The 122871-nt window shown below is 41.1% G+C and overlaps 5 protein-coding genes, 1 long non-coding RNA gene, 3 other non-coding genes and 1 pseudogene across 10 annotated transcripts; 4 read left to right on the forward strand and 6 right to left on the reverse strand.

The window, feature by feature from the left end:
• The first annotated feature begins 24256 nt into the window (after nt 1-24256).
• bsx (brain-specific homeobox) lies at nt 24257-25677 on the forward strand. Its single transcript, XM_060909635.1, has 3 exons — nt 24257-24509; nt 24979-25169; nt 25435-25677. Exons 1-3 carry the CDS (start codon nt 24257-24259, stop codon nt 25675-25677), a joined length of 687 nt encoding a protein of 228 aa, XP_060765618.1.
• Nucleotides 25678-28731: 3054 nt separating this feature from the next.
• Nucleotides 28732-72127, reverse strand: jhy (junctional cadherin complex regulator; the record flags this gene model as incomplete). Its single annotated transcript, XM_060908581.1, is given in 9 exon segments — nt 28732-28971; nt 29334-29468; nt 29972-30058; nt 43395-43677; nt 43832-44241; nt 45118-45222; nt 52249-52906; nt 71381-71683; nt 72036-72127. Coding segments are annotated over 9 exon segments (2313 nt in total), but the record flags the coding sequence as incomplete, so codon positions are not given.
• Nucleotides 72128-75187: 3060 nt separating this feature from the next.
• Nucleotides 75188-81108, reverse strand: hspa8 (heat shock protein 8). The gene is made up of 9 exons (XM_060908562.1): nt 80999-81108; nt 78471-78680; nt 77871-78076; nt 77639-77791; nt 76821-77376; nt 76425-76627; nt 75981-76179; nt 75664-75896; nt 75188-75515 (listed from the first exon to the last, which is right to left on the reverse strand). The coding sequence occupies exons 2-9, from the start codon at nt 78673-78675 to the stop codon at nt 75321-75323; spliced, it is 1950 nt and encodes a 649-aa protein (XP_060764545.1). The 5' UTR covers nt 78676-78680; nt 80999-81108; the 3' UTR covers nt 75188-75320.
• Nucleotides 76294-76388, reverse strand: LOC132873898 (small nucleolar RNA SNORD14). The gene has a single exon (XR_009651611.1). It is a non-coding gene; the product is annotated as a small nucleolar RNA SNORD14 (small nucleolar RNA).
• LOC132873895 (small nucleolar RNA SNORD14) lies at nt 76689-76783 on the reverse strand. Its single transcript, XR_009651609.1, has one exon. It is a non-coding gene; the product is annotated as a small nucleolar RNA SNORD14 (small nucleolar RNA).
• On the reverse strand, nt 77463-77557 carry LOC132873897 (small nucleolar RNA SNORD14). The gene has a single exon (XR_009651610.1). It is a non-coding gene; the product is annotated as a small nucleolar RNA SNORD14 (small nucleolar RNA).
• Nucleotides 81109-84749: 3641 nt separating the features above from the next.
• On the reverse strand, nt 84750-90484 carry LOC132873214 (cytotoxic and regulatory T-cell molecule). Of its 2 annotated transcripts, none has more exons than XM_060908564.1 (12): nt 90405-90484; nt 88856-89008; nt 88508-88660; nt 88223-88342; nt 87693-87854; nt 87230-87319; nt 86925-86978; nt 86705-86770; nt 85758-85835; nt 85408-85560; nt 85216-85296; nt 84750-85118 (listed from the first exon to the last, which is right to left on the reverse strand). In XM_060908564.1, the coding sequence occupies exons 1-12, from the start codon at nt 90454-90456 to the stop codon at nt 84970-84972; spliced, it is 1311 nt and encodes a 436-aa protein (XP_060764547.1). In that variant the 5' UTR covers nt 90457-90484; the 3' UTR covers nt 84750-84969. The 2 variants fall into 2 exon arrangements, 1 of the variants encoding a protein (XP_060764547.1); XR_009651544.1 differs by having other exon boundaries at nt 85100-85118; nt 85216-85315.
• A 3225-nt stretch (nt 90485-93709) lies between these two features.
• LOC132873745 (uncharacterized) lies at nt 93710-95959 on the forward strand. Its single transcript, XR_009651599.1, has 3 exons — nt 93710-93879; nt 93966-94046; nt 95619-95959. It is a non-coding gene; the product is annotated as an uncharacterized LOC132873745 (long non-coding RNA).
• Nucleotides 95960-107760: 11801 nt separating this feature from the next.
• LOC132873348 (heat shock cognate 71 kDa protein-like) lies at nt 107761-112102 on the forward strand (annotated as a pseudogene).
• Nucleotides 112103-118144: 6042 nt separating this feature from the next.
• On the forward strand, nt 118145-120185 carry pwp1 (PWP1 homolog, endonuclein). Its single transcript, XM_060908582.1, has 2 exons — nt 118145-118223; nt 118412-120185. The coding sequence occupies exons 1-2, from the start codon at nt 118145-118147 to the stop codon at nt 120031-120033; spliced, it is 1701 nt and encodes a 566-aa protein (XP_060764565.1). The 3' UTR covers nt 120034-120185.
• Nucleotides 120186-122871: the final 2686 nt, after the last annotated feature.

The following is a 122871-nucleotide window of genomic DNA, read 5'->3' on the forward strand; positions in this document are numbered from 1 at the left end:
GCGTAGAAACATATCTGTGAAGATACTTAGTCGTCCAGGTACATAGTAATCTGTGGTTGGTAGAAGAGAGCAACTGGACTTGCTTGAAAAGTCTTGAAGACGTTTCACCTCTCGTCCAAAAGGCATCCTCAGTTCTGTCTGTCTCTGTTCAGTGATGGTCGTTCCAGGTTGACAAAAAAGAACGACCATCACTGAACAGAGACAGACAGAACTGAGGATGCCTTTCGGACGAGAGGCGAAACGTCTTCAAGACTTTTCAAGCAAGTCCAGTTGCTCTCTTCTACCAACCACAGATTACTATGTACCTGGACGACTGAGTATCTTCACAGATATGTTTCTACGCACTTTGGGATGAGTTCCCTTCGACTAGTGTGGGAGTATGAGAGGACTTCCAGAAAACTGGCAGACATCTTAGCCAGAGAGGATCGTTCTTTTTTGTCAACCTGGAACGACCATCACTGAACAGAGACAGACAGAACTGAGGATGCCTTTCGGACGAGAGGTGAAACGTCTTCAAGACTTTTCAATCAAGTCCAGTTGCTCTCTTCTACCAACCACAGATTAATCGGGGTTGTACATTTCTGCATAAATATGACCTAAAACATCATCAGATTTTCACAAAAGTCCTAAAAGTATATAAAGAAAACCCAGTTAAATAAATGAGACAAAAATATTATACTTGGTCATTTATTTATTGAGGAGAATGATCCAATATTACATATCTGTGAGTGGCAAAAGTATGTGAACCTCTTGGATTAGCAGTTAATTTGAAGGTGAAATTAAAGTGAGGTGTTTGCAAACAATGGGATAACAATCAGGTGTGAGTGGGCACCCTGTTTTATTTAAAGAACAAGGATCTATCAAAGTCTGAGCTTCACAACACATGTTTATGGAAGTGTATCATGGCACGAACAAAGGATATTTCTGATGACCTCAGAAAAAGCGTTGTTGATGCTCATCAGGCTGGAAAAGGTTACAAAACCATGTCTAAAGATTTTGGACTCCACCAATCCATAGGCAGACAGACTGTGTACAAATGGAGGAAATTCAAGACCATTGTTACCCTCCCCAGAAGTGGTCGACTAACAAAGATCACTCCAAGAGCAAGGCGTGTAATAGTTGGCGAGGTCACAAAGGACCCCAGGGTAACTTCTAAGCAACTGAAGGCCTCTCTCACATTGGCTAATGTTAATGTTCATGAGCCCACCATCAGGAGAACACTGAACAACAATGGTGTGCATGGCAGGGTTGCAAGGAGAAAGCTACTGCTCTCCAAAAAGAACATTGCTGCTCGTCTGCAGTTTGCTAAAGATCACATGGCAAGCCAGAAGGCTATTGGAAAAATGTTTTGTGGATGGATGAAACCAAAATGGAACTTTTTTGTTTAAATGAGAAGCGTTATATTTGGAGAAAGGAAAACACTGCATTTCAGCATAAGAACCTTATCCCATCTGTGAAACATGGTGGTGGTAGTGTCATGGTTTGGGCCTGTTTTGCTGCATCTGGGCCAGGACGGCTTGCCATCATTGATGGAACAATGAATTCTGAATTATACCAGTGAATTTTAAAGGAAAATTTCAGACATCTGTCCATGAACTGAATCTCAAGAGAAGGTGGGTCTTGCAGTAAGACAATGACCCTAAGCACACAAGTCATTCTACCAAAGAATGATTAAAGAAGAATAAAGTTAATGTTTTGGAATGGCCAAGTCAAAGTCCTGACATTAATCCAATTGAAATGTTGTGGAAGGACCTGAAGCAAGCAGTTCATGTGAGGAAACCCACCAACATCCCAGAGTTGAAGCTGTTCTGTATGGAGGAATGGGCTAAAATTCCTCCAAGCTGGTGTGCAGGACTGATCAACAGTTACTGGAAATGTTTAGTTGCAGTTATTGCTGCACAAGGGGGTCACACCAGATACTGAAAGCAAAGGTTCACATACTTTTGCCACTCACAGATATGTAATATTAGATCATTTTCCTCAATAAATAAATGACTAAGTATAATATTTTTGTCTAATATGTTTAACTGGGTTCTCTTTTTCTACTTTTAGGACTTGTATGAAAATCTGATGATGTTTTAGGTCATATTTATGCAGAAATATAGAAAATTCTAAAGGGTTCACAAACTTTCAAGCACCACTGTATATAAAATGTAGACAACCCCAAATCAGAAAAAGTTGGGACAGTATGTTGAAATTGAAATTAACACTGAAAACAATGATTTGTAAATAATCTTTGACCTTGCACTCAAACCAACAATACAGCAGCACATTATTTGATATTTTACCTCATGAATTAATGCATTAATGCTGCCATCACAATAGTGTAAGTTACCTTTGTCAAGGGCACTGACACAACCACATCCCATGACAGACCCTGGCTTTCATTAATGACCTACTGTTCGCATCTGATCAGGGCTGTGTCTCCCTGCTTGTTTTCCTTAACCTTAGTGTAGCCTTTGATACCATTGATCATTCCATTCTCCTGGATAGACTAGAAAATGTTGTGGGAGTTAAGGGAACGACCCTCTACTGGCTCAGCTCTTATTTAACTGATCAATATCAGTTTGTTGATGTAAATGGTGATTTTTCTAGACATACTGAGGTAAAGTTTGGTGTTCCACAAGGTTCTGTCTTGGGTCCACTGCTTTTTTCTTTATATATATTACTTCTGGGTGATATTGTTCATAAGCACGATATTAGTTTCCACTGTTATGCTGATGACGCACAGTTGTAAGTTACTGCAAAACCAGATGAGAGACACCAGCTTAATAGAACTGAGGAATGTGTAAAGGACATTAGACACTGGATGCTTATTAACTTCCTTCTGCTTAACTCTGACAAGACAGATGTACTTGTACTAAGACCACATGCAGCTAGAAGTAGGTTTTCTGATTACACAGTAACTCTGGATGGCCTTTCTGTTTCTTCTCATGCAGTAGTAAAAGACCTCAGGGTGATCATTGACTTCAGTCTTTCATTTGAAACTCATATTGATAACATTACCCGGATAGCTTTCTTTCATCTCAGAAATATTGCTAAGATAAGAAATATAATGTCACTACATGATGCCAAAAAACTAGTTCATGCTTTTGTTACCTTTATGTTGGATTATTGTAATGCCTTACTGTCTGGATGTTCCAATAAGTGCATAAACAAGCTCCAGTTAGTTCAAAATGCAGCAGCAAGAGCAGGGGCATAGCTGGGGGGGGGGGGAGTCCTGGGGTGCCCATGACCCCCCACTTTGTCGGACCATACAGTTTTTCAATAGCCGCATAAGAATATTAGAAAAGCGCCCACTGTAATTTTTCTAACATTTTTTTAAACTAGATTGTCACCTCAGCCTCATTAGGGTTTCTATAACCTTGTATGGACTTCCTGTGGTTTGGCCGCGAAAACCCAGTTTGTCAGAGTGTGTGCAGGAGAGGCAGATGTAAGTGCAGATATGTTAAATAATACACAGTGCAATATGAGCATAAAGTGCGTGAAACACACACAACAGGCAAACAGTCCAAAACAGCAGGCAAAGTCATAATCGAGGAAACAGGCAGGAGGTCAATCAAGGCATGGACAGAATATCAGAGGCAAAACTATACAAGATCACGGGACGAGAAACAGGAGTCAAAAAAACAGGAGGTCAACAAGGACAGGGAACAAGGCTCAGTAAGACACACTAGACGTGGCATAATACTTCGCATCATCTTTGCATGGGCGCAGTCCTTAAATAGCCTAAACATAGTTCATTAATCAAAGACAAGTGTTTTTGTTAATGGAGCACATGCTGGAGCTCATTAGGCACGCACGCAGGAGGTGTGCCTTCAGGTGCACGAGTCAAGGCACGCAGGACTGACACAGTTCTGCGCAAGCGCAACTGCCAGTCAGTGCGTTTACATGCACATAGAGAACATCGAATTTCTGCCGTTGCTCGACTGAAATCGAAGTTCTAAATGCCATGGAAACACCTTAGCTAGGCTGAAATCGAACCGAACTTGATTTCTCGTAATCGAGCTACACGACCTAGATTATGCGATTGTAGCAGAGCTACTTAGTGCATGTATACCCTATCGAGCTACGTAGTCGAGCTACTTATTTCAGCACTGCCCCTTCCGGAAGTGACGAGTGATGAGACCACAAGCGGGAAACACAACAGCCTCGGTCGGCATGACGCAACGAATCATGACAACGGCATGAATCTTTTCTTTTTGTGGCATTGTTTGCACTGTTAAAACTTAGCTCACTTACTGTATCACCAAATACATCTGTACAGCTGTTGCATAGCTGTGAATTGTGTACATAAACAAGTCATTGTATTTGTGTGTGTGTGTGTGTATATATATATATATATATATATATATATATATATATATATATATATATATATATATATATGTCCAACATCTGAAGAATGTCAATAAAAACAAAACAATTGAACTTTTTGTGTGTTTATTAAGACATAAGTTAAATTGTAGGCAAAAAAAAATATTTTTTGTAAGCAAAAAATGGACTTTAGAAAAATATACAATTGTGCAAAATAAGTTGTCTTACAAAACAGTGGTCTGCACAGGACAGTTTGTAGCCATACAGTCTGAAGACATGACGACAACCGGAAGTGTACCAACACGATGGGGCGTGTAGCGCCACCTGTGGCTCGGGTGCACAATGTACCTCACACAATAGCTCGATTTCCTTGTGTGCATGTAGGATTGGATTTCTCTGGCACCCCTGCTGGGACCCTTAGCTCGATTACCGACAGTAGCTCGATTTGGATGTGCATGTAAACGCACTGAGTGTAGCTGCAGTCTTTTTAGTTGTAAATTACGAGTATTTCCTCTTGTGTTAATAATTCGCCATGTCAAAACAAGCGAAACTTTCCTCCTTCTTTTGATGTGAAGAGAGGTAAGCAATTTATTATATATTTTTTTCCATCAAAGTTGCATTTTGTGGCTTCGAAGCTAAGTTTTAGTGTGCCATTTCTATGACACAACATCAAGAAAACGTGGAAGAAACAGCAATAATGGAAGAGCCTGTTTCTAAGCTACCTAAAACTCATCTCATCTCATTATCTCTAGCCACTTTATCCTTCTACAGGGTTGCAGGCAAGCTGGAGCCTATCCCAGCTGACTACGGGCGAAAGGCGGGGTACACCCTGGACAAGTCACCAGGTCATCACAGGGCTGACACATATGGCCCTTTTCCACTACCCTTTTTCAGCTCACTTCAGCTCGCTTCAGCTCACTTCAGCCCGACACGGCTCGCGTTTCGACTACCAAAAACCAGCACGACTCAGCTCGTTTCAGCCCTGCTTAGCCCCTAAAACTCGCACCGTTTTGGAGTGGGGCTGAAGCGAGCCAAGCCGTGCCGAGTGAGGTTGGGGGCGTGAGCAGACACTCCCCTGTGCACTGATTGGTGAGGAGGAGTGTCCTCACATGCCCACACACGCCCCGCGAGCGCGCTGGGATCTGTAAACACCGCAAACCCGGAAGAATAATAATTACGAATTACGAGAATTTCTGAAGCCTTATGCGCCTCGCCTCATCTATACGCTCTTGCCAGTATCTGTTGCCGTTGTCGGTGACAACAAGCCACAGCACCAAGACCAGCAACACTAACGACTTCATGTCCTCCATGTTTATTGTTTACTATCCGGGTCGTGAGACTACCGCTTAAAAGATCACTGAATCAGTGACATACAGAGCATCGTGGACGAGTTCGCAGAGCGCAAGGCTCGTCGTATGCCCTTCAAATAATGCGCGCAGTAGGCTATTGATGTTTTATTATGAGCCATGTACAGTATGTCACCTAATGTTTTTTTGTTTCTGAGTTACATGTTCGTTTGAAGGACTTAATGTACAAAATAACATAGTTGCACCCCGTAGTGTTGAAATTGGTAAACACAGTGCATTCAGTGAGGTTTGCACCGCCCTTCTTTTATTTCTGACTCTTCCTGTCACCGTTGCAACCTCTGAGCGCTCATTCGTATGCCCTTCAAATAATGTGCGCAGTATAGGCTATTGATGTTTTATTATGAGCCATGTACAGTATCCTAATGTTTTTTGTTTCTGAGTTACATGTTCGTTTGAAGGACTTGATGTACTAAATAACATAGTTGCACCCGGTAGTGTTGAAATTGGTAAACACCGCAGTTGCGGACATTTTGTAGCCTAAAATGATGTTATGATAAACTTTAATAAAGGGCCCGGTCATTTGCACCGCCCCCGGCCCGGCTCTGACTTGTTCCGCCACTGTCACTGATGTCACTGTTTGCGCTGCTTAACGACATCACGTGACGTCCACCCACTTTCGCTAACTCCACCCAATGTGTCCACCCACTTCCAGCCAGCACGGTTCAGCGCGGTTGTAGTCGAAATGCAACTCCAACAGCCCCGCTCAGCTCGACTCAGCTCGACTCAGCCGCGTTTGTAGTGGAAAAGCGGCATTAGACACAGACAACCATTCACACTCACATTCACACCTACAGTCAATTTAGAGTCACCAGTTAACCTAACTGCATGTTTTTGGACTGTGGGGGAAACTGGAGCACCCGGAGGAAACCCACGCGGACACGGGGAGAACATGCAAACTCCACACAGAAAGGCCCTCGCCGGCCCCGGGGCTCGAACCCAGGACCTTCTTGCTGTGAGGCGACAGCGCTAACCACTACACCACCATGCCGCCCCTACCTAAAACTAGCAATGGTGATTATTTTTTTGTTACATAATGTACTCAGGCTGCCAGTCAGTGTGTGACCCCCCCCTTTGAAAAATCCTAGCTACTCCCCTGAAGAGTCCTTACTAGAACTAGAAGATATGACCACATCACCCCTGTCTTATCCACACTGCATTGGCTCCCAATCAAATTTTGTATTAATTACAAAATACTCCCACTGACCTTTAAAGCACGGAATGGTCTTGCACCACAGTACCTTAGTGAGTTTCTGTTCCTTTATGATCCACCACACCTACTTAGATCAAAAGGTGCAGGCTATCTGCTGGTACCTCATATAGTGAAGGCTGCATTAGGGGGCAGAGCCTTTTTTTTTTTACAAAACTCCACAGTTATGGAACAGCCTTCCAAGTAGTGTTCGGGACTCAGACACAGTCTCAGTGTTGAAATCTAGGCTGAAAACATATCTGTTTCGTCAAGCCTTTTGTTAGTATTTATTGGGTAAAGGTGTAGATCTGGAGGGTCCTCAGACATAGAGTGTTTTGGTAAACTGGGATGTATGGATGCAGTCAGCACACACACACACACACACACACACACACACACACACACACACACTCTTGTGACACTTACAGTAATATGCTTATGTCTGAGGACTACAGCTGACTTGCTAACTTTAGAACTGCAGTTGTCATGAACAATTTTGCACTCAACTTTCCATCAATGAACAGTTTATAACTTCAACAAAAGAGACTTCATGTTAAAACAATAATTATTTTCCTGTTTTCACAATTATAGTTTGTGACTCTATAGGACACAGTTATAGAAGCGAGTTATTTATGATCACACTATCTGTTATCACCCAAATGAGGATGGGTTCCCTTTTGAGTCTGGTTCCTCTTGAGGTTTCTTCCTCATGTCGCCTGAGGGAGATTTTCCTTGCCACTGTCACCACAGGCTTGTTCATTGGGGACAGATTAGGGATAAAATTAGCTAATGTTTAAAGCCTTTAATTTTCTACAAAGCTGCTTTGCAACAATGTCTATTATTAAAAGCGCTATACAAATAAACTTGACTTGACTTGAGTTTTGGATTTGTTGCTGGTAACAGTCTGGATGGTCCTTTTCATCTTTAGTCCAGAGCACATAGTGTCCATTTCTTTGAAAAAAAAAAAAAGATCTGGAATATTGATTCATCTGACCACAATACACGTCAACACTGTGTGATGGTCCGTCCAAGATGCTTCCGAGCCCAAAGAACTCACTAGCACTTCTGGACACAGTTAACATAAGGCTTCCTTCCTCCAGAGTAAAGTTTTAACTGGCTTTTGTGGATGTAACTCTGCATTGTTATGCTTGACAAAGGTCTACCAAAATAAACCTAAGCACATGTGGTTATATCAGCTATCGATGAATAATGGTTCTTGATGTAGTGCCATCTGAGGGTTCAGAGATCACAGGTTCTTAGCTTAGGCTTGCACCATATGTACTGAAATTCCTCCAGACTCTGAATTGTTGAATGCTATTTGGCACCTTAGAGGGTGAAATATCCAAATCCTTTCCTTTCTTTCTTTGAGGAACATTGGTTTTAAACATTTCAATAATTTTCTCACACATTTGTTGACAAACTGGAGATCCTCGGCCCATCTTTGCTCCTCAAAGACTAGGCCTTTCCTGGATACTGATTTTGTAACAAATCATGACTGCAATCACCTGTTGACATCATCTGTTTCAAATGACATCTTTATTTAATTGTTTTACCTCATTACTAGCCCTAAACTACTCCAAACCAAATTGTTTTAGAGTGTGTTGCAGGCCTGAAACACAGGAATGGATGTATATTAAAATTAAAAAATAAAATAAAGTTGACCAGAAAAAACATGAAATATCTTGGGTTCATACTGTCTGTAATGAAGTACAAGTCAAAGTAATTTTATATATATATATATATATATATATATATATATATATATATATATATATATATATATATATATATATAATTAATGGGTCTGTCTCAGAAACTGGGTACTGTGGGGGTACCCCACTAAATATACTCACAGTCAATAAACTATATGGTTTTGAATGGTAATGTTGGTTTTAATTTGAAATAAAATGATGAAAGAAGTAATACAGATAAAACTAAATCTTTGATGTGAATACCCTATTCAGAATTTGGCAAAAATTCTGCAAATTTGTGGAAAAATGGCAGCTTGGTCTGGGACATGATAAATGGTTGACTACATCACATTCCCTTAAAAAGGTTGTAGTCCACTGAAAAGTCTACAGTTATCACTAATTGCATTTTAAGTTGTAACTTTATACACCTAAGGATTGGTGCGCTCACAGATATATATATATATATATATATATATATATATATATATATGCTGGCTAAAACAGAAAAGCAGAAAGGCGTCAAATGATATATATATATATACACACACATCTATTATCCATAACCGCTTATCCTGTGTAGGGTCGTAGGCAAGCTGGAGCCTATCCCAGCTAACTATGGGCAAGAGGCGGGGTACACCCTGGACAAGTCGCCAGATCACCGCAGGGCTGACACGTAGAGACAAACAACCATTCACACCTACAGTCAATTTAGAGCCACCAATTAGCCTAACCTGCATGTCTTTGGACTGTGGGGGAAACTGGAGCACCCAGAGGAAAACCATGCAGACACAGGGAGAACATGCAAACTCTACACAGAAAGGCCCCCATCAGCCACTGGGCTCAAACCCAGAACCTTCTTCCTGTGAGGCAACAGTGCTAACCACTACACCACCGTGCCTCCCGCTAGAGAGAGAGAGAGAGAGAGTAAAACTCAATAAATGCAACAGCAAAAGCAGAACATGGTGAGCAATTGAGACACTGCATTAAAACACTGGTAGGAAAAAGCAAGAGCAACACAGTGACTAGACTGTTCCACTGTTGCAACAATGGTCTGAGTGTAATTCTCCGTGATGCTGTTGAGGTTGCACCAGAGTTCAGTGTTCAAGGATAAGGTGCAGTGTGTCTGGCTGTGAGAACATGCTGCACAGCAAGACAGCGAGTGCTCAATGGACTGCAGTGGGCTCTCAGAAAACCCCAGTCTGTTGGGTGGATACAGCCAGTGACCTGTGAAAACCTTTCTTTTTTTTGACAAAGATAAATGTGGGAGCAGAGGATAACTCTGAATAAGCCAAGTGAGTGCTCACTTTGGTGTTCTACCATACTGATATCCCCAAATATATGAATTTGAAATCACTAGAATTAGGATTTTAAATTGGAGATGGAGAAATGTTTTGTAATTAAAACCATATCTTGGGTTAAATAATCTCTGATTTTTTTTTTAATTGTAGTTCAATTTAAGGCTGAGTGTGAGTTTCATAACATGGTTTGTTTTTTAGCTCACAAAGTATGGAATATGTTACAGAACCATGAAGGTGAGTGTTTCTCATCAAGCACCAATTCATTTGGACAAAATAAAAAATCAATGCACTGAATGAAAATATTGACATCTGCTGCGCTGTAATTCTCCCCATAAATGTTTGAATGTTTTATGAGGCAAGTGCCTGCATGAGAACCTGCGCCATGCGTTTCTCCTCTGCTTGGTGACAGAGTGCTTTTAGAGCAATAACTCAACGTGGCATGGGGAGTTAGCTGAAAGAAAGGTCATGCAGCTTTGCATGGGGCCTGCTGAAAGGCCCACCGGTGCGATTATAAGCCTTGTTTCCCCTCCGCTTCCTGCTGGATTACCTGCTCCTTTGGGCTAGGCTGAGAAAGTCCTTTCTCAAACGCCACATCAATAGATGCAGCCCCTTTTTTTATCTTGCTCACTTAGGGGGTTAAAATTGACCAGTGAGAATTAACATGTCTTCCCCTGCTAGGAGTCCATGTTGAGGTATTAGTTCGCCTTCAAGCATGACCTAGAGCTGCACAGAGCCCCAATTTACTTAAGTGTGTATGACATTGACTATTAAAGGCAGATGCAACCAGGGCATTGTTTTGCTGATCTACTGGCTGTACTCCAACTCTGACTGCTGCTGGTGAATGGTGATGGCTGCTTAAGCAGTGCTTATTGAGTCTCTCGTCGGACCCCATGAGTCCCCAGGATCAACAATGGCAGCATTAATGGGTAAAGCGCAATGAGAATGTCACCATGGCAGGGGGCAAATGCTGAACAGAGGGCTGTTTCTGAGGTGGTGTGTGTTTCTCTGCACTTGAACAAGGTCTTGTCTGTTTATATGCACTTTCAAGTGAGTTGTTTTATTTTTCTGATTGCAGGTTGCCTTTTTTATTCAATGTCCGTCATTTCAATGTAGTCTTTGAGTATAAAAACTGTCATTAAAAACTAATTTCACCAAAAATAATATCAGTATCAAAATAACTGTGTTTTGCCTTTAAATTAGGGCCGTAACACAATGCCATTACCTGTATATAGACCCTGATACTATGCCCACTATGGAAATTCTCGCTCTGGCAGTTCCTCAACCTCAGCTATGTCACTCGAATGTATAATTCATAATTGGTCCCAACATGAGATGTGCTCACACAGTAATTATTTTTGTTTATACTTGCCTGCTATATTTTCTAACACAAATATTTTCCAACTAAGTGGCCTAATGTAACCCAGCACAACTCTGACCAGGCACAAGATTGAAGCTATGCTCTAAATGTACTGTATGTTAATGAAAGTGGTCATAATATTTCCACATCTGATTATGGAATAATTATAATAATCTTCGTATCTGATTACTAGCAGTTTGAAGAGTTGAAATTAAAGTCACCCCAGTTTTTTCTAAAACAACAGGATGTCATCAATTGACGCACATTTTCAGACTGCCTCCCTTTCCAGACAGCTCTCAGACTGCAGCAGAAAAGTTGTCTAACTCCTAAGCATCTGTCCATCAGACCTAGTTATCTCCTAATGATGTGTCCATTTTGACACTTCAGAATCAGTCACAGAAAATAGCTAGCACGAGAGGGAACACATAGAGAGAGATAGCTTCCCTCGATATAATTTGTTGCTGCAAATTACAAAACAGAGGAGGGAATAATGTGCAAAGTCAAGTTTAGTGAGAGAGAAAATGGAAAAATTTAGGGCTGTGAGCCACCTTAATGGATATCCTTGCAGCTACTGGAGAATGGGCTTCAGTAATGCGCCCTTAATGCGCCACAGCCGTATTTCTCGGAGTGTATCAGGAGAAATGTGCCCTGTCATTTCAGCTAGCAATCACTTAATGGGCCTGCTAAATCTCAACAAAATGGACAGGCACTGTACTATTTCTGGCTTTGGGAGATGGAATAAAGCTTTGGCAACTGTAAGAGTGAAGGGGAAAAAATAAAAAACAAACAAGAAGTAAAAGCAAATTTTAAAAAGTAGAAAGTATAGAGAGTAAAAGGCAATCCCTTCCATCTCTGGTGTGGCTAATGTTTGTGTTTTCCTAAAGTGTAGAGACAGTGACAGGAATTTCAATTATCTAATTACGGTGAAATGAAAAGACTTAAGTGTTGTGATTTCTGCAGTCTTTCATAGATCAATCTAATGTGCGCTCACATTGGAAATGAACCAAAATGGAAGAGGCAAAGGAAGGCAGCACCTCCTCAAATCATGCAATTAAAATGACAAATGAGTTTCTTGATATATTCATCTAAGTGGTTAAGTGGAAGGGTTTTATTCCACATCCACAGCGCTGTCTGGCAGCGACGAGAGGGGGAATCGGCTGCATGCTCTTTTGATTAAGGCCACTGCTTAAATGCTGGGAAAATGCTGAAAGCACTTGCTGTACAAATTAGCCAACCGATGGATGCGAAATGAAATTCTAAAGAGTTGATTTAGGCATTTAGGAGGGATGCGGCTGGCAACTTAAAGGCCTCAAATACATTTTTGAGGCTGCATGCATTATGTTTAAGAGGTCAGGGCCTGGAAACAGGTTTTTATTGTGTGCTCTAATGAGAGTGGTACTGAAAGGGGCACACAAAATAAAACACAACAATCAGTCTGATATCCATTCTGACCTTTTGGGAAACTTGTGTACATGTTAGCTAAGGATAGTAAGGCAATCTGAAAAGGGGGAGTAGGCTAGATGTCAGTAAATGATAATTATTTCCATCTTAAAAAAATAATTTACAATTAAATGATTAATTATATATGGTAAATAATTTTGGAAAGGTTGTCTTATTTTGATGTTGGCAGCTAACAATAAAAACTGTTTTCCCCAGTGTAGAGCAGTGAAGCTACATAGAGGGCATCGGGGGCCAATACTACATTGTGTTACATTTTTACATTTAATTGTTTTATTTTAATTATTAGTCATTTCAAATTATTGATCCTACTCTCAGCAAATCCCAATGTTTATATCCAGAAAGTCTCCCACAATACAGTACAAGTTAACAGAAGACTAGTTTTCATGTCACTTCATCGACTCCCAGTTTGTTTTAGGGTTTCATTTAGTGTATTTTTGTTTTGTTTTTAAATGTCCTTGCCTTCTTCCTCATAAAACCTGTTTGCTTTACATCTTACATACAGTTTATGCTGTAACCTTTGCCTACTGTTTTGGGTGTGATTTAGAAGAAGAAGAAGCCTTTATTTATCACATGCACACTTCAAGCACCGTGAGATTCATCCTCTGCATTTAACCCGTCTGAAGCAGTGAACACACACGCACACACACCCAGAGCAGTGGGCAGCCATACTACAGCACCCGGGGAGCAGTCAGGGGTTAGGTACCTTGCTCAAGGGCACTTCAGCCCAAGGCCACCCCACATTAACCTAACTGCATGTCTTTGAACTGTGGGGGAAACCAGGGCACCCAGAGGAAACCAATGGAGACATGGGGAGAACATGCAAACTCCACACAGAAAGGCCCCCATCGGCCACTGGGCTCGAACCCAGAACCTTCTTGCTGTGAGGCAACAGTGCTAACCACTACACCACCGTGCCATTTCTCTAATTTAATTTTTCTGTTTTATTCTACACAAAATCAAAGCCAGGAAAAAAAACCCAAAACCTGATTGACCAAGTAAGGTTTCACTTACAAGGAATTGGATTTGGCAATTGTCCGTTAACACAGACTAAACTGAAAGCTGTGAATTGGACAGCTAAAGGGAAAAGTGAAAATGGATTTTAAAAAATCCATTGGCTTTAAAAGAATATAAGATGTGAATATATACAGTGGGATCCAAAGGTCTGAGACCACACTGAAAATCCAGGACTTTTCTTCATTAAAAATGAAAACGAACAGAATGTTTAGAATTTTGAAATAAAAATAAATAAATAAAACTTAGAAAGTTAAATGTTCAATATCTTCTGCACTGTTTCTTAAAGTTACTATTTAAATTTAACCTAATGTGTGATATTGACCATGTTAACTCCTTCCACTGATGCACATGTTCAGATGGCATGGGATTGATCTAATATGGATCATCAGGTTTTACACAAACATGTGGAGTGTGTGTGTGTGTGTGTGTGTGTGTGTGTGTGTGTGTGTGTGTGTGTGTGTGTGTGTCAACTCAAGTGCTCACTGTCATTAAAACACAAAGAAGATGTACCAACTAGTAAAAAATTCTGGCAAGTAAATATTTCCTAGGTTCTAGTTTTCACTCAAATTATTGCTGATAATCTATTTTGTAATGAAAAAATCAAATTATAAAAGAATGCAAAATAGAAACATATTTAGTAATGATCTTGGAATTTGGACCCTATGGTCTATCTAAAGATAGATATGAGATGACAATTCTACAGTGTGTACTATCTACAAATTACAGATGAGTAGTACTGTATATACAGAGTAAACTCTGAACAGGTCAGTATGTATGTAAGTAATTTTAAGTGTGCTCGATAAATACATTTTACTGAAAAATTAAGAATTTACAAATTAATCCAATATTGTAGGAGATAATTCAGCACAGTTGGAATGAATTCAGCACTTCAGGTGTTTTATGGGGATTTTGCGATGTAAAATAAATATTATTCATGTATAAACTGCAGGTTTTATTGCTCTTGAGGACTTTTCAGGGAATAGTCTTAACTGTGGGAATTAGAATGAAAAAATACAGACCTGACTATGCAATTATATTGTAATGGCTAACAATAATGAAGAAAGTAAAAATATATCCCTAAACCTCTCTGGACGTGATCTTTCAGCACGTGTATGCAGTTCTATTTTTTTTCCATTAACATACTTTAATACACATGTGCCATAACAAATTCTTCTTTGAAAAGCCAGCTGTATCAGAGGAAGAATTGCTCTTCTCTCTAGTCGAGACATATTGGCCACTTTGATAGTTCGGGGATGATATCAAATGCCCCTCTGCCAGCTCAGTTGAAATGGAACAAAATAGGCGGTGGTCTATAAAAATGAAGTTAGACGCAAGTACGCCACTCACGTCCCTGGAAGGGAAAAAAGAGCCTTTCCTGTTGCATTTTGTAGTCGTCAATTGGTCTGAGAAACTTGCTCTAATGCAGGTAATGGAGCCACTGAGGTGCTTTCATCTTCAGACCCTGTGAGCAGAAGAGAGGACAGACTCCCCCAGCCCACCCCACGAACACACAGTCTGTAACACATAAGAGCTAAACCAAGCATAGCTCAACTCCCTTGAAGAGGCCAGTTTTCATGGAAGCTGATTTACTATCCAGTGTATAATAAATGAGAGACATTTTACTCTATTCTGCATTATCTACTACAATGCAGTGGTTGTGCACTGGTTTATTGTAGGCCGGATATAGTGTGCTCACGGTTGACAATATTGACAATATTGCTTTCAAACAAAAGGAGACAGACAGCACTACGTGTCTACCTAATACTTCTATTTTCTTTAATCATAATTCTCCATCTTTGTCATTTTTTCCTTCTTTCTTCTTTAATTTACCACATTTACTGTATACAACTAATTATTTATTTATTGTAAAGCATTTTTTCACATTTGTATATAAATAGAAGTCTCATCAATACACTCATCACAGAATTTTTATTTTAAAATCTTGTGTTTTTTTAATCATTTTTGCACTACTTTTATTGTAAACAATTTTAGACTGATCAATTATTGTAATATTTATTTTCTCAATCCAACATGTGTATTTGTATTCAGCATTTACAGAATATGATGCATGAACCATGCAGAACTAGAAATAACATCAACCATACCTTTGAGTGGTAACATCTTACGACAATCAGAACACTATCAAACTGAATTTCACTATATGTAACTAATACAGGGATGGCACAGTGGTGTAGTGGTTAGCACTGTTGCCTCATAGCAAGAAGGTTCTGGGTTCGAGACCAGCGGCCGACGGGGGTCTTTCTGTGTGGGGTTTGCATGTTCTGCTTGGGTGTGCTCTGGTTTCCCCCCACAGTCTAAAGACATAACTGGTGGCTCTAAATTGAGTGTGAATGGTTGTTTTTCTCGATGTGTCAGCCCTGCGATGATCTGATGACTTGTCCAGGGTATACCCTGCCTCTCACCCATAGTCAGCTGGGATAGGCTCCAGCTTGCCTGTGACCCTGAACAGGATAAGTGGGTACAAATAATGGATGGATGGATAACTAATGCAACTGCAAGTCATTAACACCCAGGTTTGTTTTTCAGCTATAGATAGTTGAGCTGTGGCCACTGGATGGAAGGCATGCATTCATCAGAATCAGTGCAGGCTGCACACTGCTCTTGTTTTTTCAGCAAGAATCCAAAATCATAAAATTAACCCAAGCTGATTGGCTGTGTGTCTCACTCTGGCTTTGTCTCTTCACTAGTTTAGTTCATGTTACTGCTCTTCATATTGAGCAACTAATCACTTGTGGTTAAAAGATGCTGGCTCACTGCTGGCACTGCCATTACTAATCTTTAATGGTGTTCCACAAATGAACCACACATTCTCTTTTAGCATGGAGTTGGAAAGTGTCATGAATAAAGGTAGCTCTGATCATTTCTACAATATTGTGTATTGTTAATAATTTGTAGTTACTACATGTCATGGGGAAAACTGAACTTGTGAACTTGCTGAGTTGGTTTAATTATGCACTGTATATACAGTACTGTGCAAAAGTCTTGTGCACCCTATCTTTTTCATACAAACTTTGTTATAGATTTTTATTTTATGACGTCTACATTATCAAGTCAGTACAAAATCATTTTAGAGTTCCAAACGTTCATTTTCCAGCACAAAATTAAATCTTACAAAAAAAAAAGTTTTGTATCTGAGCAGCATATTCCAAAAGAGACCACTTTTCTAATGAAAAAAGAAAACATAATGAAGGCTACTGGGTTTTGCTGCAAAATTAAAAAGCGAGTGTGACAAAGTGTCCAGAAGAACTGTAGCTGGTTCTGTAAGATGCTCAGTAAAACCTACAACTCATTTCCTTATAAAACTGCACTCGTTGAACCTGAGACTACGTTTTTTTTAACGCAAAGGGTCGTCTCACACCAAATATTGACTTTGTTTCATTTATTATGGCAGACTTCAACGTTCAGACGTTCAGTATTTTTTTATGTTGAAACATTTCATTTTATTATTTTTAAGCCATTTTTGGTTTACAGCATTTCTTTACATATGCCTAAGACTTTTGCACAGTACTGTATATAAAGCTCTTTTGGATCAATTTGCATTTAAGTAACAACATAGATCAGGAGTGAAACTGATGCGAAATATATTGACTACATATTAGAGTTGTCATAAAGGACAAAAAGCAGTGCAATTCAAATCTCATCTCATTATCTCTAGCTGCTTTATCCTGTTCTACAGGGTCGCAGGCAAGCTGGAGCCTATCCCAGCTGACTACAGGCGAAAGGCGGGGTACACCCTGGACAAGTCGCCAGGTCATCACAGGGCAACACATAGACACAGACAACCATTCACACTCACATTCACACCTACAGTCAATTTAGAGCCACCAGTTAACCTAACCTGCATGTCTTTGGACTGTGGGGGAAACCAGAGCACCCGGAGGAAACCCATGTGGACATGGGGAGAACATACAAACTCCGCACAGAAAGGCCCTCACCGGCCATGGGGCTCGAACCTGGACCTTCTTGCTGTGAGGCGACAGCGCTAACCACTACACCACCGTGCCGCCCGCAATTCAAATCTCATCTCATCTCATTATCTCTAGCCGCTTTATCCTGTTCTACAGGGTCGCAGGCAAGCTGGAGCCTATCCCAGCTGACTACGGGCGAAAGGCGGGGTACACCCTGGACAAGTCACCAGGTCATCACAGGGCTGACACATAGACACAGACAACCATTCACACTCACATTCACACCTACGGTCAATTTAGAGTCACCAGTTAACCTAACCTGCATGTCTTTGGACTGTGGAAACCGGAGCACCCAGAGGAAACCCACGCGGACACGGGGAGAACATGCAAACTCCACACAGAAAGGCCCTCGCCGGCCCCGGGGCTCGAACCTGAACCTTCTTGCTGTGAGGCGACAGCGCTAACCACTACACCACCGTGCCGCCCTGCAATTCAAATCATAATTAAAAATATACAGAATTGTTATGCAAATCTGTGATACCTAGCTTAACACCTTCAGACATAATGTGTACAATTTTACATGAAATTCCATAGCATTTTTCCTTGTGTTCGAAGGGGTTATTATAAATGCTGTAATTAGTTATGAAATCATGGATTAGTGCTGAGCAAGTGCTCTTTTAGATTTTTCTTCACAAATTCAATTAATGACTGAGCAACTATAGTTTACACTCTTGTCTGATCAAATGTACTAGATGAGAGAGGATCTGGTTTTTTTTGTGGAAATTTTGCATCTGGCCATGGGTGGATTCTGAGAAGTCTGAACAGAGCAACAGGGCTGTTTGAGTGTGTAAAAAATCTGCAAAATTGCAAACAAGTGCCATATTAATAACATGCATATTAGCAGCACAGACTTCAATGTTCAGACTTTCTTCTGCCTTATGTTTGAACAATGTGGCCATGGGTGGATTCTGAGAAGTCTGAACAGAGCAACAGGGCTGTTTGAGTGTAACAGTGTAAAAATTCTAGATTTGAAAATAGTAACACATCATAATTTGGAAGTGAAAATGAGTCTGCTTCATACTGTGTAAAATTGGTTTTGGGTGTATATGTAAAATATTAAAATTGATGCCATTTCCCTTTTTTTTCATAAATCTGATGGCTGCTAATGGGTAATAGAATAGGCTATATGTGCTCTATGTTTATCCATCCTGTGCAGACTAATTTTATAAGAGAGGCAGAAATATGGACACAGACACAGAAAGAGGTGGTGTGATGAGATGAGATTTCATGATTGCGACCTCTCAGTTCACTCTGTGGAAATAATGTGTTCATTACAATGCAATTACAGACACTTAGGCCCCTCAGAGTGAAGAGCTGAGCTGCTGAGAGAGAGGCCAACACTGGCTCTTGATGCTAACATAACTCGTGTGTGTGTGTGTGTGTGTGTGTGTGTGTGTGTGTGTGTGTGTGTGTGTGTGTGTGTGTGTGTGTGTGTAGAGTTGGTCTGCAGTCACAGGGTGTGTGGTCTCAGGGTGTGCAGTTTTGTGGGAGGACTGTTCTGTGCCAGAGTGATGAACATACTCCTGATCGTTTCCACAGCAACAGATTATTGGATGCAGCAGTCAAGCAACTATATGCACCAGGGGCTGTGGAGATATTACACACCTGGGAAATCTCTCTCTCTCTCTCTCTCTCTCTCTCTCTCTCTCTCTCTCTCTCTCTCTCACACACACACACACACACACACACACACACACACACACACACACACACACAAGGACAGCACTAATGAGCTTAACACTCCTTTTGCTCAACAGAGGTACAATTTAGAAAAATATATCAAAGAAAATACTCTAGAACATAACTGACACTAAATAATTTGTTAACCTTTTTTTGTAGTTAATGTATTGTTCTTTTAGTATTCTCAGAAAATACTAAAGCTGAAGTAATTGTAGTTGCATGTTTCTGAATGATAGCTGGCTTTCTGTTTCACATCACTTGTTAGACTGATAGTCTCACGTATACTTGCAGTAGCTTTACACACTTTTTCTCCATTAACAAATTGTGTTCTACACCTAGTGGTTTAGGAGAATCCCTGTGGGAAGAACATTCATTTGAGACCAATATTCACTTGTTAATTGACTCATTAAAGAGATAAAAATTGTGTAATTTGTAGCTGAATGACACAAATGAATTCATAATCTTTCTCTTAATATTTTTACACATTCCCACACAGAAAAACTTAATGATTGTGGTCACAGTACTTAGAATGTATTCAGTGGACAGCCTAGGGATTAAATACAATATGTGACACAACATGCTGGAAAGCCTGGTCTAAAAGTTTAGACTGGCCTGCCGTGAGTGATTTGCACTGACCTTTACTGACCTCTGTGTGTTTTCAGTGTACTGCAAGGCATCACACAGCTTTATGCTCCCTATTAGCATGCTGTTTTGTGGCATTATCCTGTGTATCATAGTTCATTAATCCTCCTTCAATTAGAATCAGAATCGAGTTTATTGCCACGTATGTTCTCACATACAAGGAATTTGCTTTGGTGGTTGGTGCTTGAACAGGTAAGATAAAATAATTTAAAAATAGACAAAAGTCGTTATATAAATAGAATAAAAAATAGATGGGTTTAATTAAACCTTTGCTGCAGTTATGAATCTCATTTCTCTGTTAACGAATTTTAAAAACAATTTTATTGCATCTGCACACATGATGTTCTTACTTGTCTAAATTTAGTGTGGTCTTTACAACAACAACAATGTTGTTGTTATTATTATTATTATTATTATTATTATTATTATTATTATTAATACAAGCACTCATGTTGCTGTGCCTTTGGAAAATTTTCCCCAGGCTTCTTTGCATTTCTGGCTGTGGCCAAGTATATGGGTGTGTACATAAAAAATTATGCCAGATGCTATGTTCCCCAGTGGTTCTCTTTGTCCTGTAAGTGGGTGGCATTCCATCTCACCTTCTTTTCAGGCATCTAACACAATCCATGCACAACTCACACACAATTATTTATTTATAGTCTTCTTGGGTACTTAAAAATACTGTATATTTAAAAACCCCATAACAATAATCATTATTAATTCAATATGTACAGTATTTTTTAAAAGTCCAGGTTGAAACGAAGACTATTAGTGATTTTTCAACACTGCAGGTGTTCACTGATTCCTGTTGGTGTTTATTCAAGACTTTTGTTATACAAGTGTGCAGTCTATATAAAACTATGATATAGCATCTGTAAGGTTGACGCTTTTTTCACTGACTCTATCAAATGTTGTCATATTATTTTCCCCATTTAAGGCCTCCATTATAAGCTACTGTATGTGTGCATAGAAAATACAGTAATCCCCCAAAACCCAGTCTCCCAGCAAAGTATAAAATAATAAAACAATAACTGACATTACCAGAACTGTAATGCTAATCAACAACTCCAAGTCAAGCCATATCTATATTATATTCAAGCAAAAAGGCTGGAAATCTAACTACATTTATGAAACAAAAGACATTATTTTATTTGCTAATCCAAATGATGTGTCAGCATATGTTTGTTTAATGTGATGTAATTAAAAAAAAAACAGTGTATAAGCTAACTGTATCCAGTCCTTCATGAAATGTTGGTTCTGCTCCTATATAAAAGGTGACTGTGTTCATTTCAGGATGTTATATTTAATTTAATATAAGTCTAAGAAACTGGATAATTCCAAATCTTTGCATCATCATAAGATTAAATGGCCATGGTTATTAATCTCTATGTGACTTTAACTGAATAAATAATGAATAAATTGTGAGATCAGGCAATCTATCAGGCACAAACAAAGACTCCCCCCAAAAACCTGCTAAGTCCAGACTTGTTTTGTTTTGTTTTGTTTTGTTTTGTTTTAAATACACTAAAGCATTAAGTAAACCAAAGAGCTTTCTGTCCATCATAACAAATAAGTTTTATGATCAAAACCACTTCAGTCCAACATTAGAAGCCGATGTCAAATTTATTTTGTTTCCAAAATCTACTAGTCCCAGCAGGTTCAAAACTCATTAAATCCTTCAACCGGAAGATTCTCAGTCATATACTGTACATCTTCACTGATTCTTTTTGAGAATGGAGATTCAAACTCTGAATCAAGTGTGTCATTATTGTGTCTTACAAAAGTTTTTGCAGCTTTACTACTTGAAGTGAATGTTATCATAAATGTTAATGAAGCACCGACTGACATCCCACATGCCATCTAGGACCTGTGACCTCTTCAGTCATATCGACTGTTGCTCATTCTCATTATTGTGGGAAATTTCAAAGAGATTGTGTATGGGCTTTATTCTGAGTAAACACATTTGAACACTATGTAACATTTTCTCACTCATCATTTTGTAAATATTTCTGAAATATCTTGTTTTAGTTATTTAGTTATATGAATGTCAATTCGGTCCACCTTAGGACAAATATTGAAACTGTAAATGAAATTTTGATTTTTCTCTGATCGTACTAAAATGGATTTAGCAGGTTTTGGAAAGAAGCTCTTCAACTGTTGTTAATACAAAGAGCTTTTTTTTTTGGGGGGGGGGGGGGGGGGGATCCTTGATGGGTCCTTAATCAATTTGCTGGATGCCACAATGAACTGACTAATCATCTCCCCTGACATAATGTTAACACACAATGGGATAATGCACTTCTGTAATTCTAAGAGTCAGTTCTTAAAGAACAATTTATCTTCTAATAACATCACCCTGCTTTTACAGTGAATTTCAAGGTCATTGTTTATTAAATATTTATTATGCAAAATGTCAGTGTCCTCAAAACAGCACCAATGATAAGGTGTGTGTGTGTGAGTGTGTGTTTTCTTGTCCTCCCAGGACTTACAGGTAACCGCATGGTGTGAGTGTAGTGTTGTTCTCAGCAGATGACTCCATGTCGGTAATACTGCAATCCTCTTAGAGCAGCGCGCGCTCAGGTGGGACGCTACAGTGCGCGCGCTGCTCCCAATTTCACTTGATTAAATGTGTGTTTAAAAGCCGCTTAACTGCAGCGACTCCATCGACCCGCCAAGTAAAGGCGATTTCATCACCATTAATTCATTTACTTTCTCAGATTGCCTTAAAAAGCAACCAGTTACCACCTATTGTCAAATAACCAGCTGCAATAAAGGTATCAGTTATAGGAGGACTGGCGCTCGTGAGAAATCCCATTATATACAAAAATCACACGTCAGTTGAATTTATTTAAATGTGATTTGTTGATTTATCATTTACCAGATTCATGCACATTTTCTGCTTTTATTCATCCAGCAGTTGCGTCTTTGGATCCTTTTCTTTCCCTCTGTTTTAAGGGCGAAAAAGAGAAACAGCAGTGCTCAATCAGTGCAACACAGTTTCACTATGATCAGTGGCACGTTTTGTTTCTCAAATGCAGCCAAACAAAAACTACAGACTGTAATGCCTAATTGAACAAAGTAATCTTTTTTTTAAAGATGAAAATCCTTTAGCCCGCGCCTGAGGATTACAACTTCCGCTGTAACATCCTCCCTAATTATCTAATAGCATTGCTGCAAGACTCCTGCCACTAATGCAACACTTCTGAGCCTTAACCACAGTGATTGGAGATGTGATGACAAGACGATAGCAGCAAATTACGCCCCCTCAGCTGAGACGCAGCTCAAACACACTCGTGGTTTCAGTATGTGCAATTAAACACAAGCTCGGTCACAAACCACGAATTAGACCAGATCTCAACCGTGCACTTAAAGAAAGAGGAACATTTTGGCAAAGCAAGTTTTTTTCCCATCAAAGGCGGATAAGGAGCCCGAAAAGTTTATTTATTTTAACTTGTGTGCACAAGTTATCTTGTGCACGCGAGATATTTCGGGACTTTAGAGGCTCTTTAGTATAAAGTCTGCAATTGAGAAGAGTTATTGCATGAAAGCAACAGGCTGTATGGTGTTGCATTTCTTCTTCGTGTAATTGGTAGCTAATATTGTTGCGAATCGACATACATATAACATATTTGGGCCTAGTACAATAAGTAATATAATAATAATAATAATAATAATAATAATAATAATAATAATAATAATAAGTAGGCTATAATAATAATAATAATAATAATAATAATAATAATAATAATAATAGAACATTTGCAGAATAAAAATAGTTATCCCTTACATTATGTTCTACCAGTCATTCTGAAAACCGTGGTGGAAAATAATCGGCTAGATCCTCTCTATATAGAGTCCACAAAAATACAGTGGGTTTAAATAAGCACGGCCTGGCTAAAGCGCAGAAAAAAGCTGCAGGAGTCGAGCAGGCGCGCAGGAGCTGTTTGCGGCCTCCGTCCGCACCGCCGCCCCTTTAATTAATCCATAGAGGACTAATTCAATTCTCCGCCCCGCAGGCGCCTGATTGGCCGAGCGCACGATCTACACCGCAATTTGCCGCCTGTCACTCACCTCCCAATAAATAGTAATGTACCTGGCGGTGGGTAGACGGAGAGATTTACGTTTCTGCGAGAATTTCTTAAGGTTTGCAGACGAAGGTAAGCAGCCTGGAGTTTTTTATTTTATTATTATTATTATTTTATTTTGCGCAAACAAGCAGCTAGAACTGCGTCCAGGCCGAGCCTCTGTATCAAGATGAACCTGAACTACACGTCTCCGGGCGCACAGATGCCCAGTCAGAGGTCAACGTCCTTCTTCATTGAAGACATTTTGCTCCACAAGCCGAAGCCTTTGCGGGATGTGTTTCCGTCGCCTTTCTCCAACTCGCTCGCGTCTCGGATGCCTCTGCTTGAATACGGATACCCCCTCATGCCCACTCCGATCCTCGCCTCCCATCCACACCATCCGCTGCACAAACCAGAACATCACCCCTACTTCTTCACCTCCGGTAAGAACGCTCTTCTTTCTGCACAAACTCACTATACAGCTCATGCAATAAGCATCACGGTGTTATATTTATGCTAAGGAGCTGTTCTTATTTATTATTATTATTATTATTATTTAAAAAAGCACTTTTGTTCTTCCTGTAACTAGTCATTTTAATTGTTTGCTGTTGTGCTCGAATTAAAACCCGTGTATATGGCACAAAGTCGATGCAATTTCTAAATTAAGTGAGGAAATGTTTCTCTCTCTCTCTCTCTCTCTCTCTCTCTCTCTCTCTCTCTCTCTCTCTCTCTTAATTCTGGGAAATATTATGCGCTGGAATACAAGGCCATGCACAAAGAGCAGAAACTTTCCTTATAATAAGCTATTAACATGTTGAAATATTTATATATTTGCAAATGTTATTTAAATTCAAATAGATTACTTATACGAATAAATGAGAATTAAAAAAAAATGAATTCTCCATGGTGAAGGAGTGCAGATGCCATCGTTGTTCCAGCATCACCCGGAGCTGCCCGGGAAACACTGCAGGCGCCGGAAAGCGCGCACCGTTTTCTCGGACTCGCAGCTGTCCGGCCTGGAAAAGCGCTTTGAAATGCAGCGGTATCTCTCAACCCCGGAGCGTGTGGAGCTGGCCACAGCACTCAGCCTCTCAGAAACACAGGTGAGCCACGACAACCAACCTCAAATCGCCTCCACATTACACGCACTGCAGACTAACAATACCGACGGAGCAATAAAATAAAGTCCTGAAAGGTTTTTTTTAAATAAATTTTGTGCGCACAAAATAATGATATTGATCATAAGTAGTTTTCACAAGATAATTTGTGCGCACAAAATTAAAAATAAAAGCACCTTTCGGGGCTTTAAGGACTTTTATTAAACACGGTTTTCTTGCTTTTTTGCTTTTTTTAAATCCCATTGCACAGGTGAAAACTTGGTTTCAGAACCGAAGGATGAAGCATAAAAAGCAATTAAGGAAAACGCAGGAGGAGCAGAAGACACCCGGGGACTCGGACAGATCTGTGGAGAACTCGAGTGCCGGCGAGCTGCACGACAAAAGCGCAGGAGACGCAAAAGACGCAATGAGTCCGGACAGATACACGGTGGATGAAAACGAAGACGAGGTCGATATTGAGGACGACATCTGCTCCCCTGAACATTTACTATAGACCGAAGAACATGAACTAAACCACCCATGTATAGATCGATTACTGAATTTTAGATAGGAAATTCTATTTAGATTTTTTTTCTTTTTATATTATAAATTAATAACCATCTAAAACTATATTATTCAAGCGCTTATGACATGATTTATCAGCAGAATGACTCATCACTCCAGGTAGCTCCGTACAGAAGGAATTTCGATTCTAAAATTATTATTATTATTATTATTATTATTATTATTATTATTATTATTATTATTATTATTATTATTACCAACAGTTTCACCCATACTGAGGATTATAATGAAACGATCGGGTTTGAAATAGTCTGTCACAAGTCCACAGTGACTTTTTTTGTGAATATGGGAGGGGTAATAAATATTGTATTTGACAATCTGTAAATATAATCATGGTATATAATAGCACTTGTTTATAGCTACTGGATAACTTGAGCACGAACGCGGCAGTGATTTCGGATGTTGTTGACGCATCATGTTCATCAGCTCTAAAACTGTGATGTGTCTTTTATTAATGCAAAACATGTTAAAATAATGTACAGTGAATTAATTATCAAAGAAATTATGACTTGTTCAAAGCAAACTATGATCAATTTCACATTTGGCTTCCTTTTTGTTATTTAACGGTAACTGATGGAACATTAACGGGTTTGGTGATATATAAAACCACAAGAGGGAACAATCACAATAGGCTGATATTATTATTATTATTATTATTATTATTATTAAGATTTTTTTTGGGTTGAAAAAATTTCACACATTTCAAAAACCTGACCCATTTGTTCACTACGTTATTACAAAGCATTTATAAAGACCCTGAATTATTTCACGAATTCCAAAAATAATTTAAAAAAGAAATCATGTTTTAAAAGATAAAGCAGGTTAACCGAAACGCTTTTGTTTTTTGTTTGTTTATTTACATTAATGAACAGAGACAACAATATAAAGAGAATCTGAAGAGTCACTTTCTTCTCTCATAAGTTTTTAAAAACTCATTTTGCTATCGGATTATTTTTTATACACACTTTTTGTGTCCCCTGCACATGCCACTAGTGTATCCTATAAATGCGTACTTGCTGTTAAAAAAAATGCCTTGTGGTTGTTGTTTCACCCCCCCACCACCACCACCACCACCAATCCGGGACAGGTATCAGACACAGGAATTTTATAGAAGGCCAATAATCTCATTAGTCATTGTGTATAATCCTTGTAAAGAAGTGTACACTACACACAGCATCTAACACATAGGCCTATATCTAATTTATTAATTATAAAAATGTGACTATGAACAGAGAGCTATACATAACACAAGTCTTCAATAAAATACCTTTAATCATATGCAAATCTTAATAAAAAAAAACTCCTGTTTTTTCCCCATCAGTATCAGCTATTCAGTTAAGAAAGTGTGCAACATGCAAGACGAAAGCTTGCGCTCATCTCAAGGCTTTAATGAGGATGTTGGGTTTCTTCTTCGGGATATGTGCACTCTTTCTTCATCTCATCTCATCTCATCATCTCTAGCCGCTTTATCCTGTTCTACAGGGTCGCAGGCAAGCTGGAGCCTATCCCAGCTGACTACGGGTGAAAGGCGGGGTACACCCTGGACAAGTCGCCAGGTCATCACAGGGCCGACACATAGACACAGACGACCATTCACACCTACGGTCAATTTAGAGTCACCAGTTAACCTAACCTGCATGTCTTTGGGGGAAACCGGAGCACCCGGAGGACACCCACGCGGACAACATGCAAACTCCACACTGAAAGGCCCTCGCCGGCCGGCCACGGGGCTCGAACCCGGACCTTCTTGCTGTGAGGCGACAGTGCTAACCACTACACCACCGTGCCGCCCTGCACTCTTTCTTGTTTTCGAAAAACAATTCGAAATGCTGTTTTAGATAGATAGATGGATGGACAGATGGATGGATGGATGTGTAATAGCTGGAGAAGCGAGCAGGCCGTGCGGAAGGTGATCAATTAAAAGATTAAGCGTTCGATTAGAGCGCCGCTCTCTTTAATGGCGGCCTCATCAGCTCATTTGCAAAGGCTGCGGCGCCTCGTGCACATCAAAGCCTGGGACCAAAAAAAGCGGGAGGATGCTAATGCAACCTCCTTCATGAGAGACAGAGAGAGAGAGAGAGAGAGAGAGAGAGAGCGCAACGTAGAGAGTCGGTCCGGAAAGTCTCATTAATTCAAAAGGTTGTGCGTTTATGAAGCTCGCGCGCGGAGGCTTGACGCCGAAAACAACGGAGCATCAAAGCGGACATGATGGGTTAAATAGAGGCTATAATCTAATTAAAATATTACATGCGAGCAAATAGCTCTTTGATAACGATCTAAGGCTTCCATTAAAGGGGTAGGTGCTCGAGATTGTTTTAAGGGGAAGGGAATTATCACTTTAAAAATAGAGAAAACAAGTTTACAGGCTCTAATCAGACGAGGCTTCAAAGTGCCATCTTTGTTTGACCCTCTTTTTTCTCAGTTCGAGAAAAGGGAATGGGTAAAGTGGGAATAATCAGAGTAATGGGCAGGAAGTGGCTGAAAAATCAGCTCAATGGTGTGATCAGTGCAGCCAGGTGTGTCCATAAAATAAAAAGGAAGTAAAATGCATGATGCTATAATCAGGTAGCTTATGTCCTGTTACAATTTTTTATTCTTAAAAAATGTGTATTATATATATTTTTCCTAAGTAACTAGTCCTATGAACTGTGGCAGATGTTTTACACCACGCAAATGCCTATTGAGTCTGTTTGAGCCACACAGACTCAATAGATTTCTCTCGTTATTATTACCAATCCACACTTCTGCTGATAAAACACAAGATAAAAATCCAAGGATATTCAAAAAATAAAATAAAATCACACAAATGTACATAATATATTTTGTGACATTAAAATGAGTTAAAATACTGCAATACATTAACAATATATTGATATGATAAAGAGACATAACAGACAACATGCATTTCATTTCAAACACTGTACTTTTATTTGAACAAGCCTCGAAATGCTTCAGAGTTCTCTATTTCATTGCAATGGACTAACTAGCTGTTGACAGAGGGTGCAGATGACTTGCCGTGGATTTCTGTAAAGTGTTCCACAATCTGTTTCTCCTGCTCATGTCGTTTCTTCAACATCTCTAAAGTAGATTGCTCAGTGAGATCCACTCCTAACTGGAAACAGGCAGAGCGCTCAAACAGTCTTTCACTCTCAGTCTTGTCTTTGGGTCTCTCCTTTAGCGGAGGTGCTTTCGGTTTTGCAATGGTTTTGGCATACTCCAGGGCCTGGTAAGGGACAAAGATTCAACAGTGAGAATTGAACGCATTGTTATAGGTAGGAATTTCAATGAAAGGGCCAGTACATATTGTGTGAATTAAACACCTATAGATAATGCTTGTTGAATTAACTCTTAAAGTGTGGGCTAAATGGAGACCTGTAGCAATTCTTACAGTTTTTTTGTGTTCAGATTTGAGAAATACTGTAGGTGTTCATTCAGCACATGTACCTGTGTTAAAATTTAAAATAGTTTGATTTTATTCAGTAAGAAGTGTAAGTTCATTATTTTCCAATAACAGCACACACAGAAGTGTTTTATTCTAATGGGCTACATGATAAATCCAGTGTTGTGTTTTCAGGCCTCCTTCACCTTGTTCCTGGGAATGCTGTTCTTGTTGCCACTGCCCACTGAGTTCCTGGTCGGCACAGAGGGAATCCTACTTATCTTCTTGTTCTGCTCACGGATCATATTTGAATACAGCTTCTGTTGTCTAATTTTCTCAGCCTGACAGCGAAGAGAGAGACAGCAGCAGATTACAAAAGGGAGGTTTAATTACCTAAGCCGTTTTCTCCCTTAAGGCCCCTCTACCCCATTGTGTGTCTCTCTCGGTGGCCACTTCACAGTAGCAAACAAAACTAAATAAATCTCATCATCTCCCTGGAACCTGTATCAAACACAAATCAGTGTCTGCCTTGCCGAAAACCCATCTGAAAATCAAATTCATTGAAGGTTTTACTATTGCTGACAAAAGAAAAGCAGGAAAATGCCCCACTCCAAGGCTTACACACATTAAATTTGTAAATTCCTTTCTGTTCATTTGCAGTGGCGAAAGTCTCTCACATTCATGAGGATAGAGACCTCAATACCATTTCATAGTTGGAAATAGCTGTTCAGGATTCATTAAACCAACAAGAAGAAATAGTGAATGCATGGTTCAGTTTGACCCAAGTAATTGCAGATCTTCCTGCTGGGGTGTTTCCCAAGCATTATGTTATTACGGTTCTTACCACATCCTCAGCAACACTGTTGGATGGTCCGAGACCTCCCAGCTTCACATTCCAATTCAAGCTCTTGTAGTCCTTCAACGTGTATGTCTGAATGGAGAGAACCAATCATATGTGTCAGTAAACAGAAGAAAGTATTGTAAGAAGTCAGAAACACCTAAAAGTTAACAGCTTTGAACAATATGCTGCATTAATACAATGATGACCATTATAGTGATATCCTCATTAATCAGCCCTCAGAAAAAAATTGTGTAACCATTCTCAGAAGAATAGAAGAAGAAGCTGAAGCTAAGACTTATTGAAAGAGTAAGCAGTTAATCCGTTATGGATGTCTAAGGTGCACTCGAGTAGCAATCCACAAGCTCTTGCAAAGAAAAAGGGGCTAATCAGGCCAGATCAAGATGGCTCCTTCAGGCTCTAGGGTCTGTATCGGATCAGCCATTGGTCATGGACACTGCAGGATGCTTACTTTCTCCACTGATCTGTTCCCCCTGTTTTACAAATTTATCCCATAATCCCATGAGACATGATGGCAGCCATGGTGCTGTGAAGAGAAGAGGCAATCTGTTTTATGGCGTAAAGACGACTTAATCCTGAGACCGCATCAAGTGGATGTGTTGCGTGACATCATGACCTCTCGCTGGTCCTGTGTGTGTCTACTACTGAGCTGTTTTTGTTTGGATGCTGTTACAATATTTACTTTGTTATTATAGCAGCACTGGGTGAAAACAGCTACTCCGGATATCTCGTTTTATTCTATCCACATTCACTGGATATGAGCAATCACGTGTTCTGATTGGCTGCTCTACTACTAGGCTATCAGCTTATATACAATGAGTAGAGAAAAACAAAATGGTGGAGTGTGTTGCTGAACCAACCGAGGATGAAATAAAAACTTGACTTGAAAACAAAACCCCAAAAATGATCAAGTATTTAAAATAAACAGAAATAACTCAAAGAATATAGCGCCCCCCCCCCCCCCAAAAAAAAAAATCTCCTGTTCCACAATCCAGCCCAGACAGTGGCAGTAATGCACCTTTAATTTGGTTTGCCAACCGCCAAAAAACTCTAAAGAACAAGAAGAAGAAAGCCTCAAAAAATACAAAAAAGCAAGAAAATATGGAATAAAAGTATTTGATGGTCAGGACATGTCTTTTTTATTTTTCAACAATTATTATTTATAGCATTTTTCACAAATTGCTACTGTCTTTATCAGTAAACCCGCTGAAACTGTCTAAACTATAAACATGGACACCATGGACTACACTCCCCAAAACTCACAGCACCCTCTGTCTCCAGACTACTGAACTCAGCTGTCACTCATCATCCTAATTAGTCCCCCTGCCTATATAAACCTCTCTCTCACACTGCTCCAATGTGAAGTATCGTTCTGCTCTCATCAGTTCATACCAAGTCTTGTTGTTTCTGACTGACTCTCGTTATTCTGACTTTTGCTTCTCTCTTTCCCATTTACGCTCTTTGTCTTTCCCCCTTAACGTTGTTTGCCAATCGCCCAACCCTCGCTTGTTCTACGACTCTGATTCTCGTCGCGTGTTTTGGCTCTGTCACTGTTTGCTCCTCATTACTCTTCTGTGCATACATCCGTAAGTGCCTGTACCGTGACAGGATACTTCGCTGCCATGAATGTAGCGGAAGAGGCAAAGAAAATTGCTCTCAACACCCAAGGACGCCTATTAGGACAGCATCAGCAGATGCTAGCCAATCTCAACACAAGAATGGCCCAACTAGCAACTGTGATGTCACAGGCCCTCCTAACACGTTCTGAGTCATCTCCAACTCCAGCGCTACAACTTCTGGCTCCGGAGAAATTCGCCAGAGACCCTCTTGCCTGTAAAGGCTTCCTTCTCCAATGCTCCATGTACTTCGCTGCTATGCCTAGCATGTCTGACGAGCACAAGATTGCTAAATTTCTTTCCTCTCTCACAGGCAAAGCACTCCGATGGGCCAGTGCAGTTTGGAGTAAGGGCAGCGAGCCGTCTAAGTCTTATGAGCAATTTCTCACTCTGTTTAAAAGGGTTTTTGACCATGAACCCAAAGGGATTGAAGTAGGTGAAAGTTTACTCACCATATTACATCTCCAGAAGCGTGGCCAAATATGCCCTGGAATTCAGAACGCTAGCGGCCGCTAGTGGATGGACTGATCCCGCTCTGAAAGCTGTATTTTGCCAAGGTTTGTGCCCAGAGATTCTGAGTGAACTCGCCTGCCGAGATTAACAACTAATGCTGGATTCTCTCATTGACCTCGCAATTTGTCTTGGTAATCTCTTGGGTCATCGACCTTCCCTACAGGAGAGTGGAAAGCTGGATCCAGCCTCAGAGGACAGTTCTGCCATGGACATCTCACGCATCTGGTTAACTCGCTCCGAACGTGCTAGGAGAAAGGAGGGGCTTTAATAGTGTGCATGCGCCAGCTCGCATGCAGCCTGCAATGAATGCTCCTGATCCTTTTTCTCTATTTTCTACTTTTCCTACTTGTCTTATCTTCATTTTTTTTGCTATTTTTTTTCCGTTACCATAACACTGTAATCAAGACACTATGAGGGTTGCAAGAGTTTTGGTGTTTTTGCTCACAGTCGCAAAACTTTTTTTCAGCGCAGCCACACAACAACTCCATGCCGCCCACATTGTTTACACCAGGGATCAGCTGATCGAACTGAAGCCGGCTGCTCTAGCGACAAGACCGGAAGAGATCCCTGCGGTAATTTGGTGGAAAACACATAGAGGATGCAGAGGAAATAAAAAGCTACAGAGGAAGAGGGTGGCTTTGAGACAATGGAAGCTTATTGAAAAATCTTATATGCCGTGTCTCCCCTCTATCATCATGGGGAACGTAAGGTCCCTTGGGAATAAAGGGGACGAGCTGACGGCACTGGCCCAGAGTCAGACGGAGTATCGGGAGTGCAGTTTAATGTGCTTCGTGGAGACATGGCTGCATCAGGATGTTCCCGACGACAATACTACAATCAAGGGCTTCCACACGGTGCATGCGGACAGAGACTGTGCCAGGAGCAGTAAGCGCAAAGGGAGAGGGCTTGCTGTTCTTGTGAACAACCGGTGGTGTAACCCAGCTCACATCACCTTGAAGGAGCGCATCTGCAGCCCGGATGTTGAACTGTGTGCTGTCGGACTTTGTCCATATTATCTGCCCAGGGAGTTATCATGGTGGCTGTTTATGTTCCCCCCTCTGCAAACCCGAACACTGCTTGTGACACTATTCACTCTGCAATAGCCTGGCTACAGACTCAACACCCGAGTGCATTCACTGCTATCTCACGTGACTTTAATCATGTTAATTTGGACAAAACACTTTCCACTTTCACCCAATTTGTGAACTGTCCTACCAGAGCGAGGAGTACAGCGTGAACTGAGAGCAACGATCAGGGAGGCCAAGGAAAAGTACAGCAGGAAGTTGGAGTGGAAACTCCAACAGAACAACATGAGAGAGGTGTGGAGTGAAATGAAGACCATCACTGGTTACAAGCCAACCAACAGTGAAGGAGTGGATGGCAATGTGGAAAGGGCGAATGACCTGAATCTCTACTTCAACAGATTCAATGGCATGACCCCAACCCACCACCACCACTCTTCTGCGGGATGGCTACAACCACACACTTCACATTCTCTCCCCTCCCCCACCTCTTCTTGCCCAACCTCATCCCCATTTCAAGACCTCACTCGCACCTCCTCAACAGACCCCCTGGCTGAGCACCCCCCCCAAGAAACACCTTCATCCCTCCCCCACCTGTCACCTCCACACCGATCATCAGCGAGGAGCAAGTGAGAAGACAGCTGAAGAGACTCCATGCAGGAAAATCAGCAGGCCCGGATGGTGTTAGCCCCAGGGCCCTGAAGACCTGTGCCCTCCAGCTAAGTGGAGTACTTCAGCATGTCTTTAACATGAGCCTGGGTCTTCAGAGGGTCCCCGTGCTGTGGAAGACGTCATGCCTCGTCCCTGTACTGAAGAAGCCGTGTCCCAGTGACCTCAAAGACTACAGGCCCGTGGCATTGACGTCACACATCATAAAAACCCTTGAGAGACTCATCCTGGAGCAGATCCGGCCTATGGTCCAACCACTTCTTGACCCCCTTCAGTTCACCTACCAGCCCCGTCTTGGAGAAGAGGACGCAATCATCTACCTGCTCAACAAAGTCTACGGCCACCTGGACAAGCCAGCCAGCACTGTGAGGATCATGTTTTTTGATTTCTCCAGTGCTTTTGACACCATCCGGCCGGCTCTGCTGGGTGAGAAGTTGACAGCGATACAGGTGGATGCCCCACTGGTGTCCTGGATTGTGGATTATTTGACTGGCAGACCACAGTACGTGTGCTTGCAGTGCTGTGTGTCGGACAGAGTGATCAGCAACACCGGGGCTCCACAAGGGACTGTCCTTTCTCCTTTCCTTTTCACTCTCTACACCACTGATTTCAACTACTGCATGAAGACCTGCCACCTCCAGAAATTTTCTGACGACTCTGCAGTGGTTGGACGTATTACCGGTGGTGATGAGAGAGAGTACAGGACGGTGCTGGACAACTTTGTCACGTGGAGCAGGAAGAACCACCTACAGCTCAACGTGACGAAGACGAAAGAACTGGTGGTCGAGCTGAAGAGAATCAGGGCTCCGGTGAACCCTGTTAACATCCAAGGGGTCAGTGTGGACGTAGTAGAGGAATATAAGTACCTGGGGGTGTACTTGGATAATAAACTGGACTGGTCCAAAAACGTGGACACTGTATGCAAAAAGGGCCAGAGCCGTCTCTATTTTCTGAGACGGCTGAGGTCCTTCAACATCTGCCAAATGATGCTGCGGATGTTCTATGAGTCTGTGGTGGCCAGTGCCATCCTGTACGCTGTCATCTGCTGGGGCAGCGGCTTGAAGGTGAAGGACATGAACAGACTCAATAAGATCATCAGGAAGGCCGGCCATGTTGTAGGCGTGGAACTGGACTCTCTGACAGTGGTGTTGGAGAAGAGGACACTGTCCAAAATAAAAACAAATCTTAGACTGTCCTTCCCACGCTCTACATGAGGAGCTGATCAGCAACAGGAGCACATTCAGTAAACGGCCAATTCTTCCACGCTGCACAACTGAGAGACACAGGAAATCATTCCTACCTGTTGCAGTCAAGCTGTACAATGCCACTGTATAACTATGGTACACTGTCTTACCATGTATACTGTATCCTTAACTTAGGTGCAATATATGTATATAGGAGTCATTGTATGCAAAATCACTTCATTTGGCTTTTACTTAAGTTATTGAACTTATTTAAATTTATTTTATTTTTATTTATTCTTTTTTCAGACGATTTTATCTTCTATTTTTAGACATGTTTACTACTTCTTTGATTCAGGAGCTTGGTAGCAAATTTGAATTTCCCTCCAGGGATTGATAAAGTAATTCTGATTCTGATTTGCTTCTACTGTGGGAGCCCTGAACATCAGTTGAATCACTGTCCCATTCGTCCTTCCCGTTCATCTCCTACAGACGATCCTCCACGCAACGTAAGTCCAATAAGATGGTTCAATTCCAAATTGTTCAAGGTTCCAGTATTGTTAAAGTTGGCTTCTTCTACCCACATCCTCTCTGCTTTCAATGACTCAGGGGCAGAGGGGAACTTTATCAGCAACTCAGTCGTTCAGAAGTTCAACTTGCCAATAACCCCTCTTCAAAGTGCACTCAGCATTTGGACCATCGATGGGGGACCAATAGGAGATGGTTTTGTCACCTTATGCACAGCTCCTCTATGCATCCAAGTGGGTGCCATCCACTCTGAGCTCATCTCACTCTATGTCACCACCACTGTAAGTCACGATCTCATCCTTGGCTACCCTTGGCTCCAGCTTCACGACCCCTTGATCTCGTGGCAAAACAAAGACATTCTACAGTGGTCACCCACATGCTTTCAAGGCTGCATTTCTTGTCCTCAAATAACTCTCGCCTCCACCTCTGTGGAGAGCCCTCAACCTGACACTCTGGACAACATTCCTAAATGTTATCTGGACCTCAAGGAGGTTTTCAGCAAGGGAAAAGCCTGTGGGCTGCCACCTCAAAGATCCTATGACTGCGCCATTGACCTCCTGCCAGGCATGTCACCTCCTCATGGGCATATCTATCCTCTTTCTCAGAAAGAACAAACAGCTATGAAGGAGTACATTCAAGAGGCCCTCAAGCAGGGCTACAATCCATCCTTCTAAGTCTCCAGCTTTGGCTGGCTTCTTCTTTGTGGAGAAACAAGGTGGGGGTCTATGCCCACGCAATGATTACAGGGGATTGAACCAGGTATCAGTGAAATACCCTTATCCACTTCCTCTTGTTTCCATAGCCCTGGAACAACTCAGATCAGCAAAGATCTTCTCGAAACTCAATTTACGTAGTGCATACAACCTCATCAGAATCAAAAGGGGTGATGAGTTGAAAATCCCATTCAGCACTACCGCCAGCCATTCTGAATACCGGGTAATGCCGTATGGCCTTTCTTTGGTGCCTAGAGTGTTCCAGTGTCTTATCAACGATGTGCTACAGGACATGCTAGGCAGATATGCTATTGCATATATCGATGACATCCTGATATACTCTCCAGATGAGGAAAGTCACCAAGAGCATGTAAGAACAGTTCTCCAACACCTGCTTCAGAACCATCTCTATGTCAAAGCAGAAATGCGAGTTCCATCAGAAGCATATCTCCTTCCTAGGATATATCATCAGTGCCGAGGGAGTGAGTATGGACTCATCGAAGGTCTCTGCAGTTACATCTTACCCATGTCCATTAAGGACCTTCAACGTTTTCTGGGTTTTGCAAACTTCTATCGCCGGTTTATTAGAGGGTTCAGCTCAATTGCCGCTCTCTTGACAGCACTACTCAAGAAGGGACCGAAACACCTTCAGTGGAACCCCTCGGCAGAAGAAGTATTTTGTTGTCTCAAACAAACCTTTACCTCTGCTCCCATCTTACAGCATCCTGATCCTTCCAAGCCCTTCGCCCTGGAGGTAGATGTTTCTGACACGGGAGTAGGGGCAATCTTATCCCAACGTTTTGGGGAGAAACAGAAACTTCATCCAGTAGACTTCTTTTCTAAGAAACTCCCATCAGCAGAAAGGAATTATGATGTGGGGAATTGGGAGTTACTTGCGATAAAACTGGCCCTTGAAGAATGGTGACATTGGCTAGAAGTTGCCAATCACCTGTTTGTAATCTTAACAGACCACAAGAACCTAGAATATATCAGGAAAGCCAAGCAGTTAAACCCTCGCCAGGCCAGATGTGCTCTTTTCTTCACAAGTTTTAATTTCACCATTTCTTTCCACCCAGGCTCCAAGAATACTAAGGCTGATGCCCTCTTGAGAATCTTTGCTCCCACTCACCAGGACTCTGCAGCCCATCCCATCCTCCCATCTCAGTGCTTTCTACAGTCCATCACTTGGGACCTAGACAGAGAAATCAGGAACTCTCAACCTCAACAACTTCTTGACAGTCTTCTACCTGGTCTACTATATGTGCCCAAACCTCTCAGAAGTAGACTCATCACATGGGCTCATACATCACCCGCCATGGGACACCCGGGCAGCCAACGCACCCATCAGATGCTTAGGAACAAATATTGGTGGGAGAACATGCTCACAGAGATCAACCAGTTCATCGCCTCATGCTCATGTGCACAAGCCAAAGTACCCATAACTCCACCTGCTGGTAAACTCTGCCCTCTCCCTGTTCCTCAGAGACCCTGGTCCCACATAGCCATAGATTTCATCACTGACCTCCCTCCCTCACAAGGTAACCCCACCATTATGGTAACCATCGACTGCTTCTCCAAAGCTCTCAAACTCATTCCCTTACCTGGCATCCCCACTGCAGCCCAAACGGCAGAACTATTATTCCAGCAGGTTTTTCATTACTATGGTCTCCCTGAAGATATTGTAAGCGATCGGGGCTCTCAGTTCATTTCTCGTTTCTGGAGGGGCTTCATGGAAAGACTAGGGGCTTCAGTAAGCCTTACATCTGGATACCACCCTCAGTCTAACGGGCAAGTCAAGAGAGCCAACCAAGAAATCGGCTGTTTCTTGAGGATCTTCTGCATGCGCAACCGGGGGACTGGGCACGCTTCTTTCCATGGGCTGAGAATGCACAAAATTCCTTCAAGCACTCTGCAAACCAACTAACACTGTTCCAGTGCATACTCAACTACCACCCACCCCTGTTCCCCTGGAATGACACTCCCAGCCAAGTTCAAGCCATCGAAGAGTGGTTCTCGTGCAGCCAGGCAGTATGGGAGGAGGTTCACTAATGGATTGAAACGATCAATGCCAAATACAAGGAATATGGAGATAAACACAGAGCAGACACCCCAGCATACAACCCAGGTGACAGAGTTTGGATAGCCACAAGAAACCTCAGGGAACCCAACTCCTGCAAGAAACTCTAGCCACGATATATTGGGCCTTTTAAAGTGCTGGACCGCAACAACGAAGTTTCATCCAGGCTAGAACTCCCTCCTCACAGAAGGCTGTCACCATCATTCTACGTATCCTATCTCAAAACCTGCTATTCCGGGCCCCCTCGCCGAGAACGCACCCAGCCAGGAGCACCCAGCTTCTTGACATTGAGGGTGAACCCATCTACTAGGTAAACAAGATCCTCAACTCTATACGTAGAAAAGAACAGATTGAATACCTGGTAGATTGGGAGGGTTACGGACTCAAAGAACAGAGCCGGGTTCCAGCTAAAGACATCCTAGATCCACTCCTCAAGCAAGAATTCCATGCTCTGCATCCAGCCAAACCTGCACCCAGAGGTAGGGGGTGCCCTAGAAAGAATATAGCTCCCAGTGGGAGCTCCTCGGGGGGCTCTGTCAATAAACCTGATGAAACTGCCCAAACTACAAATGTGGACACCATGAACTACACTCCCCAAAACTCAGAATGCCCTCTGTCTCCAGACTATTGAACTCAGCTATCACTCATCATCCTAATTAGTCCCCCTGCCTATATAAACCTCTCTCTCCTACTACTCCAATGCGAAGTATCGTTCTGCTCTCATCAGTTCATACCAAACCTTGTTTCTGACTCTCGTTATTCTGACTCTTGCTTCTCTCTTTCCCGTTTACGCTCTTTGTCTTTCCCCCTTAACATTGTTTGCCGATCGCCCGACCCTCGCTTGTTCTACGACTCTGATTCTTGTTTCACGTTTTGGCTCCGTCACTGTTTGCTCCTCATTACTCTTCTGTGCATACATCTGTAAGTGCCTGCACTGTGACATATTTCGCCGGTTTGTTTACATTCTAAACGGAAATGTTTTTGTCTAACGTTTTATATGAAGTTTTTATTTATTGAATTTGCAAAAAATTAAAATAAAAAATGCTCTGTTTTTCAAAATCCAGAGTGGAATAACTTTTTTATTCTATCCACAATCTCGTCGTACATGGCTTATAGCCGACTTGGCGCTACGTGCCTCATCAGCTATCAACTCATGTATGACTCGATTTCATGGAATAAATTTTAATTGTCCTGATATAAATATCCTCATGCCGATTCCTCCAGGTATACAAAAATGAAAGCTCATCATTAGTTATGTTTGAGTGTGTAACCTGCCTATAGATAACGTAGTCATCTTGGTGTTTCCTTTCTAGGTGTAAAATGTTACTCTACTTGAGGTTGTCCTTGGAAATGGAAACCTGTATATATCCAATGTTTTTCTTAGAAGTTTAAAAAAAAGGCAGTTCTAGATCCTTCATGCTTTCTATGCTTATGAATGGCTGCTCTGGCTACCCGTGCTTGTTTTTGGAGGGCAGCTCTGATCTTTAGTGGGCCACACCTGCAGACTTCACACTGACACAGGACAAAGAGACTGTGGTAAAATGCAAATGAGCATCTCAGCAACCCAGCCTGACACATGGGACTTAATCACCTCATCCTTGAATTTAGTTTAGCATCATTACTGTTACCGTGCCTCATATCATCATGTCAAAGCAATTAACAGCATCTTCAATTACTTGTACAATTAACCTACAGATCTACAAACAGCCAGAATAATCATTATATCCAGGGGGAGGAGGGTTTTAAAACATTCTAGGTCTGCTATGCCAATTTTCACACCATTTCCAATTTACTGTATTAAGCAATTAGGACGACAATCTGATTCTTCAACTTAAAGGGCACTTGGTAGAGTGCATACCTCCACCAAGCCACATTTTCAGATTTGCATCAGAATCTAATCTATTGTTACTTGGCCCACCTTTCTTCAAAATTTCATCAAAATCCATTCACTACTTTTTGAGTTACATTGGGGACAGACAAACAAACAAACAAATGGAGGGGAAAACATAACCTCCTCCAACAAAGTAGGCAGAGATAATTAAAAGGTAATAACCTGTTTGTAGAACAGACTTGAAAGACCATAAAACAATATATATGAATCTCTGTAAAAGACTCCATTAGACACTCTCACAAATACATTTGCAGTTACACACATTTACACAGTTTGACTGCAAACGAACCAAAATGCTTGCATCTCAGAATAGTCATGCACGGTATTATTTTCCTTTTTTAGCACATTTCCCAATTTAATCTGTTTCTCCACATCACACAACAACTAGCAACCATTATTAGTGAAGGCTAACATGCACCTCTGTTGAAACAACTGTATCATTTTCAAACGTCTGTTCATTCTGTGTCACGTGGCGTCTGAACAATAACTGCCCTTTTCCACCCATCATTGACTACCATCATAGTGATTGACAGGGGAGAGAGAGCAATGCCATCCTTCTCACCCAGTGAGCACGGCCAATTTGGAGAGTCCACGCTGCAGAACCAAAAGTCCAGGTGGTGGAACTAGACCTGATACAACTCCTCTTCTAAATTTAACCATAACCTCTAACCCTTAACTCTAACAATAATCCACAAAACGGTCTACAACACAGAACAACAAACACACTTATCCAGCCTGAAGCTACCAGAGTTGCCACCACCCCCTGGACTTTTGGTTTGACTCCACCCAAGTAGGATGGGCTGGATCTGGTCTGACTCCACCCCCTGGACTTCCAGTCCTGTAGCAAGGCATGTTTACTCAATTTTGCTCTACTGGTCTCAAAGTTAGGGATATATCGGTGATCTCCTGAATGTTTTTATGAAATTATTGGGACAGTCTTCATAAATGGCTAAAACAAATACACTTATACTTACATCAACATATTTTTGGGTAGATTTGTGTATTAACATAGTTTAAATTGAAAACAATAACCTAATTGTTTTTTTAATTAAATGCTTCATTTGTTTTTAACCAGACAAACACCCTTACACTGTCAGAAATAAGGGTACAGTACGAGTCCATTTCTGTCCCCCAAGGTACAATCTACACTAATGTACTCCCTAGAGCCAGGGCCCATTATTGGACCTCAGAGTCACTATCAGAGGTGGGTAGTAACGCGCTACATTTACTCCGTTACATTTACTTGAGTAACGTTTTGGATGAATTGTACTTGTAAGAGTAGTTTTAATGCAGCATACTTTTTACTTTTACTTGAGTATATTTGTGAAGAAGAAGCAGTACTTTTACTCCGTTACATTGGGCTATATTCTGCTCATTACTCGCTACTTTATTTTTATTGATCCGTGCGATGCGTGGTCTGTTTGTTTATGTTTTGTCGAGACTTCCAGCAGAGGCTCTGTCACATGACAGCATCTCACCGATCAAATGTAGCAGCCAGAGCCATAGTGGGAGGAGCTATGGTTTAACTCCGTTTCGCCAATCAAACAGAGCCAAGCCGCCGCGCGCGCCCGCACACACAATTCCCGCGGCAAGACCAGTCCAGGTGGAAAAGAGCACGGAAGCAGAAGAAAAATGGCAGAGACAACGGCCAGCGTTTCTCATCAAGCTGAAGAGGCACACCCCTGGCCACACATACAAACCATGTTCACTCTCCAAACAACAAAAAATAATAGTTATGTTATGCGGTGTCACATGTGTCTCCCCAAACCAGTGGACATTTCAGCTTATAAAAACTCAACGCCGAATTTGAGGAAACACATTGCGGTAAGCTATGTGCTTTTGGCTGTCTTCGTAGGCAGACATTAGCCCTGTTGTAACATCATAAATAACTGTAAAATACATTGTTTTGTGGAAATGTATTGACGCACTGCGGCCTCAGACGGCAAGATAACACACACACACACACACACACACACACCAGAGAACCAAGAAATAAAACTACAAAAAATCTTCCTAACAATCACTTTTTATTGATATGAAACCAAAAAACGCTCATGAAAATAAGGTTGCTCGCCTAATGTCAGCTCCTCAATAGCGTTACAGTTGTACACGGCTCTGGTCAAAAACTGGGAATGGAAGACTGGTGAAAACTTACTAAATAACAAAACGCGTAACATATCGTTTGTGAACTCTCCATTTTTCAAGCTACTGTGTTTGTTGTGGATTAGAGGGATTTGTGAAGACTTTAGGTGTTTTTTTCTGTGAGATTTGTTTTATTATTTGTCTACAAGTGCTTGTTCACAAAAGGAAGGGCATTAGCTTGTTAGCTTGACTGCTTGCTAGCAATCCCCACCACCACCCAGCCAAGCTGGGCACTGGCAGCTAGTTAGCAACCTTTTTGCTTGTTACTTCCACTTGCTAACTCCTCTGCGAGATGGATCCAGTAAACAACTTTTTGGGAGATGAAAGGATTAACATCGTTGATCGCATCTTACAGGATTATTTCCAGTCTTTTTCGTATGAGGAGATATTACGTGTGATGTTCAGCTGCTGTTAAAGCTGAACAGTCACTTCATGGAGTGAGCATGCACGCACGCACACACACACACACACACACACACACACACACACACACACACACACACACACACACAGTGTTATGGTTTATGTGCAGACTGCCTTGAGCTTCTTGTTATTGTTAATACACAGAACTACACACACACAGTTTATGTGTGAAATATATATGCAATCTCTGCCTCTTATGACATCCTGATCAATAAACAAAAGTTACTCAGCAGTTACTCAGTACTTGAGTAGTTTTTTCAATTAGTACTTTTTACTCTTACTCAAGTAATTAATTGGACGACTACTTTTTTACTTTTACTTGAGTAATATTATTCTAAAGTAACAATACTCTTACTTGAGTACAATTTTTGGCTACTCTACCCACCTCTGGTAACTATGTGTACCTTTTTAGGGCGAAAATGTTCCCGTGTGTTCCGTATGTTACAGTATGTTCCCAAGCAGTATATAAAGGGTACAAATAAGTACCTTAGAGGGTACTGTCCCAGTGATAAGCTGTTGTACCCCTAAAGGTACAATAATGTACTTTATTTTTTGAGAGTGTACAATGGTGAAATTCTCATGCATTCCTTTCAAGAGCTAAATCAATGCCCTGTCTCATTTTCCCCCACACACCTTATAAGCTGTTTTGGCCTGCATTTGTTTTTGTTTCTCTCGCTGTGACAGGTATCCCACTGAGCTGCACCTTTGTATAGTATACGTAGCTTCCTCTGGTCTGCCACTGCATAGCTCAGGGTCACTGTTGTTAGACCCGCCGATTGGAGGAAGCACTGGATAGGCTCCACTGTAAGTCTGGAGTGCATATGCAGGATCCTTACTTTCCTCCTCATAATACCCCACTAGCTGAGGACCATTCAAGGTAGAACTTTCTTGAAATGGCGGTCGTGTTGGAGAAATCCTAAAAAAAAAAAAAGAGACAAATATTGTTGCACCAATACTGAAGTAATGTAGTATAAACTGGCTTGCTATAAATAAGGTGGCTAAAAGAAATTGGCTTTCATTTTAACGCTATACAACTTTATGGGAATTAAGAAGTAGGGCTGAAAACTGACCTGATGCTGTTCTTGTTAGTTACTCCTTTGCTCTCATGGTCCACAGTACCAGCAGGAGGGAGAGGAAGACCTAAAGTATAACTAGGCCCTTTGAAGCGTGAGTTATACTCATCATGTCTGATCCTCCACTGTGGTGAAGGAGGAAGTGCAAGTGTGTAGAGCTGGTTTTGTAGTTCAGGACTGATAAAAGGTTCAGCTGAGGTGTTGAGGTTGACGTTAAGGTTAATTGTTGGAGACGATGAGAAGGAACAATGTGAGCCACTGCCAGAGTCAGGTGAGCTGAAAGTCTGCTTCTCAGAGGGAATTTGTGAGTGCTGTTGCTCCACTGGCTGATTCAGGTGACCTTTGGGTTTGGTGCTCTTGTAGTGGTGAGGCCTGGCTCTGCCCAAGTGCTTACTCTGGTTGTGGGTCTAATTGGGGACAGATTAAGAAAATGCAATTTTACATTCAAACTCAAACTGAAGCACACACAGGTAATTAGTTTGCTTGTGTTATGATACACTAGGCTTGAGATGGTGCACTTGAAGGGATTATTAACTTGCTTTCCCTAAAGGACTCAATGTTAACATGAATAAAATCATTACAACAAATATGATCAGGATGCTGAGCATATTTATTTCAAACAGAAGATAAAGAATAAGAGTCCACATGACATGAAGGCTAATTAAAATGTTTCAAGGACAGGAGCTGAAACATTCCAACCTATTGTATGAAAACATATATTTATAAAACAGCAGCTCTGTGGCTATTGTAATATCCTGAGGAGGAGCAGGGCATACAAATGATGTTTTTTTTTTTTTTGCTATAGGCCTGGCAATGCACAACGCTGTGCCACACATTATTCGGTGAGGTCTGGGGTTGTGTCGCAGCATGTAATGCCTCTGATTTAGCCAACACCAGCTTTCACCATTCTAATGGGAAAATATTTACTCTCCTCTGCCTGCCAGCATTAGGGGAACCGTTCAAGTGCTCAAAATAATGATGCTTCTCCATTCCCCCTCTCTCTGCAGCACAGGCTCCTTTTCAAGACGTTTCAGAGGCTCCATTGTGCCTGAACAACTCTATCAGAAATTGCGTCCATCACAGGGAAAATGAAATCCCGGGTGACAGTGCGCCCACTGTGCAGACATTTTCATCTTGAGAGGAAGCCCTTGCTGACAGTTATGCATTAGGGCAATGGATTGTGCCAAGCAGCCCTACCTACATCCACAGAGGGAGACAGAGGGAATGAGAGAGAAAGAGAGACGAATGAAATCAATAAAGTGAACAGGAGTGAAGGGTCCTACCTTCAGTTTTTGAGTTTTTTGTATCCACATCAGCTCCAGGTTGAGGGCATTGTCTGGGCATCCTGGGCTGTCAGTGCTCACACTGTCCTCAGCTGACTGTAGGGGCTAGAAAGAAGAAAGAGAGAGAGAGCATAAGAAAGCGAGAGAAGGGAAAGTTCTATGCAGAAAATCTATGCAGAATGATGTATACTGGAGATGCCCAGGATACAAGTTACAAATTGTGAAGGCTATTAGATTTTTTTTCAATTAATATTAATTCTAAACAAAATACACTTACCCATAAAAAACAAAGTCCTCTAGAAAGTCTCTTTACGTGTAAACTACATTGTATTCATCATTCATTATATTTTACTCTAAACTATCTAAGCTATTAAACCGTTTGAACTACTTAAAGCAGATACACAGAACCATGGCCTCACTTTCGTTTATAAATGCCTTGAGACCTCAAGAATGGCACAGGAATGGTTTTAAGAATTAACAATAAATATAATATAGTCATTTTTATGATTAAAGTGATTCAAATAGGGAGCGGTCTGAGTGAATGACCTTGACGTCCGCAGCGTCACAGCAGGAAGTCTATCAGTCTCATCACCATTTCCGCTATACTACAGTGGTGCTTGAAAGTTTGTGAACCCTTTAGAATGTTCTATATTTCTGCATAAATATGACCTAAAACATCATCAGATTTTCACACAAGTCCTAAACGTAGATAAAGAGAACCCAGTTAAACAAATGAGACAAAAATATTATACTTGGTCATTTATTTATTGAGGAAAATGATCCAATATTACATGTCTGTGAGTGACAAAAGTATGTGAACCTTTGCTTTCAGTATCTGGTGTGACCCCCTTGTGCAGCAATAACTGCAACTAAACGTTTCCGGTAACTGTTGATCAGTCCTGCACACCGGCTTGGAGGAATTTTAGCCCATTCCTCTGTACAGAACAGCTTCAACTCTGGGATGTTGGTGGGTTTCCTCACATGAACTGCTTGTTTCAGGTCCTTCCACAACATTTCGTTTAGATTAAGGTCAGGACTTTGACTTGGCCATTACAAAACATTAACTTTATTCTTCTTTAACCATTCTTTGGTAGAACGACTTGTGTGCTTAGGGTCGTTGTCTTGCTGCATGACCCACCTTCTCTTGAGATTCAGTTCATGGACAGATGTCCTGACATTTTCCTTTAGAATTCGCTGGTATAATTCAGAATTCATTGTTCCATCAATGATGGCAAGCCATCCTGGCCCAGATGCAGAAAAACAGGCCCAAACCATGATACTACCACCACCATGTTTCACAGATGGGATAAGGTTCTTATACTGGAATGCAGTGTTTTCCTTTCTCCAAACATAACGCTTCGCTTTAAACCAAAAATTTCTATTTTGGTCTCATCCATCCACAAAACATTTTTACAATAGCCTTCCGGCTTGTCCACGTGATCTTCAGCAAACTGCAGACAAGCAGAAATGTTCTTTTTGGAGAGCAGTGGCTTTCTCCTTGCAACCCTGCCATGCACACCATTGTTGTTCAGTGTTCTCCTGATGGTGGACTCATGAACATTAACATTAGCCAATGTGAGAGAGGCCTTCAGTTGCTTAGGATTTACCCTGGGGTCTTTTGTGACCTCGCCGACTATTACATGCTTTGCTCTTGGAGTGATCTTTATTGGTCGACCACTCCTGGGGAGGGTAACAATGGTCTTGAATTTCCTCCATTTGTACACAATCTGTCTGACTGTGGATTGGTGGAGTCCAAACTCTTTAGAGATGGTTTTGTAACCTTTTCCAGCCTGATGAGCATCAACAACGCTTTTTCTGAGGTCCTCAGAAATCTCCTTTGTTCATGCCATGATACACTTCCCCAAACATGTGTTGTGAAGATCAAACTTTGATAGATCCCTGTTCTTTCAATAAAACAGGGTGCCCACTCACACCTGATTGTCATCCCATTGATTGAAAACACCTGACTCTAATTTCACCTTCAAATTAACTGCTAATCCTAGAGGTTCACATCCTTTTGCCACTCACAGATATGTAATATTGGATCATTTTCCTCAATAAATAAATGAGCAAGTATAATATTTTTGTCTCATTTGTTTAACTGGGTTCTCTTTATCTACTTTTAGGACTTGTGTGAAAGTCTGATGATGTTTTAGGTCATATTTATGCAGAAATATAGACAATTCTAAAGGGTTCACAAACTTTCAAGCACCACTGTAAAACACAGCGCTAACTACAACTCCGATCCTCCATTTTGAGCTAATTTATCACCATGCCACATAGAGGTGTTGCTGGCTGGTGCAGCAACATGACAAAAGGTGGATTTACGTTGCATTCATGGCCCAAGAATGTTCAAACTGCAAAGATATGGACGCATTTTGTGAGAAGTTTACGCGCACATTGGGTGCCTACGAAGTGGTCTCTCCTCTGCTCTGCACATTTTACTGAGGACTCGCATGAGACCTCTGATCTGTTGAGGAGCATTGGCTATAAGCCCGTATTGAAAGAGGGTGCAGTACCAACAATTAAATAAAACTACAAGAAAACAAAAGTATTTATTTTATGTATTTTTTTAAAAAAAAGGAAAGTAAGTTCAGTTGCACCAGTTCTCCCAGAGTGTGAGCCGAGGGTTGTTGCTAAAACCAGGGAAGGAACGGGACGTGACATATCGCTCAGGCAGTGACCTCCCCATGGTTGTTGCTAAAACCGGTGACGTCCCGTCCCGGGTTTTAGTAATTGCCTGAGCCGAGCAGTAATGGTGGAGTACTCAGTATGGAGAATAAGTGGAGCAGCCATCTGATTTCTGTGCTGGATATTGCTGCCATCTTTCCCTTACGTGGAAGAAGTGAATGAACAGAAAACTGAACGAACAACTGAAAGTCAGATTGTTTCAAAACAATCGGCCACAAGATCGGCCTTCAAGAAGCAAGAACATAAATGGGTAAGCTGCGACTCTCATTTGGATACAACACAACAAAAACAACACGCTGTTTACCTGCATTTAGATTAATACATGCAACTTGTGTGTTTAAGTTACCAGTATAAGATTATTTAATTTGCTTCAGAATGTGATTGTCTCAGTTCATCTGATTATTTAATTAGCCTTTTACGTTTTATCAGTGAAAATGCATGCATATACATGTATGTTGCATAAGTTATAACACCTATCCTGTTTTAATGAGAGTCAACCCACAATCAGTCAAGTCAAATCAGTCTTAGTTGAGCAAGTCAGTAATGGTATTTCTTACTTTCACCATAAATTTTTATTTATATGACTTTGGTCTATAGCTGTCAAAGGCCTCGGCCTTAAAACCGGTTACCGCTGTGACATCACACACTCAGGGCTGGCTGGCTCAGTGGGGCAGCTTGAATGCTAACTTTGCGTTTGATTTTAACTCTCAAAAATATATTTTTTTAAATTCCCATTTATGCAGCATACAAGAGTCAAGGATGGAGATACTATCCACTCAGAAATTTATTTAAAAATAAAGGCTCTGTGTATCTCCTTCAAGCACAGTTCTGTCATATGTGTCTCGGGCACATTTTGGAAGCCTATTGAGCCCCTTTACCACAGTCCTTTCAGAGCAGTTTGAGGATAATTACATCAATTCACTTTCTTCATTTTTATAACGCACCCATTCAATGAAAGCATATTTGCTGCTAATACTGTAATGAAAATCATTTAGTAAACTTGGAGTCACTTTGGCTTCTGAGGACAATCCGGCCTGATCGATGCTATTGACGGCTTGAAGAGTCCCCGAATGAATGTGACTAATTCTGAAAGCGCAAATAGAGGAAGGTCGAAAAGAAGCATGCTGCAGTGAGTGGATTGAGTTGTAACATATCCATCAATAAACAGGCAGCCATGCTGGCTTATCTGTTCACTGAAAGGCCAGGAATGCAAAGAGTTGAATCTCAACACTGCTCACAAGAGCCACCATTTACAAGAGCAGCGTTTGAGCAGACAATTCACAAGCTATTTCAAAATGGCTACTAATGGCTCTGAAATGTCTGAAAATACAAAGATGCAAATCTTTAAATACCAATCAGTTTCTTTTAATATGATGATCATTAAAATAAAGGAGTGATCTAAAACAGAAGGCGTTTATCATAACTTTACATCAGTCACAGAGCCAGCAAGGTTTTCTGTTTGACTCTTTGTATAGTGTATATACTATATATTGTGCACTATTGCCATTGTGCAGTAACGGGTGCGTACGTGTGTGTGTGTCAGACATCACAGACCTGCACTTCATGGCCTTTCCAAGGCAGCAGGCCACAGCCTCTGCCCAAGCTACTGCCACTACCTTTTGTCCACCATTTTAATAATCTCAATCAAATTGAGAAAATGATCAAACAAAATTGCATTTTGAGCTTCATAAGCTGTGTAATATCTACTCTGTTAAATTGGGGGTCCATAATTGCCTCTTGGCGAGAGATGAGGCAACAACAAAGTCAGGCGATCTGAGCTTGCCATTTTCCTCAAGACTGAGAAACACAGCTTTTGCAATGAGGACTTCAAAGGCTTGCAGTTCTTGAATTGCATTTGGTTGCTATTGTGGCCGCCCAGGCAATCTTGATTAGGTGTTTACACTGAGGCAGGGTGTACAGTGGTAGAGAGCCACGGAGCCACAGTCTAGAGCTATTAAGAGATTGTACATTATGTTCCTGGCTTTGAAGTGAGGGTCTGGGAGATGACGAGGGACTCTGGCTGAGTGCAATGGCAGAAGATTGCTCTGCTACTTCTGTCTTTATCAAAGGAGCCTCTGCGCGGCCTCAGGCTTTGCTCTGCCACTCGCCAACACAAAGTTGGCACATTAGGAGATTGTGTACATTTAATAACATGGCTAATTGTCAGCAGTAAGGAGCCCATTAAAAAGAAAATTGTGGCTTTTAAAAACGAACCAACAATATATGCAGCTGAGGCCAGATAATGAAGCGGAAACTGATGTGATTTAATAGGAGCCTTTAACTTCCTTTGAAGAGAAAAATAAATAAATAAAAAGCACAGTCAAGGGCAAATATCAGAATATAAGATCGGATAGGTGGGTGCATGATAAATCTGTAGGATAGGGTCTTGTGATCTTTCTTTTACATCATAAAAAGCAAATAAAAATAAACAAACAAAATCCAGGCCTTGCTTTTGGAAAGAAAAGGAAAATCTAGAGTAATTTTTATATCATGTAGGTCAATCTTTTGTTATAGGTTTAGATGATAAGATAAATAAACTCATTTTAGATCATCATAACCTCTTTCCACGGAACAGATCTTACCTGAAAGATTTGGGACTGTGGAAGTATAATCAGTGGAACATTTAGGGAGGAAAACCTTCGTTCTGTTTACCATGTCACAATGCTAACAGCTCTTCACTATGCTAATGCAGCTGAAATGAGAGATTAAGGTGGGTATGGGCTCAGATGGGCCAGGAAAGGCCTGAAATGTTGTAAATCCTCATGTAGTGCAGCCCACAGACAAGCCGAGGCTGCCAATTACACGGCAGGGCCAGGTGCACTGATAACTAAGAGCCTATTGGTAACCATGCCTCTCTGATGTTCTTAATAGCTACTGTTGTGCAGATCAACTCATAATAGGCACTACATAGCCAGACATGCTTCCTATTCCCTTTTCTGCTCCTAGTGTCTGCCAAATTAATTTCTGAGCTACAGCTAGATTAGGCTGCTTATTCCTTTTCATAGAGGGACCACGACAATAGCGAGGTCACTTGTACATTCAGATTAAAAAAAAAAATTATATATATATATATATATATATATATATATATATATACACACACACACATACACACACTCAGGTCATATCAAATATGGCACACTTGTAGAGCAGAAACAATGTAGACATCTGCTTACAGTGTTTTTTAAAAAAGGGTTTTTGAGAATCAAAATAAAAACACTCACAAATCTATTAATGATTAAACATTAATATAACTGAAATATAGACTCAACTGCCATGAGCATAATAAATTATTTTAGTGAATATACTACATGTACACCACATGCACTCACATGAGTTCTTTCGCAAATGTGTGACCTTTCTGTAGTCGCACAGAATGGGTTTCTCCTAGTGCAGGCTCTAAACAACCTATTATTCATTCATCTTCAGTAACTCTTTATCCCAGTTCGGGTCACAGTGAACTTGAAGCATTTTCATGAAACACTGGCTGCAAGGTGGAAGAATTCACCCCAGATGGGACAGCAGTCCACATCGCAGGGCACCAAGTGCACAGTGACATTTGCACAGTCATTCACACGTAAGGACAATTTAAAGTCACCAGTACACTTACTGCCATGCTTTTGGACAGTGGGAGGAAACTCAACCCATGACAACCCTGTTAACATGCATAGCCATATCATTTTTAAAAAAAAAGCAATAAAATGGGATTTAAGTAATCCCATTTGTGTTATTTCAGGCCTGAATGAAGACATGAAGAAAGAAAAGAGAAAGAGAACCCAGAGATTGGAGGTTGGCTGAGGAAAATGAGCATTGCTGTGTTATTGCAGCCCCTAGTGGTTCACTGAGAGACTACATAAAAACACTGGACATTCTGATGTGGTCAGGCATGGATTTGTTTTATCAGCCATTCCAGTTTCATTACAAACATATTAAACCAAGTAGAGTACTGTCCACACGAAGTCTGTTTACTCTTAAACACAACCAACACTGACCAGAAATAGGTCTATATGTCAGAGCTTCTCAAACGTTTTGAAATCAGGGACCCCTGTAACTGTAAAATAAATTTCACAGACCCCCTCAGCGCAAATTAATTTTATGGACATAATCTATCTCTGTAAATAACAGGGACATTATTCAAAAGTGTACAATAATTGTAATATATTATTGTACCCCTAGAGTTTGGGTTTTATTTATTTTTTTTTTGTTTGTTTGTTTGTTTGTTTCCAATTCTTGAACTTTCCAACCACAGAACACATTAGATTCATTATTCATAGGCTCATGGAGGCTTGGATTAAACCCATTCAATTCAAGTGATCAGAGCCAAAAAGTCTGATAACTATAACTCAGTAATAAATATGATAATGGTGAATTATGATTTCCTGTAACATTTTTAAGTCACTGATCTTAATGCTTTACAAACAAGCACCAATAAACACTTACCTGATTTGCATCATCTGGTTTTCCTCCTCTTTGCTCATATGCCTTCAAATATGACCCTTGTTTATGATTGTTCATACCCAGAGTGATTTTATTACGCTCTACTATGTCCTCTGTCGGCCTGGTTGGTCTGACTTTTTGGGAGCGTCTCTTCTGCATGGCTACTAGGTTAAGCTTGCCTATATTTTGTTCCTGACCAATGCTTCGATTCTCTCCATCAGGCTGCCTCTGACTTTGTGCCTGCTCCATCTGTTGAGGAGAAGAAAAGGGCAGGATTCCAGCGGGACTTTGCTGGTGGTTAGGTCTGTGCTTGACCTCTTTGGGTTGATGTAAATTTGAATGTGGAGTGCTCTGTAAGGACACAGATGAGCTTTGGGGCACTGACATCACTGTATCTTGGTCTTCTGGTGGGTGTAGATGAAAGGAGGACAGCAGTGGTTTTGGGTGAACACTGTCCATTTCCAATGAAACAGGACTAGGGACTACTAGAAATTCATGTCTTCCCCTTGGAGACATATGTCCTGTATGTCTCAGAGTGTCTCCAAGATCCTCGTTGGAGTCAAGAGAGAAATTCGTCTGGAGAAACTCAGACCTTGCCAGCTTCTTTTTCCAGTCTGGATCATAGCGCAAGTCAGCATATTCATCCAAAGGAGGCATCTGTCTGAAATTTTGGAGAAGGAATGTTTATAATCATTAAAGAGACATTATGTATAACTTATCATTTATAAATCCAGGTGAGAAATGATTCGTCCAATAACCATTAAAGAAGGCTGAAATAAATAAATAAATAAATAAATAAATAAAATATGCAAATATGAGTGTAAAGGTCAGGCACATCCTAAAAGATATGCTTCCTAGTTCTTTTGCTTCATCCTTCTGTTTCCCCCAGCTTAGCCCTTAATCACTAAGGGTCTAGAGCCTACAATTGTGCCATAGTTTTGGAAATGGCAGATTCAAGGGTATAAAATAGGTTGAAATTGCTACCTAATGTGCTCCTTGCATCACTGGATGAAAAGATCTCATTAAAATAATTAGAAGAGTGCCTCTTTGTTGCACAGTTCTGAATGCTACAAGATGCTCTTCACGTCTCATGATGCCAAATACAGCGCTGGCGAGGCGTACGGCTCTTCAGCCAATGAGGGCAAGGGGGCAGCGAATGACTCAGTAATGACTCAATGAAATGAGCTTGAGAATGCAGTGTGGGCTCACAGCTGTGGAGGCTCCTTAACATACGAAAACCCACTCAAAGCTTTTTGAGTTACAAAAAAAAAAATCTAGTCGTAGTTGAAACACTGCTCTTTGCTTCTTTCAAACGATACAGGTTCCTACTTCCCAGACACAGGAATCTCCCATCTCAGCAAATACAGTGTAATACACTGACAGTGTTAGCATTTATTTGAATAAGGATGTGGCTACAAAGCAAAGTTAAAAATATAAGGCCACTACCAAGAACTTATATTCAATTAGTTGCAAATGGAAAAAAGTGCAAATTTGTAAAACCTCACAAAAGACTGGCATACTGTGTTAGGGTAAAACATAAAACAATCCATCCAGGGTGTATTTCCACTTGTGCCCAGTGTTACTGAAGATGAATGAATTAAAAAAAATCATCTCATTCTTTTTAAACTGAAGGTGGAGGAGTTGAGACAGATGCTGCGATGAACACTTCAGATTCCAGCATCTATGCTTCTGTTGCACACAAAGGCCTCCTATTTAAGGCAGAACAAAGCATCTGATTTTTTTTAAATGGACTTCAGAATAAGGCCTTATTGTGATAACCTTCTGCAGAATAAAAATCTAATTTCCTTTAAATGAGGGTAGTTATATGGAAAGTGCCAAAATTAGAGGTCTTTCAAATGAATTACAATGCATGTACTCTAACATCATTTTCAAAGACTGCCATTACCTATTAGACAAGTGAATACAAGCTGTTAATCATTTCCATTATGTTTCCCCGGCCACTCTTCAATAAAAAGGTCTCATCATTTTGGGAATGATCTAGGCTGTGTCAGGTTTCGCCATTGTTTACTCAGTTTGTTTCAGAGAGCCTAATTACTCACATCCATTAATGATGGTACAATAAAGTGCATTATACTCAACAGGGCATTCATGCTGATGTAGAGTATCATATAATGACAAGAATATTTAGGATTTAGGATATAGGCTGTTGTCATTAACCCTTTCACATCTTCACAGAATGTAAAACAAAAGGAGTGTTAATAAGAATGAAAAACAGAGGCAAACAAAGTCCATCCAGGGCTATTGGAGTTATCTAAGGCAGGGTAGGTAATTTATTTTAGAAACATGTTTGTTATATTTCTTTAAATTCTCTTTACATCCTGACAGCAATGAATAAATCAAATGCTGACAATAAAAAGAAAAACATCAATTATCTGTAGCAGTTGCAGGGCTGTAAAAAGTCTGTCCAATCATTTCATTCAGACCAATGGCCTACCCATATATCTACCTGTGCACACTCTGTCTGTGTACTCATTGTTCATGACCAGTCTTCCATAAGGCTAGATAGATACACGGAGTGCAGAATTATTAGGCAAGTTGTATTTTTGAAGATTAGTTTTATTATTGAACAACAACTATGTTCTCAATCAAACAAAAAGACTCATAAATATCAAAGCTGAATATGTATGGAAGTTAGAGTGGGGTGTTTTTAGTTTTGGCCATTTTAGGAGAATATGTATGTGTTCAGGTAACTTTCACTGTGCAGAATTATTAGGCAACTTAATAAAAACCAAATGTGTAGCCATTTCACTTATTTATTTTCACCAGGTACACTGATATCCCCTCCTTGAACTGCCACCTTATTGTGGTGGAGGGGTTTGTGTGCTTGAATGATCCTAGGAGCTATGTTGTCGGGGGCATTATGCCCCTGTCAGGGTTTCCCAAGGCAGACAGGTCCTAGGTGACAGGCCAGACTAAGAGCAGTTCACCAAAACCCCTATGGAGAAAAATCCGAGGACCGTGACGTCGCCCGGGATGACGCAGCCGGGGCCCCACCCTGGAGCCAGGCCCGGGGTTGGGGCTCGTATGCGAGCGCTTGGTGGCCGGGCCTTTGCCCATGGGGCCCGGCCGGGCTCAGCCCGAAGAGCTGACGTGGGCCCGACCTCCTGTGGGTTCACCACCCACAGAGGTAGCAGTAGGGGACTGGTGCAATGTGGATTGGGTGGCAGTCGAAGGCAGGGGCCTCGACGACCTGATCCCCGGACACAGCGGCTGGCTGTTGGGACATGGAATGTCACTTCGCTGGGGGGGAAAGAGCCTGAGCTTGTGCGGGAGGTTGAGAGGTACCGGCTAGAGATAGTCGGGCTCACCTCCACGCACAGCTTGGGCTCTGGAACCCAGCTCCTCGAGAGGGGCTGGACTCTCCACTTCTCTGGAGTCGCCCGTGGTGAGCGGCGGCGGGCTGGTGTGGGCTTGCTTATAGCTCCCCAGCTCAGCCGCCATGTGTTGGAGTTTACCCCAGTGAACGAGAGGGTCGCCTCGCTGCGCCTTCGGATTGGGGAGAGGGCTCTTGCTGTTGTTTGTGCCTATGGCCCAAATAGCAGTATAGAGTATCCGGCCTTCTTGGAGTCCCTGGGAGAGGTACTGAGGAGTGCTCAGACTGGGGACTCCATTGTGTTACTGGGGGACTTCAATGCTCACGTGGGAGATGACAGTGACACCTGGAGGGGCGTGGTTGGGAGGAACGGCCTCCCCGATCTGAACCCGAGTGGTGTTTTGTTATTGGACTTCTGTGCTAGTCATGGTTTGTCCATAACGAACACCATGTTCGAGCATAGGGGTGTCCATAAGTGCACGTGGCACCAGGACACCTTAGGTCGGAGGTCAATGATAGACCTTGTAGTCGTTTCATCTGATCTCCGGCCCTATGTCTTGGACACTCGGGTGAAGAGAGGGGCTGAGCTGTCAACTGATCACCACCTGGTGGTGAGTTGGATCCGCTGGCGGAGGAGGAAGCTGGACAGACCTGGCAGGCCCAAACGTATGGTGAGGGTCTGCTGGGAACGTCTGGCCGAGCACTCTGTCGGGGAGGTCTTTAACTCCCACCTCCGGGAGAGCTTTTCCCAGCTTCCGAGGGAGGCGGGGGACATTGAGTCTGAGTGGACCATGTTCTCTACCTCCATTGTGGACGCAGCTGTTCAGAGCTGTGGCCGCAAGGTCTCCGGTGCCTGTCGTGGCGGCAATCCCCGAACCCGGTGGTGGACACCAGAAGTAAGGGATGCCGTCAAGCTGAAGAAGGAGTCCTATCGGGCCATGTTAACCTCCAGGACTCCCGAGGCAGCTGACGGGTATCGGCAGGCCAGGCGTGCTGCAGCTCGGGCAGTTGCGGAGGCAAAAACTCGGAACTGGGAGGAGTTCGGGGAGGCCATGGAGAAGGACTATCGGTCGGCCTCGAAGAAATTCTGGCAAACCGTCCGGCGCCTCAGGAGGGGGAAGCAGTACTCTGCCAACACTGTTTACAGTGCGGGTGGGGAGCTGTTGACCTCGACTGGGGACATTGTCGGGCGGTGGAAGGAATACTTTGAGGATCTCCTCAATCCCACCGTCATGTCTTCCACTGAGGAGACTGAGGCTGATGACTCAGAGGTGGACTCGTCCATTACCCAAGCCGAAGTCACTGAGGTGGTTTGCAAGCTCCTCGGTGGCAAGGCACCGGGGGTGGATGAGATCCGCCCTGAGTATCTCAAGTCTCTGGATGTTGTGGGGCTGTCTTGGTTGACACGCCTCTGCAACATCGCGTGGCGGTCAGGGACAGTGCCTCTGGAGTGGCAGACTGGGGTGGTGGTCCCTCTTTTTAAGAAAGGGGACCGGAGAGTGTGCCCCAATTATAGGGGAATCACACTTCTCAGCCTCCCAGGGAAGGTTTACTCCAGGGTACTGGAGAGGAGAATTCGACCAATAGTCGAACCTCGGATCCAGGAGGAACAATGCGGTTTTCGTCCTGGTCGCGGAACACTGGACCAGCTCTATACCCTTCATAGGGTGCTCGAGGGTTCATGGGAGTTTGCCCAACCAGTCCACATGTGCTTTGTGGATCTGGAGAAGGCATTCGACCGTGTCCCCCGTAGTATTCTGTGGGGGGTGCTTCGGGAGTATGGGGTTCGGGGCTCTTTGCTAAGGGCTGTCCGGTCCCTGTACGAACGGAGCAGGAGTCTGGTTCGCATTGCCGGCAGTAAGTCAGACCTGTTCCCAGTGCATGTTGGACTCCGGCAGGGCTGCCCTTTGTCACCGGTTCTGTTCATAATTTTTATGGACAGAATTTCTAGGCGCAGCCAGGGGCCAGAAGGAATCCTGTTTGGGAACCACAGGATTTCATCTCTGCTTTTTGCGGATGATGTTGTCCTGTTGGCTTCTTCAAACCAGGACCTTCAGCATGCACTGGGGCGGTTTGCAGTCGAGTGTGAAGCGGCTGGGATGAGAATCAGCACCTCCAAGTCCGAGGCCATGGTTCTCGACCGGAAAAGGGTGGCTTGCCCTCTCCAGGTTGGTGGAGAAGTTCTGCCTCAAGTGGAGGAGTTTAAGTATCTCGGGATCTTGTTCACGAGTGAGGGAAGGATGGAGCGTGAGATCGACAGGCGGATCGGTGCAGCCTCCGCAGTGATGCGGTCGCTTTACCGGTCCGTTGTGGTGAAGAAGGAGCTGAGCCAAAAGGCGAAGCTCTCAATTTACCGGTCGATCTACGTTCCGACTCTCACCTATGGTCATGAGCTTTGGGTAATGACCGAAAGGACAAGATCGCGGATACAAGCGGCCGAAATGAGTTTCCTTCGCAGGGTGGCTGGGCGCTCCCTTAGAGATAGGGTGAGAAGCACAGTCACTCGGGAGGAGCTCGGAGTAGAGCCGCTGCTGCTCCACATCGAGAGGAATCAGCTGAGGTGGCTCGGGCATCTTTTTCGGATGCCTCCTGGACGCCTCCCTGGGGAGGTGTTCCAGGCATGTCCCCCCGGGAGGAGGCCCCGGGGAAGACCCAGGACACGCTGGAGGGACTATGTCTCTCGGCTGGCCTGGGAACGCCTCGGTGTTCTTCCCGAGGAGCTGGCCGAGGTGTCTGGGGAAAGGGAAGTTTGGGCTTCCCTGCTTAGACTGCTGCCTCCGCGACCCGGTCCCGGATAAAGCGGAAGAAGACGAGACGAGACGAGACGAGGTACACTGATATGACAACTCCAGATTTGCAAATAAACATATCTGACATTCAAACACAAAACAAAAACAAAATCAGTGACCAATATAGCCACCCTTCTTCATGAGGACATTCAAAAGCCTTCCATCCATAGATTCTGTCAATTTCTTTATCTGTTCACGACCAACATTGTGTGCAGCAGCAACCACGGCCTCCCAGACACTGGTCAGAGAGGTGTACTGTTTTCCCTCTTTGTAGACCTCATGTTTTATAATGGACCACAGGTTCTCTATGGGGTTTAGGTCAGGTGAACAAGGGGGCCATGTCATTATTTTTTTCACCTTTCAGACCTTTACTGGCTAGCCACGCAGTGGAGTATTTGGACGCATGAGATGGAGCGTTATCCTGCATGAAAATCATGTTCTTCTTGAAAGATGCTGACTTTTTCCTATACCACTGCTTGAAGGTTTCTTCCAGGAACTGGCAGTAGGTCTGGGAGTTGAGTTTGAGTCCATCCTCAACTCGAAAAGGTCCAACAAGCTCGTCTTTGATGATACCAGCCCATAGCAGTACTCCACCTCCACCTTGCTGGCGTCCGAGTCGGAGTGGAGCTCTGTGCCCATTACTGATCCAGCCACAGGCCAATTCATCTGGCCCATCAAGAGTCACTCTCATCTCATCAGACCACAGCACCTTAGAAAAATCAGTCTTAAGATATTTCTTGGCCCAGTCTTGACGTTTTATCTTGTGTGCCTTACTCAGTGGTGGTCGTTTTTCAGCCTTCCTTACCTTGGCCATGTCCCTCAGTATTGCACACCTTGTACTCTTTGACACTCCAGGAATGTTGCAACTCTGGAATATGGCAGAACTGGATGCTAATGGCTGCTTGTTAGCTTCACGCTTGATTTTCCGCAGATCATGTGCAGTTATTTTGCGCCTTTTTTTTCCCCGCACGCTTCTTTCGACCCTGTTGACTATTTGCAATGAAACGCTTGATTGTTCGGTGATCACGTTTCAACATCTTCGCAATTTCAAGAGTGCTGCATCCGTCTGCAAGACATCTCACAATTTTATACTTTTCAAAGTCTGTCAGATCTCTCTTCTGACCCATTTTGCCAGAGGAAAAGAGGTTGCCTAATAATTATGCACACCTGATATAGGGTGTTGATGTCATTAGACCACACCCCCTCTCATTACACAGATGCACAGCACCTGATATACTTAATTGGTAGTAGGCTTTCAAGCCTAAACAGCTTGGAGTGGGACAACATGCATTAAAAGGATGTTGTGGTCAAAATACTCACTTGCCTAATAATTCTGCACTCAGTATATTGCTAAAGCTAGCAAGCTAGTCGACAGCTGTGAGTACTAACAATTGCCATGCTCATTGTTTGCATTTGTTAAAATAATGTTCTGTGTTTCCATCCATGTGAATCAGACATGAAGTAGTTAGATACGGCAATGATGCAGTATACTGTAGACTCCTCCTCCAGCAGTAAAGTGGGGAGACTTAGGATGAGGGAGACTTGGGACAGTTTGTATTCCCATAAATTAATTTCAACCAATCAGATTTTACCCTCATAAGGTCCATGCCTTGTAGTGGTGCGAGGGCTTGCGTGCCTCAATGACCCAGAGAGCTATGCCAGGGGGAGCATAAGCTCCCAGTAGGGTCACCCATACTGGATAGGTTGAAGGGTAGAGCAGGGATGAGAATGGGACATTTAAAAAAACTCTGAAATGCCTGGCCGGTCTAGGGGGCATTTGCCCAATTCACAATCCCCCTTTCCCACATATATATACACACAAAATATATATATGAATGTTTTCAAATTCAATGATGGTGTAAAACGTTTATAAACTTTAAGATTATATATATATATATATATATATATATATATATATATATATATATCTTAAAATGCTTAGAAATGTGTGATGCGTTTTACATCTGAGTGGAGCCAAACAAATGTTACTAGAATGCTGGTAGGCCTTTCCCTGCACTCGCAACAAATGCTGCTCTCGTTAGAAACTATGGTAAACGGTGGAGTATGAAATGCTTGAAAACCAGTAATACCCATACAGAAAACAGTAATGGAAATGAAATGCAACTCACAGCGACAGGTCAGCCAAGATGTTTGAACATTGCCGGCAGATTGCTGCCTGTGCGCTGTGAGCTTGCATGAGAGGTGTGTGTGTGAAGGTGTGTGTGCGCGAGCGTCACGGCTCACTCCGTGACGTTTTATATATATATATATATATATATATATATATATCGTGAGCGATAATGGAGGTAACCGAAATGATATATTAGATTCCTCCTGACTCTATCTTTGACAATTTAAGTAAAATGTACCTTTGTGCTTTTTTGTTTTGATGTGCTCCTGGATGTTTCTAGCTCCTCTGTTTCCATAATTGATCATATCTGAGCACAGAATACACAGAACCTTTCCCAGCACGTCCACTTTTCGGATATGTTCCGTCAGGCACGTCGTCACAGTTTGTGTCCCTATCTGCATGGTAACGCCACTATCAAGCCATGCCCATCGGAAACAGTTCTTTATCCCATTCGATTTATCGATTTCCCTGGCACGATCCTCATTTTTGTGGTCCAAAACATTCGCCATATTGGCGAAGTAACTTTGAAAACCAAAATAACTAGAACTTAAGAAGTGATCAAAACCGTGTACGTGTAGCTTGTTTCTCTGTGAATTGTAGAAGTGAGATGAAACTAGCGCCAAAACGTTGCCGGAAATCATCGTGAGTTGTCGTTAGCATAAATATTGAAGAAAGCCAATGACGATTTCCGTTATCACAGCTGCAACTAATTTTGCGATGAGCGCGGCCGAAAGATGCTGGCGGGCGGTCGGTTAGTCCTGCCTGCTTGTGCCACCACAAGCCTAGCGCTGACACCCCACCCCCCACCCCCAAAAATTTTCTCAACGGATTTACACGTTTCACAAAAATGACATTTTCAGCGGGAAAAACTCGGAATTCCGCAGATCCGCAGAAAATTCTCATCCCTGGTAGAAGCCAGACAAAATGTGGACCACCCACACCCCAGAGGTCAAATGGGTTTGTGTAGGGCCAACAACCCTACCTAGAAAAAGCCAATGTTACTGAAGCATCGACGTAAACACAAAATCAACTCATCCTGGGAGTGGAAGGGCCTCCACACAGGAGGTTCATGAGGCAGGGCTGTGAAAGCCGAAAGGAAGCTGCAAGGCTGACCCCCCTTCTGATACCCAGGATAAACACTAGAATTGGTACATGGAACATCAGGACAATGTACGTTACAGGTAGAACTGCTCAGGTTGCAAAAGAAATGAGGAAATATAACATCTCCCTGCTGGGGCTGAGTGAGACGAGGTAGCTACAGACAGGACATCTGAGCCTGGGGACAGGAGAGATGCTGCTGTATTCAGGACACACAGAGGATGGAGCACCTCCAAGCATCCCACCAGCAGAGACAGAACTAAAAATCAACTGTGGGAAATCAACAAAGATAGAGCTCAAGAAGGCCATCATGTCTCTAAAGGATGGGAAGGCAGCAGGACCAGATGAGATCCCAGCGGAAGCCATCAAAGCTGATGTAGGGATGGCCATCAACATGCTGTACAGCCTCTTCAGCAGGATCCAGGAGGAGGAACAAGTCCTGGCTGAATGGAGGGAATGAATTCTCATCAAACTACCCAAGAAAGGGGACCTCAGGGACTGCAGTAACTACTGAGGGATTATGCTCCTTTCAGTGCCTGGTAAAGTCCTCAATAGAGTTGTGTTGGAGAGGATGGAAGAGGCAGTTGACGCCAAGCTTCGAGAGCAGCAAGCAGGGTTCCGCCGGAACAGATCCTGTGCCGACCAGATTGTCACCCTACGCATTATAGTGGAGCAAGCATTGGAATGGAACACTCCCCTCTACATTAACTTCATTGACTACGAGAAGGCATTCGACAGTGTTGACAGAAATACACTGTGGAAGCTACTGAGACACCATGGGGTACCCAAGAAGCTCATCTCCATTATCCAGTGCACCTATAAGGACATGACATGCAAAGTAGCTCATACCTGACAGTTGTCAGACAGACCAGAGTGCAGCAAGAGTGTCTACTGTCACCCTTCTTTTTCCTCCTGGTGGTCAACTGGATCATGAAGACCACTACAGCAGGAAGGAAGAACGGAATACAGTGGACACTATGGACACAACTGGACGATTTAGACTTTGCTGATGACCTGGATGACCTGGCACTCCTGTCACACAACCACAACCAGATGCAAGACAAAACTACCCACCTCACTACAACATCAGCAAGAACAGGGCTTAAGATTAACAGGAAGAAAACAGAGCTCACGAAGATCAACACCACTGTAAACACTCCAGTCACAGTAGGTGGGGAGCCAGTCAAACAGGTCGACAAAGTGTGGTTGACTGACGGGGGGGCACACACTAAGACATCACAGCCAGGACTGGCAAGGCAAGAGCAGCATCTGTCATATTAAAGAACATCTGGGCCTCAAAGGAAATCCACACAGCCACAAAAATGCGCATCTTCAACTCCAATATCAAGTCAGTCTTACTCTATGGCTCAGAGACATGGAGAATGACCAGGGCATCACAGCAAAAGTTACAAACATTTATAAACACTTGTCTACGACAAATCTTCAATGTCAGGTGGCCTAACAGTATCAGCAGTGAAGAATTGTGGCAACGGGCAGGACAAGAACCAGTCACCAAGCAGATTCTGAGAAGAAAGTGGGGCTGGATTGGACATACAGTGCCTTGCAAAAGTATTCACCCCTTGGTGTTTGTCCTGTTTTGTTGCATTACAAGCTGGAATTAAAATGGATTTTTTGGGGGTGAGCACCATTTGATTTACACAACATGCCTACCACTGGTGAAAATTGTTGTTTTATTGTGACACAAATGATAATTAAGATGAAAAAAAAAAAACAGAAATCTGTAGTGTGCATAGGTATTCACCCCCAAGTCAATACTTTGTAGAGCCACCTTCTGCTGCAATTACAGCTGCAAATCTCTTGGGATATGCCTCTATTAGCTTAGCACATCTAGCCACTGGGATTTTTGCCCATTCCTCAAGGCAAAACTGCTCCATCTCCTTCAAGTTAGATGGGTTGCATTTGTGTACAGCAATTTTCAAGTTATGCCACAGATTCTCAATTGGATTGAGGTCAGGGCTTTGATTAGGCCATTCCAAGACATTTAAATGTTTCCCTTTAAACCACTCCAGTGCTTTAGCAGTATGTTTAGGGTCATTGTCCTGCTGGAATGTGAACCTTCTTCCCAGTCTCAAAGCTCTGGCTGACTCAAACAGGTTTTCCTCCAGAATTGCCCTGTATTTAGTGCCATCCATCTTTCCTTCAGTCCTGACCAGCTTTCCTGTCCCTGCAGATGAAAAATATCCCCACAGCATGATGCTGCCATCACCATGCTTCACTGTAGGAATGGTGTTCTCAGAGTACTGGGTTTGCACCACACATGGCATTTTCCATGATGGCCAAAAAGATCAATTTTAGTCTCATTTGACCACAGAATCTTCTTCCATGTGTTTGAAGAGTCTGCTGCATGCTGTTGAGCAAACTCCAAACGTGTTTTCTTAAGCAATTTTTTTTTCTGGCCACTCTTCCATGAAGTCCCACTCTGTGGAGTGTATGATTTAAAGTGATCCTATGGACAGATACTCCTATCTCCACTGTGGATCTTTACAGCTCCTTCAGTGTTATCTTTGGTGTCTTTGTTGCATCTCTGATTAATGCCCTCCTTGCCCGGTCTATGAGTTTTGGTGGGCGGCCTTCTCTTGTCAGGTTTGTAGTGGTGACATATTCTTTCCATTTTGCTATAATGGATTTAATGGTGCTCCCTGGGATATTCAAAGTCTGGGATATTTTTAAATAACACAACTCTGATCCATACTTCTTCACACATTTGTCTCTGACCTGTTTGGAGTGCTCCTTGGGTTTCATGTTGCTTGCTTAGTAGTGTTGCAGGGTCCTTCCAGAACAGGCTGGTTTATACAGACATCATGTGACAGATCATGTGACACTTTGATTGTACACAGGTGGATCTTAAACAACTAGCTATGTGACTTATGAAGTGAACTGGTTGGACCAACTCTTATTTAGGGGTTTCATAGGAAAGTGGGTGAATACCTATGCACACTCCAGATTTCTGTTTTTTCATCTTAATTATTGTTTGTGTCACAATAAAACAACAATTTTCATCTTTAAAGGTGTACGCATATTGTGTACATCAAATGGTGATAACCCCCAAAAAATCCATTTTAATTCCAGCTTGTAATGTGACAAAACAAACACCAAGGGGGATGAATACTTTTGCAAGGCACTGTACCCCTAGGAAACCAGCATCCAGCATCAGCCGTCAGGCACTAACCTGGAACCCCCAGGGTAGAAGAAAGAGAGGCCAGCCCAGAAACACCTGGAGGTGTGACACTGATGAGTAGCTGAGGTAACAGGAGACTAGCTGGTTGGAAGTGGGGAAGACTGCCCAGAACAGAGTCAGATGGCGGAGATTCGGCCTATGCTCCATAAGGGCCTATGCTCCATAAGGGGTAAAGGGCCTAAGTAAGTAAGTAATCAGGTTTTAGATGACATCAGAAGTTAGATGTTGCCCCTCAGAGTAACCTACTTCCTTTGGCGCCACAAAGCTGGACACTGCAGTAAGTAATGTGCAGTTAAATATTTTTGTCAACCAAAACTTGTACAACCCCAATTCCATAAATTTGGGACACTGTATAAAAAATAAAAAAAAAACAGAATATGATGATTTGCAAATTGCGGAAACCCTATATTTCATTGAAAATAGTAGAAAGACAATATATCAAATGTTAAAACTGAGAAATTTTATTGTTTTTTTTTTAAATGCTCATTTTGAATTTGTTGTCAGGAACACATTTCAAAAAAAGTTGGGACGGGGCATGTTACCACTGTGTTGCATTACTTCTACTTTTAACAACACTCTGTAAACATCTGGGAACTGAGGAGACCAACTGCTTAGTTTTGAAAAAGAAAGGTTGTCCCATTCTTGCCGGATATACAATTTCAGTTGCTCAATAGTTCGGGGTCTTCTTTGTCGTATTTTGCGCTTCATGATGCACCAAATGTTTTAAATGGGAGACAGGTCTGAACTGCAGGCAGGCCAGTTTAACACCCAGACTCTTACTATGGAGCCATGTAGCTTTAATATGTGCAGAAAGCAGTTTGGCATTGTCTTGCTGAAAGAAGGAAGGCTTTCCTGAAAAAAAAAAGATTTTGTCTGGATGGCAGCATATTGCTCTGAAATGTGTATATATCATTCAGAATGATGTCTTCCCAGATGTACAAGCTACCCATGTCATGTCATGTTCACTAATGCACCCTCATACCATCACAGATGCTGGCTTTTGAACTGTGCACAGATAACAAGCCGGATGGTCCCTCTCCTCTTTAGCCTGGAGGATGTCGTGTCCATTTCAAAAAAGAATTTCTACTTTTGAGTCATCACACCTCGGGACAATTTTCCACCTCGCCTCAGTCCATAATAAAAGAGCACAGGCCCAGAGAAGGTGGTGGTGTTTCTGGATATTGTTTATATATGGTTTTAACTTGCATTTTTGGATGCAGTAATGGACTGTTTTCACAGATAATGGTTTTCTGAAGTGTTCCTGAGCAATGTATGGTGGTAACTATGTATGATGGCTGGGAATAGACAGAAAGATTGAAAATCTCACCAAAACCTGCTCGGGATGCCACAGCGTTCAAAATACACCCCTACAAGCACCCTTACCTCACCCACACAGTGATTTCCACTACAGACACATGCCTGCTTTTAATGCAGTGTTGCCTGAGGGCCTGAAGATCACAGGCATCCAATGTCAGTTTTCAGCCTTGTCTCTTGTATACACAGATTTCTCCAGATTCTCTGATTCTTTTAATATTATGTACCATAGATGATGTGATCCCCAAATTCTTTGCAATTTTACATTGAGGAACATTATTCTTAAATTGTTGCATTGTTTGCCCATGCAGTCTTTCATAGAGTGGTGAACCCCTCTCCATCTTTACTTCTGAGAGACTCATCCTCTCTGGAATGATCTTTTTATACCCAACCATGTTACTGACCTATTACCAATTAACCAAATTAGTCCAAAAATAGATGCTAAATTTCAGCGCTTGGAAGCATCTGGCATTCTTTTCTGGCAAGGCTGACTGGAGCAGTTGGGCAACACCCAGTGTTCCAGTGATCAAGAAAGGAAAAGTGGAGGTGTTCATATATGCTGGGCTTTCAAAGTGAGCATTAACCCAGTACTGCGCACTGTGCAGTACCCCCTAGCACGCACTGAAGACATCTTCACATCTTTAGCTGGAGGGGAGAAGTTTTCAAAGAGTGACTTGTCAGAGGTCTATCTACAAATGGAAGTGAAGGAGTCGGGTAGGAAGTTCCTAACCATCAACATGCATAAGGAACTGTACAAGTACAATCATCTTGTGTTTGGTGCCATATCGACTCCAGCCATTTGGCAAAGAGCAATGATGCTTCAGGACCAAGAACACAATGTTATCTTGATGATATAATCATGATGGGCAAAAGCGATGAAGAGCATCTCCAAAACCTCAGCAAAGTGCTCACCAGGCTTAATGAGTATGGCCTGCAGGCAAAGAGGGAGAAATGTGAGTTTTTCAAGACTGAAATCTTGTATTCTGGGCACATCATTGACAAACTTGACTTGTACAAATCTCAAGAGAAAATTGAAGCAGTGCTGAAAGCACCAAGGCCAGAAAACATGTCACAGCGAAGATTGTATTTGGACCTGGTAAACTATTAGCATTTGTTTTTCCCAAACCTTGCTTCAGTACTGTACCCACTAAATGCACTGCTACAGATAGGAACCAAATGGCACTGGTCAGAAAAATGTGAGAAGGTATTCACAGAAACAAAAAGACTAATAACCTCTGATGAACTACTTACACATTATGATCCATCATGGCCTATCTGACTAGCATGCAATGCATCCCCTTTTTGTCACACACTATGGATGATGGATCTGAGTGTCCAAATGCATTCGCTTTGAGGTCCCTGACAAGGGCAGAATACAATTATGCCCAGATCGACAGAAAGGCCCTTAGCCTTGCGTGGGGCATAAAGAAGTTCCATCATTACCTTTATGGCCAAAGGTTCATTTTAGGGACAGATCACCAGCCTCTTGTATCCATTTTCAACCCCAGGAAAGGAATCCCTGTGATGTCAGCTACCCATCTACAACAGTGGGCACTGTTCTTCGGAGCCCACTCTTATGACCTCAAGCTCAAAGGAACCAAACAACATACAGTGGTGCTTGAAAGTTTCTGAACCCTTTAGAATTTTCTATATTTCTGTATAAATATGACCTAAAACATCATCAGATTTTCACACAAGTCCTTAAAGTAGATAAAGAGAACCCAGTTAAACAAATGAGACAAAAATATTATACTTGGTCATTTATTTATTGAGGAAAATGATCCAATATTACATATCTGTGAGTGACAAAAGTATGTGAACCTTTGCTTTCAATATCTGGTGTGACCCCCTTGTGCAGCAATAACTGCAACTAAACGTTTCTGGTAACTGTTGATCAGTCCTGCACACCGGCTTGGAGGAATTTTAGCCCATTCCTCTGTACAGAACAGCTTCAACTCTGGGATGTTGATGGGTTTCCTCACATGAACTGCGTCCTTCCACAACATTTCCATTGGATTAAGGTCAGGACTTTGACTTGGCCATTCCAAAACATTACCTTTATTCTTCTTTAACCATTTTTGGTAGAGCGACTTGTGCGCTTAGGGTCATTGTCTTGCTGCATGACCCACCTTTTCTTGATATTCAGTTCATGGACAGATGTCCTGACATTTTCCTTTAGAATTCGCTGGTGTAATTCAGAATTCATTGCTTCATCAATGATGGCAAGCCGCCCTGGCCCAGATGCAGCAAAACAGGCCCAAACCATGATACTACCACCACCATGTTTCACAGATGGGATAAGGTTCTTATGCTGGAATGCAGTGTTTTCCTTTCTCCAAACATAATGCTTCTCATTTAAACCAAAAAGTTCTAGTTTGGTCTCATCCATCCACAAAACATTTTTCCAATAGCCTTCTGGCTTGTCCATGTGATCTTTAGCAAACCAGATGAGCAGCAATGTTCTTTTTGGAGAGCAGTGGCTTTCTCCTTGCAACCCTGCCATGCACACCATCGTTGTTCAGTGTTCTCCTGATGGTGGACTCATGAACATTAACATTAGCCAATGTGAGAGAGGCCTTCAGTTGCTTAGAAGTTACCCTGGGGTCCTTTGTGACCTCGCCAACTATTGCACGCCTTGCTCTTGGAGTGATCTTTGTTGGTCAACCACTCCTGGGGACAGTAACAGTGGTCTTGAATTTCCTCCATTTGTACACAATCTGTCTGATTGTGGATTGGTGGAGTCCAAACTCTTTAGAGATGGTTTTATAACCTTTTCCAGCCTGATGAGCATCAACAACGCTTTTTCTGAGGTCCTCAGAAATCTCCTTTGTTCATGCCATGATGCACTTCCCCAAACATGTGTTGTGAAGATCAGACTTTGATAGATCTGTTCTTTAAATAAAAAAGGATGCCCACTCACACCTGATTGTCATCCCATTGATTAAAAACACCTGACTCTAATTTCAACTTCAAATTAACTGCTAATCCTAGAGGTTCACATACTTTTGCCACTCGCAGATATGTAATATTGGATCATTTTTCTCAATAAATAAATGACCAAGTATAATATTTTTATCTCATTTGTTTAACTGGGTTCTCTTTATCTACTTTTAGGCCTTGTGTGAAAATCTGATGATGTTTTAGGTCATATTTATGCAGGAATATAGAAAATTCTAAAGGGTTCACAAACTTTCAAGCGCCACTGTAATAACACTGATGCCTCCCATTGTTGAAAACTGAGGAAGAAAAGTCTTCATTTCAGGATCCAGCAGAAGTGTTCCATAGAGCACTGGTGGACCAGCTACCAGTAACAAATGCTGAGATACAAAGAGAAACACAGAACAATCCGACACTGTCAAAAGTTTATGACATCACCATACAAGGGTGGCCAGCCCACGAAAGTGCCATGTTTCATGAGTTTCTGTGAGACATGATCAACTGTCCATTTGCCAGGGAACTCTGATGTGTGGATCATGCATGGTAGTGCCCTTTAAGCTTTGCACTACAGTGTTAAAGAACTGGCATGAGGGTCACCTGGGTACCATAAAAATGAAAAGTCTCACCTGTAGCTATGTATGGTAGCTGGGAATAGAGAGACAGATTGAGGATCTCACCAAAACCTGTTCAGGATGCCACAGCGTTCAAAATACACCCCTACAGGCACCCTTACACACGTGGGAGTGGCCATCTGCACCCTGGCAGAGAGTGCATATTGATTTCGCTGGGCCATTCATGAATTCCATGTTCTTAATAGCTGTAGATGCCCACTCAAAACGGCCAGCAGTTATACCAATGAAATCCACAACCTCAGAAAAGACTATTTCTGTTTTGAGGAGCATCTTTTCCAGAAATGGTCTGCCTAAGCAAATTGTGAGTGATAATGGCCCACAATATATTTCAGATGAGTTCAAACTTTTCATGAAGAAGAATGGCATTCGACACTTCAAGTCAGCACCACACCATCAAGCAACGAATGGGTTAGCAGAACATTTGTCCAAACCTTTAAAAAGTACATTAAAGCAATAGAAAAAGAGAACATCTCTCTTCAACATAAAGTGGAAAACTTCCTTTTTGTGTATCAGAATGCTGTTCATGCGACAATGAACCAAACACCAGCAATGCTGTTTATGAACAGACACCTGAGATCTCGCGCTGACCTCCTAAAACCAAATTTATGGAGGGAAGTGCAGAATAAACAGTTCAGCACGGTGTCAAGTGATACAGCAAGGAGTTTTGATATGGGACAACAAGTGTTAGTGCATGATTATCAAGAGAAAAAGTGGACATTTGGGTGGATAGTCACTAGAAATAGACCAATGATGTACGAGGTAGACGTTAGAGAACATACATGGAGATGCTATGTTGATCAGATACTGAATGCCCAGCCAAACAACACCCCTAAGCAGCCTGCATCCAACAAGCCAGACACAGTGTGTTCACCAGACCTTTTGCTCAATTCTGATCATAACACCAACAGTAGGGTTACACATGCAACAGAAAATGTGTCCCCTGAAGAAACACAGGTTCCTCCACAGGTTCCAAGGCGTTACCCTGAAAAAAATCAGGGCACCACTTAAAAGACTGGACTTATGAACTGTCTTGGGTTTTATAGTTACAATTAGTAGCTATAACAAACTTAATAGTTAGGGTTATGGACTGTTCTTTAAAAAAAAAAGTAAATAAATAAAAAATTTTAAAATGCACTGTACCGTTCTATAAGATCTGCAAAAGAGAATGTTTTGGATGTACTGAAATGCGTTGCAAAACTGATTGTGTTACTGTATATTCAGATGTGTAGCATAAATCTAAAAGGGGAGGAGTGTAGTGTTTTGAAGGATCTGTTTCTTTAAGTGGAATCATTCCCCTTAGCATTTGTTTTCTCATTACTAATTCACCATTTGCAGTGATTTTTTTTTTTTTTGGCTGCTTCTGACAAAAACTGAGTGATGATTCATTAGTTAACGTTACCTCTGAGTTTGCGTGTTTAATTCAGTAATATGTAGTTGCAAAGGCACAACCGTTATTTATTGAACACATTGCACATCTCTTCTTCTCACACATTCATGTCATGACTCTTCTTCATCTTCATCCTGTGACCAATTTTTGTACATTCTGTATCATACTGTACAGTTTGGACTTCAAAACAACCCACGCACATACTCCTTAAATCTGTCTGTTTTTTCAAATTTGTATATTTGAGATTCTTCTTATTTTTTAAATTATATTTAATAACTACTTTTGTCTATTTTTTTCACTTTTTTTTATCTTACCTGTTCAAGCACCAACCATCAAAGCAATTTCCTTGTATGTGAGAACGTCCTTGGCAATAAACTTGATTCTGATTCTGATTCTGATGAGAGGAACTGTTATCACCAGCACTGCTCAGTATGTGTTTTTGAAGCTCTCTCTGGTCAGCTTTTTCTTGCACCAAGCTCTCAGTGTCTGACTCTAAGGAGTCCCCAAGATCATGGGGTGCATCCTCATCGCTTGGTCTGGCGTCACGGGCCTGATCAGACTTCATGTTTCTCTTCTCATCATCATTATACTTGTTGGATAAAGATCCATGATCTGTGCTGCTGTTGTGGATTGCGGAAGATATTTCGAGTCAGCACTCACAAATCACAACACTCTCTTTTACAAATTACAACACTCTTATGTTGCATTTAACCCCATCACCAAATTACATGAATGATTTATGATAAAATGGCGTTAGGCAGAGACGCGTACAAACAAGCTAGCAAATTATTTAGCCAAGTTAACGCTAGCTTTAATTTTGTCTCCTCAAACGTTAATCAGCTAATCGGGACACAGATATTTTTGTCATAATCTACGATTTCCGTTACAAAGTATTAAATATATTAAAACACTATCACCAATACCTAATAACTAGTTATTAATGTAAATACAGCGAGTCGTTATAGAGACTTCTTACCCACTTTGGCCGTACGTGTGACCGTTGCCATGGAGACACAGACTCGAAGAGATCTTGCACATGCGCACTAGGAATGGGTGGCTTGATAGTGAATTATTTACTTAATATTTATCAAAGCATATTGATCGGTAATAACTCTTAATGTACAGTATCATGACCTTGTAGTAAAGTTATTTTTATATGCAGTATAATGGTGTAATATGCGATTAACCTATCAATAGGCCATTAACTCTGTCACAATTTATTTTCCAATAAATTGTAAGCTAGAATTTCATTATCACAACAGGCCTATATACCTTGACATTCCTCAGGAGACTGTCATGATAGATCCCCTTATTCTTTGATTCACTTTTAAGTATGATAAGGTAAATAAGGCTGTGCACAGACCATAAGGATATTAGGGTATGTGTGGCTGTTTATTTGCAATATCTATGAATGTTAAAATGAAAAATACAACATAAAAATAGAGAATAATAAAAAACAATCCTATAATAGGTAAATCACTTACTGAGATATTATGAAATGCAAAATTAGTTGTTCAGCAAGTAATAATCAACGCTGGTCCATAATGAGAGAAAAAAAAGAAAAACATACCCACAGCTATGAGATACTAGTGTTCTGTGTATTGTAATGAGGACAGCACAGTGGTGCAGTGATTAGCACTTTCACCTCACAGTGCTACAAAAAAGTATTTTCATATATATATATATATATATATATATATATATATGCTGGGGTTGAACCTGGTGGCCAACTAAGGCATTTCTTTGTAGCGTTTGCATGTTCTCCCTGTGCCTGAATAGGTTTCTGCTGGGTGCTCTGGTTTCCTCCCAAAGTCCAAAGACATTTAGATTAGGTCAACTGGTTACTCTAAATAGTCATAGGTGTGAATGTGTTTGGTTGGTTGACTCTGTATTAGCCCTGTGATAGATTGGTGACCTGTCCAGGGTGTACCCTGCCTCTCACCTGAAGTCAGCTGTGATTGGCTCCAGCTTCCCCCCATGACCCTGATGGATAAGCAATATAGAAAATGGATGGATGTATTTAAGGTTGATATTCTAGGATGCCTGAAGACTAGAATGTGCACTTTGTTGGCAAGGAAAGAGCCTGAGTTAGTGTGTGAGATGAAGACAGGCATGGACTCCATTACATCCAAATACAACAGTGTCAGACTTTGAGACTATATGTTTTGGACACTCAGCTGTCATTATTTGGTGGTGAGATTCAAACAGTAAAACCAGGACAAGTCTTCCAAGTGGGGCGGCACGGTGGTGTAGTGGTTAGCGCTGTCGCCTCACAGCAAGAAGGTCCTGGGTTCGAGCCCCGGGGCCGGCAAGGGCCTTTCTGTGCGGAGTTTGCATGTTCTCCCCATGTCCGCGTGGGTTTCCTCCGGGTGCTCCGGTTTCCCCCACAGTCCAGACATGCAGGTTAAGTTAACTGGTGACTCTAAATTGACCGTAGGTGTGAATGGTTGTCTGTGTCTATGTGTCAGCCCTGGCAGCTTGTCCAGGGTGTACCCCACCTTTCGCCCATAGTCAGCTGGGATAGGCTCCAGCTTGCCTGCAACCCTGTAGAAGGATAAAGCGGCTAGAGATAATGAAATGTCTTCCAAGTTGCTTTGGAGCATCTAGGAGAAGCTGACAGAAGCTTTGGCTCAGAGACCGTGTAGTCTGGATTGTTGTAGTCAATCCTTGTGTTCATTCCCCCCCATAAAAGTAGTTTCTAATTTCCCTCCCATAAAGTTTCTAATCTCCCTCTGATCAACTGGCTTTCTGTTGGAGAGTCGCAATGTACAGTTAGATTGTAAATATTCTGTTAAACCAGTTTTAGTTACCACTTATTTTTAAATCTTTAAAGTGATTAACACCCTGTTATGGTCTTCCTTTGCTTTGCTTTTCATTTGGTATCCTAGGTCAAGAAAGGGGTTTTGCATATATTGATTAATCAGAGCCTAGTGTTTTTGCATCAGTACTTTTGTCCATTTAGGTTTTTGGAAGTGGAAATGTGTCCAGGTTTGTGTTTTGGCTTATTTAAAATGAGACTTATCTGACAAATATAATTGTGGTAGGACTGACAGTATCAATGTATCCTGAACTAAGATCTGTGAAAATGCAGTCCACCACACAACTGCCAAGCATAGTGTATGAGTTTACCCAGTACTGCCATTTTAAAAACACCTGCACCCAGATCTTTGCACAACTGAAGGAGCCTTGCAGTTGTTACACCAAGCCCCCAACATATTTAGATTAGACATGCTGCATTAAACTGACTTCACAAATTCAGTTCTTTCATTCCAAAAATACTCAACCAATAGAACATGAACACCTAAGATCCACCTCCCCAAAACACCTGCCAAAAGAGGTTTAGATTTTTTGGGGGGGGGGGGGGGGGGGGGGGGGGAATGATGCAATTACAGAAGTACAAAAGAAATACCTTGAATTAGCATTCACAATTGGAAAAGTGTAAAATCAGAAGTAACCTTTCTGAATCTCATTACTTGCATTTGAAAGCTACATTTCACTTGTGGATTTTATTTGAAACTGATGGCACAAAATTTAAGCCAGCAACAAACTAGCAGAACTTTAGTCAAGATCTGTGCAATAACACTTGGAATCAAATTGGTATACTTCTGTTGCAAGATTAGTTACACTGTCAGTAGCAGTTTACATTTTGCTCCAAACACAATAGACTTACTCATTTCTCAAAGACTTGACACTGTACTTTCACAGCTCAAATTGAGCCAAGTCACAATATTAGAATAGGTTATGCAATAGCAATGTTTTCTGCACACTAGGTGGGCCCTGGCTGGAACCATTTCCCCAAAGCATTGAGACCAATATGCACTTGGACCCATTTTGAGACACTGAGCCAAGGTGATCTTAACCCCAAGATGCTTTTTGTGAAACAAAGGCCAAAGTTACACATACCAGTTCAGTAAGATTGTGTTTTACCAGACTTCTGAAGTGATCCTGCTCAAATGACTTAGTGCATCAGGTAAGATCACAGTGGACAATTAAACAGTCAAGATTTGGGGGGGGGAAACAGTACTTGCTTTATTCAGATTTACTTCAAGGCAAGCCAGGCATTTAACAGTTGATAATTTGTGCAATATTCATTCAAGTAGAAAAGAAAACTGTTCCCTGTGATGTGGAAGTGATTCCTTAATCCCCGTCACTCTGTAGCAGAAACCACCAAAACTGGAACCCACAAACAGTCTCAGGAACACTGCTACAGAGGGCACAAAAGTAAACATGTGAGGTAGAGCTGATTTAAACAGCTTAATCAACCTCCTCAATGGTGGGACCAGATGATCCACCACCAGGAGCAGCCCCTGCTCCTGGGAAGCCACCCGGCATCCCATCAGGCATTCCACCCGGCATACCACCAGCACTCTGGTACAGTTTAGTGATGATTGGGTTGCAGATTTTTTCTAGCTCCTTCTGTTGGTGCTCATACTCATCTTTTTCAGCAGTCTGAGGAGAAAAATTCCATGTTATACATGTAGATCAACATTTCTAGCTACATGTCACTGTGGCGCATGCAAGCAAACATTCTATAAATCAACTATATGCACCACCTTGGGTGTACAAGTAATACCCTACATAGAGTATGATGCCTCACCTGATTCTTGTCAAGCCAGCTGATTACTTCATTGCATTTGTCCAGGATCTTCTGCTTGTCTTCATCACTGATTTTACCCTTCAGCTTCTCATCCTCTACAGTGGACTTCATGTTGAAAGCATAAGACTCCAGACCATTCTTGGCAGCCACCTTGTCACGCTGCACATCATCCTCAGCCTTGTATTTCTCAGCCTCCTGCACCATGCGCTCAATGTCCTCCTTGCTAAGACGACCTGTTTATTAGGACACAAATCCCAATAAAAATTGAGACTAACTAAACAGGGACTCCATCTGTAAATCACAAGAGATCAGCCTACCTTTATCATTGGTGATGGTGATTTTGTTCTCTTTGCCAGTGCTCTTATCAACAGCAGAGACATTCATGATACCATTAGCATCAATGTCAAACGTGACCTCAATCTGGGGGACACCACGGGGAGCAGGTGGGATTCCAGTGAGCTCAAACTTGCCCAGCAGGTTGTTGTCCTTTGTCATGGCACGCTCGCCCTCATAAACCTGCAGGGGATCACATTAAAAAAAAAAAAAAAAAAAAAAACCCCCACACGTTTGTATGCCTGCATATACAACAGCTTAAACCAAGTTCAGCAGATTTAAAAAGATAAATATAAATCGCTCAGACATCCAAGGAAGGTGCTTGTGCCATCTTCGGTTTTTCAACCTCCGGTGGAAACTACGAATGGCAGGAATCAACTTCATCATAGCGAAAACAAAACCATAGGCCAAATAAATCTGGTTCCAACCTGAATCAGCACACCAGGCTGGTTGTCAGAGTAGGTGGTGAAAGTCTGGGTCTGTTTGGTTGGAATGGTGGTGTTGCGCTTGATCAGAGCAGTCATCACACCACCAGCAGTCTCAATTCCTAGAGACAGAGGGGTGACATCCAGCAGCAGCAGGTCCTGAACATTCTCAGACTTGTCCCCAGAGAGGATTGCAGCCTGGACAGCTGAAAAATACATCATGTTAGCATTTCCAGAGACAGTGAAGAACATTTTCACCATTTGCTGTCGCTCAGACATCCAAGGAAGGTGCTTATGCCATCTTTGGTTTTTCAACCTCTGGTGGAAACTACGAATGGCAGGAATCAACTTCATCATTGCGAGATCATAAATTTGATGAATTAACACACACTAACTAACCTGCTCCATAAGCCACAGCCTCATCAGGGTTGATGCTCTTATTGAGCTCTTTGCCATTGAAGAAATCCTGGAGGAGCTTCTGGATCTTGGGGATGCGAGTAGAGCCACCAACCAGGACAATGTCATGGATCTGAGATTTGTCCATCTTGGCATCTCTGAGCGCCTTCTCAACAGGGTCCAGGGTTCCACGGAAGAGGTCAGCATTGAGTTCCTCAAAACGAGCTCTTGTGATGGAGGTGTAGAAATCAACACCCTCATAAAGGGAGTCAATTTCAATACTGGCCTGAGTGCTGGAGGACAGGGTGCGCTTGGCCCGCTCGCAGGCAGTGCGCAAACGGCGAACAGCTCTCTTGTTGTCACTGATGTCCTTCTTGTGCTTGCGCTTGAACTCAGCAATGAAGTGGTTCACCATACGATTGTCAAAGTCTTCCCCACCCAGGTGAGTGTCACCAGCAGTGGATTTGACCTCAAAGATGCCATCTTCAATGGTCAAGATGGAGACATCAAATGTGCCACCACCAAGATCAAAGATGAGGACATTCCTCTCAGAGCCAACCTATTTAGAAAAGAGGAACAAGGGAAACGTGATTCCAAAACTCATCCAAGTGAAACAAAAAGGCAAACAACAAAAGGTGCATAATTTCGCTCAGACATCCAAGGAAGGTGCTTGTGCCATCTTCGGTTTTTCAACCTCTGGTGGAAACTACGAATGGCAGGAATCAACTTCATCATAGCGAATTTTTTTTTTGTAAATTCTTTACAGTAAAGCAAGAAAGGCCTTTTGGCAGTGCTCAGAAAATGGCTGCACAAAAACTTGCCTTCTTGTCCAGACCGTAGGCAATAGCAGCAGCAGTAGGCTCATTAATAATTCGCAGTACATTTAGACCAGAGATGGTGCCAGCATCTTTTGTGGCTTGACGCTGAGAGTCATTGAAGTAAGCTGGTACTGTTATTACAGCATTGCTGACAGACTGGGGGGGGAAAAAAAAAAATTTGAGTTCAACTATCTGAAATAATGCATGTATAATACAAAACAGCCTCCACACACACCTTTCCAAGGTAGGCTTCAGCAATTTCCTTCATCTTCACCAACACCATGGAGGAGATTTCCTCGGGATAGAAGTTCTTAGTCTCTCCTTTGTATTCCACCTCCACCTTGGGACGTCCACCATCACTGACAACCTTGAAAGGCCAATGTTTCATGTCAGACTGAACAACGGAATCTTCGAACCTTCTGCCAATCAGACGTTTGGCATCTGAAATGAGACAGCAGTCACTCAGGCTGAACAGTAACTTGATTGCAGTCAACCATTTTATTTAAGTTAGACTTGACAGGAATACACAGAAGACCCCTTTTAGCCATCAAGTCAGTAACTGCAGTTTCACTTATCTGCAGCCCAAAAACATTAAGCAGAATGTCAACACCAGTTATCCGAGAGCCTACTCACAACTTCCAGCATCCTTGCAATTGTTGCCTTTATATACAATTTATAAGTTAAACTACTACAAGTATGCATGTACACAATCCAGTTACAGCATTCACTACTACCCACAGTAGGTCTTTGAACATGTCCCCAACAGCCATGTGTGTGTATGATGAAAGACATGTACACAGAAAAAATAAATAAAAAGCACTGAACACATACTAACCAAAGATTGTGTTGGTGGGGTTCATGGCCACTTGGTTCTTTGCTGCATCACCAATCAGCCTTTCAGTATCAGTGAAAGCCACATAGCTTGGTGTTGTCCTGTTTCCTTGATCATTGGCAATAATCTCAACTTTGCCATGCTGGAAGACTCCAACACAGGAGTAGGTGGTCCCCAGATCAATGCCAACAGCTGGTCCCTTAGACATGGTTACTGGAGGGGGGTAAAAAAAAAAAAAAAAATTCTACATTTAAGAAAAAAAAAGTGTGGGGAGGAGCTGTGATTTATAATTTGATTCATAATCCTCAGAGTATCTTATTGCAATAAATAGAATTAGACCAAAATTAAATTCCTTGCTTGCATGCACACAAAGCCTGCAATATTCAGTAATTTTTTATATCATGTAACTATCATAAAAGATACTGCAAATATCACTGAATATTGCAAGCTTTTTAAATACACCAAGACTGTAAAACATGTTAACTTAATTTTAAAAAAAAAGTTAATCTGGCTGTTAATATTTGTGGACTGGTGTTGATAGTTGGGGGAAACAGTGTCACACAATCCTATATGCCAAGTAATTGGGAATCAACTCTTTCCAGTGGAAGTTTGAGTAATTATTCATGACCTTCAATGCACAAGTTGAGCTTTACTACTTTTGCAATGGCCAAAAGATTGTCAAGGTGTCAAGTGTAGCCCCCACTCCAGTATGCTAATTAGGCATAGTACTTCTATGGAGGCAGCTGACTTTCACATTTGAAGAGCACTTAAATTTTGGACACCTCCTGAATTTCATGATTTTATCTAGTTAAGGAAGTTATGATCATTTTTGTGCCTTGAACCAAAGGCAATGGTCACAGATTTTTCTTCATTTCTATGCAAAGATCAACACCAAAAGCTATGCTGTTTAATGACACTCATTTAGATTAGATAAAACTTTATTGATCCCTTTGGGAGGGTTCCCTCAGGAAAATTAAGATTCCAGCAGCATCATTACAGATAAACAAAAGAGAAAAACTTCTAGATAAATTAAAATAAAGCATTTACATTTAAAACAAAAGAATAAGATATGGGGACGAGAGGGAGGGGGAAGTGGGGTTAGGGCAAGTGTGTGTTGGGGGTGGGGGAGGCTACTGCTCCTTCCCAGCCTCTGTCCTCCTGTTACCCCTCCCTCCAGAGAGAAGTTGTACAGTCTGATGGCATGAGGGACAAATTTCACAATCATTTATACCACATACAGTTACCATACATATCAACAAATGGTATTTGAGCTCTCTAATGACATTTATCTCCGGTCAAAATAATACTTAAATCCCAACAAGCCCATGTTACACTATCGTGAGGTCGACCAGATCACAAGGCAATGAAAACCATCCCTGTATCCAAACCCACTCCCTATTCACTACATAGGGCACTCTATAGTGAGGACGCCATTTTGTAGTGCTGTCCAAAATGATAGTGAGAATTATTACTCCCTATATAGTGCACTCAAAGTATCCCACAATGCATCACAAAAAGTAGCATACAACCGATGGTCACTAACCAAGCAATATCCCATCATGCATTGTGGTCACACTTAAAAATTAAGTCTCAAATTTGATTTAATAAAAAAAGGCAGCAGCAAAGAATAAAGTACTCAGCCTTCGTTTAAAATAAAGATGCAGGTACTTTTAATGTGGGGAAATACACTGAAGTATAATCACAAAAAAAGTATGCCTATTTATGTTGAAAACCCATCAGCTGCCTGATCTAGCACGTTTTAATTGTGCCACAGTAATGACGTAAATACCGACGGCCAAGTGTCCAAAAGCGGTTCCCCCCCCCTCTCCCCCATTTTACCAACGCGCTGAGTAGTAAGCGAGCGAGCGATTTCGATCAAGGCGTGAGTCAAGATCACGTGGTCCGGCCTTCAAGAACATTCTACGGCGGCAACTTCCGGTGGTGCTAACAAAACGCAAACCAATAAGGACTGGGTTTAACTAAAAAGCGAGGCGGTCTGTCCACAAAAATATGTTCGTCTTAATTATCTGGCAGCCATAAAAATAAACGGTACAGTCAGTAGAAGATACCGGTCCTCAGACACAAGGTTCCTGCAAAAACGAACATTATGTACATTACTATTTAGTTAATTACAAACTCAACCAATTAGCAGGAGAAAGAGAGAAAAGAAAATTGGGGGGGGGGGGGGGGAAGAAATGAGGCGGCACCAGCAGTAATCGCCAACTGAATCTATTATCTTCCTTTGTTGTAGCTTACGTATGTCGCAATACAGCCAACTAAATTTGTTGCAGGCTAACACACGGATTAACCAAATTAATTGGCAATACAGTTAATATTGGACACCTTTCTGATTAAATAAGGCTCTAAAGGGAAACTAACCGAAACAATGAAACGGGCCACGAGGCGGTCAAACAACTGGAGCCTTCACCACGGCACACTTCCGTAAAACTGTTTACTTCATTTATAATTTACAAATATCATTTTTAAACTAGAATTTAAAAATAATTATAAATTTTTTTTTTCCCGCTCACCAAAATTAGCAGAGGCCGATGAAAGCTGAAGCTGTACTGAGGCGGTGCCTGCCTTACCTCGCCGGTGAAGAGAGAGCGAACGAATCTTCTAGAACAAGTATATATCCCTGGTGAGCAGACCAATCATATTGTCGAAAACTCAGCATCATGCCGTCAGCACCAATATAAATGCTCCAACTGCCCCTTATCCCCGCCCCAAAAGAAGAAACTAATATATGATTGGTTCGAGTTTGTAGCCCCCCCCCTTCCCAAAAGTCTGTTCAAGGATAGATCTAGGACCAGTTTCTTTGAACTCACTACTCTGATTACAAACTGCCAACAAAAAGTGAAACTGGTATCAGATCAGTGAAACGGCGCGCTAATGTGACACTGTAGAAACTTCCAGAAAGCCGTAGCACATGAGGTCGCAGAAGCTTATCCAGACAAGATGGATTCAAATAAAAATAAAAATAATACAAACTCAAAGATTTTATATAAAAAATATTCCTTGACATAAAAGTGTTTGGTTAAGTCTATTTTTCCTATTAATGTAATAAATACTAACCAAATTAATTTTGTCTACAAAATAAAAGCCTGGGTAACAAGCAGCTAAAATGTGTCAAAAGGGGCATAATTATGTTGAATGATTTACAGTGACTGTAAAAAAAAAAATGGACAGCATGGCTCCATGCCAAAATGCATTCCCCATGTTGTCAAATTTGGAAATTTGGAACCAGAGTTTGCGCAGTAGGATTTTTCTGCTGCTATCTGGAGACAGGCAGTGGGTATTTCTCAAAATTAAAGAGGTACGGAACACTTAAATGTGTTTCGTGATCTGTAAACTAAATGATATGGCTGTACTGTAATGGAATATATTACTATCAAGTCAGTGGAATGATGTGTCCGGTGGAATGATGCAGCATGAAGTTTAAATGTTCATTCCTCTGCCCAGTTTGTTGTAATAAAATATGAAAGTTTCAGTTGAAATGAGCATTTGTGTGTGTGTGCAGGGGGGGAACCAGTTGTGTGTTCATCGATCTTTTTAATAGTTTCTGCTGTTCTTTCTTTTAAAGACTTTCTCGTATTATCAAGCATCAATTAACTATGAAAAAACATTAAAAGAACTCAACATAGTTTTGGCATTTATTGACGACCATACCATACAGAACACACCTCTTCCTATATAAATAGCCTTATGCATTATTCCACTGGATATTAACGCTGCTGTAGAAAACACCAAGTGAGTGAAAAATTCTACTATTCTTAGTTATTTCACTTTTTTTCTATTTTTCTTCATGAACTAATGTATACATGGCCTAGCTACAAATAAAAGCACACCGAAGATAGAATAAAGGATCTATTTGATTGCAACCAGGAACAGAAAGCTTAGGTGCATCAGTCCACTGGACGGTATTATAATGCTGGTGTTATTACTGACAAAATCACCATTTTTATAAATATTCAGTATTTTATGGGTTGAAAATGGCTCAAAACGGCATCTACTGGTTAAAATCTTCCTGAACCTTGTAAGGTTGATGCTGATGTAGAGTTGGCTGTTTGGTTCGTCTCTACATCATTAAAAAAAGAATGTAAACTCCCTCTACCCAGAGGTGGGGGACATACTTCTCCCAACCCCCATCCTTGGGTGGGAGTCTGGAAAATCATATGCATTTTCAAATACAGTATATGATGATCGTTTTTCAAAGTATATGCAGTATATGCTGATCATTATTCAAAGGAGTCCCCCCCCCCCCCCCCCCCCCCCACACACACACACACACTCAGCCCATTGCCTATTTTTTTGCATGCATCAAAATTATGCAGTGGGTGCAGTTAGGCTCAGGGCTGGGGATGAAGTTACGCTTTAAGAATGCTTTCTTGGTAGGACACGTCCTTCTAAGTAGGGCCCTTCAGAGGCTAAGCGGGTGTGTGTCATTGAAAAGGTCCCACCTTTATGTGCACATAGGATTATGGGTGCTTTAAGGATGCTGAGGATATACACATGCATCCTTCAAAATTCTCTGAGCAAAGGACTTGGTCCTTGATAGAATTTGGGTGGGATTTGATGACGTATCAGCCTTGAAATGTAGCTGTTAAGGATTCTTCCTTGACATTGAAAAACACCCAGAATCTGCACAGTAGAATCAAAGTAAGGTACACCTACTCATCCAGTAGGCCAGCCAGTCAAGTCAAGTTTATTTGTATAGCACTTTTAACGATAAACATTGTCGCAAAGCAGCTTTACAGAATTTGAACGACTTAAAATATGAGCTAATTTTATCCCTAATCTATCCCCAATGAGCAAGCCTGTGGCGACGGTGGCAAGGAAAAACTCCCTAAGACGACATGAGGAAGAAACCTCGAGAGGAACCAGACTCAAAAGGGAACTCATCCCCATCCGGGCAACAACAGGCAACATGACTATAACATTAACAGTCCTAACAAAGTCAGCTTCGTTGATGCTATAAACCCCCCCACCGATGGAAACCCGAGCGCAAAACTGTTCACGACAACCGTAGTCCCAAAGTCAGCAAGTCAACTGCAGTCCTAAAGTCAGCAAGTCAACTGCAGTCCCCAGCCACAAAAGCACTGCAAGAGTCCAGAGCGTCCTCCAGGCGCAACCCCCAACCATCCACATGGGGCCGCCCTCCACAGGAGCGATGCGATGAGACTCCAACCAGACACAGGGCACTAGGATGGATCAGGCAGGTCCGAAGAGCAGAAGAGGTCAGCATCTCGATCCCAGGACCGACATGTAACTCAGAGGGACAGATTTGGGGGGGAGAAGAGAGAGAAAACACAGGTTGTTAGGTATGCCCAATGCCACCTGAATAAGTAGGAACAGTATACATATTGCACTGAGTACAGGCAGGGACTCCAGCAACTAACTATGACAGCATAACTAAAAAGGGAGAGCCAGAAGGTAACACAGGCATGAGGGAGCCCCGGGACATAAAGCAGTCAGCCACTACACCGTCAACAAACTCGAGTGAGCAAGCGAGTGGGGACTGACAGCATCCATACATCCCAGTTTACCAAAACACTCTATGTCTGAAGACCCTCCAGATCTACACCTTTACCTCATAAACACCATTAACAAAAGGCTTGACTAAACAGATATGTTTTCAGCCTAGACTTAAACACTAAGACTGTGTCTGATTCCTGAACACTACTTGGAAGGCTGTTCCATAACTGTGGGGCTTTGTAAGAAAAGGCTCTGCCCCGTGATGTAGCCTTCACTATACGAGGTACCAGCAGATAGCCTGCACCTTTTGATCTAAGTAGGAGTGGCGGGTCATAGAGGAGCAGAAGTTCACTCAGGTACTGTGGTGCGAGACCATTCAGTGCTTTACATTAAATTTCTTATCTTCTCCATTTTCTTCTCAGACTGTCAATCACTTCATTCCCATGTGTATCTATGCCTTCTTACGATATAGTAGAATAACATTTTAAAAACTAATTTCTCAGAGAAAATTAAAAATGTGCAGATACTGTATCAGCATAGGGAAGCCACTTTCTAGAGTCCATGTTTTTTACAGTCACTGATAGCAGATATTTAATTTCACAGTGTGAAGCAAAATATGGTGGTTTAATATTTATTTCTCAATGTCCTATTGTATACATTTTTAATTATTTTATTCACTTGATAATATTATATTGAACTGGAATGTTATTGTAAAGTGTTATTTGTATTCCAATATTTTAATATAATATTTAAGCATGGTTCACTTGGGATCCTATAGTTAGAGTTCAATAAAAGAGGACAAACGAGTTCTAACAAATATACATATTTATTGTCACTTACTAAACTTATGAGATAGACAGTACCTTTTCTATCAAAATATATAATACAGTTTTATTTAAAAAAATGAAACATACAAAATATATACAAAACAAAGTACACTTAGCTTAACATTCAAGCATTCAACTAGTGTTCAAGCACCAATAGGCTACCATACCAAGGGTGGTTAGGTATTAAAGTATCATTTTGTTCACAGTTCAGTCTCTTTGATGCCAGATCTGGAGATAAAGTGCTGTGGGTTTTCATTAATGACTTGCACAGAAGCTGGTGTGGCCTCCGGAGCCTCATTCTCTTGCGTTTCATCTGCTTTGTACTTTGTGAAACTGGTGTTCCAAAAGCCTAGATAGAGAGAGAGAGAGAGAGAGATTTAGCTGTTTGAACAAAGCTGTTATTTATAATCTGATTCAACAATTGTTTCGTAAATGTAAGACTGTACCTTGTCGTCTCTGTTTTTGCTTCTCCTCACTGCTAGACTTTGATTTGCTGCTCTCTACTGACTGATCAGACTCTTCATTCTCTGTGGTTAGAAAAAAAGACTGTTAGTAAACAGATATAAATATAACAAATGTACTTAGGATTTATGGCATGTAGTGAATTTCAGTGAATTTCCTATTTGTTGAACTGTTACCTTTTTTCCAGGAAATGTGTGCTTTCCTTAGGCGAACCAGGAAGAAGGCAAGTACTATGAACAGGCAGATGATGAGGCATGTGACCAGCAGTACAAGCAATGTTGAATTTCCCGTTTTACTACTACGGGTTTCTACATGGCTGTTGTCACTCCCTGAAAGCACACAAATGATTAGTTTCAATATCATTAAAACAAACAAACAAACAAACAAAAAACCCAAAACACATAGTCTTTTTCCTCTTCTGAAATGGAACTATCTTAATACCTTAAGGGGAGGTTTGTCAAGTAAAATAATCGATTGTCTTATTCTCCAAAGTGTAAAATTGGTTTTAGACAGTTTAATTTCTCACCAGTAGTGTTGTTTGATGAATTGATGGTGGTATTTATGCCCTCTGTTGTTTCAGATATTGAGTCAGTTGTCTCATTTACTGCAATGAAACATTTAAGATTAGTAATGATGACATTACTGTGTGTCTTACACAGTGGTGAAGAAATGGAAAAATCAAACCACAAGACACACATTGCGTATATCACTACATCTGATTTTCTCCTAAACATAGTTCCACAAAACAATGTACAAAAGCTTTATTTACATTCTAAAATTGTGTAAGCTTTCCGTAAAGATCATATTAGATTAAGTCAGGAACCAGTTTAACAACCATGGCTGTGATAACAGCATCAGTTATGAACAAACGTGACAAGCATAGATTAAATGCAGACACGCAGCTTGTGAACAGGCAAGGCAGGCAACTGCTTGGGGCCCCCTGGCCCAGGGGCCCCCTGAGAGTCAGGGCCCGAGGGCTTATTTATTTTGTTTTTTAGTGTTTTTATTGTTTTTATTGTTCTTTACCATTGTATTTTCACATTTGGAATTTAAAAAACTTTGGTTTCATACATTTTTCGTTGGTGTCAGATTATTTATAACATATTGGTGATGAACACTGGTCAGAAGAGCCCCCTGGAAATTTTTGCTTGGGGCCACAACAGACTCTAGAATCGCCTCTGATTAAATGCAAATTATCTTATAAAAATATCAGCTGTTTTTAGACTGTCAATGTGTTTGGGTCTTTCAGTAAAGTTTAAATGGATGTGCAGACGTTTCAAATGCTATAACATTTCTTGTGAGTGAGATATATGTAAAACAGAAATATATATCAATTCAGGAAAACCCACAATTATCAAAATTTTAAATACTAGAAAATTTCTAAATATGACTGCCATACAAATAATAAGCACAGTGAAGATGATGCTTAATAAAGTGAATGTGGTGTAAATTTCAGACTGTAAACATCCTCACCAGTAACGTTGCTTAATATGTCTGTGCTGCCATTTGATGACGTGCCCTCTGTGGTTTCGTTTACTGCTGCAAGACATTTTGAAGAACAAATTATCAATACTGACTTAATATCTGTGCAAATTGTAGCTAGTTGTTTTTTTTTTAAAGCTTTTGTTAAGCTTTGGTTCTGTGTTAACGTAAGGGATAAATCGAGTAGACTCAGTGTTTATGAGTTTCTTACCTGTTGTATTACTGTAAGTTGTGGTTTCTGACTCTGAATGACTATCAGTGAAGCCTAAGAAAAAAGCATAATATATAAGAATGATGCAAGTTGAACATTTTTAGATTTAGACTGTGTACAATTTAACCGTCCACCACTAGGGGAAGCAATAGTCAAAATTCTTCTGAGCCATAGTTTGACATAAGTACAATGATTTCCTTTTTCCTGAGCATATTATCCGACATTTTAAAATTAACATCTGGACTGAATAAATAAAATAGTTATATTTCTGTGTCTAAACACTGTAGGAAAACACTTGTACTTACTTGTACTGCTAAAAAGTGTTGGAATGACTGTTGTGTCTGTTGATCCAAGTGTGGTACTGGAATATTTCGATGAGGTTGATGTGTCTTGATCTGCCCCCAAAATAAATAAATAAAATACATTAATAATGTTGAACAAATAGTTTTATGTGACAGCTTGTATATATGAGTGATGGACTTCTACTACTATATGTAAAACAAGAAGCTTTAATTCTTCCAAAATGTCATTCATCCAAGAAAAACTATTTCAAGAAGTTGTCGTCATCATGTGATATGCTGAAAGCAAAGATAAAAAGGGAAACTACCAAAGAGTCCACTGTCTAAATAAACTGTGCTTTCGTTATAACCCCAAACCACAAAATCCCCCAGAATATTTCATTTCCTACAAATGATAAATGCCTATTAAGGTCAGACACCATGTCATACTACTCTCTTCAGTTGTTTTCACACATACACATGTACTCACCCTTGTTTCCTAAGTGGATAAAGTTTTCCAGTTGGGAACCGTGGAGAGCTGAATGACGGACCACGCACTTCACTGTAACTCTCTTCTTAGGAACCTTTACATTCAGCAGGCTAACAGCTGTGTATTTATTGGATGTCTTTTCCAACTCATAGTATGGGTGAGCTAGGAATAAATAATGGAACATTTTAAGAATTTTTTTAAAAAAAAATCATGCCTTGACTGTATGCCAGACTGAATGCTAGATTATAACACACAAATATGACAGCAGAAACTAGACATTAATTAGCACAGTATTTAACAATTTTAACTTTATTCGGACTCAAAATTATTTCAATAATATATGATACTAGCCTGTAAATGTATAATCTTTACATTGGACATAAAATTTTCACATAAAAGTTCAGATGTAATATTTGATACTAAACCATTAGAATCTACCTAGAATCTACATGGTTTATGACATGCTATTGTCAATTAATTTGTGATTTTGTTTAATGTAAATGTTTCCAAGTACATAATCATGTACTTACCCTCAATCTCTAAGCCATTGTCCATTACCCATGAGAGTCTGGGTGGATGGTTATTTGCTGAAGCGGAGCATTTAATAATTGTTGTATCCTCTTGCTCGTCCTTTTCCAGTTTTGGAACACCTGCAATTTCAGCAAATAATTGTCCTCGTCAATGTTCAACTTGGATTAAATCAGTTAAATGAGTTAAATCATGTAGGCCCTATGCAGTATTGCAAATCTGGCATCCCATTTTGGTCCCATTTGGTAATTTAACATTGTTAATGTGAGGAAAATGTCTGTACTCACCTACAACAATTACTCTATATCTTTTCTTTGAGACTTGACCGTTGTAACGTAGACATGTGTAAACACCTCCATCTTTGAATGTTATATTGGTCACTCGTATTGAAAATTCTGAGTTGGTTAAAGTGACAAATTTGTTCCTCTTGTCTTTCAATACTGCAGGTCAACATGAGCGACAAATGAATATTTTATCAAACAAAATTAACAGACTGCTCTTCTCATATAAGATAAAATAATTCAGTGCAAAATTCCTGTAGTAGACCAGTAAGTGTAAAATATGACTATGCTTAATATTTTCCCTCCTAAATAGTAATACTACATATTACATAGAGGCACAAGCCGCATTCTTACCTTTGTGACTGTTAAAGAATAAGAGTAAGTCTTTTGGGTTTCTCCATTCCACCGCATCACTCATATTAATGTTGTTTTTCAGTGGGCATGACAGATTCAGCGTGTGTCCTTGCACTACTGAAACCTGCTTCAGTGCCAAGCACTGTGTTAAGCCTGTAAGACAAACGGCACATCTGTATGACATAAATGTTTGATTAATGTTGACTATGCAACACTTGAAATGTGCAGAACACACCAAATCACACTATAAACCTGAAGCATCTCTGCTGCTGCTTGCTATTTTTTTTTAAATAAGCAGGAGTCATTAAGAGTACAGCCAGTGGGTGGGATAAAAAGAGTATAAAAGTGCCATTTGTAAATGGAAGATAAGGGGGGCAGGTGAGACTGTGGTCTCCACTTACTCACTCAGCTCTGACTCATATTGTTACTGTTACTCTGTTTGAAGGGGGGCTGCAAACAGCCAACAGGAAAGTGAGGGTAACAATACAAGAGTGTGTGACTAAACGGAGAGGGGTCGATATATTTGAATGCGGTGAGAATACTGTTAAACAGGAAACTGAGTTAAAAGATATAACGTACACTCCAGCCTACTGTAGGTGCAAGTTTTATATGCTCAAAGAAAAAGTGTGGGTGATCAACACCTCTGCTAAAGCTACATTTTGTCCAGAACTGTAGGTGAAGGTCTGCAGCATTTCTAAGGGAAATTATATATACATATATAATTATATATTAATTATATAACATATATACACACACACACACACACACATATATATATATATATATATATATATATATATATATATATATATATATATATATATATACACACACACACACACACATATATATATATATATATATATATATATATATATATATATATATATATATATATATATATGTATGTGTGTGTGTGTGTGTGTGTGTGTGTGTGTATATATATATATATACAGTATGTGTGTGTGTGTGTATTATATATTACACACACAATGAATTTGTTTGTTAGTTGCAGTGGATTAAAATCTTTACTTCTTTACTTTTTATCAGTACCCAGGAGGAAAAATGTCTGTACCCTCTTAGAACCTGCAATTAGTTTCTATGTTTTGCCATATATAAATATAAAAAATAAACTCCATATCTAAGAGTGATATCATCCACAAATATTGGATATCACAGAATACAGATAACAATGTTTACGCTTGATTACAGCAATTATACTGCTTTTCTGTTACTGTATAAAGAAATTGATGATAACTTTATAATTTTACCCTCAGTACATTGCAGTGCTCTGCAAAAGTGTTTAACACAGAGAACATAATCCTTTTAAGAAATAATCGCAGCTATCAAAATCAATGATAGCTCAAGCAAGAAGCATATAAACTTGTGTTTCTAAACTTGTGTGTACACTACAGATAAGCTCTAAATAATACTAAAAAGAAAACATTTCAATATTAACACAGGAGTACACTACACTTGAACAGGTGTATCTAGTTAATGCGAAACTGTATATTTTTGAAATGGATAATAGATTTATTATTTTACTCACCTCCTGTTATCAACAAGAGAACGCGAATGCCTAAGCTCTGTGTGATCTGCATAGTGCAAGGCGTGAGGTCTGAAGCTGACTTCCTCTCTCACTTCATTTATAAACACAAAGACTTCCATGACATCACTTATATGTCATGGAAGTCCCACTTAACACTTTTTTTTTTTTTTTTACTTTCATGGGCATTTTGACCAGTCACTGCTTCTGCATTTTCATATACTGACCAGTGACTGCTTACATGATGCTGAATGGGACACTCCAAGAACAATGACAACTGATAAGAATCCAAGCCTGATTTACAATAACTTCACACACTTGTCTGTCCTGCAAAATGAAAGTGTTATCTCACTGCTTTTTTTTTTTAAACTAGCCAGCATTCAAGAAGGAGACATCATTAATATGTTGAAAATTTTTATTTTCTGGACAATGGGGTATTATTAATTGCTATTAGCAGTATTCTATGGCCAAGTAAATGCTTGAAACAACTGCCTATAAAGTCATTTTTAAAGATAAATTAATACAAGCAAACAAATCAGGGCAATTCTGAGAATAAAGACAATTAATTATCAGATTTGACACAGATCCGTCTTAGGATCCACGTGATTGTCGTATTCCCACTTACGTATTTTTAGTGCTTTACTGTACCTTCCTAATTTTATGTTCCACTGCTTTAAAATTAAGTGAACATCTCAAACATGGCAAAATACAAGCAAGGAAAATCAGCAGCCTTATTCTTTTAGGTTCTGACATTTTACCTTTTGATACGCATCTGCTACCGCTAACCAGCTTTTATGTTAATTTCACTTTGTCTCATAGATTCATTGTTGTTTGTTTATTTGTTCTTTCTGCTTGTTCTGTCTTTTTTTTAATCAATAAGCTGCCTTTTAAGTACATAAAGATATTGGTGTCAGGAAGGGTAGGAGTAGCAACATAAACAGCTTGTTGAACAATATGTTCAACACAATTATTCATGATGTACCAGTATGTGGGCAGGTGGGGGGAAAGGGTGGGAGGGTCACATCATTGCATGCCTCACTGTGTGTGGTCGGGGTGATTATGGTCTGGTAATGGAAGATTTGTTTATTTGATAGTGTGGTGCATTCACACACACACACACACACACACACACACACACACACACACACACACACACACGCATGCACAGTATACTGTCAATGCATGTGTGAAAGACCAACATACAAGTGCAAATGCAGAGATATGCGTTGGTGTGTTTGTATGTAGGTATGTATGTTGGTTGTCCATTAAACTTGTGTCTTTAGTTACTAATGCACTGGTGCATTGTTGTGAGCTGACAGTTGGGCATCTACAGTAACAAGTTCATCTACAAAGAATACATAGTTTAATCCAACACAATCTACGTTTAAGAATGAATATTAATATTTAATCAGATCTGGTTGTTATAAATAAATATATTTATTAACATTCATTTAAAATGTCTCAGAGAGCACTCACTGGACTACTTGATTTGGGTGAGTAAAACAGTTAAAAATAGAACAGAATGTGGTTTTGTTATTCCCAGTTTAACTCAATTTAGTCTATTAAGTGCTGCCATAAATGTAAAAATGTTACATATTGTTAGGTTTTGATCTGCCTGTACCGAAGAAGGTTGAATTTACAAAGTATGATCTAGACCTTTGCCACCTAAGAGATTCTGCCTCACAGATATTCAGTCACTGACACACACATTTTATGCCAAATAGAGTTGAGCAGGATACTCGGCTGAAACGAGTATCTGGTACGGATAAAGCACTTTTGCCAAGTACGAGTATTATACGAGTAATACGAGTCAATATCTGTGCTCAGACTGAATGAAAATCCTCACACAGCGTCACAGCGCCCCTCCCCTACACACACCGCTCTGCTCACTCACACAGAGAATAGCGCTCTGTCTCTCCCTCAGTCACTCAGGTTCGCAGGGCTTTTCCATTAACGTTTCGGGTTTCTTCAGCTTCAAGTTTGTTTTTATTTCAGTTTGTACTTATAACCAGTAGAGTTCTGGCAAACGTGGGTTCGTTCAGATGTGGTGCTTGGTAGAAAGCGACTCGCGTTGCGTCTCTGCCTGTCGGAGATTTTTTTTCTTTTTTTAACCGTCAGTTAAAAACAGTTTTTTTTACTTCACGCATTGAGTGTTTGACACTTTCTTGCTGTAATTCATGTAAAAATAAAGATAGTAGTGGTATAAGTATTACAAATTAAGCTACATACATCTCTCTCTCTCTCTCTTCCGGTCGTCTGAGTTTTTTTTTTTAAACCGTCAGTTGGCTCTAACCAGTTTTATTTTACTTCACGCACTGAGTGTCTGACACTTTCTAGGTAGTAGTGGTATAAATAATATTACAAATTAAGCTACACACACACACACACACACACACACCTGGTGTGGAAATAAAAAGAACCAAAAAAACCACACTGATCATAAAAAAATTAAAAGTTAAAAAAAGAAAGTTATGTTGAGTATGAAAACTCTTGTTCATTGCATTTCATTTCATAATTGCAACCGCATGTGTTGTATTCATTGTTGAAAAACTTGTTCTGCAAATAGTTCGTTTGCTATCGTGATCAAAACCATTGATCTGAAGCTCAATGCTGATGCTGTCCTGTAAATAGTTTTCTAATCAGCAATAAATATAACAATTTCTGATCAACCCATATCAATTGCATGCTTAAAATAACATACTGGTTAAAGCCCCGCCCGTTTCAAGACAACCAGACCCACTTCCGGGTTAGGCCTCGCCCACTCCTAGTACGGATACGGATACAGATAATTCATATGGCTAACAGATACAGATAATGCTGTACTCGCTCATCCCTAGTATCTGGTGTGACCCCCTTGTGCAGCAATAACTGCAACTAAATGGTTCCAGTAACTGTTGATCAGTCCTGCACACTGGCTTGGAGGAATTTTAGCCCATTCCTCCATACAGAACAGCTTCAACTCTGGGATGTTGGTGGGTTTCCTCACATGAACTGCCTGCTTCAAGTCCTTCCACAACATTTCGATTGGATTAAGGCCAGGACTTTGACTCGGCCATTCCAAAACATTATGTAACCAGGTATTCGAAGAATACCCACACAGTTAACTGAATACACTAAAAGAAAAAAGACTTTTTATTTTCTATATCTTTATTGGTTTCACATCAGCAACTTGTTAATTATTCTATTGCAATTAAATGCACCATTCAGTTCACATAACCACACGTAGTAGGGGTGCTTAGTCTCAGCAGCCAATCAGAAGCTACGTGGGTCACGCTCAGCTTTTTGCCATGGGAACGAAAAGCAAGCGCGTGCTTCTTCCGGTCTTTTCCAAGCTCAGCCGAGAAGCGAGGCAGCTGCATGCTGTGAGAAGAGAACAAAAACGGTAGAAAACCTGTGAAAAGGGAGAATAAAGAGGGTCGGAACACATCCACTGGAGGCACGGAGCCGTGTGACTGAACAAAGGACTAACGTTACGTCGGTAAGACGAGTCAAATATCTGGAGGAAAAAAGCTTGTTTACGTTTACCGTCGTCCTCCATGCTGATGCTAGTTCTGTACCTAACAGGCTAATTGTTTACCCTTCGTCTGGAGAGCTGTTACGAAGCGTGATACCAGCGTGTTCCGCCTTGATATTCACGGAGCAACGGTGAGAAACGTGCCATTTCAGTTGCTCTGGTGCTATTTACCCCCTTGTTTACTGAGTGCTGAAACAAAGTAGTGGTTATGTTAACGTTATGAGTGAACTGAAGCTGAATGATGGTGCAACGTTTCTGAACATATTTACAATGTGGTAGCTGAATTCATGCTGATGTATATATGTAATTTAAAGAGAGAAGTGTTTACTCTTCCTAATGTCAATTTAAAGGGAGGAGTGTTTTTATTTTCCTAATGTCAATTTAAAGGGAGGAGTGTTTTTATTTTCCTAATGTCAATTTAAAGGGAGGAGTGTTTTTATTTTCCTAATGCCAATTTAAAGGGAGGAGTGTTTATTTTCCTAATGCCAATTTAAAGGGAGGAGAGAGTAATTTCATATGTTGTGATGAATATAATGTTTATTTGCACTATGCAACTACAGTATTGAAAACTAATGCTACTCAGCTGAGTAGCTGTGTGTAAAGTATCTAGAGGGTAATTTTTGGTGCATTTCTCTTTCATGAATGAATAGGCCTTTACTGTAATGTAAGAGTAAATTAAGCGCACTTCTGTAATACCTCTAAGTCTTAAACCAGAAGGGTACTTTTGTGTTATTTGCACATAGTTCTGTTATGGTTATGATAAATGACATTTTGAATGTTGATAACACTGAGTGTTAATGGTTACTAACACAAATATTATTGAGGCACTGTTCACACAAACAGCAAGTAAATATGTGAGCACTTTAACACTTAGTTCTCAAACATGATGCACTTAAAGTGCCATTCCACCACTGGATGTATTTTTTTGGCATAAAATACAATATATTTTATGACAACATGACTAGACAGAGAAATCTTTTAGCTTCAAAATGATATATCAAACATAATTTTTTGACAACGACAAGTATATTAATTTTGCGACCAAAGTCACCTACCCTTTTAATTTCCGCGCGGTAGTGAAACGTGATGTCATCGGCAGGTTCCCCTTCTTGTGTACCACGTCACGTGTGACGTGGCACAGATTATCAGCAATGGCGGATAGAACACGATTGTCAGCTTCGGAAAAGAAGCGAAGGAAAATAGCAAGTGATGCCCAAAGGAGACGGTCGATGGTGAATATTGGCACAGCAATCGACAAGTGGAAATCGCGTTCTATCCGCCATTGCTGATAATCTGTGCCACGTCACACATGACGTGGTACACAAGAAGGGGAACCTGCCGATGACATCACGTTTCACTACCGCGCGGAAATTAAAAGGGTAGGTGACTTTGGTCGCAAAATTAATATACTTGTTGTTGTCAAAAAATTATGTTTGATATATCATTTTGAAGCTAAAATATTTCTCTGTCTAGTCATGTTGTCATAAAATATATTGTATTTTATGCCAAAGAATACATCCAATGGTGGAATGGCACTTTAAGACTGAATGTTGTACAACTACATAAAGAGATATAAGATTTGAGTAGAGAATTCATGTCAGAATTAGATGTTAACGGTGTACATCTTTTGACATTTAGATATTCTGAATGATGCATCTATGAATGAGTGGTATTGAATGTATGCTTTTTGACCTTGCTTGTAGGTCAGGTTTTTTTTAGTTGAGAGCAATTCGACTGTGGTCCAGGACAACCTTCTGGCTGAAACCGATGGCAAGCCAAGTTCCCTGAAGAAAGTCAAGCACCAGGATATACACGTACCCATTCATACTCTCATTGAACAGTTAGATTACAATACAAGGAACCTTGGAATTTGAACTGAACTGCGGTAACTCTGAAACAGAGCACCTGAAGAGAACTTTCCATTTTATTTTTAAGGGCCCAGGGACAATATTTTATTTTTCTAGTGTGCACACTACCTTTTTTTCTAATTGTTTGGGGTATTTTGTACTTTGTAAACAATATAAGAGTGGCTACTCAACTTTCACTTCTGTGTCTGTCTCATTATTGTTGCTCAGCATTATGGCTCCTGTCGAATTTAGCATCTTCTGATACTGGTCCAGGTTTCATTACTATTCTAAGTCATTATTATACTGTAATTCACTTTTACATTGGTAAAATTGGTTACAATTAACTTTATTCTTCTTTAACCATTCTTTGGTAGAATGACTTGTAGCAGGACAACGACCCAAAGCACACATGACCGACCTTCTCTTGAGATTCAGTTCATGGACAGATGTCTTGATATTTTCCTTTAGAATTCGCTGGTATAATTCAGAATTCATTGTTCCATCAATGATGGCAAGCTGTCCTGGCCCAGATGCAGCAAAACAGCCCCAAACCATGATACTACCACCACAATGTTTCACAGATGGGATAAGGTTCTTATGCTGGAATGCAGTGTTTTCCTTTCTCCAAACATAACGCTTCTCATTTAAACCAAAAAATTCTATTTTGGTCTCATCCGTCCACAAAACATTTTTCCAATAACCTTCTGGCTTGTCCATGTGATCTTTAGCAAACTGCAGACGAGCAGCAATGTTCTTTTTGGAGAGCAGCGGCTTTCTCCTTGCAGCCCTGCCATGCACACCATTTGTTGTTCAGTGTTCTCCTGATGGTGGACTCATGAACATTAACATTAGCCAATGTGAGAGAGGCCTTCAGTTGCTTAGAACTTACCCTGGGGTCCTTTGTGACCTCGCCGACTATTACACACCTTGCTCTTGGAGTGATCTTTATTGGTTGACCACTCCTGGGCAGGGCTCGAAATTAACTTTTTTTTCTTTGTGTCCCCCAGTGGTCCCGAATTCTGTGTTGTATTGTCCTGAATGGAAGCAATAGTGTCCCCATTTTTTTCCTCTCTGAAATAACCAGTGGTTAATATTATCATATGAAGTTACTATTATATTTGTAACTATGCAATTTTGAACCCTTTATATCATTTTTACAATAAGTCACAAGACACAAGCGACACATGTCCTATACATCATCTACTTCAAAATTACAGTTATTGCATTTTCAGTTTATTAAACTTTGGCGATCTCACTGTATGAATAGATACCCGTTTATTTAAAGGGGCCAACTAGCTCATTCAGAAAATGTTTCAACTCCCTACATCTGCAGTACACTTTAGTTGAAAATAAGACCCCTTTTATGTTCATTTCATCTACTTATACCTTGAATATCTGTTGGCACTTATAAGGCCAACTTATTTTCACCATTACCGTTATCCATTTTTATGAACTTTCGCTGCCGAAACGTGGGTGCAAATGTTAGCAACATCAGCATAGTGCCAGGTCCTAGCCTAGTTGTGCTGCTGACTGACTAAACTTTCTGAACTAGAAAGACACCAAGAAAACTCACTTATTCTGTTGAACGGTATCTTCCGTCAATATCATCCACATCATTCCTGTTGTATTTTATAACGTGTCTAACAGTGTTCATTAAGTTCATTCAGTTGCTAGCGTTGCCTGCAGACCAGGCGATGACACTTTGGATCCTGAAGGGCCCGGAGACGTTATGTCTGGGCTTTCAGTTTCTTCCCCGCGGTCGGTCTGCTTCAACCACTTCAGCATTTTTGTTCTGGCAAGAGTCGGCGCAGCGTGTGCGGTAGCAATTCCATTCCAAGTCCATATAATGCGGACTCCGGCCGAAGATTCTAGAACAGAATGCGCTGCTCTGTAGCCTACGGATGCAGGTGCATCGAAAGTGTAGCTACTATGTATTTTTCGCTTTTAACGTTTTAAAATTAAAATTGACAAATTAGGTGAATGTCTACATATGTGTTACGGCTTTGTAAATAATATTAATGTAGAACTTTTTTTCTAGATCTATTTTTTTCCATTGTCCCGGGATTGTCCCAGATATGATAATTTTGTGTCCCGATGACATTTTTTATGGTCCCCGGGACGTCGGGACACCGTTAGTTTCGAGCGCTGCTCCTGGGGACGGTAACAATGGTCCTGAATTTCCTCCATTTGTACACAATCTGTCTGACTGTGGATTGGTGGAGTCCAAACTCTTTTGAGATGATTTTGTAACCTTTTCCAGCCTGATGAGCATCAACAACATTTTTTCAGAGGTCCTCAGAAATCTCCTTTGTTCATGTCATGATACACTTCCACAAACATGTGTTGTGAAGATCAGACTTTCTCTCTTTCTGATTTATATGGCGGTTGACAACTGTTTCTGTGTATTACTGCCACCACTGGACTGGAGTGTGGAACAGGAGTTGCTTCTTATCTAGAAATTAAATACGTTTTAATAATCCTGTGTTTTTCAAAAAAGTAAACAAGATAAAATTTTCCCATTGCTTCTTTGTAAGATATTTCTGACATTAAAGGGTGTATTATTGGCCTCGACTTGGGCAATAAAATTCTGTCTCTCTTGATAGTATTTTTGACAATGAATAAGAACATGCTGTACAGTCTCTGGGCTTTGTGATGCACAATACTCGCAGTTACCATCAGCATGCCTGCTCATAATAAAGAGAGTACTATTAAGATGGGAGTGCCCAATTCTCAGCCTGGCTAATACCACTTCCTCCTGTCTTGCATTAAGTGAACCAATAGAGGGCTACCGCGTGACGTCACCATACTGCGAGATTTTGTTAGGGCGCCATATTGGAAGACCTCAAGTACATACATACATACTCACAATATAAAGCAAACTACGAGCGAGAGTTTTTTACTACTTATCTGTTTATATATATTTGAATTATTTGGACATGGGGAAAAACTATATTTAAAATCCAAAGAGGGATGGAGGGAGGAAAATTAAAACAAAAGAAAGAAATGAAATATATAACATAAATGTGATAAAATTAAGGATGTTTTTATTCAGTAAACATTTTAAAAAATGTTCTACAACACTCTAGCCTAGTGACTTACCAGTACCAAAAAGGTCTGAACATATTCTGTACTGTTGTAGATTTGAAGTATTCAGATCCGCTCTGCATAAAGCAGCTAAATACTCTCTCTGTCTCCTGGCAGAAAGCTCCTTGGTTTGCTCCCCTTGTGTCTCAATCACAGCTGGTATTCTGTAGAAAGACTTCTTTTCACCTTTCCCATCAATTTTGTTAGAACACCCTAACACAGCACAAAAGTTTACCATTGTAGGTTGTTTGATGAACCAAGTGCATGAAATTCTAACTAAAACACCCTAGTCATTAGACACACTAAATGTGTTGGTGGCTGGCTGTAATAAACGCAGCCAAGGGACAAAACCATCAATCAGAGTCAGTTTCTCAACATATCGCTTCCTTTCAGCAGGCTTCAGGGTTTTGAAATAATCTGCCATGTCCACAGATCATGCATAGACTTATCCATTATTGGATGTGACCTTTCTAATATTAGCCATTAGGTCTTCCATTGAATCCTCAACAGGGATCCCAGTTATTACTCCCCAATCAGTTTTTTATCCCGGCCTACCACACACTTTACATTCTGCCCAGCAAATTTAGTCATCTTTACTGTTCTCATTAATTGTGCCTCATCCGTACACTCTACCAGAAGTGACCCACTCCTTGTTTTAATGGCACGCACAACTTCTCCTAACTCCTCATACACCTTCCTCGTCAACTGGATAGGACTCCAACCCGTAAACGAATCACCCTCTTTAACCAATGTAATAAATACCTTATACGATTCCTTCCTCACCGATGTATCCATATTCTCATTAATACTGTTATTAATCCCCTTCAATTTTTTACGCTTGGGACCCCCATCCTCACCAAACCCGCACTCAGATTCATCCATCCCACACTTCCTACTCTGTCACTTCCCACAAGCAACTCCTGACCATTCACCCCACCCAACCAGCCAGTGAGCCACCAATCCCTCCCTGCCGAAGATCAGACTTTGATAGATCCCTGTTCTTTAAATAAAACAGGGTGCCCACTCACACCTGATTGTCATCCCATTGATTGAAAACACCTGACGCTCTAATTTCACCTTCAAATTAATTGCTAATCCTAGAGGTTCACATACTTTTGCCACTCACAGATATGTAATATTGGATCATTTTCCTCAATAAATAAATGACCAAGTATAATATTTTTGTCTCATTTGTTTAATTGGGTTCTCTTTATCTACTTTTAGGACTTGTGTGAAAATCTGATGATGTTTTAGGTCATATTTATGCAGAAATATAGAAAATTCTAAAGGGTTCACAAACTTTCAAGCACCATTGTATGTGAACCCTCCAAACAAACTGAGACTCCTCTAAAACAAACTGAACTGCGACCCCCTTGGAAGGTTGTCTCAGTTCGGTTCACTTCAAGTCCATGTTGCGGTTTGCATTGTGAACACAAAGTGCTCTAAATTGGCTTCACCTTTTGCCATTGTATTTTAGCCCTCTAAACTTGCCATAGACAGATCATATAATATTGCTCTGGGATGCTGAAAAAAACAAAAAGACGGAACCATACCAATGGTACCCATAATCCAAAGCAGTAAAGGTCTGAGAGCTCCAGAGGAACTATAGTGTGAAAAGAAAGAGGATTGGGGGCCCATCAGAGCTGAACTGAGTCCTCTTCCAAATTAACTCACAGTTAGCCCTTTCCATCAACATAAACCAGATGCTAGTTCTGGGCTGATGTTAGTGCTGGTTCAGAGCTGGTCCAACTTGCAAACCTTCTAAGAACTGGTTTGATTTTCCACAGGGTAGAGAGCCTCCATAAAGCCACATCCTTATGTCCTTGTAATCTGTCTATGCTTTCCCAGCCGCTAGTGTTGCTAGCCCGCCCCGCTAGTGCCACTAGGCAGCCCTGCTAGCATTGTTAGCACCAAGCACAACAACAATGGCAGACTACATTGTCTCTTTTTCCCTCTCTTCTTCTTCTTAGTCAGACTAGATGCTACATTAGTGCTACTTTTTTTTAATGGTGGTCACAAAGTTTTAGCTGGTCTTGCTGCTCATTATAATCCCACCCCTAGCCCCTACATTAGCGGTTCTTGATTCTAGACCAGCAAAGTGTTGGCCAAGAGCCAGCTCTTTGGCTGTTGAAACACAAAGAACTGGTTCGAGATTCGGCCAACAGCTCCAAACTGTCCCTGGAAGTGCCCAGGCGGAAAAGGGGTAAATCTGAATGCAAAAATAATTGAATTATTTTCTGTTGGTCCAATTTTTGGTCCACTTTAAGAGGACTCATTTCATAATAACACCATTATACTCCATTCCCACGCATACTGAAAACTGTATATTATCTGCAATTACAACCCTGATTCCAAAAAAGTTGGGACAAAGTACAAATTGTAAATAAAAACGGAATGCAATGATGTGGAAGTTTCAAAATTCCATATTTTATTCAGAATAGAACATAGATGATATATCAAATGTTTAAACTGAGAAAATGTATCATTTAAAGAGAAAAATTAGGTGATTTTAAATTTCATGACAACAACACATCTCAAAAAAGTTGGGACAAGGCCATGTTTACCACTGTGAGACATCCCCTTTTCTCTTTACAACAGTCTGTAAACGTCTGGGGACTGAGGAGTCAAGTTGCTCAAGTTTAGGGATAGGAATGTTAACCCATTCTTGTCTAATGTAGGATTCTAGTTGCTCAACTGTCTTAGGTCTTTTTTGTCGTATCTTCCATTTTATGATGCGCCAAATATTTTCTGTGGGTGAAAGATCTGGACTGCAGGCTGGCCAGTTCAGTACCTGGACCCTTCTTCTATGCAGCCATGATGCTGTAATTGATGCAGTATGTGGTTTGGCATTGTCATGTTGGAAAATGCAAGGTCTTCCCTGAAAGAGACGTCGTCTGGATGGGAGCATATGTTGCTCTAGAACCTGGATATACCTTTCAGCATTGATGGTGTCTTTCCAGATGAGTAAGCTGCCCATGCCACACGCACTAATGCAACCCCATACCATCAGAGATGCAGGCTTCTGAACTGAGCGCTGATAACAACTTGGGTCGTCCTTCTCCTCTTTAGTCCGAATGACACGGCGTCCCTGATTTCCATAAAGAACTTCAAATTTTGATTCGTCTGACCACAGAACAGTTTTCCACTTTGCCACAGTCCATTTTAAATGAGCCTTGGCCCAGAGAAGACGTCTGCGCTTCTGGATCATGTTTAGATACGGCTTCTTCTTTGAACTATAGAGTTTTAGCTGGCAACAGCGGATGGCACGGTGAATTGTGTTCACAGATAACGTTCTCTGGAAATATTCCTGAGCCCATTTTGTGATTTCCAATACAGAAGCATGCCTGTGTGTGATGCAGTGCCATCTAAGGGCCCGAAGATCACGGGCACCCAGTATGGTTTTCTGTCCTTGACCCTTACGCACAGAGATTCTTCCAGATTCTCTGAATCTTTTGATGGTATTATGCACTGTAGATGATATGTTCAAACTCTTTGCAATTTTACACTGTCAAGCTCCTTTCTGATATTGCTCCACTATTTGTTGGCACAGAATTAGGGAGATTGGTGATCATCTTCCCATCTTTACTTCTGAGAGCCGCTGCCACTCCAAGATGCTCTTTTTATACCCAGTCATGTTAATGACCTATTGCCAATTGACCTAATGAGTTGCAATTTGGTCCTCCAGCTGTTCCTTTTTTGTACCTTTAACTTTGCCAGCCTCTTATTGCCCCTGTCCCAACTTTTTTGAGATGTGTTGCTGTCATGAAATTTCAAATGAGCCAATATTTGGCATGAAATTTCAAAATGTCTCACTTTCGACATTTTATATGTTGTCTATGTGCTATTGTGAATACAATATCAGTTTTTGAGATTTGTAAATTATTGCATTCCGTTTTTATTTACAATTTGTACTTTGTCCCAACTTTTTTGGAATCGGGGTTGTATGCTGTAATTGTGTTGTGTGGGAATGGGAGCAAAATGGCAAAGTGGAAACATTAATCTATCCCCTGAAGACCTAGTAACATTGATGGAGATATTTTGCCACGGCTGCAGCGGGAATCAGAACCATCAGATTTGCATGTTGTGACCATTCGTAATGTTGCTGGAGGTAACATAAATGGTGATATTGCAATGGAACTACTCACACTACCTCAATTTAAAACAACCAGTGGAAAAGTCAAAACATCACACAAAGAAAACATTGGCAGATATGGCTGGAAATTGGCACAACACCAAAATCAACTTTTGGATGTTTGTGCCGAAGGTGAAATTGCTCGTCAGATATCTGTACTGTTCATGACACTGTGGTTTTGCTAACCAGCTTATGTCCCAGCTTGGGCTTTTTACAACAATATGGACTTGCCGCCTCATAAATTGTTTGTTTTATAAACAGGAGACAACATATTTACTATAATATTTATAGCCTAATACACTGGATATGATTATTAGCTAGCTCATTGTACAGTGCTCAGCATAAATGAGTACAATCCCTTTGAAAAGTAACATTTTAAACAATATCTCAATGAACAGAAACAATTTCCAAAATGTTGACAAGACAAAGTTTAATATAACATCTGTTTAACTTATAACTTGAAAGTAAGGTTAATAATATAAACTTAGATTACACATTTTTCAGTTTTACTCAAATTAGGATGGTGCAAAAATGAGTACACCCCACTGAAAGTATCTGGAGTAAAGCTAAATCACTGTAAAAAAGAATAGTTGAGAATACTTGAAATTTCAAGGCAACAGTCTGCATTCATAATTTTATGTTTTGCCAACGATGTGCCCATGATAATCCAAACTATGATAACACTGTTATCTTTATTAAGAATTCTTAATTAAGTCAATTTTCAATTCCTCATTCTGCCAACATAGATTTCTCTTTTTGCTGAACAGTGGCATTCACAGTAGTACAAAAAGGCAATTGAGGTTATCACAATTTTTTGGGGGGGCTTTTTTCACCTTTATTTGGATAGGACAGTGTAGAGACAGGAAATGAGCAGGAGAGAGAGCACTCAGGAAATGACCTCAGGTCAGAATCAAACCCAGGCCCCTGGATTTATGGTATGGCACCTTATCCACCTGAGCCACGACAACATGATCTTCAATCGGAGAGAGAACCACATTGCCCAGCCCTTGCATTTGGGAGAGGAAACCACGTGTCTTGGTCATTCAGAGCATGCGTTGAATAAACACCTGTGACAATTATGTATTTTCAATTCAGATTATTCACTATTGTATATTTACACATCATTGAGGTGCACCCTATCAGTTTGATGTGGATTTTTCTTGATGTGGATAATTCTAAAAAATAGAATTATGCTTTGTTCAAGTAATTCCATATTCACAATTGAATGGACAAGAAAATATGAATAATTATTAACGAACAGAAAAATCCACATCAAACTGATAGGGTGCACCTCAATGATGTGTAAATATGCAATAGTGAATAATCTGAATTGAAAATACATAATTGCCACAGGTGTTTATTCAGCACATGCTCTTAATGACCAAGACACGGGGTTTCCTCTCCCAAATGCAAGGGCTGGGCAATGTGGTTCTCTCTCCGATTGAAGATCATGTTGTCGTGGCTCAGGTGGATAAGGCGCCATACCATAAGTCTGGGGACCTGGGTTCGATTCCGACCTGAGGTCATTTCCCGATCTCTCTCTCCCTCCTGCTCATTTCCTGTCTCTACACTGTCCTATCCAAATAAAGGTAAAAAAAGCCCCCCAAAAAATTGTGAGAACCTCAATTGCCTTTTTGTACTACTGTGAATGCCACTGTTCAGCAAAAAGAGAAATCTATGTTGGCAGAATGAGGAATTGAAAATTGACTTAATTAAGAATTCTTAATAAAGATAAGTGTTATCATAGTTTGGATTATCATGGGCATACATCGTTGGCAAAACATAAAATTCTTAATGCAGACTGTTGCCTTGAAATTTCAAGTATTCTCGACTATTCTTTTTTTACAGTGATTGTAGACTACAAATGTCTAATTTAACAAGAATACAATCACAGGTGAGTCTAATTAGTCATTACACAGGTGTCCAGCAGACAGCTGACTATAAAAGGGTGTTACTTAAAGAAAACTCCTTCCCATTTCATGCTGTCAGCAATGGTACTACATGGAAGAGAAACGATACAAGACCTGAGAAAGAAAATAATTTCTTTACCCCACAAAGGTGAAGGCTACAAGAAGATCAGCAAAGCTTTACTTATCAGTCAGAATAGTATAACAAAAGTGGTACAAAAATTTAAGAAAGATGGAACTGCAACCATCTCAGAGACATCCAGGTTGTCCATGGAAGTTAACACCTCGACAGGAGCGTCTTCTGATAAGAAGGGTTGAAGAAAATTGGCATGCAAGTTAACTGCAGTTATCTAAAGAAGTAGAAAGCCAAACTGGGGTGACTATTTCCCGTGACACAATACGGCATACACTGCAGAGGAATGGCATGTATGGATGCTGTCCACGAAAGAAGCCTCTCCTAAAGCCCAGGCACAAAAAAGGCCACCTAGAGTTTGCCAGGGCCCATGCTGACAAAGATGAAGACTACTGGGACTCTATACTCTGGAGTGAAGAGACCAAGATAAATGATTTTGGAACTGATGGCTTCAAAACTGTATGGCGTCGCAAAGGTGAGGAATACAAAGAAAAATGCATGGTGCCTACAGTTAAACATAGTGGTGGCAGTGTCCTTACCGGTATGTGGGGCTGCATGAGTGCTGCTGGTGTCGGGGAGCTGCATTTCATTGATGGCATCATGAATTCACAGATGTATTGCTCTATACTGAAAGAGAAGATGCTACCATCACTCCGTGCCCTTGGTTGTCGTGCACTTTTCCAACATGACAATGATCCTAAACACACATCTAAAGCCACTGTTGGATTTCTGAAGAAGAACGGGGTGAAAGTGATTCAGTGGCCAAGTATGTCTCCTGATCTGAACCCAATCGAACACCTATGGGGAATTCTGAAGAGACAAGTTGAGCATCACTCTCCATCCAGCATCCAGTCACTAAAAGAAGTCATTGTTGAAGAATGGAAAAAGATTGATGTTGCAAAATGTCGCCAACTTGTTCATTCCATGCCTAGAAGACTTGGTGCTGTCATTAAAAATCATGGAGGCCATACAAAGTACTAGATGTAGTAGTTTTTGTTGTGGGGTGTACTCATTTTTGCACCACCCTAATTTGAGTAAAACTGAAAAATGTGTAATCTAAGTTTTATATTATTAACCTTACTTTCACGTTATAAGTTAAACAGATGTTATATTAAACTTTGTCTTGTCAGCATTTTGGAAATTGTGTTCATTGAGATTGTTTAAAATGTTACTTTTCAAAGGGGGTGTACTCATTTACGCTGAGCACTGTATAAATAGGTAAGACTTGTATTTGCTGGGCTTCTAATACAGGATGGACTTCTTTATCAATTACTATCGCTAATTACAATATTGTTTTAATTAAAGAAGCTGTGCACCTTTTAATTCAGGATATTTGTATGTCATTTTATGCTGACTTTTACACATTATAGTAGACTGTATATCTCACTTCACCTGATGGCCTGCATTAAGCTGAATTCACCCTCAAAGTAAAACAAATTTATAAGAATTAGCTAAATATGTATTAAATAATTTATTAGTATAATTATAAGAGAAGCCCTGTGATGACCTGGCGACTTGTCCAGGGTGTACCCCGCCTTTCGCCCGTAGTCAGCTGGGATAGGCTCCAGCTTGCCTGCGACCCTGTAGAAGGATAAAGCGGCTAGAGATAATGAGATGAGATGAGATAATCTAGCGTATGATGAACTGTCACAGTCTGTTTAAGATCACAACTCAACTCCATTGTTTATTTAAAAGAGTATGATGACAATACTGATATCATCGTCATCATTTTTATCATTAGTAGTACACACAAATGTTGGCCTAATGTCTACAACAGAGTATATTAAGATCTCCAATCTAAGCGAGAAACCACCTGACTATCTATAAACCAATTTTAGTTTCACTTTCAAATTAGATTAAAATTCATGTACATTCTAAACTGCAGGCTTCTTTTTCTTGTTGCTGGACTGGTATCATGTTCTGTACCATTTAGTAGGTATATCTCCCTAAAACACATTAGGGTACCTAACTGGAGCACTGAAGCGTTCCTCTAAAAGCTAATTAAAAGGACACCATGTGCAGTATTCCTCAAGTAAATAAAAAACAGTCGCTTGGCCAGATGGAAAAAAAAAACCACCGAGCAGTCAAATTGAGCTGGTGCTATGCAGTGAGAAAAGGCCATAAAGGTACCACCACAGAGACAAGGAAAAGTAGAGCCTGGTAGACTACCTTTATTTCTGAGTGTTCCTTACATGGGTTTGAAAGTGTGTTAAATGTCGCAAATGCAAACATGTCATCTGGTGTCATTATTATATTTTAATATCACTGTGTTAGTTAATCTCTAGCTTTATTCCACGACATACAGCCATGAGCCTTGTAGGGTTGAGGTCGAGTCTGAAAGCTACTCGGATTTGCATGTAGGCTTTCCATCCACAACGAGCTCGAAGGCACTAGAATGTTCCATCTGCAGGTGCTGCGCGTTTCCTTGCGGCTGCGCGTAATTTGATTGGCTGTCGGCTGCACACGGAACGTTGATGGGAATTTCGACTCTTTTCAGTGAGTCGGCTCAGCTCAAATAAGAACGGACTCTTTCGAGTTTCATTCGCAGTTGTGAATACCTGTATGTGCGTTGAAAAGTTCGGAATACACACGGCTGATAGATTGTCTACGAGACTGTCACGTTATTTCCAAACAAACAGCTGTTTGGAAATGCGAGTCGGCTCCCAGTGTTCACTTAAAAGATCCGAATCAAAGAGTCGACTCGTTCGAAAATGACACATCACTACCACACAAATCAGCGGCTCCTTGCAGTAGGCTCACACACAGCGTCTCTCCCATACGCAGAGCAGTTTGCTCGGCCAGCAAAGAAAAAGCATCAGGTAACATTACTTATTTTTGAGTTTATTTGTGCATTGAGTTTGTGCTGAATTAAATAATAGAATTAGCCTGTATGACCAGCCTTAGTATAGGCTATATTAAATGCATGGTTGCATTGTTTCAATAGCCCATGATTGGGCGTATCAAACGGTGATTGTATTTTACGTCAGATGTTTATTATTATTATTATTATTATTATTATTATTATTCGAGCTGATGCGTGATGCTTCACATCAGGTCATACCGGTAAGGATGCAGGCAGAGATGGCGCTTGACTCCAGTACATAAGCTTCCCGCAGTCTGGCCCTGTCATTCAAATCAACGGCTGGGGGAAGGGGAGCGCATTATTTCTATCCCACCCGTATTCTGGCAATAGGGTTAAAACATGGATTGGCTAGTAATTGACATTTAGAAGCGTCTGTCCAATCAGCGGGCTGCATCATGAGTGAGTTTAACGCAGTGGGCGGGGTTTGTCACCATACGGGTAGGGGGAAAAAACCAACACCCAACCAGTACAGTTGAATGTCCAAGTGGATTATATTCAGTTTGTGCGGCAGATACTGATGATTTTCATCAAAACGCCTTATAGGTTACACATTCTTCAACTCCTATTCTGTTTCTCTCTTTAAAGATCATTCTTAATGAATGTTATTTGTTGTCAACATATAATCTGAAATTATATCTTCCAATTGAAATGTTTAATCAACCGAGTTAATGAGATTATCCACTCTTAATAATCTGAGGTACTGATCTTACCTGGCTGTCTCAGAATGCTGTACTTTGCACTTTATATTTAAGTTACTTTTGTACTTGGAAGCTTCTGGAAAACCTATCCCTGATAAATATTTTACAGCCAAACCTTATCCTCCTTCTTTGTCATATGAGAACCCTGCCATGCTTAAGCATTCGGGGACTTTACCTTCTAGTTCATAGACTGAAAGCTGATTATTATTATTATTATTATTATTATTATTATTTATTATTGGAAAGGACCATATTGAGGTTTTGTATTTTGTGCTGTTTGATATTGGAAAAGAAAAGGAAACATAGACTGAAACCTGCTTTTTATTATTTAAAAAGAGAAATAAAAAAACTAGTTACAGTAAATTACACACATGTAGCCACCTGACTAGTGTTGTGATGTAGCCTTGCATAATAATAATAATAATAATAATAATAATAATAGTGACTTCATGGGTATGGCTTAATTGACTTGTACAGTTTGTCACTGGTACATTTTAAGGTTCCTAAGTACACTGTGGCATCAGGTTTATTCCACCATTTAAACACATGACTCCTCTGTTTTTTCACAGGAACCATGTCAAAGGGAACTGCAGTTGGCATTGATCTGGGGACCACTTACTCCTGTGTGGGAATCTTCCAGCATGGCAAAGTTGAAATTATTGCCAATGACCAAGGAAACAGAACCACACCAAGCTATGTGGCCTTCACTGATACTGAAAGGTTGATTGGTGATGCAGCCAAGAACCAAGTGGCCATGAACCCCACCAACACAATCTTTGGTTAATATGGATTTTTGCTTTATTCCCTCACAACCTGTACATGTCTAAAGCATTTTCCTGTGAATTCTATGCTAAGTGGTCATTTGAAGTCAAATTATGAAATGCTAGCTTGACTGACCATGTTGTGGTATGGTCTCATTTCAGATGCCAAGCGCTTGATTGGCAGAAGGTTTGAGGATCCAGTGGTTCAGTCTGACATGAAACATTGGCCTTTTAAGGTCATTAGTGATGGTGGACGTCCCAAAGTGGAGGTTGAATATAAAGGAGAGACCAAGAACTTCTATCCTGAGGAAATCTCCTCCATGGTGTTGGTGAAGATGAAGGAAATTGCTGAAGCCTACCTTGGAAAAGTGAGCGTCTTACAAAAATAATTCTATGCTTATTGTCGAACAATTGGGTTTATTTAATTAGAATATTCTAAGTCCTGGTAAAACTTTTGTTACAGTCTGTCAGTAATGCTGTGATAACAGTACCGGCTTACTTCAACGACTCTCAGCGTCAAGCCACAAAAGATGCTGGCACCATCTCTGGTCTAAATGTACTGCGAATTATTAATGAGCCTACTGCCGCAGCTATTGCCTATGGTCTGGACAAGAAGGTAAAAATAGTGTGGCTTTTAAGTCAATACCAGCTATTGATTCCATTTAAACTTCCTTGGCAGCTTGTTTGTAAATGCTAAAGTGGTTTTGACATTTTAGGTTGGTTCTGAGAGGAATGTCCTCATCTTTGATCTTGGTGGTGGCACATTTGATGTCTCCATCCTGACCATTGAAGATGGCATCTTTGAGGTCAAATCCACTGCTGGTGACACTCACCTGGGTGGGGAAGACTTTGACAACCGCATGGTGAACCACTTCATTGCGGAGTTCAAGCGCAAGTACAAGAAGGACATCAGTGACAACAAGAGAGCTGTTCGCCGTCTGCGCACTGCCTGTGAGCGGGCCAAGCGCACCCTGTCCTCCAGCACTCAGGCCAGTATTGAGATTGACTCCCTTTATGAGGGTGTTGATTTCTACACCTCCATCACAAGAGCTCGTTTTGAGGAGCTCAATGCTGACCTCTTCCGTGGAACCCTGGACCCTGTTGAGAAATCTCTCCGTGACGCAAAATTAGACAAATCTCAGATCCATGACATTGTCCTGGTTGGTGGCTCTACCCGCATCCCCAAGATCCAGAAGCTCCTCCAGGATTTCTTCAATGGCAAGGAGCTCAATAAGAGCATCAACCCTGATGAGGCTGTGGCTTATGGAGCAGGTTCGTTCATTTGTTCATTCCTCAAATTTATGGTCTCGCAATGATGTTGATTCCAGCCATTGATAGCTATCAACTATAGTTTGCACCAGAGGTTGAAAAAACAAAGATGGCCCAAGTACCTTCCTTGGATGTATGAGTGACAGTAAGGATAAAATTACTTTCCAATTACCATCTGAAGATCTTGACCATCAGTTACTTTTCAGCTGTCCAGGCTGCAATCCTCTCTGGGGACAAGTCTGAGAATGTTCAGGATCTGCTGCTGCTGGATGTCACCCCTTTGTCTCTAGGAATTGAGACTGCTGGTGGTGTGATGACTGCTCTGATCAAGCGCAACACCACCATTCCAACCAAGCAGACCCAGACTTTCACCACCTACTCTGACAACCAGCCTGGTGTGCTGATTCAGGTTGGAACTGGATTTATTTTTTTGTTACGTTTTCTGCCAATGAAAGGCTCCAAATGCTAGATTTAAAAAAAAAAAAAAAAATTTTTCTTTTTCTTCATGCTCTCACCAGGTTTATGAGGGTGAACGTGCCATGACAAAGGACAACAACCTGCTAGGCAAATTTGAGCTCACTGGAATCCCCCCTGCTCCTCGTGGTGTCCCCCAGATTGAGGTCACATTTGACATTGATGCCAATGGCATCCTTAATGTCTCTGCTGTTGACAAGAGCACTGGCAAAGAGAACAAAATCACCATCACCAATGACAAGGGTATGTTGATTTTCCTGAAATGCCTCTCAGACTTAGTATCTGTACAGGTTTATTAAGGTTCTTTTGAAACAGGTCGTCTCAGTAAGGAGGACATTGAGCGCATGGTGCAGGAGGCTGAGAAATACAAGGCTGAGGATGATGTGCAGCGTGACAAGGTATCTGCCAAGAATGGCCTGGAGTCCTATGCTTTCAACATGAAGTCCACTGTAGAGGATGAGAAGTTGCAGGGCAAGATCAGTGATGAGGACAAGCAAAAGATTCTGGACAAATGCAATGAGATCATTAGTTGGCTTGATAAGAATCAGGTAATCTTGAATGTGCCTCCTTTCATCTTAACAGCTTAGTACATGACTTAAAATCTTTGCTATTAGATGTCTTTTGCCTATCATATTTCCTTGTTTCACAGACTGCAGAAAAAGAAGAATATGAGCATCAACAGCAAGAACTGGAGAAAGTCTGCAACCCCATCATCACCAAACTGTACCAGAGTGCTGGAGGCATGCCAGGTGGAATGCCAGGGGGATTCCCTGGAGCTGGTGGTGCTCCCTCTGGTGGTGGATCCTCTGGGCCAACCATTGAAGAAGTTGATTAAAGATAAAATAGCAATGACATAGACTAACTATATTCTGTTTATCCCAGTAGGCCTGATCAGTATGCAGTGACCTATGACTACTTAATAGCTATTTTGTGAGCTGAGAAAAATATGCACTGTAAAACAAGAAAATAAACCAGTATGCTTATGATGACCCTACACTGAGTGAATAAATATATCCCTACCTGCCACATGTTTCTCTTTTTGTTTGGTAAACAATTGCTTGTTTATCATAAGCTTGTTATGACAGTGTTGGGTAATGTAGTAAGACTTAAGTATGTTATTACATCACCATTGAAATACAGCAGTTTCAGATAATGCAGTGTGTTACACATGGGGGGGGGAGTCAGGGGTTATTTGGTGAAGGAGTCATACATGTTTAGTGTGTCCCAGTGCTGTGAAAACATTTATTCATTTTCAGCAACTACGTTTGCTTTCACAGTGAAGCCTATCCCAGGAACACTGGCCATAAAGCACAAGGAATACACCCTGTCCGTTGCAGGGCACAATCCACACAATGTTCACTCGTTCCAATAGAACATTATAATTCAATTTCTTATTAATCACATAAAGTAAAGACAGGGGTTCTGCTTCTCTATGTAAGAATTACCTCATTTGGTTAACTTCAAGTGGGTCATGCATGCTTACGGTAAGGAAATACAATTGCACTACAAGAAAAGGTTAGCCTAGAAGAAGAGGAAGAAGCTGAATGAATAGCTATTTTTAACATGATTATATAAACTGATGGTTCTGTCACTCTAAAATGTGGCTCAGATGCATGTCACTTTTGACTGGAATAACCTACCATAGGAGTGTTAACAGGGGGCAGCCATAGCCTGAAGGTTACAGAAGCAGCCTTGGGTCTAAAGGGTCACCTGGGACCGGCAGGAAAAATGTGAGGGGTGTTGAGTGAATGAATAGCACTTTCCCCTCCTTCTGTATCATGGCTGAAATGCCCTTGAACAAAGCACTTAAACCCCAAGTGCTCCCCTGGCGTTGTCGCATAGCTACCCACGGCTCTGGGTATGCGTCTGTGCTCACTTGTGAGTGCATGCGTGTGTTCACTGCTTCAGATGGGTTAAATGTAGATGAGGAATTTCATTGTGCTTGAGTGTACATGTGACAAAGGCTTCTTCTTCTTAACCCTCCACAACCCACAAAGAGGTGTTGTGTGGCTTAATTTTCATTTAAAAAATGCATAAATATGATTCAAATACATTAAACCTATTATATACCACTTCATGTATTGCACAGAACAGTTAAATCAGTAGCAGTACCTGAACACAGACTAATAATAATAATTATTGACTATATGGTACCATGGGCCATAAATGAAATGTCAGAATTCTAATTAAAAGCCATAAAATCTTATTACAAAACAAACAAGCAAAAACAAACAAACCCAATATCTTGTTATTGACAGCTGTTCCTCATTTATGGCCAGAGTGGCCCAGCTGTCAAGCCAGACAAAAATAAGGTGAGATTCCAGATGTTTAGGTCAATGGGCTCAATCAGGAAAAGTTGTCCCTTCTAAGATGGTGGTGCAGTTATTGCATCTGGCTTCATTTAATAAGGCATCTACAGTTTAATAATTATCTTTTTTGAGCCAAGCAGTTTACTGAATTTAACCTGGTCTGGTGGAGGTTAATTGTGCAAAATAAGTTACCATGGTGATGTATCCTGGTGGAAGGAAGAAAAAAAATGCTTCACCATCAAGAAATGGCTTAGCATTATGTTAGCTAGCTATCCTGCACACTGATCTCTACGTAAAAAATCTGGATAGCCCATTTACCAATCAAGTGAAGCAATCTGGCCACCATATTACCATGTACATCGGGTCAGTACAATCGTATCTTTGCCTAGAAAGCCACACAAAACTGGTCATGTTATTCATCTAATTGTTGAGACAATTGCAAGAAAAATGCCTGCATGTGCAGCAGTGAACTGTACCAGTTGTCATGTCAAAGGTTGTGGACGGACGTTTCACCTGCGAGTTTTGAGTGTGTGATCATTTTCAAAGCTTGTCTGTGCGCAGTGCCATTTGCATGGACCCACCTAGAGCATTTTATGATGGTTTGCAAGAGCAAAAGAAAAAAATTACAGAAAATCTCTATCATCGTCTTGTCTGTTTTTGTTGAAAATCTGCACTAATATCTGGCATGAACACTATGACTGAGTCAGATTTGTTATGGAAATGCTCCAGACTAGATCAAAGCCTAAGCCTAGACTTGTTTCATATTGAATGTCTCATCTCATCTCATTATCTCTAGCCGCTTTATCCTTCTACAGGGTCGCAGGCAAGCTGGAGCCTATCCCAGCTGACTACGGGCGAAAGGCAGGGTACACCCTGGACAAGTCGCCAGGTCATCACAGGGCTGACACATAGACACAGACAACCATTCACACCTACGGTCAATTTAGAGTCACCAGTTAGCCTAACCTGCATGTCTTTGGACTGTGGGGGAAACCGGAGCACCCGGAGGAAACCCACGCGGACACGGGGAGAACATGCAAACTCCACACAGAAAGGCCTTCGCTGGCCACGGGGCTCGAACCCGGACCTTCTTGCTGTGAGGCGACAGCGCTAACCACTACACCACCGTGCCGCCCATATTGAATGTGAGACCTCAAACTCATCTCATCTCATTATCTCTAGCCGCTTTATCCTGTCCTACAGGGTTGCAGGCAAGCTGGAGCCTATCCCAGCTGACTACAAGCGAAAGGCAGGGTACACCCTGGACAAGTCGCCAGGTCATCACAGGGCTGACACATAGGAATGACAACCATTCACACTCACATTCATACCTACGGTCAATTTAGAGTCACCAGTTAACCTAACCTGCATGTCTTTGGACTGTGGGGGAAACCGGAGCACCCGGAGGAAACCCACGCGGACACGGGGAGAACATGCAAACTCCACACAGAAAGGCCCTCGCCGGCCACGGGGCTCGAACCTGATCTTCTTGCTGTGAGGTGACAGCGCTAACCACTACACCACCGTGCTGCCCCACCTCAAACTCAAAGGCTCAAATTCAAAAAGAAAAATGAACTGAGTAAATTAGCCAAAATGAAAAAAGTAGCCTAAATGAAAGAAGGACCATAGCCTTAGGCAGAAATGGTAGTGAGGAATGCAAATATAAAGACATGTTATTGTTCTAGTTTGGTCAGTAGTTATTTTCATTGACCACAGGCTAAGCACAATTGACAAGGGTGATGGTCCAATAAAATCATCTACACGTCATACCCACTTGAACAAATTGACAAAATGGGCATGCTTGTCTGTTTTAACGACATGATTTTAGTTTAAATTGAGTGCAAATATATCTATAAGTACTCTAAATCAGGGTTGGTCATATTTCCATATTTTACGGCTTAATTCCCAGACGGCAGCCGGGTTATGATTTTAAGTTTGGCTGTACAAAGTAAATGTGTCTAAAATGACTGAATTATGTGACCAATAAATACTGTTAAGATATGACTGTGAGAATGAAGTCAAAATGGCCAATAACACAAGAAAATAATCCTGTTTCAACAACAGATTCTCCCCTGTACCCCTTTTTTGGCACTTGATGTACTTGGACCACAATGGAAATAAGCATTTACACTTTATTGTGCTTTCCATGTATTTTAATGTGCACTATATTTGTATTTTGTACATTATTTTACCAAATAAACTCATCATCATCATCATCATCATCATCAACTGTTCTAAATAGAAAGGAAGAATAAATATACGAAAGAGAAAGATACACTGTATAAATGAAAAACTGAAGTAATCTCCGTAAAAATAATTATAGTAGTAAAAGAGCCGTTCAAAAAAATTATCAGAGACTGAACTGGAAAAGGGAAAAAAATAACAATGAACGGGGGCGCTATAAAGATATGTAAGGAATATGGGTAAAGTTGAGAAAATAAGAAGGAGGCAATGAAAGGGGAAAAAAGTCAGGAAATACTTTTCTTGGGGCAAATTTGATTGGATACGACGCTTTAACACCTAAGCCAAATACACGCGATGGGTGTGGTAAAATGGCCGCTTCCCTGGTTTGGACAGTGCGGATTGGCCAGTGAGCTCTCCGGATATTTTACGTACCGGTCAGTGTGTGAAACAAGATCTGGAGAGCGCATGGTCTATTCCCCGCTGTAAAGACGGTGAAGTCATGTGGCCGCCATATTACCACTCCCATCACGTGTATTTGGCTTATATGTTAAACTGTGGTATCCGATGAAACTTGCCCCAAGAAAAGTATAGATCTCCTGCCCCCCCATTACCTCCTCTTATTTTCTCAACTTCACTCACATTCCTTACATATCTTTATTGCGTTCCCCTTCACTGTCATTGTTTTTTTTCTTTTCCAGTCCAGTCTCTGATATTTTTTTGAATGGCTCCTTTTTTACTACTATAATTATTTTTACGGAGATTATTTCAGTTTTTCTCTTATACAGTGCATCTTTCTCTTTCGTATATTTCTTCTTCCTTAAATGTCCGTCCACAACCTTTGACCTGACGATTTGTACAGCGGGGCGGCATGGTGGTGTAGTGGTTAGCGCTGTCGCCTCACAGCAAGAAGGTCCTGGGTTCGAGCCCCGGGGCCGGCGAGGGCCTTTCTGTGCGGAGTTTGCATGTTCTCCCCGTGTCCGCGTGGGTTTCCTCCGGGTGCTCTGGTTTCCCCCACAGTCCAAAGACATGCAGGTTAGGTTAACTGGTGACTCTAAATCAGGGGTGCCCAAATTGATCCATAAAGGGCCATGTGGCTGCAGGTTTTCATTCCAGCCATGCAGCAGCACACCTGATTTGGCTCATTCAATCAACTGAACTGTCTTCACACAGTCAAATACTTGCAGCCACACCCACCCTTGATTAAAGGGTGGGTGTGTCAGTTGATTGAATAAGCCAAATCAGGGTGCTGCTGCATGGCTGGAATGAAAACCTGCAGCCACATGGCCCTTTATGGATCAATTTGGGCACCCCTGCTCTAAATTGACCGTAGGTGTGAGTATGAATGGTTGTCTATGTGTCAGCCCTGTGATGACCTGGCGACTTGTCCAGGGTGTACCCTGCCTTTCGCCCGTAGTCAGCTGGGATAGGCTCCAGCTTGCCTGCGACCCTGTAGAACAGGATAAAGTGGCTAGAGATAATGAGATGAGATTTGTACAGTTCACTGCTGCACATGTAGGCATTTTTCTTTTAATTTTTCTCACCGACTACATAAATAACTTGTCCAATTTTGTGTAGCTTCCAGTAGTCTCAATGACAGTTCCGGTGTCACGGTCTGAATTTACCACTAGTCTGAATTTACCAGGTCAATTTAAACTGTAGCAGCCACGGTCTGAATTTACCACAGTATAAATTTACCAACTTGGTATAATTGGGCCTAGCCTGAATTTACCAGCCTAATATGAGATTTATGTTCATGTTCATACTTGAATTATTTACACTTTATCTTGATGAATATTGATTTGTTTAAGTAAGACTCCTCATGATTATAATAATTTAGTTATTCTCTCAAATTTACCAACTTGGTATAACTAGACTGCTGTCATTGGGCCTAGTCAGAATTTACCAGCCCAATATGATAGAAGATTTATGATCATACTTGATCCACAAATAAATTTTCACTTTATCTTGATGAATATTGATTTGTTTGAGTGAGACTCATCATGATTCTAATATAGTTCTTCTGTCAAATTTACCAACCTGGTATAATTAGACTCCTGTCATTGGACCTAGTCAGAATTTAACAGCCCAATATGATATGGGATTTACGTTCATACTTGATCCACAAATAAATTTTCACTTTATCTTGATGAATGAATGAATGACCAGTGTTTTAGTTCCAGTTTATGCACTAAGTAGGCTGATCAGGACCAGCCAGCAATGATGAACTTTATCTTCATGAATTTTGATTTGTTTAAGTATATATGAAAGAACGAAGTAAGAATGTGAAGTGTTTTGAACAACTTTATTAACTTCATTTACACATATACTAATAAAATTCAATCCAAACCATTCTTGTCTACTGATAATCAAATCTCACAATTGTAGTCACAATTCGCGTTCTATTAGTCCACAAATGTGTTGAAATGCTCGGTGCAAAATCGCAGCAAGAAATGGTAAATTTAAACTTCCCGGAAGTTGACTGGGGGGGGAAATCGGTCTGCGCATGCGCATGGTTTTATACTAGCGCACGATCAGACCGTGACACCGGTCCGCGACGGAAGTGGTAAGATGGCGGCCAGCCGGCTTCACTCTGACGAGCCGATGAGCTCTCCAGATGTTCAGAGCTCAGTGGTGAAACAAGTGCCAGGTCTGATATCTGTAGACTTGTTAGGCTGGCTCAAACGCCTGCTTTCATTCTAGTACAATTACCAGAGTTTATATACCCTGAGTTGTTTATAAATATCACCAACATATTATAAGATAGTATATTGATAACAACTTCTGTCTTCTCCAGACTGCTGTTTTATTTTATTTTTTTATTTTTTTGGGGGGGAGAAATACGCAGGAGATCTACTCGGCAACACGCATTACGTCATCAACTCGGGCCACGCTCTAAGAGGCCCCCGATACGCCTCGTGTTTCCCTGTGCAGTAGCGCGCATATTTTATAAACTCTTGATACCTCCGGTACTAATTAACAGTTATTTACTATTTGGTGTGATCATGAGCTCTCAAATAACTTGTGTTGGATGGGTGAAGAAGGGGGTTTCTAAGGAAACACCAGATAAAGTTGAATTGAGCAAAGAGGAGCTGCAGCGCATCATAGCTGAGGCAAAGGATGAATTAAGGCAAGATGATGATGATGATGAGGAGGAAGAATGCCTGGTGATTGAGCAAGAGAAAACAGAAACTCAGTCAGCCCCAGATATGACTGCTGATTATGAAGCAAAGCCAGCAGAAGATGATCTTGCTGAGTATGAACTGGACAAATATGATGAGGAAGATCTTCAGACGGCTAACCTCGGGGACAGTTTGGCAGGCCTGACAGTGTTTGGCAGTAATGAAGAAGATCCTTATATCACCATCAAAGACACAGACCAGTATGAACGAGAGGACTTCCAGGTCAAGCCTACTGATAACCTCATTCTGGCTGGTCGGGCTGAGAAGGATTGTTGCAATCTTGAGGTTTATGTGTATAACTCTGAAGAGAATTCTCTGTATGTCCACCACGACATTCTCCTGCCTGCTTATCCACTGAGTGTCGAGTGGCTGAACTTTGACCCCAGCCCTGATGAAGGTACAGGGAATTATGCAGCCATAGGAAACATGACTCCTGTTATTGATGTGTGGGATCTGGATGTGGTGGATAGCTTAGAGCCTGTGTTTTCTTTGGGCAGTAAGAAGACCAAGAAGAAGAAAAAAAAGAAGAATGCTGCTGAGCCTGTAGAGGGCCACACTGATGCTGTGTTGGATTTGTCATGGAACAGAATGGTTAGGAATGTTTTGGGAAGTGCTTCTGCCGATGAGACTGTGATTCTTTGGGACCTTGTGCAAGGCAAGCCAGCAACAACACTAACACGTCACACAGATAAGGTCCAGACTCTGAAGTTCCACCCATTCGAGGCACAGACTCTCATCACTGGGTCTTATGATAAGTCAGCTGTTCTATACGACTGTCGCAGTCCAGAATCCAGCAATCGTATCTGGCGATTCAGCGGTCAGGTGGAGCGACTGGTGTGGAATCACTTCTCCCCATGCAACTTCCTTGCAAGTACAGAGGACGGCTTCATTTACTGTTTAGATGCCAGATCAGACAAGCTGGTCTTCACGCTGAGGGCACATGATGGAGAGGTGTCGGGTATGGACCTGAGCAGTCAAGTGAGTGGTTGTCTGGTTACCAGCTCTGCTGACAAACATGTGAAGATCTGGGATATTCTTGGAAACAAGCCCAAGCTCATTCACTCCAGGGACATGAAAATGGGAGTTCTGTTTTGTGCAGCTTGCTGTCCTGACCTGCCATTTGTTTATGCATTTGGAGGTCAGAAAGATGGGCTGCGTGTATGGGACATTAGTGACGTAGCTGCAGTCGCGGAGGTTTTCAGCACTCGGGAGCGATTGGTTGCCAACACAGTGCCTGTGGACTCCAGCAGCAGTACGGTTGACATGGAGGTCTCTTAATGGAAGAGCTGCAGACTTTGTGACAAAGGAACTTATTTTCATGATACAAAATAAGCAGGTTCTGTTTAGAGAAAAGTAAATCAATATAGACATTGCTTTTGGTGTACATGATAAATTAATGTACCATTTACTGCAAAAATGTATGTACATTTTTGTCAAGAAATTATTAAACAGATGTTTAATGCTGAAGCCTTGTGTTACATTATAAATAGCTTGCTTTTATGAGTTTAGAAACATTAATTCATCTTTAGTAATTGCTGTCTGAATCAGGGTCTGTCCAAGGTGCTCTAGGATAGATGCTAACGCACATTAGATCTAGAGCCTGTCCTAGGTGCTCTAGGACAGATGTTAACGCTAACAGTGGCCATGACGTGGGAATACATGCTTGATGGAACGATGCATGGTGCCACTTGGAGGTTTGACACCCCTGTTCATACCCAGGGTCAATTTCGACTAGCCAATCTGCCTTTGGTCATGTTTTAAGAAGTGGGAGGAAATGAGAGGAAACCTCAAGTTAGAAACCACCATTCATTATTTGATATGAACAGGAAGAAAGGATGTATTTTTAAACTACTGAAACATTAAATGTATGCACAGCTATACAAATAAACATCTCTTTTTATAAGTAGAAGTGTAAATATTAAGTTATCTGGCCATTTGTTGCTATATTTACTTTTTTAATGTAACATAGTTAATTATGGTTAATTTTCACAATTCTATCTCACAATTCAGCAAAGGTGAAGCGAATATTGGTGAATAATAACCGAAACAAAGTCGAGGTTATTATTCGTCGATATTCACTGAGCCTGAGGCAGATAATTGTTTTAGTATAAATACACAGGTGATTGATTTAAAAAATAATTTATTTCAAACTTCAAAAGCGGCATGCAAATGTCATAATGGCATGGTGCAGACTTGTCACTTATCTATGCCGAGTCACACAAAATACTTTGTTTTGAAATATATAAAATAAATCACAATTCCACCTTTGAATAGTTTCAGACCAACCTTTGAAGCATCTTTAGTGCTTTTCGGAACAGCATTTTATTTCATAATTTATAAATCTTCGTCACTTATGGTGACAAAGTGATTGGCCACCATTTTGCCAAGTTACTTGACGTGATAATTGAAAAATTGGTTAAGAAATTCGTATTATCAGTATACCTGATTTCCTATAATCACCTATGTATTTATACTAAAAGCCTAATAGTTCATCAAGTATTAGTACTTTTAGTATTTAAAACTATCACAAATGTGTAAAAGGTTTTCCAAAAAACCTACAGTAATAGTAATGGTATTACTGATATTTTGCTATAGTTGTAGGTCTCAAAGTGGTGTCCTTAGGGTCAGTGAGGCATAGCCAGGGTGTGCCAGTTTTATTGTTTTACATTACAGTGATGGAAATCACTACCTACATTGTCAAAACTAATACATTTATTATTATTGAGTTCTTATACTCAGTAGCCTGTTTGACTGGTCACGTGAATGTATTTTTTGATGAAGCAAATACATTCTTCCAAATAACATCCCAATCCAGTTCCCCATCAGCTTCATACAAATCTGAAGACCATACTTATCCTACTATTAGAGAGAAACATATATAAAGAGTGGATAAAAAACCCTAGGAAACATTAGCGGACTTTAAAAGATCAGCCAGAGGTTGAATTTCTGTGGGAGTGTTTTCATGAAAGACTATAGGCCCGTAATTCAGCACGATGTCTGGGATAGAAAAAGTAGGAAGAACCAGGGATGGGACAAGAGTCTTTTAAAAGAAGAGAAGAAGAATATCTGTGAAGATACTCAGTCATCCAGGTACATAGTAATCTGTGGTTGGTAGAAGAGAGCAACTGGACTTGCTTGAAAAGTCTTGAAGACGTTTTGCCTCTCGTCCGAAAGGCATCCTCAGTTCTGTCTGTCTAATAGGGAGAAGAAGAAGCCTTATTTGTCACATGCACACTCAAGCACAGTGAAATTTAACCTCTGCATTTAACCCATCTGAAGTAGTGAAAACACACATACACACACACATACCCAGAGCAGTGGGCAGCTACAGTTAGGTCCATAAATATTTGGACAGAGACAATATTTTTCTAATTTTGGTTCTGTACATTACCACAATGAATTTTGAACAAAACAATTCAGATGCAGTTGAAGTTCAGACTTTCAGCTTTAATTCAGTGGGTTGAACAAAATGATTGCATAAAAATGTGAGGAACTAAAGCATTTTTTAAACACAATCCCTTCATTTCAGGGGCTCAAAAGTAATTGGACAAATTAAATAATTGTAAATAAAATGTTCATTTCTAATACTTGGTTGAAAACCCTTTGTTGGCAATGACTGCCTGAAGTCTTGAACTCATGGACATCACCAGACGCTGTGTTTCCTCCTTTTTAATGCTCTGCCAGGCCTTTACTGCACCGGTTTTCAGTTGCTGTTTGTTTGTGGGCCTTTCTGTCTGAAGTTTAGTCTTTAACAAGTGAAATGCATGCTCAATTGGGTTGAGATCAGGTGACTGACTTGGCCATTCAAGAATATTCCACTTCTTTGCTTTAATAAACTCCTGGGTTGCTTTGGCTTTATGTTTTGGGTCATTGTCCATCTGTATTATGAAACGCCGACCAATCAGTTTGGCTGCATTTGGCTGGATTTGAGCACACAGTATGTCTCTGAATACCTCAGAATTCATCCGGCTGCTTCTGTCCTGTGTCACATCATCAATAAACACTAGTGACCCAGTGCCACTAGCAGCCATGCATGCCCAAGCCATCACACTGCCTCCGCGTGTTTTACAGATGATGTGGTATGCTTTGGATCATGAGCTGTACCACGCCTTCGCC

This window comes from Neoarius graeffei, chromosome 25 (genome assembly GCF_027579695.1).
Source record: "Neoarius graeffei isolate fNeoGra1 chromosome 25, fNeoGra1.pri, whole genome shotgun sequence".
In the NCBI taxonomy this organism is placed as follows: Eukaryota; Metazoa; Chordata; class Actinopteri; order Siluriformes; family Ariidae; genus Neoarius; species Neoarius graeffei.

What these genes read in the sequence shown, in the direction of transcription:
- bsx (XM_060909635.1), top strand. Translation starts at nt 24,257, where the DNA reads ATGAACCTGAACTACACGTCTCCGGGCGCACAGATGCCCAGTCAGAGG. An exon ending in CCCCTACTTCTTCACCTCCG is followed by an intron (nt 24,510 to 24,978) that starts GTAAGAACGCTC and finishes TCCATGGTGAAG; the next exon opens with GAGTGCAGATGCCATCGTTG. An exon ending in TCAGCCTCTCAGAAACACAG is followed by an intron (nt 25,170 to 25,434) that starts GTGAGCCACGAC and finishes CCCATTGCACAG; the next exon opens with GTGAAAACTTGGTTTCAGAA.
- hspa8 (XM_060908562.1), bottom strand. Translation starts at nt 78,675, where the DNA reads ATGTCTAAGGGACCAGCTGTTGGCATTGATCTGGGGACCACCTACTCC. An exon ending in CCTACGGTCTGGACAAGAAG is followed by an intron (nt 77,377 to 77,638) that starts GCAAGTTTTTGT and finishes TTTTCTAAATAG; the next exon opens with GTTGGCTCTGAGAGGAATGT. An exon ending in CACCATCACCAATGATAAAG is followed by an intron (nt 75,897 to 75,980) that starts GTAGGCTGATCT and finishes CCTAATAAACAG; the next exon opens with GTCGTCTTAGCAAGGAGGAC.
- LOC132873214 (XM_060908564.1), bottom strand. Translation starts at nt 90,456, where the DNA reads ATGCAGATCACACAGAGCTTAGGCATTCGCGTTCTCTTGTTGATAACA. An exon ending in TCTCTTGTTGATAACAGGAG is followed by an intron (nt 89,009 to 90,404) that starts GTGAGTAAAATA and finishes TTTGTCTTACAG; the next exon opens with GCTTAACACAGTGCTTGGCA. An exon ending in ATTCTTTAACAGTCACAAAG is followed by an intron (nt 88,661 to 88,855) that starts GTAAGAATGCGG and finishes GTTGACCTGCAG; the next exon opens with TATTGAAAGACAAGAGGAAC.
- pwp1 (XM_060908582.1), top strand. Translation starts at nt 118,145, where the DNA reads ATGGCGGCCAGCCGGCTTCACTCTGACGAGCCGATGAGCTCTCCAGAT. An exon ending in AGTGGTGAAACAAGTGCCAG is followed by an intron (nt 118,224 to 118,411) that starts GTCTGATATCTG and finishes TTTGGGGGGGAG; the next exon opens with AAATACGCAGGAGATCTACT.